This window comes from Microtus oregoni, unplaced genomic scaffold (genome assembly GCF_018167655.1).
Source record: "Microtus oregoni isolate MIOR12 unplaced genomic scaffold, Mior012 000003F_ref0000135, whole genome shotgun sequence".
Taxonomy (NCBI): Eukaryota; Metazoa; Chordata; class Mammalia; order Rodentia; family Cricetidae; genus Microtus; species Microtus oregoni.
This window is the reverse complement of record NW_024543062.1, coordinates 6,260,690-6,399,202: the sequence shown is the minus strand read 5'-3', so window position 1 is coordinate 6,399,202 and position 138,513 is coordinate 6,260,690. Positions and strand designations below refer to the sequence as shown.

The 138,513-nt window shown below is 50.5% G+C and overlaps 8 protein-coding genes across 16 annotated transcripts in view; 2 read left to right on the top strand and 6 right to left on the bottom strand.

Moving 5' to 3' along the window:
* Window positions 1-3,179, bottom strand: part of Mospd3 (motile sperm domain containing 3) — a 3,794-nt gene extending 615 nt beyond the window's left edge. The window contains exons 1-3 of one of the 2 annotated variants that reach the window (XM_041648760.1): window positions 2,499-3,179; window positions 2,247-2,322; window positions 1,850-2,049 (exon numbers count right to left, since the gene is read on the bottom strand). In XM_041648760.1, the coding sequence (XP_041504694.1) occupies window positions 1,850-2,049; window positions 2,247-2,322; window positions 2,499-2,703 (481 nt within the window). In that variant the 5' untranslated portion in view covers window positions 2,704-3,179. Of the gene's footprint in view, window positions 1-1,849; window positions 2,080-2,246; window positions 2,323-2,498 lie in introns of both variants that reach the window. The other variant, XM_041648759.1, reaches the window with a different exon arrangement.
* A 5,323-nt stretch (window positions 3,180-8,502) lies between these two features.
* On the bottom strand, window positions 8,503-15,042 carry Pcolce (procollagen C-endopeptidase enhancer). The gene is made up of 9 exons (XM_041648823.1): window positions 14,870-15,042; window positions 13,991-14,099; window positions 12,447-12,705; window positions 11,509-11,633; window positions 10,834-10,970; window positions 10,265-10,542; window positions 9,111-9,188; window positions 8,843-9,013; window positions 8,503-8,712 (listed from the first exon to the last, which is right to left on the bottom strand). Exons 1-9 carry the CDS (start codon window positions 14,959-14,961, stop codon window positions 8,558-8,560), a joined length of 1,404 nt encoding a protein of 467 aa, XP_041504757.1. The 5' UTR covers window positions 14,962-15,042; the 3' UTR covers window positions 8,503-8,557.
* A 1,839-nt stretch (window positions 15,043-16,881) lies between these two features.
* Fbxo24 (F-box protein 24) lies at window positions 16,882-27,751 on the bottom strand. The gene is made up of 10 exons (XM_041649175.1): window positions 27,569-27,751; window positions 27,211-27,303; window positions 26,937-27,120; window positions 24,950-25,188; window positions 24,390-24,624; window positions 22,450-22,608; window positions 21,793-21,914; window positions 21,463-21,594; window positions 17,819-17,989; window positions 16,882-17,244 (listed from the first exon to the last, which is right to left on the bottom strand). Exons 1-10 carry the CDS (start codon window positions 27,638-27,640, stop codon window positions 16,882-16,884), a joined length of 1,770 nt encoding a protein of 589 aa, XP_041505109.1. The 5' UTR covers window positions 27,641-27,751.
* Window positions 27,752-32,313: 4,562 nt separating this feature from the next.
* Lrch4 (leucine rich repeats and calponin homology domain containing 4) lies at window positions 32,314-44,334 on the top strand. 3 transcript variants are annotated; one of them, XM_041649035.1, is made up of 18 exons: window positions 32,314-32,581; window positions 36,813-36,957; window positions 37,093-37,219; window positions 37,406-37,511; window positions 40,154-40,290; window positions 40,398-40,510; window positions 40,631-40,730; window positions 40,958-41,048; window positions 41,141-41,217; window positions 41,323-41,384; window positions 41,484-41,603; window positions 41,712-41,774; window positions 41,848-41,951; window positions 42,071-42,148; window positions 42,333-42,418; window positions 42,588-42,725; window positions 42,816-42,893; window positions 44,020-44,334. In XM_041649035.1, exons 1-18 carry the CDS (start codon window positions 32,362-32,364, stop codon window positions 44,122-44,124), a joined length of 1,950 nt encoding a protein of 649 aa, XP_041504969.1. In that variant the 5' UTR covers window positions 32,314-32,361; the 3' UTR covers window positions 44,125-44,334. The 3 variants fall into 3 exon arrangements, with proteins under 3 accessions (XP_041504969.1, XP_041504967.1, XP_041504966.1); XM_041649033.1 differs by lacking the exon at window positions 44,020-44,334 and adding an exon at window positions 43,191-43,982 and having other exon boundaries at window positions 40,410-40,510; XM_041649032.1 differs by lacking the exon at window positions 44,020-44,334 and adding an exon at window positions 43,191-43,982.
* A 203-nt stretch (window positions 44,335-44,537) lies between these two features.
* Window positions 44,538-46,097, top strand: Sap25 (Sin3A associated protein 25). Of its 2 annotated transcripts, XM_041649036.1 has the most exons (6): window positions 44,538-44,805; window positions 44,957-45,057; window positions 45,140-45,243; window positions 45,326-45,458; window positions 45,568-45,665; window positions 45,748-46,097. In XM_041649036.1, the coding sequence occupies exons 1-6, from the start codon at window positions 44,663-44,665 to the stop codon at window positions 46,045-46,047; spliced, it is 879 nt and encodes a 292-aa protein (XP_041504970.1). In that variant the 5' UTR covers window positions 44,538-44,662; the 3' UTR covers window positions 46,048-46,097. The 2 variants fall into 2 exon arrangements, with proteins under 2 accessions (XP_041504970.1, XP_041504971.1); XM_041649037.1 differs by having other exon boundaries at window positions 44,671-45,057.
* Window positions 46,098-46,265: 168 nt separating this feature from the next.
* Window positions 46,266-52,977, bottom strand: LOC121446140 (insulin receptor substrate 1-like). Its single transcript, XM_041648556.1, has 3 exons — window positions 52,914-52,977; window positions 48,300-49,526; window positions 46,266-48,125 (listed from the first exon to the last, which is right to left on the bottom strand). Exons 2-3 carry the CDS (start codon window positions 48,727-48,729, stop codon window positions 47,068-47,070), a joined length of 1,488 nt encoding a protein of 495 aa, XP_041504490.1. The 5' UTR covers window positions 48,730-49,526; window positions 52,914-52,977; the 3' UTR covers window positions 46,266-47,067.
* Window positions 52,955-92,500, bottom strand: Agfg2 (ArfGAP with FG repeats 2). Of its 2 annotated transcripts, XM_041648557.1 has the most exons (13): window positions 92,145-92,500; window positions 73,505-73,598; window positions 72,696-72,811; window positions 68,686-68,839; window positions 67,467-67,620; window positions 65,460-65,585; window positions 64,474-64,509; window positions 59,524-59,644; window positions 59,260-59,342; window positions 59,075-59,155; window positions 57,751-57,879; window positions 55,032-55,117; window positions 52,955-54,453 (listed from the first exon to the last, which is right to left on the bottom strand). In XM_041648557.1, the coding sequence occupies exons 1-13, from the start codon at window positions 92,363-92,365 to the stop codon at window positions 54,400-54,402; spliced, it is 1,455 nt and encodes a 484-aa protein (XP_041504491.1). In that variant the 5' UTR covers window positions 92,366-92,500; the 3' UTR covers window positions 52,955-54,399. The 2 variants fall into 2 exon arrangements, with proteins under 2 accessions (XP_041504491.1, XP_041504492.1); XM_041648558.1 differs by lacking the exon at window positions 64,474-64,509.
* A 38,727-nt stretch (window positions 92,501-131,227) lies between these two features.
* Nyap1 (neuronal tyrosine phosphorylated phosphoinositide-3-kinase adaptor 1) overlaps window positions 131,228-138,513 on the bottom strand; it is a 10,634-nt gene continuing 3,348 nt past the window's right edge. For 3 of the 4 annotated variants that reach the window (XM_041649041.1, XM_041649042.1, XM_041649043.1), the window contains exons 3-7: window positions 138,031-138,386; window positions 135,610-137,121; window positions 134,489-134,701; window positions 133,774-133,883; window positions 131,228-132,165 (exon numbers count right to left, since the gene is read on the bottom strand). In XM_041649041.1, coding sequence (XP_041504975.1) covers window positions 131,914-132,165; window positions 133,774-133,883; window positions 134,489-134,701; window positions 135,610-137,121; window positions 138,031-138,386 — 2,443 coding nt within the window. In that variant the 3' untranslated portion in view covers window positions 131,228-131,913. The remainder of the gene's footprint in view (window positions 132,166-133,773; window positions 133,884-134,488; window positions 134,702-135,609; window positions 137,122-138,030; window positions 138,387-138,513) is intronic. The other variant, XM_041649044.1, reaches the window with a different exon arrangement.

Below are 138,513 nucleotides of genomic sequence, written 5' to 3'. Positions count from 1 at the left end.
GTCTAGGATGGCCTCAGAGTCATTAGGTAGCCAAGGGTAGTCTTGAACTGCTGGTCCTCCTGCCTCTAGCTCTCAAGTTCTGGGATTAGGTGTGTAATGCCATATCCGGCTTTGGTTATCTCTCTTAAGTGTGTGATAGATGCGAGTGGGTGGGTACACGCACACGTGTGCATATGTACAGAGGCCAGAAACCAACCTCAAGCGCGGTTCCTCAGGAACCATCCAACTTGTTTTGGGAGAACGGGGTCTCTCAATGGGACCTGGCCTTGTCTGTTAGAATGGCCAACTGCTTAGCCAGCCCCAGGATCTGCCTGTTTCTGCCTCCTCAGAACTGGAAGTCCAAACACAATGCAACCATGTCAGGGTGCTGGGGACTGAACTCGGGTCCTCGCTCTTATGTAGCAAACACTTTACCACTTTATCTGTCTCCACAACACTCCTCCCCACCCCCGTCTGTCAAAGCCGTACCATGTAGCTCAGGCTGGCTTGGAACCTGCAATCCTCCTTCCTTCTTTGTAGTCCCCCAAGGGGTGTATCCCAGGCTTGTGCCATCACGCTGGCCTTTGGGTTTACATTTTATTGCCCTCCAAGGGTACCCTGCCTTCAGTACTGTGTTCAGTGTCCTGGGCTGACAGGCAGGGACCTCTGTATCTCCCATGCCCAGCACACAGGAGTGACTGCTCAGTGCGGGCTTCTTATTGAGCTGAAGGTAGCTGGTGCCTGATAACAGCCGCTGCAGTTGGAGCTAGGGAAGAACTTGTCCCCTGATTAGAAGTTAGAAACAGGACAAGTGCAAAGTCGTCTTCCTCTCTCACCCAACAGAAAACCTTAGCCAGGAACAACTGTGCACAGGGACTTCTTCAAACCCCATTTAGTTCATTTCTAGAGTAATGCTACTTCTCATCTTACAGAATTCAGGAGTCCCCACTGCAGGGCTGGGGTTATGGCTTGTTTGGTATGCCTTAGGTACAAGGCGAATCCCCAGTACTACAGAAAAACAATAACTGTGGAGAGACAACCCAGTCAAAAAAGGGCTGACAGTGCAAACATGAGGACCCAAATTCGGATCTCCAAAACCCACTTAAGAACCTGGGAAATCGCCGGGCGGTGGTGGCGCATGCCTTTAATCCCAGCACTCGGGAGGCAGAGGCAGGTGGATCTCTGTGAGTTCGAGACCAGCCTGTTCTACAAGAGCTAGTTCCAGGACAGGCTCCAAAACCACAGAGAAACCCCGTCTCGATAAACCAAAAAAAAAAGAACCTGGGAAATCCTAGTCTTTGGGTGGTGAAGACAGGTAGATACTGGATTCATCTTTTCTTTTTTTTAGAGAAGGGGTTTTGTTGTACCTTTGGAGCCTGTCCAGGAACTAGCTCTTGTAGACCAGGCTGGCCTTGAACTCACAGAGATCCGCCCCCAGTGCTGGGATTAAAGGCGTGCACCAGCGCCCAGTTGAGATACTGGATTCTATTTTTTTTTAAATATTTATTTATTTATTTATTATGTATACAATGTTCTGTCTGAATGCCTGCAGGCCAGAAGAGGGCTCCAGACAGATGGTTGTGAGCCACCATGTGGTTGCTCGGAATTGAACTCAGGACCTTTGGAAGAGCAGGCAATGCTCTTAACCACTGAGCCATCTCTCCAGCCCCCCTGGATTCTAAAGTTAACTGGGAATCCAGCCTAGCAAAACGAATGTGCTTTGAGACCCTGTCTCAAAAAATAAACGTGGAGAGCGAACGAGGAAAATCAACCTTTGGCCTCCACAAACACACACATGTGCACAAGCACCCACACACATTGTCACATAATACACACAACACCACAAACACGATGTATCCCTTCAACTCACTCTCCTGAAGGTGTCTGGCTGGGGTTGGTCCTGTCCACACAGGAGGCCCTGGATTGGGCGTTGGCTCAGAATGTCCCTGAAGCTCCAGGGGGTACGCTGGCGCCCGAAGAACAGAGGTGATGTCTTTTCGGCCAACCACACGTCCCTCAGCCCCCTCCTCAGACAGCTCAATTCGGAACCGGTCCTGGACATCATAGTGGCTGGGGATGGGGGCCACATGCCGGATCACACTGACCCATTGGGAGGAAGTTAAGTGAGAAGCAACCAACCAAGAGAATCCAGTTCTCCTCCCCAGAAACTCTTCCCAGAGTGACTGCAGCCAGCGGGTGAAAAGGTCTCAGCCCAAAGGCAACAGATGGCAGAAACGCCGGGCTGCTTCCCCACTCTCCCCACTCACATGTCAATGCAAGACTGCGGCTTCACATATCCTTCTGCATCGAATACCGTATATTTGGCAGGTGCTGTACACAGAACTGCGGGATAGACACACGAAGAGACCTGAAGAAAGTTTCGCTTATGGTGGGTTATCAGAGCCCCCTTCTGTCAGCCACCCCAGGACATTACCTAACTAACTCCTCCAGCCCACAACATCCTGCCATATCTTCCTATCAATCCCCAGAGCCCTAGCTCCAGGGGCCCATCTCTTCACCTCGGAAGCGAAGCGCAGTTCCCGTGGGGTTGTAGAGGGTCAGCAGCTGCCGGGGTCCACTCCTTTGGTCCGCTCTGAATACTAGATCCGGGGGAAAGACGAGCACCGGGACAACGGGTCCTGAGGAAGGAGAGGAGCCCCGGGGCCCCCGCCCAGGGGCCCCCGGACCCACCAGCTCCTGGTCCTGGGGCGCCCCACGGCGCATGCAGGCTCTAGGCGGTCGGACATCCGAGGGCAGAGCTCACAAGGATAAGAGGGCCTTGGAGTCTGGGGCTAGCGGCGCGAGGAATGGAAAGAGGACAGGGCGAGATGGTAGCAGAGCTCGGCCAGGTGTCCCCGCTGCCTCGGTACCCCGTTAGACGTGGACCCTCTGGTTCCAGGCCCGGCTCCTCAGCCCTTTCCCCTTCCAGCTGGGCCCCAGGTTCCTACAGGTCCCGCCTCCAAACCGCACCGCAGTGGCCACGCCCCCTCGGCTCAAATCTGGCCCGCCTTGTCGCTTCCCGATCCGGGTCTTCCAGTACGGGCAGTAAGCCACGCCCCTTCCGGGTCTTCCCGGGCCGGTCCATTCCCGACGGACTCGGTCCCCCTGAGCCCTCCTGATAGCCAGGTTATCGGGTTGTGTCTCCGACCCCTTTTCTTAAGCTCGGTCTGTGCCCTCTCCGGCATTCCGCCTCTGGATGGCCGCTCGTACCACGATAATCACCTGGTAGTCAACGTTTCCTCCGGTCAATCGTCTGCAGGCTGAGGGCGCCATCTTACCGAAAGCTCCTTGATATACTTCCGCCGTACGGCCTCTCTCATTGGTCAGTGCTGCCTAGCTTCCGCCTAATTGTACGCTGATTGGTGTTCGTCAATGACCAAACCCGCCTCCCTCGGCGCTAATGATTGGCTGCATCTTGGGTAAGTAATTTAAGGGTCCCAAGCGCCAACTCTAGTCTGTTAGTAACTCGGAGAGGCGGGTCTCGGCTCCGAGTTAGTGTTTCTTTCTTCTTTTTTTTTTCATTTTGCTTTTCTCTCCTGCCTGCTCGGGCCTGAGAAAACATGTGTGCACAGTGACGTAAGGTTAATGGTCAGTAATCAATAAGTAGAACTAGATGAAGCAAGAATCTCAACCAGCCCTGGTTACACTTTAAAAAGGGGCGGGGGGAGGATGGGGCTGGAGAAATGGCTCAGTGGTTGAGAGCACTGCCTGCTCTTCCGGGGGTCCTGAGTTCGGTTCCCGGCAACCACATGGTGGCCCACAACCATCTGTAATGAGATCTGATGCCCTCTTCTGGCCTGCAGGCATACACACAGACAGAATATTGTATACATAATAAATAAATAAACAAATATTTTTTTAAAAAAAAAGGGGGGGGGAGGAGAGAGGTGCTGAAGGGTTAGCTCAGCGGCTAAAAGGACCCAGGTTCGGTTCCAGCACTCACATAGTGGTTCATAACCAATTGTAACTCCAGTTTCATGGGATCGGACGGCCTCATTTGAGTTCTACCTGTACGTGGTTCATACACGTGCAAACAAGACACTCGACGTCTCGACGTACGTGAATAAATCTAAAGAGTTTTTTTTTGTTGGTTTGGTTTGGTTTTTTCGAGACAGGGTTTCTCTGTAGTTTTGGAGCCTGTCCTGGAACTAGCTCTTGTAGACCAGGCTGGTCTCCAACTCACAGAGATCCACCTGCCTCTGCCTCCTGAGTGCTGGGATTAAAGGCGTGTGCCACCATCGCCCTGCCTAAAGAGATTTTTTAAAAAGATTTGTTATGTATACAGTGTTCTGCCTGCACACCAGAAGAGGGCATCAGATCTCATTGTTGATGGTTGTGAGCCGTATGGTTGCTGGAGATTGAAAACAGGACCTCTGAAAGAGTAGTTAATGCTCTTGACCTCTGAGCTATCTCTCAAGACTTAAAAGAGACTTTCTTTTTTTTCTTCTTTCTTTCTTTCTTTCTTTCTTTTCTTTTTGGAATTGTGAAACAGTTCAGGCTATCCTTGAACTAACTGTAGATCAGGCTGGCCTTGAACTCACCGAGATTCACCTGCCTTTGCTTCCCAAGTCTGTGCCCACAAGGCCCATTAGTTAATGATTGCTAGGGAGAGACATTTTCTTCATTGGAATAACCACTATTAAGTGGCCTGCGCTCCTGGAAGCAGCAGTAATAAAACTTACTGATTCAGCAAAAAACAAAACACAACTACAACAAAAAAGAACCACCTGGAGTTCACCAGTCAGGAGAACTACCTGGGAAGGGGAAAGGACCCCCAGGAGTGGGGGACAAGAGACATAGTGGTGGTGAATGTGTCAAATGTATAAAAATGTCATGATGAGATATCTTATTTATATAAAATTATCAATAATTAGTATGATGATTAGGGAAAAAATGAAATAACAAAGAGAAAAACAAGAGAGAATAACAAGTAGAGGAAGTCAGGCACATCCGTGTAAGTCCCAGGTACTAAAGGCAGGCGAGGTGGATTGCCACAAGTTTGAAACTAACTTGATCTGTTACACATAGGGAGTTCTCTGCCAGCCAAGGCTACAGAGTGAAACCTTGTCTTAAAAACACACACACATCAGGCTGGGCGGTGGTGGCGCAGGCCTTTAATCCCAGCACTCGGGAGGCAGAGGCAGGTGAATCCCTGTGAGTTCGAGGCCAGCCTGAACCACAAGAGCTAGTTCCAGGACAGCTAGGATTGTTACACAGGGAAACCCTGTCTCGAAAAAAAAAACAAAAACAAAAACCCACAAACATTGGAGGGGAGGGGGTTGACATGATGGCAGACACCTCAGATCCAAGCACACTAGATCCAGGTAGAGGCAGGTGGATGTCTGAGTTTGAGGGAGCCAGGGCTACATAGTGAGACCCTATCGAAACAAAATAAAAACAAAACCCACAACAGTGGACTGGCAAGATGACTCGCCAGTACAGGAGTTTGTGTGGAGCCCAAAGACGTGAATTGGATTCCTAGGACTCACGTGGTAGGAGGAGAGAAGCACACGTGTGTACATGTGCGCATGTGTAATAAGTGCAAAAAATTAAAATCTAAGTGTTTTTACGGAAAGCCTTTCCTGAAAACTGTATTTTCCTTTTACCATGCTTTTGCTTTGTTTTATTTCTTTTTTGTGTTACTGAGGATTAGACCCAGGGTCTTACTCTTGATAGACAAGTACTCAACCACTGACCTACATTCCTAGTCTGTAGATAGAAGTTTCTTTCCCTCCTAGTCCTGCAGCCATTCAATCCCAAATAAACACACAGAGGCTTCTATTAATTATAAACTGTTTGGCCTATTGCTCGGGCTTATAACTACCTCTTCCAACTTAAATTAGCCCTTATTCTTATCTATGTTTAGCCATGTGACTTGGTATCTTTTCTCAGTAAGGCATTCTCATCTTGCTTCCTCTGCATCTGGCTGGTGACTGCCTCTCTGCCTTTCCTCTTCTCAGAATCCTCCTAGTCTGGTTGCCCCACCTATACGTCCTGCCTGGCTACTGGCCAATCAGTGTTTTATTAAACCAGTACAAGTGACAAATCTTTACAATGTACAAGAGCATTGTCCCATAGTGTACTTTTAAAATTTTTATCATGAGACTAGGGCTAAATTGCCTAGACTGACCTTGAACTTGTAGATCTCTTTCTGTCCTTGAGGTACCTGGGATAACCACCACACCTGGCTATTGTCTTGCTTTTGTTGTTGTTTTTGTTTTTCTGAGACAGTTTCTCTGTTAGCCCTGGCTATCCTGCAACTTGCTCTGTAGACCAGGCTGGCCTTGAACTCACAGAGATCCTCCTGTCTCTGCAACTAGAGGCGTGCACCACCACCGCCTGACTTCGTCTTGCTCTTTTCATAGCACATTTCTTGATACATTATGTCATAATTTGTTGACTCTTTCCTCCAGAGAATTTCCTCTCAAAAACAGGGGCATTTATTTCCTGGTGTGTTTTCAGTATTTAAAACATAATCTGCCATTTGGCAAGGACAAAGGAATGAATTAGATGACCTTTGAGCAGAGGTCTGACTAGACTTAGGAAGGAATCAAATGTATATATGGGAAAGAATTGTAGAAGGAGGGATAGCAAAATCGTAAGCCCAACTGTCCTGGAGGTGGGGATCGCTGGCAGTCATCCTTAAGCAAAAACACGGAGCACAGCAGTGCATTCTTAGAATCTCACAGGAGGAGCTCTGTTCAAAACAAGGGCAGGGGAGAGAGGGTGGAGCTGGAGGGATGACTCAGGGGTTGCTCTTCTAGAGGACACAAGTTCGGTTCCCAGCATCCATGTTAGGCAGCTCTCAGCCATCTGTAACTCCAGCTGCAGGGGACCCAACACCCTCTTCTGGCCTCTTTGGGCACACACACACCTTTTTTTTTTAATATTTATTTATTTATTATGTATACAATATTCTGTCTGCGTGTATGTCTCCAGGCCAGAAGAGGGCACCAGACCTCATTACAGATGGTTGTGAGCCACCATGTGGTTGCTGGGAATTGAACTCAGGACCTTTGGAAGAGCAGGCGATGCTCTTAACCATTAAGCCATCTCTCCAGCCCCCACCCTTTTTTTTTTAAATTACAATATCAAAAGAAACAAGAGGTGGATGGTGATCTTGAAGATGACTCCTTTGCTTTCTAAACACGTATGCATGCATATACAAATGGATATGAGAGAGAGAGAGAGAGAGAGAGAGAGAGAGAGAGAGAGCGCTGAATGGGAAACAATGAGTCACCAGAGATAACAGTAAGTGAGGAGGAAGGAGGGAGTCCGGAAAGGTAAAACTGAGATCTATTTGGAGAACTATCCTCAGAATGCTACAAATTAATTTATTTATTTATTAATACTTTATCTTTATTTTATGTGCATTGGTGTTTTGCCTGCATGTTTATTGGTATGAGGGTGTCAGAAGCCCAGGAATTGGCGTCACAGACAGTTGTGAGCTGTCATGTGGGTGCTAGGAATTGAACTCGGGTCCTCTGGACGAACAGCCAGTGCTCTTAGCCACTGAGCCATCTCTCCAGCCCTGTTTATTTTATATGTGTGTGTTCGTGCATTTGTACAAATAGAGGACGGACAACTTGCAGAAGTGGGTTCTCTCCTGAAGACAGAGATCAGGTCGTCAGGCTTGGCAGCATGCCATCTCCGTGGCCCAGTTCTCAATATTTGGAGCAGTGGAGTGTTAGTACCTAGCTGACATTCCTCTAACTTCTCTTTGCTTTTCCCAGACAGGGTTTTTGTGTGTTGCCTGGCTGTCTTGGAACCCACTTTGTAGACCAGGCTGGCCTCAAACTCAGAGTCTGCTTGCTTCTGCCCCGAGTGCTGGGATTAAAGGCATGAACCAACATAGCCCAGCTCTTCTAACTTCTTAAATCATGATACTCAGTCTTATATAACTCAGATTTGGCCTCCAATTACTATATAGCCCAGGCTGGCTTTGAACTCCTTATCACCTTACCTCCACCTCCCAAGTACTGTGATTATAGGTGGCACACACTCATCTTCTAGTTAGGATTTGGGGCTTGGGCGGGGGGGGGGGGGGACGGCTGGTGTATAAGACTTTTTTTAAAAATGCATTTGGATGATTTGCCTGCATATATGCTGCTGCCTGCAGAGGCCATTGGATCTCCTGGAACTGGTTACAAAATGTTGTGAGCATGTGGGTGCCGGGTTTTTGAGACAGGATTTCCTAGTAACTATGAAGCTAGTCCTGGAACTTGCTCTGTAGAACAGGCTGGCCTCAAACTCAGAGATCCACCTGCCTGTGCCTCCTCAGTGCTGCCATCAAAGGTGTGTGCCACCACTCCCTGGCTGTGTGCCACCACTCCCTGGCTCCTACCCTGTGTTCCTAAAGCAGGCTGAAGATGTCGCTCAGTGGTAGAGTACTTGCCTAGCATGTGGAAGTCCGAGTTCATCTTCTAGTACTTTTTCCTTCTACCCCAAGGAAAAAGTATTCTGAAATCCAAGATGCACGCCCCCACGCAACCATAGAACTGATATACGATCCCTTCCTGAGTTACGAAACATTTATTGGGTTGAGAGCACCACACTCAGGCTGCATCTGGCTGGGACCTCAGGCAGCTGGCCTAGGGAGGGAGGGACACTTCCTCTTGCTCAGGTTATTGAGGATCTGGTCCTGGTTGGGCTTGTAGGGAACCACAAAGCTGTCTGGAGGGAGGACGGGGCCTCTGCTTTCTTCCAGCTGGCCCATCAGCAGGTAACTGGCTCCTGGACGGGAGAGACGAGATTGAGAGCTCGGAGTTACTAAGAGCTGGTGACACCTTTTTGACCAGGTCTGGCACCTTCATGACTCCAGGGCACTCGCTCAGTACCCATCCTCATTTCCCATGCCCCTTACCTTTCTTCATGGGGGGCATCTGCCTGCAGGGCACGTAGAACTTCAGAGGGGTGTCCCTGGGCGGAGAGGGCAGATTTAGGCCTCCGCTTTTGTAGACTCCGAGGAGATTGATGGTGACGGTGAGGCCCTCACCTGGGCCGCGGACCATGGTCTTCACTGTTCCAGTCACCACTGTGGAAGGGCGGGGGTGAGAGACAAGAGTCAGGTGGCTGGAGCTGGGCTTGGATGAGGGCCTGGGGAGTTGGAAGGGCAGGATGGAGGGTCTTACCCAGACTACTGGCACAGAAGTTGCTCTGCAAGGTGCCCACCCGCTTGTACTGCTTTGGACAGGTGACACTGGATGCATCTAGGAGAGACGGGGTTGCTTGTGGAGGGCAGGAGGACCATCTGCCTCACATCGGCCTATTTGCTCTTTTATTTGCAGCGCTAGGAATGGAGCCAGAGTCGGGTGCACGCTAGGCAGGAACTCTAGAGCTGAGCCACACCCTTCAGCCCTCCCCAGAGGGTTCTAGGCAACCACCTTGCCGCTGAATCACACCTGAGATCCTCACTAGAGTATTCTGGGACAGACATTCTACAGCCAAGACAAGCTTCCAGCCCCTCATTGTGAGGCTCTTAGGAAAGAGCTACCTCTGAGCCATGCCTTCAGCCCTCCCTAGGAGATTCTAGCAAACCCTGCCCTAGCCATCACATGTGAAATTACAGCAGCCTTCTAGATAGAAACTCAGAGCTCCACAGAGCGTGGCTTCCCAGCACCAGTTCCAGACACTGACGGGAGACCGGCACCATGAGTGTTGAATGAATGAATGCTGACCCAAGAAGGAGCTTAGTGCTTCCTTTAGTACATGCCCCTTCTTCCACTTTTTATTTTATTTTTTAAAAAATATTTATTTATTTATTATGTATAGAATATTCTGTCTGCTTGTATGCCTGAAGGCCAGAAGAGGGCACCAGACCTCATTACAAATGGTTGTGAGCCACCCTGTGGTTGCTGGGAATTGAACTCAGGACCTTTGGAAGAGCAGGCAATGCTCTTAACCACTGAGCCATCTCTCCAGCCCCCATTTTTTTTTTTTTTGATTTTTCGAGACAGGGTTTCTCTGTGGTTTTGGAGCCTGTCCTGGAACTAGCTCTTGTAGACCAGGCTGGTCTCGAACTCACAGAGATCCACCTGACTCTGCCTCCCAAGTGCTGGGATTAAAGGCGTGCGCCACCACCGCCCGGCTCCAGCCCCCATTTTTTATTTTATGTATATGAGTATTTTGCCTACATCTATGTCTGGAGTTACTGATGGTTGTGAGCTGCCATGTGCGTGCTGGGAATCAAACCTGGGTCCTCTGGAAGAGCAGCCAGTGCTCTTACCCACTGAGTGAGTGCTCTTACCCATCTCTCTAGTACCTTCTGCCACCTTTTCACACTCACCCAGGACCGCTGGAGTTTCCTGTGTATTTGGGCTCTCTGGTTTCTCTGCAGGTTGGGATTTAGGTTTGGCCGGTGGTTTGACTTTGGGCCCAGTTCCTGTCTTTGGGTCAGAGCGGGATGGGGGACCAGACTGGACATCTTCCCCTGGGCTTGAGGCTGGCCCCTTTTCCACGGCATCCCGTGGCAGGGTCTTGTAGGAAGCCGAGAAGCCATCTGCGGTGACACTGAGATCCGATACAAACTGGACCAAGAGCTCATTCCCTTCAGAGGAGATGGGACTGCAGTAGGTAGAGGAGAATTGGTTGAGGCATCAAGGCAGACTGTGTACCTCAGTGGTCAACCTTAAACTCGTCCTCTGACGTCAGAGTCCCCTGAGGCTCTGTGGACTCCAGAAGATATGCTAAACTTTTGCCAGCTCCTATACTTGCTCAGACCAATGGTTTGGAATCCTAGAGCTCAGATCTTGCCTGGTCAGCCAAGCCTCCCTCTAACCCTGCATGGCCTTTGACAACTGCTCACAGGGATGAGGAGTTAGCCCCAGCAGTGCCCCACAAGGACCCATCCCTCACCTAGGGGCCTTGTCTCCGCAGAATTTCCCCAGCCTCTTCGAGTCATCACTCATAGCCCCATTGAACACGCTGACGGAGTCATAGCGGCAGTACGTGTCAGGCTCCACATCGAACTTCCCAAAGGTTAGCAGGATCACCTGGGAGAGGCATTGGCTGCGTAGCAGGACAGGTCAAGGTGGACCGAATAGTGTCCTGAACCTCTCCAGCCCCAGGAGTACTTGGCAGTAGCATAGATAGTCAGTCCCCCTGTTCCCGCTTCATTGTTCTTACACTGCTAGCCTAAGGGTCTCAGACACACACACACACACTCACACACACGCACACACCTATTCCATACAGGGAGCATCCCTTTGCCCTGATGAGCAAGGTCAAGTGCATTTTAGCTCACTCCTACTCCACCCCATTGAGTTACACACACACACACACACACACACACACACACACGCACGCACGCACCCGCACGCACGAGTTTCTCAGGACCCAGTACTTCCCTCCCCTAAGACCAGTAGTTGCACTTCTTTTTTGCTTGCATGTAAGCTGGTCTGGGTCCGGTTTTGCTCTCTACCAGGGCAAGCTGAGGGATCAGGACACAGACGTTGGATACAATGATGCTGGCTGTCTGCTTTAAGGATGCTGCCTGGGTGCTGGTGGGCAGCCTAGGCGAGAGGTCAGTACCTGGTCTGCGGGTGCAATGATGTGCCAGGAACAGCTGATGCCTGGGGGGTAATCCGACTCAGGCCAGTTGGGCGTGGTCAGGGTTCCCTGCGCCTTCTCCATCCGCCCCCCGCAAAACTGGTGCTCTGAGAAGGGGAGAGAGGGACCGGGTGGGGGGGCGGTGGAGACCCTCGGTCAGCTAGAGTAGAAAGCTCTAGACTGGGAGCTTTCAGGCAGCTAGAAGTCTGGATCTCAAGATGAGGGGATAAGAAAGGGAACAGCGGAGCGGGCGGGTCAACAAACAGCTGGGAAGACGGGGGCTGGGGCACCCAACAGAGAGGAAACGATTGAATGGATCCCTTCTGCCCCCTCCCCAACCCGCCGCCACACCACGCCTCTTCCCCTAGGAGATCCCATCTCTCCATCCCGGCCTAGCAGAAGAATCCTCTAAAGCAGGCTAGAGAGCTCTCACGTTGGGAGGGTTCCCTCCCCTCTGATGAGGTCTCTGCCTGAAACATTCCAGAGAGACTTGTGCTGCCGGGAGGGGGTGATGGGACCGCAATCGGGATCCTAGAACTGGGTATAGGGGGCTCCAGATGAGGGAATCCTAGTCCCCCAGCTTCAGGGTGCCCCCTTACTCCCGTCAGAGGAGCCCGATTGCGGAGGGGGGCGGGCAGTTACTCACCGTCCCAGTAACCCCAGGCCGCCCATTCCACCCGCGGGTCCATGACCCATTTCCGCCTCGCACCTGGGGGAGGCCCTGGAAGAGGGGTAGGTGGGAGCGGGAGGGGGAGAGAAGACCAGGAGGAGGGACTGAAGGGGCGGTTAGTGAGAAGAAAGGGAGTAATGGTGGCCCTAACTCTTGGGAATAATCTGGGGAGGGTCGAGGTTAGGGCAGGGGTGGGGACCTGAACCGGGATGGGGCCAAGAGAGGGGAAAGAGGAGGTAAGGATGCTCACCAGAGCCTGAGGTGGCCCGACCGCTGTACCAGAGCAGGAAGCCTCGTCCCCCAGTGCCCTCATCCGTTGTCATCCTTAAAGTCACCTGATTGCCAGGTGCAACTACAGGTGCAGGCCGGAAGGTGCCACAGAAGCGTCCCAGTCGCTGGCCTGAGGTCCCAGATCCAGCAAAGACCTCCAGAGCATCATAGCGGCAGGAAGGGTGGAGCTCCATATCGAAGACTCGGAAGGACAGGGACACAGTTTGGCCCTCAGGCACCTGACAGAAGGGGAATGGGGGACCGCCCAAAATCAGGTCCCAAACAACCCTAACAGTAGGCATCACCCCTCCCCCAGGTACTTCTAGAGTAATAGCGGTAGCAGGAAAGGCCAGTGCAACACAAAGGACCTGGCCTCTACTCCCAGCTTGTGGTCTCTGAAGGGGGAGAACTGGAGCAAGTTAGGAGTAGAGATTCAGCATTTGCTACCATAACAACAAACAATAACAACAACAACAAAAAAAACTAAAAAACAAACAAACAAAAACTAGTTTGGCAGCCCACACTTGTAATCCCAGGATTCACCGTGCTGAATCAGAGGACTGCCTCAAAGTTTAAGGGTCAGCCTACACTACACAATGAGACCCTGACTCCAAAAACAAGGAATTAAGGTTCAGCACCATGAGTGCATGTCCATGATTCTAGCTATTTGGGAAGCCAAGGCAGGGGGATCATAAATTCAAGGCCCATAATTTACAAAGACCCTGTCTCAGAAATAAAAGGTGAAGGGGTGTAGGGAGATGGCTCAGTGGATAAAAGTGCTTGCTCAAGTTCGAATCCCCAGAACCCATATAAAACCCATATAAAAGGCCATATTTAAAGGGCTCCACACTAGGCCTGGGACCCTAGCCCTGTGGGGGGCAGAGACAGCCGGGCCACTGGGGCTTGCTGACCTTCAGACTAGCTCTAGATTTAGAGACTGTCTCAGGGAAACAACACGGAGAGCGGTGGAGCTCTGGAACACCCCACATACCCCTCTGACCTCTGTACACATGCATGAGTGTGCACACGCACGCACAACACACACACAAAGAGAAAAACAAACAAAAAACCTAAATGAGGGCTGGAGAGATGGCTCAGAGGTTAAGAGCACTGGCTGCTCTTCCAGAGGTCCTGAGTCCAGTTCCCAGCAACCACATGGTGGCTCACAACCATCTGTAATGAGATCTGGCACCGTCTCTTGGCAAGTGTATATAATAAAAAAATAAATTAAAAAAATTATGTGATTAAATTAGTGGAACAAGCTATTTTGGAAAAAAAAAAAAGCTAAATGAATCAATGGCTGGGATGTACCTTATTGGTAAAGCCCTGACCTAACGTGCTGAAATCCGAGGGTTCCATTTCCGATAGTGGGGGAGGACTAAAGGATGGGAAGGTCAGGATATGTCAGAGCATGTTACTGTGGAGCCTGACACCCATGTGACCAAAGGGTTTCCCAGACCTGAGCTGTCAGGGTTGTGCCGGGAGAATGATGAAAGGCAGTGATGGCCAGAGGGAGCTTCTCACCGTTATTGTCCAGATGCACTTCTTGTTTGGGGGGTAGAGGTTGGGGAAACCCTCACTTGCCACGTAACCCGACTCTCCCGTCACATCCCCTCCACACAGGAACACAGGTCTGGAGGACAGAAGACAGGGGAGCCACTAGAGAACAATTCACGAGACTATGAAGCCCCAGGCAATACAGGAGGATGGTGCCGGAGAGGCCCCATCCTGTGGGACAGGGAATCCTGCCCAAGGACCAGGGGAAGTGGGGCTAGACAACGGGGCCATCTCTCCAGCCCCTAGAGGCTCCACCCCCACGCCGACAGGAATTCCCGGAATCCTCCTCAGTCCCCCCCCCCCCTCGCTTTCTCAACCCCCTCCTTGCCCTGCCTGGCAGTCAAGGACAGGAGCCGCGCCTAACTACTTCCAGATGTGACAAGCCATGAGGCCATGGGGGGGGAGGAGGCCAGAGAGCAGAGAGATGAGGGGAGCACCAGTGGACATACAGTTAGGGGCTCCCACCTTCACCCTGCTCCGGTTCCAGCTAAGGACCAGTATCTGACTTTCTGCTTGCTGCCCTTCCCCCAGTCTCATTTCCTGAATGTCAGCTAAAAGAAGTTCAAGGTCTTGGCTTTCTGGGTTCAAACTCCGTGGAGAGGCATGGCTCTGGGTGGAAAGGGAGATTTAGGGTAGGAGGACGGTATTGAAGGACTGGGAACGGTGGCAGTCTGCAGACCAGCATGGCTTTGCAGCAGACAGGGAGACCAGGAATCTTAGAGGAAGATGAGATGCGAAGGGGTTGCTGGCAGAAGAGCTCCCAAGACCCACAGGCGCAGCCCTCCCAGGAAGTCACAAGCATTCTGCAGCTCCCTCTGGAAGCCATCTGAAAGACAGGAAACCTACCTGGTGTAGTTGGGGGTCTGACCTCGGGCAAGGGGCAGTACCCAGGCCACAAGGAATGGCCCCAGGAAGGAGGTGAGGGCAGCAGGCAGCATTGTGTAGGGGGAAGTACTGGAAGCAGCAGCTGAGTTCAGCCGCAGCACCAGCAGCAGCAGCAGCAGCAGCACCAACACCAGCAGCAGCAGCAGCAGCACCAGCAGGATAATCAGTACCAGATGAGGCAGCCCTGGGCGTGTGGGCGTGGGGACTGGCCAACTGGGCGGGCAGCAGGGGAGGCGGGACAGGGAGACAGCTGGGACAGTGGTGAGTCCCTGCAGGGGCCTCTCTAGGTCTTGGACATGTATTGATGGACTAAGGGATGCTGGGAGCAACAAGGGAAGATAGAACATCATCTCCATCAAATGATGTCATCTGCAACTCCACTCTGTCCTGTGCCTGAGAACTTGGTCTTTCCTGGAGACTTTCAGGCAGACTGGACCGCTTCACCTGTTGCTTTCTGAGCATCCAGAGAGGATGTCCTTCTGGAGTCTCTTGGCCATTCACCGTCCCACTGGATGGTGGTTGTTATTGCTTAAGACCATCTTGCCATGAAGTCCTGGCTAGCCAGAACTTTGAATCCTCCTGCCTCAGCTTCCCAAGTGCTGAGATTACAGGCCTGCACCCTTTAGCTAGGCTCTTCTGCACCTGCTTATGACTTTTCCTTTAACACTGGGCGAATATTACAGGCCAAGGAAGGAAAGTTCTGACTCCTTATTTTCTCTTCCAACTATTTTAAGGTACTGGAGAAGGGTTATGGGAGGCATGGAGTATCCCTTTCCCTGAGCAAAGAGGGGAAGGAGCAGAAAGTAAGGGAATGGACAGGAAAGACTGGGCTTGGAATATCGAGGTCCAACCCCAACATAAATTATCTCTCTGGACTGGTGTGGAGGTGTGGGAATAATTGAGACACAGTTCACACAGCAGTATTTGAAGGGAGTCTCAGGGTCCATCCAAATCCTGAAGATCACCCACGTTTATTCTCAAAACAGCTTTTATCTCCACAGGTAAACGGAGGGGGAAGTTCACTAGCATTCATTAGCATCATTAGTAGCAGGACTAAAGTCACCAACTTGGATTAACACCTCTTCCCAGCGATCCCCATAATTACAAAGAAGGGAGCAGAACCACAGTAGCTATCCTGACCCAGGAGCCAGCCAGTCTATTGTGCTATTGTGACCTCAGGTGCGACTGTGGTTTGAGAGCCCGGCTGCCAATACAATGCAGAAATGTGTGGACTGTATAATATTGCCCCACACTGGAAACCAATGGGAAGAGGAGAGAACGGGAGCTGACTTCACGGGACTCGGGGCTAGGGCATGGCCCTTCCAAAAGTAGAGGTAAAGACTGGACTGCTGGGCTAATCCAGGCATGCTGACAGCACTCCTGTAATCCCAGCACTCTGCAGCTGGGGTCGGGATGATTAAAGAGGTCAGCCTGGGCCACACAGTGAGACTCTGTCACACACAAAGTGAGCAGACTCCAGTTAAGGTTCCAGACCCAGCGCAGGCTCCACACTGGAAAAGCAAGGTTTGTTGACTGGGTTATCCCACAGGACAGTGAACTTTCTGGAGTGAGCTGGGGTGCTGACACCTCTCAGTAAACCAACAGGTTGGGCTCCTTCTGTCTTTCCTCCCTCACTGGCCAGGGCCCCCTCCATCCCTTGTCTCCCACAAGACCCCAAGGTTTCAAAAGAGGCCTTCCTTTAGCCTTTTATTCTATTGTCCATCAAATTTCTTGTCCATGATAGTCAGGTTGGGGGCCCCTCCTGGGCAGCCCCTTAAATATTTAAAAAATATTTCCCTACCCTACCACCCTACGCTACCCTGGCATGTCCAGCACTGCTCTCCACAGCTCGCCCCCCACCCCACCCCACCCCCCACCCCAGTGTATACACAATGTTGTTTGCCACTCCATCTCTCCTCAGCCCCTAACCCAGTGCCTGATTTCCTTCAAGAATACAGGCTAGGAGGAGGGGGTCAGCTCTCAGGGTTTGAGGTGCCTGGGCTACTCCCAGTAGCAGCCCTCTGCAGCATGTCCAGTGCCTCCCAGAAGAAATCTTTCTGAGCGGCCATCAAGGGCATCCAGCCCACAATCTCCTTCATCTTCGCCATTCGGTCCTGCAACGTGAGGCAACTGTGGATCTGGCTGAGGTACTCCTCACAGGCCTGGGCTGTCCCCCGAGGGTCTTGGAAGGCTCCGGTCCCCTGGCTAGGTCCAGGGCTTCCCCCTACCCTGCTGGCTGGCAGGTCTCGATAGACTGGACATTGTTCGATGTCGTGGCTGGACAGCATATAGAGGCACTCTCTGGTGGAGCAGAGGGAGCAGGCACACAAGGGGACCTTAGAGGAGAGAAGGGGTGGGGCTGAGGCAGGCTTAACCCTGCCAGGGCCTTCCAGGAAGCTGGCTAAGCCTGATGCTATGTTGATCCCTCTCAGACAGGCCCTGAACCAGCAAGTGAGCTTGCTAAGTTCCAGGACCATGTGAACTTGGGTGAAACCAGCACAGGCAGCAAAGGAGAGAGCAGGGAGCTCAGGAAAGGGAGATTTCATGGTACAGGGGAAATGGAACCAATGGGTCCCTTGAGGGGTCCCAGGTGTAAATCGGGCATGGTGACACAGGAGAGCCAGGAAAGTCTAGAGTTTAAGGCAGGCCTGGGCTTCACATTGAGAATCTCCTTAAAAAGGAATCTAGTGAGATGACCAATGTTGGTGGTTACCAATGTTGAGGAAGGAGAGACCTGCCTTTCACCAGCTGTCCTCTGCCCTCCACGGGCGCACTGTGGCAAGCCTCTCCCCGACCAATTTTAAAGACTTTTTGAGAGAAGGCAGGTAAGTCCTGGCTACGGTCCTGAGGGCCACCTGGCTCTATTGCTCTGCCCTCCCTGTCCATTTGCTTGCTCTGCTCTGCTCTGACCTTGATATGCAGCTTGACGAAGGAGGCGCTCCCCTTAGGCCAGCCAGGAAGGCGGCCTCCGGCCCCACAGCCGCACCCCAGCAGCTCCTTGCTGAAATCCGAGGTCTGACTCAGCACCAAGGAATGGTTGAGGCCACACCACAGGGCGGTGGGACGGCGTAGATAATGAACCTGAGTACAGACAAACAACATGGCCAGGGGCTTTAAGGTAGGAAAGTTGACTAGAGGCTTGGGGCAGACTGCTGAAGAAAAGAGGGTCCTGTACCTGCTCTACAAACTGGCAGCTTTCGGTCCCCCTTCCTGTGCCCACAGAGCCCCCAAAGACTCCCCAAAGACATGGGTTCTGGTCCTTGGTAAAAACTTCTTGTCTTGCTGCTCATGAAATATGCTCTTCCTTAAGGACAAGACCTGCTTCTGGCTTCCCCAGGTACCTGCACACATGTTTGTATGGACACACATGTGCATTCTTGCACGTGCAATACACACACAGTAAAAAAAAAAATCTTTAATTACAAAAAGCCAACAAGTAACACTTAAAAAGTCAGCCAGGCACAGGAAAGCAAGGGGATTAAAGTGAGTTCCAGTTCAATCCAGGCTACATGGTGAGAGTTTGTCTCAAAAAACTATTTTTTGTTTGTTCGGTTTTTATTGCATTTGTTCGTGTGTGATGCAGTGTGCACAGCACTCATGTGAAGGTCACCGATCAGTTCTGAGATCCGCATATTCGCATATTCTCACGGTCCACCCTGTGGGTCCCTGGGACTGAACTCAGATCAACCGGCTTGGTAGCAGTGCTGAGCCATTTCCAGGTCTCTTTATTTTGGGAAAGGCTCATGTGGTGGTTTGAATGAGAATGGCCTCCACAGGCTTATAATCTGAAGGCTTGGTCTCCAGGGAGTGGGACTGTTTGAGAGGGATTAAAGGATTAAAAGGGGTGGCCTTAAGCCGGGCGATGGTGGCACACGCCTTTAATCCCAGCACTTGGGAGGCAGAGGCAGGCGGATCTCTGTGAGTTCGAGACCAGCCTGGTCTATAGAGCTAGTTCCAGGACAGGCTCCAAAGCCACAGAGAAACCCTGTCTCGAAAACCCAAAAAAAAATAAAAATAAAAAATAAAATAAAATAAAAGGGATGGCCTTGGAGGAAGTGTGTTGCTGAGGGTGGGCTTTGAAGTTTCAAAAGTCCCTGCCAGGCCTATTCTCTCCTCTCTCTCTCTCTCTCTCTCTCTCTCTTCCTGCTGCTTGTGGATCAGGATGTAAAGCTCTCAGCTGCTGCTCCAGCACCATGCCTGTTTGCTTCCCACCATGATGGTCATGGACTAGTCCTCCAAAACTGTAGACAAACTCCCAATTAAATACGTTCTTGTTTAAGAGTTGCCTTGGTCTGGGTGGTGGTGGCCATGCCTTTAATCCCAGCACTTGAGCCGGGCTGTGGTGGTACATGCCTTTAATCCCAGCATTTGGGAGGCAGAGGCAGGCGGATCTCTGTGAGTTCAAGACCAGCCTGGTCTACAAGAGCTAGTTCCAGGACAGGCTCCAAAACCACAGAGAAGCTACAGAGAAACCCTGTCTCAAAAAAACAAAAAAAAAAAAAAACAACAACAACAAAAAAAAAACCCCAAAACCAAAAACCAAAACCACAGAGAAACCCTGTCTCAAAAAACCAAAAAAAAAAAAAAATCCCAGCACTTGGGAGGCAGAGGCAGTCAGATCTCTGAGTTCGAGGCTAGCCTGGTCTACAGAGCAAGTTTCAGGATAGTCCCAGGCTACATAGAGAAACCTTGTCTTGAAAAACCAAAAACAACAACAACCACAAAAAAAGTTGTCTTAGTCATGGTGTCTCTTCACAGCAACAGAACAGTAACTGAGACAGGATACATGTAACTTAAGCTTGCCTAGAACTCACTGTGCAGCTGAGAAGGATCTTCAACTTTCTTTTAAAAGATTTATATATTTGATGTGCATTGGTGTTTTAACTACGTGTTTATCTGTGTGAGGGTATCAGATCCCTTAGAACTGGAGTTACAGACAAGTGTGAACTGCTATGTGGGTGCTGGGAATTGAACTTGGGTCCTCTGGAAGAACAGCCAGTGCTCTTACCCACTGAACCATCTCTCCAGCCCTGATCTTCAACTTCTGATCCTCCTTTCCAAACATCTGGGATGAAACTCAGACTCCCACGCATGCTAGACAAGCATTCTACCAACTCAAGGACATCTCTTTTCATTCCTCTGTGACAGTGATGGATAGATATTGCCTATATCTTCCTCTCAGTCCCTGGTTGGTTTGTTTTTGTTTTGTGTGTCTGTGGTTTCATTGTGTAGCCCTGGCTGGCCTGGAACTTGCTCTATTCTGCCTCCTCCTCTTTCTGGTCTACTTTTTTTTTTCTACTAGGGATTCAATTTAGGATCTTGTACGTGCTAGGCAAATGCTCTACTGGGATACATCTAGTCCATCTGGCCAGTCTTTTTGAGACAGGGTTTCTCTGTAGCTTTGGAGCCTGTCCTGGAACTTGTTCTGTTGATTAGGCTGCCTCGAACTCACAGAGATCTGGCCATCTCTGCTTCCCAAGTGCTAGGATTAAAGGCATGTGCCACTGTGTGTGTGTATGTGTGTGTGTGTGTGTGTGTATTATGTGCATTGGTGTAAAGGTGTCAGATCCCTAGGAACTGGAGTCACAGACAGTTGTGAGTCACCATGTGGGTGCTGGGAATTGAACCCAGGCCCTCTGGAAAAGCAGTCAGTGCTCTTAACCGCTGGGCCATCTCTCCAGCCCTTCTGGGCAGTCTTTTTACTGTCTCATGTGTGAGTCTCATCACTGCCCTCTCCTCATTGCATGGAATGCCTTTCCCTATCCTCACCTGAATCCTCTCAAACCCATAGGCCCTGTTACCATACTACCTTTAAAAAAAAATGTATGTAGGGCTGGAGAGATGGCTCAGAGGTTAAGAGCATTGACTGCTCTTCCAAAGGTCCTGAGTTCAATTCCCAGCAACCACATGGTGGCTCACAACCATCTGTAATGAGGTCTGGTGCCCTCTTCTGGCCTGCAGTCATACACACAGACAGAATATTGTGTACACAATAAATAAATAAATATTTTAAAAAATGTATGTATTTAGCGAATGTGCATTCATGCACGTGGCTATCGAGGCCAGAGGTCAATGGTAACTATCTTCCTCACGTGCCTTCTGCCTTATTTGCTTGTTTGAGGCAGGGCCTTCGCACTGCACTGGAGCTCACCAACTGACTAGAGCCTTAGGCCTCCTCCTCCAGTGCTGGCATCATAGGCACTCACAGATTTTACATGGGTGTTGGGGATCTGGACTTGGGTCTTCATGCTCACATTACAAGCATTTTGTTCTTTGAGCCCTCTTCTCAGGCTGCATCTCCTTTTCTAGGACTTCAACACACTCAGGTCCCTAGCCCACTCCATCACTGAATCACTTCTGCACACACAGTGTGCATTGCACAGAACAAACCTCTGTGACCAGCCCTGGGGAAGACCTGCAGCAGCAGCACAGGTGTTATATATGAAGGGCTTAGCCTTGCCTAGGGGAGCAGAAAGTGCTCCCTAGGAAATATGGAAAAGTAGCTAGGTGCTGGGTTAGGAGACTGGATGAGCGTTGCCAGGAAACAATCTCACCTGTGTGGGTTCCCCTCGGTCCATTTTGTCTCCTGTTCCCAACTGCCCATATCTGTTATTTCCCTGCATAAAGATCCGGCCAAACTCATCCACCAGGCCAAGATGGTTGTAGCCAAGAGCACAGAATAGGACCTAGGGAGGTTAGGACAGCAAGAGCATGGGAGAACATTGTCCCCAGGAAACTCAGCTCCAGGATTGCCCCCAACTGATCCCATCTGCCATCTCCCCGAATCCCTCTGTTCCACCCAGATCTGTTCCTCCAACCCGCAGAGCCCAGCCCTCCTCTCTGCACCATGCTAACTGCCCGCCATCCTCCGTACCCCATCCTACCTTGGCAGGCAGGGAGAGAGCAAGCGGCATCTGGTGGTCCAGAGGGTCAAAGGCTTGAAGGGTCCCAAAGAGATCACGATACACCCCTGGGGTATGCACCTCAAAATACACTCCCCCCTGGTCTGGGGGGTCGGGAGCCCTCAGCTCAGCAGCTTTGGGCACCCATTTCCGAGGGATAAGACCCCTCTAGAGACTGCAGGGAGTCTCATACAATCAGCACACCAAACATATTCACCAGCATGCCTAAGCAGTGTCAGTGTGTGGAGGGATCTGCCCAAGATTGCTGTCTTGAGAGAGAGAAATATAGTTGTTCTTCTTTTTTAAAAAAATTTTTTCAGTGTCTCTCCCTGTGTGTGTGATATGTGATGTATGTGTATAAGTATTGGCATGTATGTACCACAGCATGTATATCAAAGCCAGAGGGCAACTTCAGGTCTGTGCCTTCTGTCTTGTTTGAGGTAGGGTCTCCTGCTGTTTTGATGCCAGACTGGCTGGCCCAGTTTACAGGGAATCGCCTTCTCTGCCTTTGGGACTACAGACGTGCTACTTGGCCCACCTCTGTGTGGGCTCTGGAGACTTGAACTTATTATTCTCAGCCTTAGATGACCAGCACGTGTACCCATGGAGCCATCTCCCTCACCATGGGATGTTTCTTACCCGTGATATAGAGAGTGCTGCTCTGGTTGGAAGCCATGCAGGCCACACGAAGGTGAGGCAGGCATCGAGACATCTTTCTGAGGGCCAACTGTACTGTGTAGGAGCGTGGCTGGTCCAGCTGGGTCTCATTCACTACCAAGGAGTAGATCTTTCCTTCCTCTGGGGATATGAAGGGAGGCATGTAATTCCACAGAGGAAGCGATTTGTCAATACCCAGATTAACACCCATGGGACACTCAACAGAAACAGCCAGTGCTCTAGAACCGCAGGAAGAAGGGGAGAGGCCCGATGAGATGGCTCCGTGGGTAAAAGCACAGTTCTGCGAGCCTGACAGCCTGACTCTAACTACTGAAACCGTGCTAGGAGAGAAAGTGACTCCTGAAAGTTGACCTCCACATGTGCATGCCATACGCACACACACGCAAACACACGCACACAAGCACACACATATACGAGGGAGAGGGAAATAAAGTATGGTGACATGCTTGGGAGGCAGAGGCAGGCAGACGTCTACATAGTAAGTTCCAGGCCAGCCAGGACTGACCTACGTAGTGAGGCTCTGTCTCAACAACAAAAATAAAATAAGAAGAAAAGAGCCAGGAGGAGGAGGAGGCTCATGCCCAGAGTCAGGCAGATCTCTGGGTTCGAGGCCAGCCTAGTCTACAGAGCAAGTTCCAGGATAGCCAGGACTACACAAAGAAACCCTGACTCAAAGATTTAAAAGGAAGAAAGAAAGAAAAGGGAGAGAGAAAGAAAGAAAGAGAAAGAAAGAAAGAAAGAAAGAAAGAAAATGGTTTCCAGCCCCCAACATTCAACCCTTAAAACAAAACAGGGAGGTCTAGCGGAGAGCAAACCTAGTGATTAGATGTTGCAGACTCTTAATTTGGTGTTGGGAAGAATGAAGCCTGGGCATTTAGGTTTCTGCCTGGCATTCGGAAGTCCACAGGCTCTCAATCTTAAGGAGAGTGCAATCAACTATGGAGGACACTGGGAGAGTGGGGAGGAGGCAACTCGGGGTATAAAGTGAAGTACCTGCACGGAGGTTAGGAGGGGGATCAGGCTTTCCCTGGAGCGGTGCTCTCCAGAGGCTCATATACCACACCGCGTATGCAGGCAGGAGGCAGAGGCCTGCCTTGGGCGTTGGTACTTACCAACTCCCTTGTTTGAGTTAGAGCCTCACCATTATCACTACCATGCCGGAGTCTCCTGTCTTCTCCTTGAATCTCATCATATGAATGCTAGGATTACCAACCCGCACGCCCACGTCTGGCCTTTATGTTGGCTCTGGGAATCCAAGCTCACATCCTCATGCTTGTTGCAAGTCTTTTACCCGCTGTACCATCTTCTCTGCACTCTGGTTTTCTTTTTCTTTTTCTTTTCTTTTTTTTTTTTTTAAAGATTTATTTATTTATTATGTACACAGTGATCATCCTCCATGTATGCCCGCAGGCCAGAAGAGGGCACCAGCTCCTATTACAGATGGCCGTGAGCCACCATGTGGTTGCTGGGAATTGAACTCAGGACCTCCGGAAGAGCAGTCAGTGCTCTTAACCTCTGAGCCATCTCTCCAGCCCTGGTTTTATTTTTCAAACAGGATCTCATGGAGTCTGGCCTCAAACTCTCTATGTATCTTAGGAATAACCCTGAACGCAGGATTCTCCTGCCTCTACCTTCCAGATACTGGGAGTATAGGCATAGACCACTACACCTACTTTATATGGTGCTGGGAGTTGACCCTGGTGCTTCATGTAGATTGACCCACACCCTCCAGCCTGAGAAGGAACTTTATCTGAAATTCTATGCAGAATTCTAGAACTTTGGGGGTTCAGAGCTGGAGCAGGAGGAAGGTAGAACCCTCTCGTAACAGACTCCTCTCTTCCTCTCCCCTGGCGCAGATCCTGAAGAATCTGCTAGATATTTGCAAACTCTGTAGGCCACACCTGTGAGGAGCAGCAGAGCCCGCTGGGTCTCCTGGCCAACCAGCACGATCTGCTTGAAGCTCATGGAATGGTGAAAGGTCATCTTGAAGACCCGCTGCCCACTGGACTGCAGATAGACCTCCACACAGTCACAGGTCTGGCTGCCAGTGGTGCCCACCACTGCTGGCTGCTCCCGAGTGGCCAAGACGTAGAGGTATTTACGGTAAACTGTGTCACATCTTGGGTCAGAGGCGAACTGTGGAACAAGATGAGGCTGTCTGGGATCTAGCGATCCGAATGGGCTAAGGCTAAAGTGAGTGGATCATGGGGTGGGAAATGAGACGATTGGGTCCAGGGCTAAGAAATGAGAGGCTGGTTTTGGATTAGTGATCTAACTCAGTGATAGAATGTTTGCCTAGCTTGTAGGAGGTCCTGGGTTCAATTCCCAGCACCAAAAAACAAACAAACAAACAAAAACCAAGTAAATTACGGATAAATGGATTGCTTTTAGGCTCCTCTAAGGGAGAGGCCACTCAGGACCACTGAGGTGGGTTCTCAGCACCCAGAATTCCCCTACTCACATCCTTAGCGCCTCGACACAACACCACATAGCGGCAGGCCCGCTTCCACTGGATCTGGCCAAGGGTAGAAGACACTAGAGCATTTTTGAGGAAGAAGAGGGTCCCCACATAGTCGAGAATGAACACATGGTCCTTTGTGGGTAAGAAGCGGCGGTAGCCATGGGCTAGCATGGGGGCCACACTCTTGCTGAGACATCGGCGGCGTCCTCCGAATGCCTGGAAGTACAGGCCCTTTGTATCTGAGGATCAGAAGGAATTGGTTTCAAGGCTGAGGCGACAGGAGTGGGAAGAGTCAGGGCGAGGGTGAGCTTGACTGGTCTTTCCCAGACACCCTGGTATTTATCTTTTTCCATCCCCAGGACTAGGGATCAGACTCCTTCCTGGGGTGACACAGAAACCTTGGTTTATGCCCAACATCTGTCCCACTGTGTCCCAGGGGCACATGTGTGCGTCTCAGGAGCATTTCAGTGCCATCTTGTACCAGACACTGGGGAGTCTGAGGACAGACACAGACGTGGTGCAGAAAGGAGAGGGGAAGGGATGGCCAAGGCAGGCCAGGCATCTCCTGTCTTCTCTGCTGAGACCGTTTCCCTAAACTCTATGTATGTGTGAAAGAAGTCACTAGGTAGCGCCTTTCTGAAGTGGAGCATTCGGGTGACTGTGTCCCTCAGGGACACTGGCTGTCATCACGCAGGAGCTGGCGCTGCTACCATCTCACAGTAAATAGGACAGCCACTACAACAAAGAACCATTTCATCTCTGGCTGGGGGATGGCTCAGTGCTTAAGTTCTTGAAACGTGAGGACCAGGGTTGAGGCATAAATATTGGGTGGGCTTCTTGGCCTGTCTGTAATTCTGGCCTTGGAAGTGGGAGATGGGATCCTCGGAGCAAGCAAGCTAGTGAGACTTCTGGGCTTGACTGAGAGACTCTGCTTCACAGAGTACAGGGGGGGGGGGGGGGCTGGCGATGATTCCTGATACTAACCTTGGTCTTGTCATGCAGATACCTAATGTGTACATGTTCATACACATGCAAACATGCATACTTATAGACACACACACCATACACAACCATGAAAAAAAAAGAATTACTTCATCTCTACTTTCACAGGGTGACAAAAAGCTGGGAGATGACTTCATGTGTAAAGTATCTGCTGTGTAAGCATGAGGACCTGAATTCAGAGCCCCGACACCCGTGTAAAAGCTGGTATGGATATTTTTAACGCTAGCATGTGCTGGTTTGGGGAAGGGGAGCAGGGGAAGGCAGAGACAGAAGGATCCCTGGGGCTTGCTGGCCACCTGGTCTAGCCATGGCAAGCTCCAGGTTTCAGTGAGAGACTGTTTAAAAAGTAAGGCAGGGCTAGAGACAGCTCAGTAGTTCAGAGCACTGGCTGCTCTTTCAGAGAGAAGACCTGGGTTTGATTCCCAGTATCCACGTGGCAGTCCAGGTCCAGATGATCTGATGCCCCCTTCTGGCATACACAGGCACTGCATGCATGTTGTGCATAGATATACATGCAGGCAAAACACCTATACATATAAAATAAAAATAAATATTAAAAAAAATTAGGTGGAGAGGGATAGAGGAAGACAACCAGTGTCAACCTCTGGCTTTCACATGTGAGTGCACTAGCTGGTGCAACACACACACATAACACATTGCAAAAGCTGACAAAAGTTAACTCTGATTCAAAGAGGGAGAAACTCCAGGTCTGGGGAGTAGGGGCTTCTCTAGGGTAAGCTCTGGAAGCCTTGGTGCATGCAGGGAGACCTGGCTGAATGGCATTAGAGTTGTGAACCGGATGTCTGCCAGCGGTGGCCAGAGAACCTGGGGGATGCACTCCATGGAGTGTGTTTGAGTGTAACAAGATTCTTCTAGAGAAAAGGTGGCCAGGGGGTGCGGAGATCACCAGGCAACTTGACCGAGAAGGAAGTTCCCAGAATAAGGAAGGGCAGAGGCAAGGAGAAGTTACTGAGGGGAAGTGTACAGTTAAGAATGGCAGCTCTCTTCCAGGGCCGGGCACCACAGCCATGGTCACGGATGCGTGGACTGAGCCTGCGAGAGATGCGTCTCCACACGCCCTCAGCATCACACACTTCATGGAAGTAGTGGCAGGTTTGGCCTAGGGCGACCACATCTTTGACGGGGAGGAAGGAGGCGATGTGCTCCACCTGCAGAGGAGCAGGAGGGAGGAGGTGGGGGAATCACAGGCTGCCCCTCAGACCCGCATTCACAATCCTCGCCAAACCCCAAAGACTCACCAGCTCTGGGGGGAACAGCTGGACAGAAATAGGGTTCCCTCCCTCCTTTTCATTCCCAGCCTCCAAACCACCTGAGGGGCAGCTACGCTTCACCTGCCGGAGGAGAAAGGGGAGAAAAGGGGTTCTGGGGAGGCCACACCTGTCTGTCTTCTCTGCTGTCAAACTGTTGTTGTGTTTCTGTAAACTCCACCTTGGGGCTCATCCGACTCTGTCTCTATGCTAGCAAACCCAGCCATCCCTTCTCTCTCCAGGACCTCGGCCATCACCCCTCCCTTGTCTGCCTTGGTCCTTGACCTGTCCCCGGATTTCTTGCAGCCAGGAGACTCCCTGCCCTTCCCTTGCCTTGCCACCCCCTCACCCTGAGCCCCTCTTCCTGTCTGCACAGCCTGGTCAATTTTTGCAGCTTCTGTCTCCGGCTTCTCCTCACCATCCTGACTGTCCCCTCCCTGCTCCTGCCCTCATCTCTCCAGGCCCCTTGGCTCCCCAGGCCCTAGGCCCCTGTCCTCGCTGCCTTTCCCACACCATGTCCCCAGGCACATAAAACCTTTTTGTGACCTCACTGTCCAGCGACTGTGACCTACTTTCCTTAACTTGACCCCAGAGCTATCTTCTGGGTTCTGGCTCAGAGCTAGTCACCAGGCGGCTCAAGGGATAATATGTTTTACTGCAGACAGAGAGAGTGAACTATCGGCAGATGGTAAGTCCTTCTCTCTTCGGAAGTAGTAGTGGATTTTCCTCACTTTTAACTCTGAAGAGAAAAACGGGGCCTCCTGAGTAGTCCTCGGTCTGCAGGGATTTGTATCTCAAGAGTACAAAGTCAGAAAAGGAAAAAAAGTATAGGGCTAGATGGAAGCTCAGTTGGTAGAGTGCTTGCCTGTCATGCATGAAGCCCTGGGTTTGATCCCCGGCACCAGAGAAAAGCCAAAATGGTGGTGCACACTTGCAATCCCAACACTTGGGACGTGGAGACAGGAGGGCGAGAAAGGAACCCAAGGCCATTGTTGGCTACATAATGCCTTACATGACTGCATTACATGAGTCATTGTCTCAGAAAAAAAAAAAAAAAGATCAGCAGACAATGGCAGTGGAGCAAAGGGGGTCCTGATCTAACATCACAAAAGTTAGACGCCAGTGAGAACTGAAGGCAGCTTCTTTGCAGTATCATAGAAAACAAGTCCCGAATCTCATGCTGCTTCCTGGGGACGGGTGGCATCATCACATGTGCAAAGGGCAAGCTATTATGGTGGCGGCAAGGGCGGACTTTTCCTGGAGTTTAGGGCATCTTCTAGAGCCTAGGCGCGTAGCTTTTTCTGCGGAGTTACTTTGTCCCGGGGAAAGAGCAGAGGAGGTTGCACGTGACAGGCAGGGGAAGGGCTACAACAATAAATGTAAGACTATGGCTTTGCCAGGAGCGCAAAGGGATTGAATCCTGTTAGAAAGCTCAGTGCATATGTGCCCAGCAGGTTCCTTCATTGGCCACTCTAGCCAGATGTTCAAAACCATCTCCATTATCTGTGGTAACTAGGAAATGAGTTCATGTGTAGGCATCTGCTTAACTTGTGCATGGCCTTGGATTCCAATACCAGCATTTTTTCTTCAGTGTGTGCGGGGTTAAAACAATTTCTCTTGTAGCCCTGGCCTGGAATTCGCTCTGTAGACCAGGCTGGCCTCAAACCCACAGAGATCCACCTGCCTCTGCCTCCCCAGTGCTGGGATTAAAGGCACAGGTCATCATGTCCAGCTTTTATTTAAACATTTACTTTGTAAAAAGATTGTGTGTGTGTGTGTGTGTGTGTGTGTTTGCCTATATGTATGTGTGCCATGTACATTCCTGGATCCCATGGAACTGGGAGTTTCTATTGGTTATAAGGTACCACATGAGCGCTGGGAACAAAGCCTGGGTCCTCTGCACGATTGGCAAGTGCTCATAGCCTCTGAGCCAACTTTCTCTCCAGCCCCCGAAAATTTCATTCCTTTGTAATTGTGTATGTGTGGAGGAATGTGAGCACAGTGCCTGTGGTAGCCAGGGGAGAGCACTGGACCCCGCCCCCCAGCTGGAGATGCAGGCTACTGTGAGCCGCTGTATTGGTGCTTCAAACAGAACTAGAGTCCTCTGCAAGAGCAGCTTACGTGTTTTTTTTTTTTTTTTTTTTTTTTTTTTTTGTGGTGTTCTTGATCCCTCTGGCTCATGCAATCCTTCCTCCTCCTCTTCTGCAGGGTTGCCTGAGCTCCGCCTAATTTTTTTTAAAATATATTTTTTTGTTGTTTTTTTTTTGGTTTTTCGAGACAGGGTTTCTCTGTGGCTTTGGAGCCTGTCCTGGAACTAGCTCTGTAGACCAGGCTGGCCTCGAACTCACAGAGATCCGCCTGCCTCTGCCTCCCGAGTGCTGGGATACTTAACTTTATTTTATGTGCATTGGTGTGAAGGTGTCAGATCCCCTGCAACTGGATCTTCAGACAGTTGTGAGCTGCCATGTGGATGCTGGGAATTGAACCTGGGTCCTCTGGAAGAGCAGTCAGTGCTCTTAACCACTGAGCCATCTCTCTAGCCCGCAGTTTGCACTCTTAACCAGCTAAACTCTCTCCCAACTTTTAATAATTTAATAAATGCTTAGGCATGCTCGCATAGCAGGCATGACTTATGAGACAGCAACTTCAGTTGCTGGTGGTCTGGCGACACAGGAAGCTGACTTTGGGGTCTTGGGTCACTACAAAGGGTTTTAAGCTGCACACCTGAACCCCAGCACTTGAGAGGCTGTGGCAGGAGTTGTTCAAGGCCATTCCTAGCTACATAACCAGTTGGAGGCAGTCAGAGCTATCTGAGATCTGGTCTCAAAAAGCCAGTCTTCCTCTTTCCTTGAGGCCACCGTGCCACTCAGATTGAGATAAAGACTGAAATTCCGGGACCACGTGAGCCACAGCTAGAGCCACATTGGTAAGGACTGGAAGCGCCCAGGAAGGGAAAGGGGATGTTGGTGGCATGCCTCCTGACAGGGTCAGAATCATCCAGGTGACTCTGGCAAAGCTGGTATGAGTCATTACCACTCAGAGAGGAACCAGAGGAACCGGCAACCTGGATAAACCGTGGACACTGAGCAGTCAGCGGACACTGGTGATGCTGCTGCAAATCAGGACAGGAGCTGCTCCTGTCATCAGGGCGGTGGGACTGGGATACTGCAGAGTTCTGGGGATGGAGGCCGCAGTAGCAGCCTGTCAACAATGACCAGACTCTGCAACAGAAGAGCTGAGGGGATCAAGTGTGTTGGGGGTGTCTTTCCCGTGGCTGGAAGCCACACAGGGAGGTTCATTAAATGCTAACATTCATTAAAAAATAAATCTCAAAGCCGGGCGGTGGTGGCGCATGCCTTTAATCCCAGCACTCGGGAGGCAGAGGCAGGCGGATCTCTGTGAGTTCAAGACCAGCCTGGTCTACAAGAGCTAGTTCCAGGACAGGCTCCAAAAACCACAGAGAAACCCTGTCTCGAAAAACCAATAAATAAATAAATAAATAAATAAATAAATCTCAAAAGAACAAAAAAGTATTCTTTTTACTACCTCTCCATTTGGGAACCCCTTCTGTACTTCATTTCACCTTATGAAGAGAAAGAAAGAAAGAAAGAAAGAAAGAAAGAACCAAAGACCCCAACAAACTTTAGTCTCCTCATGTCCCAGGCTTGTCTGGAACTGAACTCAAAGTCTTGATCCTTCTAGCCTCTTCCCAAATGCTGGTACGGCAGGTTCATGCCACTACACAAGGCTTCAAATAAGAGGTTTCCAACAAGTCAGGCGGTGGTGGTGCACATCTTTAATCCCAGCACTCAGAAGGCAGAGGCAGGCGGATCTCTGTGAGTTCGAGGCCAGCCTGGTCTCCAGGACAGGCTCCAAAGCTTGCTCTCTCTCTCTCCTCTCCTCTCTTCTCCTCTCCTCTCTCTCTCTCAAAAAAAAAAAAAAAAAAAAAAAAGAGAGAGGTTTCCAACACAAAAAAATTATTATGAAAGTGGGGGAAAGAGTCTCACGTGGAGGGCTGATATTTGCTCAACCTCAGTTTCTTCCTCCCTTGTGTGCCGGGCAGTGGTAGTATACACCTTAGTCTCTTAGTGCCTTTAGCACTCAGGAGGCGGAGGCAGGCGGACCTCTGAGTTCGAGGCCAGCCTGGTCTACAGATCTCCAGGACAGCCAGGGCTACACAGAGACACCGTCTCTAAAAAGCAAGAAAACAAACAAAAACAACAATTTTGTTCTGGAAGATCATGAGATCCTTCGTAGTCTCTAAGTTTTGGTCTGGGTATCCACTCTGGTGGAGCTGCCAGGTCTGGCGACCTTCCCTGTCTGGGCTGGAAATCCCCTCACCGGTCAACCCAGGAGTCCCCGGCTGGGACGCAGCCTGCAGAGCCGGAAATGGTCCCTTGGGTTGAGACAGCTTGCCTGCGCGCTGGCCCGGGGCATCCCTCTCCGTTCCTCACTTCCCGGACGCCGGCTTGTTCCCCAGCATGTTCAGCTAGGACTCGGCTCTAAGACTCTATTGTTAGCACGCGCAGCACGCCGCGCTCACGGTCTGTACCTGGGTCGCAAAGATTCTAGCTCCCCCGCCTGCTGTCTAGTGAAAGGGCCATCTCCTCGCCTATGCTATTGGTAGACAGAGCCGTCTTTCAGAGAAGAGGCCGGGACAGGTGCCCTTTCCAGGTTCTAATTGGTCGTCTTGACAGTCACTCACGTGGATCTAGCTTGCAATTGGGCTTCTTTGAAAGAGGGCCTGACTCTCAGGCTTGTGGGCGCTGAGTCTTTAATCTCTTAAAAGTTGAGAGCTGTTGTCCCCGCCTCCTGGGTGGGCCTCATTGGCTCCATCTCTAGCCTCAAGGGCTGTGATTGGATGTCGCCGCGCGGGGCGGGCCGGCCAGAAGCCGCGGCCGTTGGCGAGTGCTCCGTTCTTACCCCTCCCATCCCTCAGTGGCGGCTAGAGTGAAGAAGCTCCACCCCCTTGGCGCTTCCTGATTGGGCATTTCTAACGCGTCTCTGGCTCATGATTGGTCCGCGGGGTCCCGGACCGTCGTCTCCGCCCTCCAGCGGCGACTACGGCGGCTCCGAGGTGGGGGAGGGGCGAGGAGGGCCGGCCGGTGCCGTCAGTCAGGCAGCGGGAGCCGCCGGGAGCGGATGGCGGCTGCGGTAGCGGGCCCACTCGCCGCCGGGGGTGAGGAAGCTGCAGCTTCAGTCCCCGCGCCAGGGTCTCCTGGTCTACCCGGGAGCCGCAGCGCAGAACGAGCCCTAGAGGAGGCTGTGGCCACCGGGACTCTGAACTTGTCCAACCGGCGTTTGAAGCACTTCCCCCGGGGCGCGGCCCGCAGTTACGACCTGTCAGACATCACCCAGGCTGGTGAGTTGCGCCGGTACCCAAAGAGAGAAAGAGAGGAGGGGACCCTCACGGGACCGCGACCCTCATTTGCATAGCCCCGCCTCGCGCTCGAATCAGGCCCACCCCCTTCACCTGGCAGTCTTGAGGGCTCGCCCCTCGGGATTGGCATCGAGCCTGCGACCTCCCCTCTCCGCTGTAAGAACCGCTGGACAATGAGTTCGCTTCAAGCTTGCACACAACACTTTTGGCCGAGCTCTCTGTGACTTTCCCCTTTATTTGCATACTGCGCACCTGTAGTGGGGCCCCGCCCCTCACCTGGTTGGCTTCTGCAATCCTAGACCTGCTCGGCCCCTAAAGCAAGCCCCCCCCCCCCCCATTGATAATCTCAATAATCACTGCATTTTGCCTCCTCCTGGTCGTTTCCAACTCTTTCCACACTCCTCCACCTCGATTCCAGCAGCCCCAAATTATCTTTCCCAAAGGTCGCCCCTATGTTTTTCCTGCTTTACCGTAGTCTCCACAAGTCCCAGACCCTCCCCGCCGTCCACCCGAGCCCGACTGTGTGTGTGTGAAAGAAGTGAATCTCCCGCACTTAACTTTCCATCCATTATCCTTGTCCCCTTTATCTTTTTCCTGCCTCTGTGAGGTCACTGTGGAGCCTGTGACCTCATAGGAACCCTAGAATTACCATTTCAGGTTCTGCTTTTCCCTTAGGGGAGGAACTTGAGGCAGTTTGCAGAAAGGAAGGAAATTGGATCTCTTAGTTAGGAGTGCTGACCTCCTGGAGACGCTCCTTCCAGTCCCCGCCCTCAGGATCCCTGTAATCATGCCCCCTCCGCCCTGCTGTGTGTTTGTTTGGGATTCCTCTAATCATGTACCCTCTACCCTGTGTCTGTTGCTGGCCAGGCCCTGGGGACTATGACAGGTGAGTCAGGCTTCAGCTGCTTTAGGAGGCAGCCTATGAACTTGGGCTGGCAGCTGAGGGCGGGGATCGGAACACGGGACTGCATTCCCGGAGCCCCACCCCAGTCTGGGCTGGAGTGCGAGGGCCCCTTCTCCTGCTCCTCTCATCCCCGGGCCGGCAGGGGCCGTCGGACTGGATCAAAGAGCACATTGCTGCAGCAGGTGCCTGCCCACCTGCGGTCACCCCGCCTGACCGGGGTACACTCTCCGCTTTCAGCTCTGGAGAGAAAAAGTTTAAATCTGCCTGTGTTTTAATTCTTTCCCCCTATACAGCTGAATGAGGCCTGGGAATGGGTGAGCCCCACGAGCCGTTCTTACCCCTCCCAGGTCCCCCCAACCCCCAAGCTCCAGATTGACCTCAGCAGCTGTGTGACACTGGCCGTCTGTTCCCTTTCCCCTCCCCCCTTGCTTGTTTTTTGACAAAGACCAAATGTTTTTCTTTACTTCCTCAGGGCTCTGTCTCAGTGAGTGGACTCTTGGGGAAAAACTACCAAGCACTCGTAGCCCCTCCCAGCTCCTGCCCTTGCCCAGCCTCCTCCTCCAGCATTCCTCTAGCTGAGGGTGCAGCTAGGGCTCCCCTGGGTACAGGTTCAATTGTGTGGTAAAGTGGGGAATTCCCAGCCTCCTGAAAGCCCCCCTCTGCCTTCTTCAGTCTCTTCGGAGCCCAGGTTCTAGGCAGGTGGGTTCCATTATGTCCAGCTGTCCTCTGTCTCCTCTCTCCAAGCTGGGTACTCCTAACCTGGGGCAGGCGTGTGTTGTGTGTGTGTGTGACAGAAGCCCAGAGTTGCCTGGTGCCCTGTCCTCCACATCCCTTGCTCTCCAGCGCAGACCAAATGCTTCAGCATTGTGCTGCTGGGTTATTCTGGACCCTCTCCTGCTTGTTGTGCCCCTGTGTGTTCCCTCTGTGGACGCCCCTAACACCCAAGGGCGGTGTTCCCTTGGCCTACTAGTAGAGAGCTGGGTTGGGTTGGGGGAGGGCAACTTCTAGCAAAGGAGAAGTGTAGATCATTCTCCCACAGACCACATCCTGTGCCCCTGAGCTCTGCCTCCTCCAGCCTGGGCTCCTTCCGCCATTGACTTCTGCCCCTCTACAGGTCCTTACCCCATCTCAGCGTGGCCTCCACTCCCATGAATACAGGCACATCCCCTACCCCCCTCACTTATACATCTGTGGGCACAGAGGAACAGGCAGGTGTCAGGCATGAGTGGAGGACCCGATGCAAGCCTTCTACCCTCTCCGGAACCATTTTTCCCACACTATCTCTGTCTGTGTTCACTAGGGCTGGGGCGAGGAAGAGAGCAGTTTGTAGAGCATCAGGCTAATATCCCCTGGGAAAACAGATCCTACAAGCCACAACCCAATGGATTGTTTCTGCTCCATTTCCTGTCACAAGATGCATTTCCTTGGGGAATATTCCCCAGCTTCCCCTTCTCTTAGCCTTTACCCCCTTCTGAAGGAGGGCCCTTAAAGAAGCTCACAATAGCTCTTGCTAGGATTTCCCCTAAAAGGCCCAGACACCTCCCAAGGCATGCTGAACAGAACAAACAGAAACACAGGCTTCTAGGGGTCTGGTCTGCATCTCTACACTGGAAGGAACCACAGTGCCTCTGGCACTGCCATGAGCCACTGTCTGAGAGAAGGGGGTAAAGGCCCCTCCTCAGTCCTCACCTTCATTCTGTGCTCTGCTCAAGGTAAATGCAAAGATGCTGACCTGAGGTTTAGGTCAGAGAGGAAGCAGAGGAAGACTGCTAGGGTTGGAAATAGGACAGCCAGCCTGGGGACAAAGGAACCCCAAATGGGAAGAACCTCGAGAACTCTGAGAACCTGGTTCCTAGCCCAGCTTAGCCTACTTCCTTTCCCTCCTAGACTTCCTGAACTTAGACGTTCATAATCCTTTGGGGCTGGAGGCTGATAGAAAACTAGCCAAGTGTTAGGGCCTTACTTAATCCCTAGAGCCAGGATATATCTTGTCCTTGATTTCGTCCCTGTGTTGAAAACAGGTTGAAGCTGGGAGGAAGGACTTCCCTGTGGTTCCCCCAGAGATTTCTGTATTATCCCCTTGACCTTTCCTGCCTATCATCTTACTGTTGTTTTCAACTTCTCTTTTGTGTACTGGGATCACATCCAGAGCCTTCTGTGTGCTAAACTCATTGAGTCACAACCAGCCCTGACCAGGCTCTTTTTTTGGTGGGGAGGAGGAGAGTAAATTCATCGTGTGTATGGAGGCCTGCAGAGGATGTCGGGTGTGCTGTTCCCTCACTCTCCGCCTGATCATCTTGAGACAGCATCTCTTACTGAACCTGGAGCTAGGCTGGCAGCCCACAAGCCCAGCTCATTTCTTCTGACCCCACCCTATCCTCGACACTGAGGTCACAGTACATACCCGTGCCCAGCTCTTTACACACGTGCTGGGATCTGAACTCAGGTCCTCACGCTTGTGTAGTGACTGTGCTCCCTCATGGAGCCTTCTATTCATCCCTCAGACTGTTTTCTCACAAACCTAACCTCCTCCTGTGACCTTTCACCTCTCCTGACATCTCGGAACATGAGCAGCACAGCGCTATAGAGCATTGCCACACTGCTGGGAGAGCTCAACATTTGTCTTAGTTTTGGAGTGTGTGTGTGTGGGGGGGCAGAGTCAAGTCTAGCTGTCTAATCCTGAACTCTGCATTCTCTTCTCTCAGCACTCTGCTGGAGTTATAGGCGTGAGCTGCCACATGCAACTTCATTTGTAAATTTAAAGGTGGTGTTTATGGTCTGTCCATAGCCTCCCATGTCTGGCTTTCTCTTTGCCTTTCTGGTTGTACTTGTATGTGCTACAGTGTGTAGAAGACTTGTCTCCCCAGGGAGCCCACGTTTATGATCGTATGTCTATGTGTGCACACACCTGTGGAGACTAGGGATCAGTCTCATCTGTTCTGGTGCCACCCACTGCTTGTTTGAGGCAGGGTCTATTCATTGATCTGGTCACTTGAATCAGCTAGGCTCTCTGGTCAGCTGGCCAGCGAGCACCAGGGAGCCACTGAGCCACGACTCCCCAGTGGTGGGATTGCAAGTGTACACTACCACACTCGGCTTTTTAGCCATGGGTTCTGGGGGCTCGAACACAGGTCCTCACTCATGTGCAGCGGGCACTTTATCCACTTAGCTATCTCCTCAGCCCTGTGGGCTTGATTCTTTCAGTCAGCGGAGGATAGGGAGCTGGGTAGCTGGTTCAGGGGACATTCAGTCTCTTTGTGCAAGGCTGACTCTTTCCTTAGCTCTTTCCTGACCCTTACTTTTCCTTAGACTTGTCTCGGAACCGGTTTCCCGAGGTGCCCGAGGCAGCATGCCAGCTGGTGTCCCTGGAAGGTCTGAGCCTCTACCACAATTGCCTGAGATGCCTGAACCCAGCCTTGGGGAATCTCACAGCCCTCACCTACCTCAACCTCAGGTAGTGGGAACTTATTCTGTAGGCCTCAGAGGCCAGTGCTATGGCCCTGAGCAGTGCTCCTGGTTCCCCAGAGCAGGCCCAGTGCTGGGGTGCCCTGCCTGAGGAGTGAGGCTGCTGCCTTTCTCCCTTTCACAGCCGGAACCAGCTGTCATCTTTGCCACCCTACATCTGCCAGCTGCCCCTTCGAGTACTTATTGTCAGCAACAACAAGCTAGGAGCCCTGCCTCCAGACATCAGCACCTTAGGAAGCCTGCGGCAGCTTGTGAGAATAAAGGGCACGGGCCAGAAGAGGGACTATTGAGCCAGGCTCCGGGGACTTCTGGGGGGTAACTAGAGAAAGGTAGGAAGCACCTTGGGAAAAAAGGCTTGGACTAAAGGCAAGTAGCCAGAGAGAAATAGCAGCGCAATTTCTGCTGATTCTAGGCTTATAGTGCCTTCTCTGACCTAGGACGTGAGCAGCAATGAGCTGCAGTCCCTTCCCGTGGAGCTGTGCAGCCTCCGTTCCCTGCGGGATCTCAATGTTCGGAGGAACCAGCTCAGTACCCTGCCGGATGGTAAGGAAGATGAAACCTAGAGGATGTGTGAGCTTGTGTGTGCCTTCACCAGCGAGGCTGCTGTACGGGAGATCTGTAGATGGGGGCTTCTGACCAGACAGCTACTAACATTCTCACATTTAGATCAGGTTGCCCTGTGGTCAGGTGGTATTAGGGCCCTCTGTGGGTTACAACCCCTCTCCTCATCTCACAGAGAGCGGAGAGAGCGCCTGGCTTCTCTGGGCTCTATTTTATAAGGACACTAATCCTCTCTGGACTCCGCCCTCTCTACCTGAATTGCCACCCAGAGGCCCCACTTCCTAGTATCAATCACTTTGAAGGTTATGATTTCAACATACGAAATGGAGGCGCACAAACACTGAATTTGAAATAATGCCGCTACCTTGGAGAAGTCACAGGCAAGAAGAAATATTTTAAAAATGACCTTGCCTTGTTGCTCAGTGATATTCAGTATCTAAAGCAAACAGTAAACAGTGGTATTTGCTCTTGACCATGGCAACCTACTGAGACTGGGAAGGCATGGATACATAGTTCTGTTTTTATGTGGGAGTAGGCTAGGAAAGAAGGGTAGGAGGGAAGTCAGCTGTAGAATCCTAAAGTTGGAATGGACCTTAAGGCCCACCCAACACCCACCTCACCCCAGTGAGAGCTCTCAAAACACTAGCCAGGTGATGCTCTGAATCTCCTCACAAGGACTCTGGATTGGGGGTGGTGGGGAGTGGTCCTGACATGAGAGTCTAAGCAGCCCTGTTCAGTGGGGTAATTATGATGTACCAACACTTGATAGTCTCTGTTGGGAAGCAGGCATATCTTCTTGTGCTCAGCAAGCATTGTTCTGGGGTGTGTGCTTCCTGCATTTCAGGTGAGGGGCCTCCCCGCCAATAGATGTGACTGAGATCTGAGACCAGTCCTCAAAGGTTTAGTGGCTTCATGGACGAGAGACACACATTCATAGGGAACTGCTAAAGCTGGAGGCTTGGGAGCCCAGAGAGTGAGAGGGGGCAGCAGGGTGGAGCCTGGGAAGTGACTGACATCCCCCAGAAGCTCAGGCATAGCTGACCTTAGAAGGTGGTCCTGGCAGAGGAACATCAGAGTAAAAGCATGGAAGCAGTGGGAGCGTGATGTAGCAGGGATGCAGTTAGAAGGACAAACAGGAAGGGTGCATATTTGGTTGTGAAGAACAAGAGTAATGGGCACCCATTTTCCCTGCCTCCTTCTCCCTCTTTCTGCCTCTGCACTCTGCTTTCCAAGTCCATTAAGTGTCTTCATTAATTTTCTGTTACTGGAAGAAAATAACCGAAGCTGAGGGATTTTGTTTTGTTTTGTTGAGACAGGGTTTCACTATCTAGCCCTGGCTGTCCTGGAATTCACTCTGTAAACCAGGCTGGCCTGGAGCTCACAGAGTTCCAGTGGGAATTTTGTTTTTATTTTGTTCTTTGAGAGATGGTCTCTTGTAGTTTAGGCTGGCCTCCAGCTCAGTATGTAGCCAAGAATGGACTTGAACCCTATTTCTCCTGCCTTTACCTCCTGAGTGGTGGGATTCCGGGCATGCACCTCCGTGCCTAGTCTCTGCAGTACTGAGGACCAGACCTATAGAGCTTTATGCATTGCAGATTAGCATTCCACCAGCTGAGCTGTATACCAGCACTCCTCTTTGTCTGTCTTTTGAGACAGGGTCTCCCCATAGCCCAGGCTGGCCTTTGACTTGTGTGCTCCTTGTGTTTCAGCCCTGAGTGCTGGTGCTGTGTGAGCCAGCACTGGGGCTTGAGGACCAAGTCACAGGATTTGTTTAAATACCTACACCCCTCTCTGTACAGGTAGCGCATGTCTGTGGGTGTCGAGGGCATCACAGGGCAGCACGGTTCAAAAGTGCCAGAGAGAAGACTGCTTCCTGATGGTCCATTAATCTAGGAATCCATCCATGGACTAGCCTGTTCCATTCGTAGAGACAGACCCATGACCCAGCTACCTCCTGTAGATCCAACCTCTGAACACCATTTTCAGGGATTTGATGATTATCTACCACCTGAAATTTAGTCATAGTAATAGGGGCATAAATACAGGGAGTTCTTCCTGGAGCCTAAAAGATCCAGGCACATTGCTTCTTGCTTACCAAGGAACAGTGAATCCCAAGACCCTGAGGTGTGTGGAAGATTCATAGAAGACATGGGATTGGGAAACAGCTTCCTGATTGATTGATTGATTGATTGATTGTGGGTTTTTGGGACAGGCTCTCTTGTAGCCTAGGATGGCCTTGAACTGTTATATAGCTGAGGCTGGCTTTGAACTGTGTGCCCTCCTGCACAGTGTACCCACCCAACGTCCGCAGTCGTGGCTGTGGCATGGGAGGCTTTTGTGCAGTAATCACCAGTTGGTTTGTGTCTTGTGCTGCTTAGTGAAGAATGCACAGTGGATTTCAGTGGGGGCAGGCAGGGGAGGAGGATGCATAGGGCTGAGCTGAAGTAGCCAGGGCTCAGCTCAGATCGGAGTGTGGAGAGGAGCAGGTCATTTCTGGGAAATGAGCTGAGCCAGCCAGGGTGGGGGCTGTGATGAAGTGACTGACTGGTCAGAGTCAAGGGCAAGGGAGAGAACTCAAGACCTTGGCCTGGGCTTCTCCTAACTCTCCCCTTGCCCAACCCTAGAGCTGGGGGACCTTCCTCTGGTCCGCCTGGATTTCTCCTGTAACCGTGTCTCCCGCATCCCGGTCTCCTTCTGCCGCCTCAGGCACCTGCAGGTCATTCTGCTGGATAGCAACCCCCTCCAGAGTCCACCTGCCCAGGTAAAGTGCAGCCTGGGTGAACTTGAGGACAGTGATGTTGTTAGCGTAGAAGGGTCCGGTAAGGCCTGGGGAGCCACCTCATTCTTATGCAGGTGCCCCTCACACAGATCTGTCTGAAGGGGAAGCTTCACATCTTCAAGTACTTAACGATGGAGGCTGGACGGCGAGGAGCTGCCCTTGGGGACCTGGTCCCTTCCCGTCCCCCAAGTTTTAGTCCTTGGTAAGGCCCTTGATAAGGGGAAGGAATCCCCTTCTTGGTACCAGAGACCACTCCTGGATTCTAGTGGGAGGGTAGGGGTGCTGCCAGCCTGGGGCTGATGAGGTCTCCCTGCCGCTCCAGCCCTGCAGAAGACTTATTTCCGGGACGTCGATATGATGGTGGCCTGGACTCAGGCTTCCATAGCGTTGATAGCGGCAGCAAGAGGTGGTCAGGAAATGAGGTAAGGACCTCCTTTGTAAGGACATTTGGGAATGTCATCACTGGGAGGGTCTTAGTACTGGGGACCCTGTACCTAATACCTTTTAAGAGATACCTCCCAGTAAGAGGTCATGGCTGGGACTCCTCCTCCCTACTACCTGACCCCAGTCTGAGACTCTGCAGGCCTGAACCCATGTGGTCCTCAGCCCTGCAGAGCCCATGTCCCATCTCTGCCTCTCTGCCTTCAAGTCCACAGATGATTTCTCAGAGCTGTCATTCCGGATCTCAGAGCTGGCCCAGGAACCCCGGGGGCCTAGACAACAGAGGGAAGATGGCTCTGGTGGGCAAGGGAGTCTGCCCAGGAGGGTGAGGGGTGAGTGTGGGCCTGGAAGCCCCCTCCTGCTTGCTCACTGACGTGCCCTTGCCTTGCAGGCGATGGAGACATGGAGCAGATTGACTTTATCGACAGCCATGTTCCCGGGGAGGATGACGAGCGGAGTGCAGCTGAGGTGAGGACCCAGTTACGTCCCTTGTCCAGGGGAAGGGCACTGAATAAGGAAGTCACTGCCAACTGGGGGACCAGCCTTCTTCAGCCTCTGCTGGTCTCTCTTCAGGAGCAGCTGCCTTCTGAATTAAGCCCCTTAGCAGGAGATGTGGAGAGGACGTGGAGCAGCAGGTATTCCAACTCCCAAGCTCACATGTCTGCTCCATACTCAACAGCCCGGGGACCTCCCCTTCACCTGACAAAGGTCTCTCTTGCCCTGTCTTCTGCCAGGCGGGAGGAGCCTGCAGGGGAGGAGAGGCGGCGTCCAGACACTTTGCAGTTGTGGCAGGAGCGGGAGCGGAGGCAGCAGCAGCAACAGAGTGGGGGATGGGGATCCCCCAGGAGGGACAGGTGAGGGCCTGGGGCTGCTGCACAGCAGGCAGATGCAAACTTCTCTGGGCTCTGTTCTTCTGAATGTTTGGCCTGACTGCAGAGCTCATGCTTGTCTGCTTCTTCCAGTGTCCTGAAGCGGGGAATCAGAGCCGCGGGTGCTTCGGCCTCATCCATGCAGGCCACCTCCAAGTAGGTGTCCTCCCGAGATCCATTTCCCTACGCCTTCCTCATGGCCTTCTCTGAGCCCCTTCTTTTCCCTCAGTGGCCCACCGAAGTCCAGTGCTACCCATCTGGGAGTTTCAGGGGGGCAGGGAGTTCCCACACCATCCTCCATCTCCCAGGACTCCATTCCATCATCTGGACCAGGTAGGACAGTGTTCTAGATGGTGGCTTGTGGGTGCTTGGGACGTAGAGGCCTGAAGGAAGAGTGAGTCACTGAGGGAATGTCTCTCTTGCCTGTCCCTGGCTTTCCCCCCCAATGACAGCTCCTGTTCCCAGGCCACTGGGCTCCATTCAGAGACCAAACAGCTTCCTCTTCCGTTCATCTTCTCAGAGTGGCTCGGGTGAGTCTTTGTCCTTCTGGCACTAACCTCAGGACCCCTGTCTCTTGGGACTTGTGTCTCGGGGTATTGTCCCTTTTCATGGAGAATCTACAGGCAGGAGGTGGTATTGATATAAGACTGTTGAAAGCTGGCTCCAAAGTTTATCCGTGAAGCAAAACTATCCCTGTCCTTCTTTTCCTCCTAGGCCCTTCCTCTCCGGAGTCTAGTTTGAGATCTCGGCCATTTTCTCAGATTATAGACGAAAAGGAACTGATTTCCCAACTTCGCCAGGTGAGCGGAGTGAGATCCGTATAGGTAGAGGCCTGACCCAGCCTGGCACCTCCTTCCCCTTTCTTTCCTCAGGACCCTTCTTTCTTGACCTAGAACTGTCATCAAGGAGGGGAAGGGATGGAGTGAGCTCCCTGCTGACCCTACCTGCTCCTCCTATCTCTGCCTCCAGGTCCTTGAGTCACGGCTGCAGCAGCCCCTGCCTGAGGACCTGGCAGAGGCTCTAGCCAATGGGGTCATCCTCTGCCAGCTGGCCAACCAGCTGCGGCCTCGCTCTGTACCGTTCATTCATGTGCCCTCACCTGCTGTGGTCAGTGGGAGCCGGGAGGAGGAAGAGGGGATGGGACAGGTGTGTGTGTGACTGCCTGTGCAAACTCTCTTCCTCCTCCTCCACCTCCAGCCAAAGCTCAGTGCCCTCAAGTCTCGGAAGAACGTGGAGAGTTTCTTAGAAGCCTGTCGAAAAATGGGTGTGCCTGAGGTATGGGGCCTGCTCTTTGCTCTGGGAGATGTTGGTGTCTAGGGCTCAGCTGAACACTGTGCACGAGGGGCGGAGCTCCATCCACAGGGGTTTCTAATTCTACAGAGAGCATGCGTCCTGGGCCCACCCCTCACAGCTCCTGCCCTGCTCTCCTGCCTCCTTGTCCTGCATGTCTGCATGTTGGTACCGCTCTGGCTATGGTCCTGGTTTGTGAGGGAAGGGTGGGAAGGTCTGTGGCTTGATGCTGCTAACATCTGTGATTTGTCCTTGTCCATCTGCCCTGCCCTCCCTTCCCAGGCTGACCTGTGCTCGCCCTCGGATCTCCTCCGGGGCACCACCCAGGGACTGCGGACCATACTGGAGGCTGTGATCCTGGTGGGGGGCAAGGCCCCTCTCCCAGTCCAGCCCTCCTCTGGTCTGGGTGGCTTCCTCCTCTTCTACGTGGCCTCCATGCTGCTGCTCTATGTCGTCTACACTCGGCTCCTGGGCTCCTAGGACCGACGTTGCCCCTTCCTTCCCCGCCTTCTATTTATAAGTCCTGTTCAACCATGTTCCCACCGGTGGTGCCTTCAGCCCTACCAAAGACACTAGTGACCCCACAAACACTGACCTCAGAAGCCCCACTCTATGCCCACAGCAGCCCCCTCCTCCACTAGTGCTGAGGGTGCCTTCCTGTCCTCCCTTAGCCCTCTGTCCCCCAGAGGGATGACAGACCTTGGCTGTTTCCCTTCTCTCCTCCCTCCCCCTATTGGCTGCTATGGGGGAGGTAAATTATCTCTATTTTGTAGAGAGAATTCTATATTTGTAGGGGATGTGGGCCCATTATGGGCCTTGGCTCTGTGTATAAACTGTATAGACTGTCTCTTCCGTGTGTGCTTATGTGAGCTCCTGCTGCCGCCAGGCCTTGTCCTGCCTGGGCTCCGTGTATGTCATTCTGCCTGTACAGCATTTCCCTTTGGAAATGACAGACCCCTCCTGCCCCTGAGCCTTCTGTGTTGCTTCCATGTGTCATTTGCCTCCAGGCATGGGGCAGTGTCTACCAGGAGCGCCCCCACCCCCACCCCAACCCCACCAACCTTGCTTGGGGAATGCCAGAGGAAAACTTAACCTGGGCCCCTCCCCCCAGGAGTCCCTGTGCCAGCCCCACCACATCCTGGAAGAGGAGGGGGCCCCTGGAAGGGGCCTCCCTCAGATCGCTGCTGTCCTTCACGCCCTTCTGGAGCAGTCGTAGGGGTAGAGGTTGGGGCTAGCCCCAACACCCATTGGACCTGACCTGGGAACAGATGACACCTGGGCCCTGCCTATTAACAAGGACTTGGTGACCACGGCCCTGTGTGTAGCACTGGGCTTGCGTATCCCCCTGCCCTTGGACTGCTTCGAGTGCAGCCCCTGGTCAGGGTGAAGAGTGTTGTGTCAAACACAATAAAGAAAAGCCCAAAGGCCTGTTGGCTGGCCCTCAGGTGTGTGCCTGTCTGTGAGTGTGCGAGCTTCTTGGGGATCTGGGTCCTCTCGGTGGGTCCCAGGGTAGACCGTGATGTTGGTGATGTTTCCGTGCTGGGTAGAGAGGCAGTAAGGGCGCAAGTGCCCCGTGGCTCTGCCGCCAGGGGGAGCCCTTGAGAAGCTGGCGGGAGCGCACCTCGTGGCTGTAGAAACTGGCGCGCAGGCGTCGTGGCGACACCTCTGAGGTAGCTAAGACTTGGGTGCCTATGTAGTCAGGACCACACGCGGGCACAGTGGTGGGTATTGCCCGGCGCTCCACCAGGCACAGGATGTTGCCTTGGCTTGGGCCATGGGGCTCAGGCCGGGAGGAGGCCACAGAGGAGTCAGGCCTCTCCACGGGCAGTGACCACGGCGGGGAATGGAGCTCTGGAGAGGAAACCACGGAAGAGCCAGGAGCGCCCGTGCAGGACAGGTGAGGACCTGGTGCGGGCCGCTAGGAGGTGGCGCGGGCGCCTTCCAAAACAGAACATCCCCGAGGTCGGTGCTGGAATTGGGTTGCTGGCTCTGTGACTGACTCAGGCCAGCACTGGGAAGTGGAAGAGCATGTCCTTCCCTTCACACAGCCCACAGCCCCAGGCCCTCAGCCCATCTGAGACCGGAAGAAAGCTGCCGCTGGCCTCCAATCATCTGGTTACGGAGCCGACCACGACCACGGAAGCCCCAGGTAGGGACTAGGCCTTGCTGGTTTTACCCACAAGGCCCCAGAGATTCAGAACCTGTTCTAATCTTGTCTCTATCCTTCGTAGTACCTCTTTCTTCCCAGGTGACCTCCCAGGTCACCCCCTCAAGGATGACCCCACTGCCGCTTTTGGATCCCGGCCACGAGTCTAACGCGAGACCTCAGCTGGTGGTGAGTTGGGGATCTGTGGCTCTGTCTCCAGGTAGCAGAGATGCCATAAAAGATGAGCTCAGTCACTTCCTGTTCTCCGCAGGGGGCCAGCTGTGGGTCAGGCGTATCCTTGTCTGGCAGGACACTGTGTCATCCTTCCTGGCCTATGTATGATGTCTGGGGCAGGATCCCTACCTCAGGGCATCCAGAAGAAGAGCAAGTGTCCAAGGATACAGGTACTTTCCTTGGCCCCTCAGCTCAGCTGGGATATTTCTGGGGCAGCAGCTACAGTAAGGGCTAGGATGGAAGGCCGAGGCCACCAAGCTAGCAGGCTCTCCTCCTCAGGGCTCCCGGTGACAAACTATGAAGATGTCTTTCTCTTGGACCCTCTGCTCGCCTGTGGGCAGCGTATTCCCTTGTACCTGTCCAAGCCCCCTCAGCAGGTAAGAGGGAGCCTCCCTCCAGGCTTCCCTTTCCTCTCCATGCAAGGCGTCGGAGGACAAACTTCCCTTCCTGTTTTCTCAGGCAATGGGCTCTCGGAAGCTGCTGCTCCCACCTGCCATCATGTCCCCCTCTGTGCATCCCTCCTCATCCCAGGCCTGCTCTTCCACCTGGCTGAGCGAGGCAGAGATGATTGCCCTCGCTGGTCTGCTGCAGATGAGCCAGGGCGAGCTGAGCTCTAACTCCTTGGCAAGCCCTCTGACCTCCAGCAGCTGCCCAGACCCTGTCTCTGCCTCTGAAGACCCAGGCCCCAATGGTGGCCAGAGCTGTTCTGGAAGCACTGACCCATGTCCCACACAGACCCCAGATACCCCCCATCTATAGTGCCCTCCCTCCATGAGTGCTGGCTTCTCCCCCAGGCTGTTTTGTTGATAATAAACCAGAGTTAGTTTGTGAACCAGACTCTACAACAGGTGCCAGTGGGGCGTGGGGTGTGGAGGCAGGCTGGGCTCCTCCATGCCACCACACTTACTTGCCTGTCCTTCATGTCACCCACTACCTGGGGCAGGGAAATCCATCGAGCCAAGACAGTCAGGGTGCAGAGCACCTTTAATGGGTGATTGGGTCCACAGGATGTGACGGGCTGTGCTGTAGGAAGCAAGGACTTGGTTGGCTTGGTCAGGCCCAGGAACGGTCAGGGGAGCTTGACTGGCACCGCAGGAGGCTGGCTCAGGAGCCAGGTCACTGGGGAGTACAAACATGATCCCTGATGCTCCTATCACTTTTGAGCTGGGGCCCTAGGAGTAGCTATCTGACTTGAAAAAGTTGGGTAAGGATAACTTTGGGCTGGGGGGACACAGTGACATTTAGCTATCAACATCTAGGGGACAGGGCTGTCCAAATTGGGGTAGGGAATCCTCATTTCTGGTTTGGCCACAGCTAGCCTGAGACAGATAAGATCCGGGTTTCATCTGGGAAGGCCCAAAACTTCTTAAGGCTTTAGGGTTGTTTTTTTGGGTGGGGTGAGAGAGGTTCTAGAACTTTCTCTCTTAAAAGAATCTAAATTCGCCGGGCAGAAGTGGCTCACGCCTTTAATCCCAGTACTTGGGAAGCAGAGATGGCCAGATCTCTGTGAGTTCAAGCCAGCCTAGTCAACAGAACAAGTTCCAGGACAGGGTCCAAAGCTACAGAGAAACCCTGTCTCAAAAAAAAAAAATAATTTCTTGGGAGAACCTATTTCTGAGGGTTTGTAGGTAGTGTGTGGCTGGAAGTGGTGGCAGGCAAGGGGGCAGCATAGCACCTGACAGGGAACATGGTGGCCTTGGCCCCTTGCGGGAGCTGAGCTGTACACTAGCAACTTTTTCTCTTCTTTTTGTATCTTTCCTGACCATCTCCCAGAAGGTTCTAGAACTTGATGCTGGCATAGCTATGTGGACTCTCCCCAGGGGCAGCTCCAGGCACTTCCAGGGGAGGAACTAGGTCCAAGTCCACGTAGTTGAGGCAGTTGTCCAGGGACCCGGGCTTAGCACCGCTCATGCCTACACAGTCTGGGATGTACATGTAGTCCCCAGATACCTCTGAGAGCTGGGAAGAGCAAGTCGGAGCCTCTGTGGGTCTCCATCTGTCCCTAACGCTGCAGAGGGCACCTCGATGGCCCAGTTCAGGCTCCTTGGCCTTGAACTCGTAGTAAAAAGGCCCTGGTGAGAGTCTATTCATGGGCATGTACTCTGTGCTCTCACAATCCTGGAGCGATTTGCCAGGAGCTATCCTGGCAGGGATGGGGGGAAGGCCTGGGGGTGCCATCAACATGTAGTCACCAACCTCTCCTCCTGCCATGTGCATGTAGTCATCCCTGACTCCCATGGTGATGTAGTCCCCGCCCAGATCTAGCCCCTTGTAGGAGGGTGCGGGCCCCATCCTTCCCAAGGTTTTGAGGTAGTCCTGCTTTGCTCTCTCACCCGGGCTTCTTGGTTGCGCTGCAGAAGCGGGGGTTTCGTATGGTACCCGGGGAGGGGCTGCAGAAGCACTCTTCGGAGGATCTGCAGACGGTGGCTCATCCTTGCCACTGGCTGCACTGCTCCCCAACCTCTTCATGGCAGCCAGGACGGTCTCATGGATGTTTTGGGCTACCACTGCATCAGGCGCCTGCATCCACAGCTCCCCGGGACCCGTGGGCGCTGAGCGCCCGAGTTCCAGGAAGAAGAACGAGTCTGCATGGCCGCAGCGGCGCACACTGAGCAAGGATAGGCGCAGGGCCGGTGGTGGTGATGCCCGGCTGTCTCTGGAACCTTTGCTTCCTGGCTTCCGCAGGAGGCTTAGAGCCCCAGAACCCAGGCACAGGCGATAGGTGCCGCTGCTCAGGCCTGGTGCTCGCCCCAGTCCCTTGGACCGCAGTGTCACAGGCCAGACGTCCTGGAACGGGGCAAAGATCCAAGACTCAGGGGCCTCTTGGGGACTGAGACCTGGAGAGAATAGATAGGCAAGTCAGTGAGAGGCAGGGGTTGGGGTCACCGTGTCCCAAGAAACCAAGACGTGTGAAAAAAAAGCTCAAGATTTGAACCTTTGGTGATCTGGGGGAGACGAGTTTTAGATAAGCTAAGTCGGTAAACCCCTGCCCTACGTGTCCCAGGGCTCACCCATAGCAGTGGCAGCAGCTGCAGCGGCAGAGGCGCGCACCTCCAGCAGGGCGCTGTACCATGCTTGCTGCTCCGCTTCGCTGGCAGCCGCTACACCCAGGCTGCTGTCGCTGGTATAGACGACGATCAGGTGGCGTTGGCGGGCATCCGCACGCTTGCTGATAGTGCAGGCGCCTTCCAGACTCACGCTGCGCCGGGGTCGAGGTGGGCGGCAGCCGCTGGCGAGGAACTTCTTCTCGCTCTCGTAGCACTCCAGGCGCGGAGGGTCGGCGCGCAGAACGAAAAAGCGGCGGCGCTGGGACTTTTGCTTCCGCAGGTGGCCACAGAGCCGCACGTCGGGTGGGCAGGGCCAGGGAAATGGTGGGCCAAGGGACACGTCCGTGGACGCGGCCCCGGGGGAGACTGTAGGACCCGTACCTGCCGGATTCATCTCCAACCAAAGGCAATCAAGTGCCCTCGGAAGGACTGATTTGGATAGGTCTGGTCCCCTGAACCACCACCAGCTTGGGACGAGTAGCAGAGACCTGGGAGATGGCAACCGTTCTAGCTACCCTGCATCTCCCCACGCCCTCTCCCGACTTGAAGTGAGCAAGGAGCCTGTACTCAAGCGTCCCAGTGGCCAGTGACACCAGGACTCCTAGATCTAAGGAAGGCTGACCCAGCTGGGTCAGCCTCAGTTAGGTCAGCCTCCCTGTGAGAATCTCCACCCCTTCAAGTTAACCCTCCCACGCCCGAGTGCAGGAACTTGGGTTAGGGACTCATAGGCTAGAGTAGGAGTCCTGCACCGCTGGGACCAAACTTTCATAGGGGCGGGGAGTCGGGGGGTGTCTCCACCAATCAGCTGACTGGATATGGGGGTGGAGGAGTACCGCCAGGGGCAGCCTGGGGCAATCCCGAAAGCCAGAAAGCCAGGGTGCCTCAGCAGCTGTGGAGCAGTGATGGGACTGGTAATTAGAAGAACGGCTTAGCCGGTCATCCTGACAGCAGCCACCCGGCTCAGCCTCCACCCTTAGGTCCTCAGTGTCCCTCTCCATCCCACCCAGAGATGATTTTTGTGCCTTTGCTCCCGAGTTATTCAGGGAACTTGGCTGCAGAACACTGTGCAGAAGTTCTGACGCAGGTTCCTCGATGAGTTTGGGGCGACGGATGTCCCAGGATAGGGAACCTAGTAGACTGGTCCCCGGTCACGAGCTGTACCCTCCAGATTCCCATGCATCCAGGTAGCCACTGAGAGACACGGCAAAAGAGGAGATCGTTTCTCAGGGACACCTTCAAAGTGCCCCTGTGCTGCTGTGTACTCCAGGCATGCTGACCTGGGAGCTTCAAGGCTGGTTAGTGGTAGCCCTGGCTGTCCTGGAACTCGGTAGACTGGGCTAGTCTCGTACTCAGAGATGCACCTGCCTTTGCCTCCTGAGTGCTGGGATTAAAGGTGTGGACCACCACTGGTGACTAGTGGTCATCTATCTTGCTAATGGAGTACTGGGATTACAAGGCATGCCGTGATCCCCGCTCTTTATGTGGACTCTGAGGATCAAGCAGGCCATCAGGTTTGCACTGCAAGCATTCACCATCTGAGCTATGTCCCCAGCCCCTTGGATATTTTGTTTTTCTGGGGTTGGGAGCGGCATGGCGCATTTTGTCAATGCTTAGTTGACAAGTAGTGGTGCCTAAGCAGACATGGCGACCCCCTAATGCTGTGGCAATCAAAATCTCCATGAGGGAAGCTGCAGATCTGGAGAAAAGGCTAAGCTGCGGGACCCTGTTGGGGTACTTCGGGGAGGGGCTCCCTCAGGTAAGGCACCCATGTAACAAGTAAACAGAAGCAGGGGAACGCGGGTCTCTTTCTCAGGCTAGTCCAAGGGTGGCTCAAACAGAGGCCCATGCCCATTTGTAACCTGGGATAGTGGGGAGCTCACTTGCCCTGATCATGAAGCTGGGCCTTGTTAGGCACCTTTCCAAACACCATATTGACAGCAATTAGCCAATACCATCATCATACGTATGGGTATCTAATACCTGAGGCCTGCCCCAGGGGCTTCCCGGCCTGCCAGAGCCCCACCCAGGCAGGGCTGAAAGAAATGCCCAAAGTTCAGTTGGCAGGTCCTGGAAGATGGCCCTGTGTGTGGGTAAAGCATTTGTGCAGGTTTGAGACTTGAGCTGGGTCCTCAGGATGCCCTGAAAGCTGGACATGGTCACGCACAACTGTAACCCCAGAGCCCCCGAGTGGGACGCGCAGTGGGGATCGCAGCTCTCTAGCCAGTTAGCGAGCAGGACTCCATGGCAAAAGAAGGAGTCTCACTCCCTCAGGACTGAAGCTATCCAGGAAGGGTCTCTCCCTATCTTCTTCCTGATCCCTGAGCCTGGTCATCTCGCAAACATCTGTCCTTGTGAAATCACAGCTGCTGTCACAGGCGGCTCTAAACACTCTGTCACTCAGCCCTGGAGTGCTGGGTAAAAGATAAAGCAGGAAACAGCAGCCATCCAAGCACCCGGGGTGTAGACTAGCAAGAATAAAGGGACGGAAGCGGTGCCAGGTGACTTGGTCTGTTGGGTACCAGGGAAAGCCTGGCTTATCTCAGTTGTCATAGCAACAACTCCACTCTTGGTACTACTTAAGCACAATATTTTATAGTCTGAAACCCCAGCAACCCAGGAAGTGGCAAATTTAGGCCTTTGCTAGGTTGGAGGCACATGACGTCTATGGAAGACTTTTGTTAGCAGGGGTAGAAATCCATTTAGTAGGGGCTGTGGATGGTCCCTGTGAAGGCTTATTCTCTGGGTGTGTGTGTGGAGAGGAGTGGGGGTGGAGGGGTGGGGATGGGGGTACGGGACCAAGCTATACAGTGAGCTCCCTCAATCATCCTACCTTCTAGCTCTCACGCGGAGAAGACCCCTGAGGTTCAGCTTCTGCTTTGTTACCCACAGAGGCTGCCCATGGCTGACTGACAGACCTGAGCCAGAGGGCTGTCACTTGCATGGTATGGATAGAGATTGGCCAGGGCCCGTACAGAGAGGACATGGCCAGAGTGTATGAGCCAAATGCATTGTTCCAGTCTGTGTGTGATGTGTGCACGTGCGTGTGCACACACACGCACACACACCTGGATTCACAGCAGTCAGGTGAGGCTGTACGAAGGCAACACACCCCATCAGGGTGCGCCTCCGCTGTTTCTGCCATTGGTCTGGGGAGGTTAGATGGACGAGGGTGCTGGGCCCTTCCTTGCCAAGGACAGTGGTTCAGCCCCAGCCCATGCCCAGGAAATGTTTGAGGCTAACCCCCGGTAGATTCTCAGCCCAGTCATCCAGCCCTGCCCAGAACGCTGGCCAGGGTCCATGTCGGACAGGACAGGATGGAGGGATGGCAGCTAGGAGGTCCTGGGAGAAGGCACAGTGTGACTTTACACAGAGGGCAAATGGGGCCTCGCTTTAGGGCTTTTTAAAACTCAAGTGATCTGGAGCCAGAGCCGGGGAAGCCGGGTAAAATAAGCTTGGGACTCCTGGCTTCAGGCAGAATGAGGGGAAAGGGAAGCACCCGGAGACGTGGCTCTTTCAGGAGCGTGCTTGCCCAGCATGCGAGAAGCCTGGGCCTGATCCCGGGCACCTCATAAACCTGTGTGGTAAGTGTATCAGAAATCCAGTCATATTGGTTACCCAGTGAGTTTGACACCAGCCCAGGCTATGTAGCGAGTTCCAGGCAAGCCAGGGCTACACAGCAAGATCCTGGCTCAAAACCACCACCACCAGCAGCAGCAGCAAGAAGCAGGAGGGATAGCCTGGTATGGGTGGTGGTGGTGGTGGGGTACACACCAGGAACCTTAGCTCCCAAACACTAAGGATAGCCTAAGCTACACATGCTTGGTGCTGGTGGGGTAGGGTGATACTAAAGATGACCCCCCCCCCAAAAAAAAATCAGAAGGGAAACAGTAAATACAGAAAAATCTGGTACAAAGGCTAGGAGCCAGCTGGATGACCTCCCTCCTCCCCACTCCCAAGAGATGGAAGGAGGGAAGAGGCTAGGCTAGTAAGAAACTGTGAGGGACTGAATCTTGTTGCAAAGAGGGAAGGCCAAGCCTGGCTTAGCAAATAGCAGGAGCTAGAAATCTTTCCAGAAAAATCTATAAAGAAACTGATAACCTAATTCCACATCCCTTTGCCAGTCCCTGCGGAAGGCCCAGAGAAATCCTAAGAATGAACAGTTTAACGGGCCAGGAACTCTTGGCTGAGGTCTGCAGGGAGGGGCGGGCGCAGGCCTCCCGGGGTAAACAACAAGGCCAAGGCCTGGCTCTCTTCTCCGCTAGAGGCAGTATTTATCCCCTGCGAACACCTGGCTACCGACACCACAGCCCCAGGTAAGGAACTGCTGGAGGTGCCGAGGACACTCTGGGGTGGGGGTAGGGTCCTGTTTACTCACAAATCCATCTCCCTGTGGCGCCTGCCTCCCTGCCTACCCCGTGGCCGGCCACGGGGCTCCAACCCCAGATGGGGACCCTCACTCATCCCTGACTCTCGCTAGCAGAGGGTACACAGTTCAGCCTCTGGTAGCGGTCACATGTTTATCGGCCCAGGCGCTGCAGATCGGAAGAGCCAAGTCAAGGATCAGTCGTGTTGACTGACCTGTGTCCACTCCAGCTGGCACAAAGCAAGACACCGAGAGCCACTTTTTTTTTCTTCTTTCAAATGCAGACTTTTCCAACATTGCCTCCAAACAAGCTTTGGTGCAGATCTTTGGGAGCAGCGGGAGGAATGTGGAGGAAGAAAAGAACAAACGCCCCAGCCAATCACAGACCTTCCACTGGAAAAGCCTAGGCCTTGGGTACTCTTCATGTGTGTTTGTGTGTGTTGTGGAGAATGAGGACACTTGGTTGTCCTTCCTCTACCCCTTGGGCTCCAGGTTTTATTATCCAGGCACAGATGGGTTACTCTATTCCTCAAGTTTGCAGGAGAATCCTACTCTACCACTATGCTCTACCACTGAGCCACACCCCAGCCCCTCATTGGGGGATTCTAGGCAGGGGCTCTGCCACTGAGCCATACCCCAGCCCCTCACTGGGGGATTCTAGGCTTGACTCTATCACCCAACAATATCCTGAGCCCTCTTTTTTACTTCTTACCTTTTTGAGACAGTCTTGCTAAATTGCCCAGATCAGCCTTCAACTCACTCTCTAGCCCAGGCTAGCTATGAACTCATGATCCTCCTATCTTAGTCCCTCAAGTTCTAGGAGTACAGGCCCGCAGCAAGCCCAGCTCCATACCCGAGTTAAAGGGTTGTCTGGGAGAGGAAGAATGGCTGGGAGTCTATCTGTTTACATATGTGTGTGCATATATATATATATATGTATGTATATAATAGGCTATATTAGAAAATTCTCTATTTATAAATATAAAACACTGGTATCCAAACACGACAGGGCTAACTAAAGTGCTTGACAGGAGCCGGGCACGCGTGCTCTGTGGATAAAGCTCCCCGTCCTGAGTGCTAGCATAGGGGCTGCCTGGGAGGGAGGATGAGGGTGGAAAAAGAGGGTGTGGCTGAGCCAGGAAAACAAAAGGACTGGACACCAGAAGCTTCCCAGTTCCAGGACTGTCTGGAGGCTGTCAACACCAAGCCTCATCTTTACCCTACATTCCCGGCGCTGCTTCTATCTGGGAGAAGTGAGGCAGCTTTGGAAGCTGGGCCTGGAGCAGCAGCTCCCTGGGGCGGGGAAGGCTGCCATGGGGGCTGCGCCTGACTTCTCTCACTCCAGCCCAGGAGGGACAAGATAGAGACCCGTCTTCAGACTCAATAATTTGACAGAAATACCCACTGTGGGGCCTCCTGGCAAGGGTATCTTCGCTCCTTCTGGGCTCCTTCCTGGGTAGGTGACAGCGAGCAGGGAGGAAGCCTCTGGGCAGCAGGCCAGGAGGCCGCAGTCTGATTCATCCACAAGCCCCGTGTCAGCACCTCCCATTCCCAGGTCCCTAACCCTGCAAAGCAGGCCCAACCCCAGCCTCAGACCCACAGAGATGCCCCACAGGCAGATGGTCACCAGGGCTCTCAGGGGATGTCAGAGCCTCCTCCACAAAGGATGGGGGAGCCCCTTCTTCCCCCAAGGACACAGTGCTACAAGAATGGGTTTGTGGTTGGAGGTTTGGAGGCAAATGCTGAGGATCCAGTCTGGAAAGAAAGCAGAAGGTTAATAGGTTAGGAGGGGAGATTGTTGGAGGCCACAGAACAACTGTGCTTGAGGCTCACAGAGCAAGGAAGATGGGGGGGAGGGATGAGAAGGGAGGGGGACACAGAGGGGACCTGAGAGCTGGGTGTGGTGATGCGATGCACACCTGAAAACCCAGCACTCAGAAGGCGGAGGCAGGAGGATCATGAGTTCTAGGCTAGCCTGAGTTACAAACTGTGACTCGGTCTCAGACAAGGGAGGAGGGGTGTTGGCTCTAGGAGTAAAAGCGTTTGCTGTCAAGCATGGTGGCCTGAGCAGGAGTTTCCAGCACCCAAGAAGAAAGCTGGTGTGCCTGCAGCCTCAGTGCTCTGGGGACGGCGACAGGAGGCTTGCTGGCCGCAGGTCGGGCTGTCTGGGTCCAGAAAAGGAGGTGGTGGGCGATGGAGGACCCCTCAAGCCCTCCTCTGGCCTCTGTGAGTGCAAGGGAGAACACACATGCTTCACGGATGGCATCCTAGCTACGCCCCACGTTACAGCCTTCTGCAAAGCCGTGTCTCCGATGCCGCAGTGTGGTGCTCACCATGAAGGGATTAGTGGAGATCCCAGTCGCCTGGTTCAGAGGCCTCTGCCCCAGTTTGGAGGTTCCCAAGTCGCCAAAGGAAGAGCCTGGGAGGCAAGGATAATAATTTGGCTGAGTGTGTCTGTCACCTTCCTGGAGGGGAGCCACTTGCTACATCTCTAGTGAACACCCGGGGGGACCCTTCCCGAATTCTCGGGAGAAAAGTATGGAGCCATCAGGGGACACAGGCAGGTCTGTGGTTCATCTGGTCCCCCTACTGGTCAGAAGAGTCTCTGTGTGTACAGTTCAGGCGACACTCTACCTGCCCCGCAAGAAGTTTGTCTTCCTAAGGTTCAAGCAACTATGAACTGAAAAAATATCTTTAAAAATATTTATTTTGGCCAGGCGGTGGTGGTTCATGTCTTTAATCCTGACACTCAGGAAGCAGAGGCAGGCGATCTTTTAGTTCAAGGGCAGCCTGGTCTACAGAGTGAGTTCCAGGATAGTCAGGGCTGTGTAGAGTAGAAACCCTGTCTCAAAAAAACAAAACAAAAAACCAAAAAACCCACAAAAATAAAAAATACTATTTTTAAAATTTTTTAAATTTGTATTTATATGTGTGCGCATGCATGTGAAGGTGTTCGTGCCTGAATGGGTGTGCATGCGAGTGCACCTGGTTAAAAGCACACATTGCTCTTTCAGAGGCCCCAAATTGGGTTCCCAGCACCCACATTGGATAGTTCACAGATTATAACTTTAGCTCTCGGGCATCTGGTGCCTTTTTGTGGCCTTTGGGAATACCCACACGCAGATACACACATACATATAAATAAAAGTTCAATTTAAAAAATATGCCTCGGGTTGGAGAGATGGCTCAGCAGTTAAGAGCATTGCCTGCTCTTCTGAAGGTCCTGAGTTCAATTCCCAGCAACCACATGGTGGCTCACAACCATCTGTAACGAGGTCTGGTGCCCTCTTCAGGCATACATGCAGACAGAATATTGTATACATAATAAATAAATAAATATTTGACAAAAAATAAAAAAAAAATAAAAAAATAAAAAATATGCCTCTGGGGGGCTGGAGAGATGGCTCAGAGGTTAAGAGCATTGCCTGCTCTTCCAAAGGTCCTGAGTTCAATTCCCAGCAACGACATGGTGGCTCATAACCATCTTAATGGGGTCTGGTGCCCTCCTCTGGCCTGCAGGTATACACACAGACAGATGTTGTATACATAATAAATAATAAAAAATATGCCTCTGGACAATGGTGGCACCTGTGCCTTTAATCCCAGCACTTGGGAGGCAGAGGCAGGTGGATCTCTGTGAGTTCCAGGCCAGCCTGGTGTACAGAGCGAGTTCCAGGACAGCCAGGACAGCTACAGAGAGAGAAATCCTGTCTCAAACAAAAGCAAAACCAACCATACAAACATAAAATAAAGATAAAAATTACGTCTAACATGCATTGCCCCCCCCCCCCCAATTTCTTGTCAGCTCTTTAATACAGTTTAACTGCTATTTGCATGGCATTCTGTTGCACTAGATGATAAACAGCCAAACGGAGTGGCACACTCAGGCAACCCTAGCACCTGGCAGGCTGAGGTGGGACAATCATGAATTCAGTGGTAGCCTGGGCTACATACTGCAAACCAAAGAGGGCTGGTGAGGTAGCTCAGCTCAGCTCAGCTCAGCACCCAGTAGTAAAGGCTCTTGCTGCCAAACCTGAGGTCACTCCCCAGGATCCACATGGAGGAAGAGACCCGACTATCACAAAACTGTGTTGACCTTCATAGCAGTGCCGTGACATGTGCACCCCAACCCCCAAAGAAATGTTAATCAGAGTGAGTTCCAGGACAGCAGAGCTACAGAGAGAAGCCCTGTCTCGAAAACAAAACTACAACAAACCATAAAGCCAAGGCTGGAGAGATGGCTCTACAGTTAAGAACACAAAAAGACTGGGCAGTGGTGGCGCACGCCTTTAATCCCAGCACTCAGGGAGGCAGAGGCAGGCGGATGGATCTTTGTGAGTCTGAAGCCAGCCTGGTCTACAGCGTGAGTTCCAAGACAGTCAGAGAAATACAGAGAAACCTTGTTTCGAAAAGAAAAACAAACAAACAAACAAACAAAAAATAAAACCCCAAAACAAAACAACAAAAAGTATAAGAACACAGGCCCACTCTCCTAGAGGACCAGGGCTCAAATCCCAGTAGGTTGGTGAAGGCTGAACCCATTCACAGTTCCAGTGCAGGGGATCTGATGCCCTCTGCTGGCCTCTTCAGGCACGGCACGCCCACGCTACACAGACACGCAGGAAAAACAAAGTAAAATAATACAAAATAAAATTCCTCTTAAAAGAATATACATATGGAGAGGTGTGTGTATGTGTGTGTGAGCGCGGGGGCACACACGTGTAGATTCCTCCTTTTCTGTACTAGGAATGAAGCCTAGCTTCCTCGCTCACGCTAGGCAAGAGCTCTACCAGCGAGCTACACCCCTGCCCTCTTCAGTTCTCGAGATGGAGTCTAAGTGTCCAGTCAGGCCTTGAACTCGCCTTAGTCTCTTGGGTAGCTGGGTGTGCACACTGAGTGTTCAGGGCTTGTGTGGAAATGACACACCATTTACATCAGGAGCATCTGTGGGGTCCTGAGTGCCTGGACAGACCACACACATACTCAGGGGCTGTGCTGCCTGACGCCCGCTGGGAACCACAGGGGAGGGGGCTTCACACCCGGCCCTCTTACCGTTCTGCTGCTCAGTCAGTGCAGCCTGTGCGGGGAACATCGGGGCAGGAAAGGGGCTGGCGAATGCCCCGGTGGGTGGCACCGGCTGAAGGAGGCCAGGCCCAACACCGCTCATCCCGAAGCCAGGCCCTGTGGGGTGAGATGGGACACTCAGGCGACCTTTAGGCAGGTGAGATGACAACAGTTGCTTTTACCCCTAAACCCTTTCTGTGGGGAATGGGGTCACTTTTCCCACAGTGAAGGACCTTGGATGAATACACAAAGCAATTCAGTTTTACCCCTGAAAGCTTCCGACCCTGTGATCTCCCTGCACTCGGGGCTCCTGGCTTGGAGCCACACCAAACTGGGCCCCTTAAAAAGGACACAGACAAGGTGATCTGTGTCTTATCTCATTCATTCTCTCTGCCTCCCCCATTCCCCTCTCACGTAGCCCAAGCTGTCCACTGCGCACAGCCAGATGACCTTGAACTCCGACCTTTATTTCTACCTGTGCTGGGAGGACAGGCCTCTGTCACCACGCCCAGCCCCACTCTTTCATCCCTAATGTGGGCGTGGCACCCACCTCACGGGGCCACTGTGACCTCTAACGGATGTGGCACCCAGAATATATGTGACTCAGCTTTCCCTAGGTGGTTTCCTATCTTCCTGGCCCCAAGACTCCATCAAGCTAAGGGGGTCAGAGGAGTCTGAGGGACGCTCTAGAGGCTGTGGAGGGTAAGTGGGGAGGCACCACAAGGCCTTGCTCAGGACAGGGGATAAGGATCTCTGATTTCACTGTGGCTCTAGGGGCACTGATGGGAGACAGGGTGGATCCCCCAGGCATCCGGGCAGGGGCTGCAAACAAGAGCATCACGACATGGTCAGCCAATGGGAACTGAATGGGGAAAAGACATTCTTTCTTCCTCTTTCCTCCCTCTTCTCCACCCACCCTTTCCTTCTTTCTTGACTCTCCTTCCTTTTTTCTTTTTGGAGACTAGGTCTCACTATGTAGACCAGGGTGGCCTGGACTTTACTGTGCACCCCAGCCTGTCCTTGAACTTGTGATCCTTTTCCTTAGGCAGTATTAGAACTATGGGACTGGGGGGTGTGGGGGCACCACCATGTTGACCTGCATGAGTTTTCTGGGGAATTCTGTGTGTTATGACAGGGATGCTTCTGCTTTCAGATCACTAGGTGGCTTGGACCTGCAGATGGGTCTAGCCTGGGCTAGTGGACAGATGGGGTACGTGGGGGGAGTGGGCGACTGACTACTCCTTGGGTAGCAAGAGCCACAGGGTTAGGGGACTCTGCTCTCTGAAATGGTGGAAGGCAGCTCTGGACTTACCCGAGGCCAGGCCATTGGGCTGGAATGGGTTGGTAGAAGGCAGCTGGGGTTGGGCAGGGGTGGCGAAGGGGTTGGTGAAGGCTGCAGACAGCAGAGAGGTTGGAGAAAAAAAGATGGTCTGAGTTCTCTCAATCTTAGGGGTGCTTCTCCCACCCCCCTTCCGGGTCTCCACGGGTAGGACTCACCTCCAAAGGTGAGCGCTGCATTGCCACTAACGCCTGGCACAGACGACTGTAACGCAGGGACCTGGCTGGGTATCCCGAAAACACTGTGGCACAGGGAGAGAGGTGAGAATGGGCACTGTCCAGGAGAAACAGGGCAAGGGTGCCCGAGGAGGCAAGCCCACTGTGTTACCCCAGATCAGGCCGGGAAGCCAAGGGGAAAGACAAGCAGGCCATAAGGCGCTATCAGCCTGGGACAACGCCCCCAACCTTCACGTCTGGACCCACCTGCCAGGGAGACCTCCAGCTGCCACCCTGGGTCCCAGGAGGCCACCCACATCTGCGAGGCTGCTGGGCTGGGTGCCAGCCGCAAGAGGAGCAGCACCAAATGCAGACATCTGGCCGCTCCCTGGATGATGAGATAAAACAAGGAAGCCGGGGTGAGACCAGGGGCAAGGGGCAGAAGAGGAGATGGAGGTGAGGGGTGACTGTGGAGGGTGGAGAGATGATGGGTAAGGCACCCCCTGGACTCACTGAGTCAGCCCAGTTTTCCTATGACCACCCAGCGTGGGAGACTTCATCTCCTAAAGTGCTGGGTGAGGCCCAGGTCTTTTGAGCTCCCCAGTGTGGTAAACTGCCACCCTCATCTTGGCTGTTTTCCTTCATGTCATGCAGTTGGACCTGCACGTCCTAGACGGATGCCTGTCTCTTCAGCAATATGGCATTCCTCTCGTCCTTTCTCTCGTTTGAGATGCTCTCAATATGTAGCCCAGGCTGGCCTTGAACTCTCCTCTTTCCCCTTGTCTCAGCCTCCCAAGTGTTGGGGTTACAAGTATGCCTGGAATACACGGGGCTAGGAATCGGATCTAGGACTTTTGTGTATACAGGATAAACACTCCAACAACCAAGCTACAGTCCTAGCTCCTAATTTGTTTTTATTTTTTAAAGATTTATCTATTTTGTATACAGTGTTAGTTTCCAAGTCTGCTTGCATGCCAGAAGAGGGTATCAGATCTCTATAGATGACTGAGCCACCATGTGGTTGCTGGGAATTGAACTCAGAACCTCTGGAAGAACAGTCAGTGTTCTCAACCTCTGAGCCATCTCTCCAGCCCTCCCCCTCCAGCTCCTAATTCATTTTAAAAATTAATTAGGAAAGTGGGCACTGCTTCCGAACTCAGGAGGCAGAGGCACATGAATTTCTGAGTTTGAGGCCAGCCTGGTCCACAGAGAAGTTTCAGGACAGCCAGGGCTACACAAAGAAACCTTGTCTCAAAAAACCAAACCAACTAACCAACCAACCAACCAACAACAAAAGAATTAATTTATTAATTGTACCAAGAATCAAATCTAGAATCCTGTGTATGCTAGCTAAGTGCCCTACCATGGGGTTAATCTTTGATGTTTTTCAGACAGGGTCTCACTATGTGGCCCAGGTAGACCTTGAACCGGCAGCAATCCTACCTCAGCTTCCTGAGTGTCGGGAGGCAATCATGCTCAAGTGTCTCCCCTGCTGCCCCCACCCCAGGGGTGCTGGGTAGAGAACCCAGGACCTCATCCATGCTAGGCAAGTCCTCTGCCACTGAGCCACATTCCAGTTCAGTTCTGGCTTCTTTCAAATGCTCCAACACTGTAGTTTGAATTTCTATGTCCTGCGTCCTCCAAAGGCTGTATTTATCCTTTTTTTTTAAAAAACATTTACTTATTTGTGTGTGGGTGCAAGTGCTTTTTACGGAGGTTCTGGAGCTCGAACTCAGGTCATCAGGCTTGCACTGCAAGCGCCTTTACCCACTGAGTCAGCTCGACAGACCCCCCTCCCCCCCCTTTTCAGGCTTCCAACCACAGGATGCGAGGCAGGTAGACCTGGGTCGTGCTTTTCCCCAGCCTGCCTGACTCAGAGCAATGGGGTTTATGAGCTAATGAAGCTGCCTCCAGGAATGAGTCAACTCTTGGGTACTGCCTGGGTCTCTGCGTCCCAGCTGGGTCCCTAGTGAGCTCTTTCCGCCCTAGCTGGCTCACAGTCTGGGAAGTGTTTCCCTGTGGACACTAGAGGGCAAAGCTGGGCTTAAAAACTCAGCTCACCCACGGAGCCATCTCCAGCTCCAAAGCAGCAGCTTAGTATTGATTTGTTAATTCTCTGGCCTAGAGGGGAGCACACGGAGGCCAGGGGACTCGCAGTAGCTAGGTTCTCTCGTTCCCATCATGTGGGTTCTAGGGATCAAACGCAGGTCATCGGGCTTGGCTACAAATGAGTTCTCTCGCTGGCCTCAAGGAGCTTTGCATGTTTAGCAACCTCCCCTTTCCACATTCCTCTGACCTACACAAATAAAACCCAGCCTATCAGCCTACAGGCCCACCTGTCAAAAGCTCTCACCAAGTCCAACAGATCTCTTGTCTCTTGTGTTGCTGGGGATGGAGCCCAGGACCTCGCATGTGCTGTGCGAGGCAGGTGCTCTACCCCTGAGCTACACCCTCCATAGAGCGGCTCCACTTCATTTTCGCCAAGCGTATCCAGTGAGCATCTTCCTGCCCATAGTGGCAGGATGGGGGTGAGGGTGCGCACTGTCTGCAGTTAGAGACTCCAGGACCAACTGCTTGGGAAGGCTGGGAGCGTTGGGACTTACAGCTCTATCTGGAACGCAATCAGCTGTGCGACAGGCGGGCATCTCCCCAACCCTTGCCCTTCTCTGTGTCTCTTTTAGGCAGGGTCTCACATATTCCAGGATGGTCTCAAACCCACTATGTAGCTGAGGACCTCAAACTTCTGAGTGCCAGGATGACAGGCCTGGCCTGCCACGCCTGATTTATGTGGTGATAAGGACCAAACCCAGAGTCTTGGGCAAGCCAGGCAAGCACCATACCAACCTAACTATAAGTAAATATAAGATAAAATTGAAAGCTTTCAAAGACTGTGTTTTTTAAAAAAATTTTACTTGTATGAGGTTTTCCTTGCACCCACACACACACATACATCATATGCCTGGTGCAAAGAGGCCAGCAGGGGGCACCAAATCCCCTGGAAGTCAAGTTAGAGATGTCTGGGAGCCACCAATGTGGGCGCTGGGAATCAAACCTGGGTCCTTTGGAAGAGCAACCAGTGCTCTTAACTGCTGAGTCATCTTTCAAGCCCAATATATGTAACTCTTGTTTGTAGGAACTTAAGGAAATTTTGTTTCCTAGTCCAGCCATGAAAGGATCGTGTTTGAAAAATCTCTATTCTGGGGCTGGAGACACGGCTCAGTGGTTCTTCAGAGCACTTCCTGCTATTGGAGAGGAACCAGGTTTGGTTCCCAGCACCCATATGGCAGCTTGCAGCCACCTAACTCCAGGTCCAGATGCTTTAATGCCCTCTTCTGGTCTCCACACATGGGGCATACTCTTATGTAGGCCTAAAACACTCATACATGCAAATAAAAATAAATCCTTAAAAGTGGGGGAGAGGGGCTGGAGAGATGGCTCAGCGGTTAAGAGCACTGGCTGCTCTTCCAGAGGACCTGGGTTCAATTCCCAGCACCCACAGGACAGCTCACAATTGTCTTGAAACTTCAGTTCTAGGGAATCTGGCACCCTCATACAGACATATATGCAGGCAAAACATGATGTGCATAAAATAATAATAAATTATTAAAAGAAGGAAAAATATATTCTAGGAGGTGATTCTGTCAGTTGATAACAAAACCTTGCTTCTATTAGAGAGAAAACATGCTAACTAGTTCCTCAGGTCACCTTAGCTGGCTCCCTTCTGCACTGAACCCATTTTCCCGTGGGGGAGACTGCAGAGACCTACTCTCTTGGCTTATTAAATTCTCAATGTGTTGGGCCAGGCGGTGGTGGCGCATGCCTTTACTCCTAGCATTTAGTAGAGGCAGGCAGATCTCTGAGTTTGAGGCCAGCCTGGTCTACAGAGTGAGTTCCAGGACAGCCAGGGCTACAAAGAAAACCCTGTCTTGGCAAACAAACAAACAAAAAAAGAAAAAAGAAAAAGAAAAAGAAAATTAAAAATTCTCATTATGTGATGGAGGAAGGTCATTGGTTAAATAAAAAGAAACTGCTTGGCCCTCATTGGTTAGAAGATAGGTGGAGGGGTAAACAGAACAGAACGCTGGGAGGAAGAGGAAGTGAGCTCAGACTCCACAGCTCTCTTCTCGGGAGCAGATGCCTCAGAGAGATGCCATGCTCCACTCTCCCGGGCAGACGCACGCGATGAAGCAAGCCGCCAGGTTAGACATGCTGAACCTTTCCCGGTAAGACCGGTGCTCACAGATTATTAGAGATGGGTTGATCGGGATGTGAGAATTAGCCTGTAAGGGCTAGAGCTAATGAGCCAAGCAGTGTTTAAATGAATACAGTTTGTGTGTTGTTATTTCGGAGCATAAGCTAGCCATGTGGGCAGCTGGAGTGCTGGGGACGCAGCCCCGCCACTCTTATTACTACAATTATGTCTAGTAGTCTGTGCTTGGTCAGTGTCAAGGTTGAACCGCCAGTTACTTTCTTTACACACTTACGGGAACCTTTGTACAGATTTTTTTTTTAAGATTTATTTATTTATTTATTATGTATACAACATTCCTTTCATGTATGTTTGTATGCCAGAAGAGGGCACCAGATCTCATTATAGATGGCTGTGAGCCACCATGTGGTTGCTGGGAATTGAACTCAGGACCTCTGGAAGAGCAGTCAGTGCTCTTAACCTCTGAGCCATCTCTCCAGCCCCTTTGTACAGATTTTAAGGTAACTTTCTTTCTACGTTCTGTGTTTATTAGTGTGTGTCTGGGAGAGCACGATGCCAGGTGAAGCTCTGAGGACAACTTCCCTCAGCTGATTCTTTTCTTCCACCTGTGAGTTTCTGGGACTGGACTGTGAGGTCAGGATTGGCAGTGTGCACCTTTAACAGACAATCTCATCAGTCTGGATTTTCACGTTTATCAGTATAAAACGGAGAAGGCACGAGGACTGAAAGTTCAAGACCAGTGAGGGGCTGGGGTGTGGCTCAGTGGTAGAGCCCCTGCCTAGAATCCCCCAGTGAGGGGCTGGGGTGTGGCTCAGTGGTAGAGCCCCTGCCTAGAATCCCCCAGAGAGGGGCTGGGGTGTGGCTCAGTGGTAGAACACCTGCCTAGAATCCCCCAGTGAGGGCTGGGGTGTGGCTCAGTGGTAGAGCCCCTGCCTAGAATCCCCCAGTGAGGGGCTGGGGTGTGGCTCAGTGGACCTTGAGTAGGCTGGGGGCTGCAAAGGACTCACCAAAGCTGTAACTTCCAGTTAGCATCCGGCTGGCTGCTAATGAGGGTGGAGAAGGGAGGGCAGAGGGGGAAAAGAGCGTGAGTCATTGGCTTGTCCCTAGACAGCTGGTCTCTACGGCCCTCAGCTGCCAACTCCTGGTGTCCAGAACAGCCGAAGGAAGAGAGGCAGCTTAAGGCTGTGAAGACGGATGTCTGGGGGCTTTGGAAAGAACTGGAGGCTTGAAAGGGACCCAAAGTCTCCTGCGATTCCTAAAAATACAAGACTCGGTTTTAAAGACCTTTGATGTTGGAAGGGGTCTGTGTGGATGCATGGGGATCACCTCCAACTTGACCTAGCCACTTGACCCTTTGGGGCAGGATATTACAGACAATAAGAACAGGATGTACACACTGTAGTAGGACTCAGGCTTCCAGGCTTCCCAGAAACTTCCTGACTGGGTCGGAGGAGCAGTGAGATGGCCGAGCAGGTAAGACACTCGTTATGCGACCTCATGAAAGTTGTCACGTGACCTCTACACAAGTGCCACGGCACACACGGACCTGCCTGAGTGTGCACACACACAACAAATATGCAAAATCAATTTTTTTTTTTTGGTTTTTCAAGACAGGGTTTCTCTCTGTAGCTTTGGAGCCTGCTCTGGTACTCGGTCTGTAAACTAGGCTGGTCTCGAACTCACAGACATCCGCCTGCCTCTGCTGCGATTAAAGGACTGCACCACCACCACCCGGCAAAATAAAATATTTTTTTTTAAAAAAAGAAAACTGTCTTGGGGTAGAATCTGTGCTGATACTGATTTTATGTGAAAAATAGGACCACAGCACCCTCTGTGACAGGGCAGCCCCAGGCTCTACCCTTCAAGGAGAAGCAGTTTTTCAGCCTATTTTACGATCACTGGGGATGTGAAGGAGAGAAGAACGCAGAGGTGATGCATGAACGCGGATGCTGATGTTACTGGAAGAGAGGCAGGAAATGGGCAAGGAGTTTACCTGCAGGGGCTGGCTGAGCCTGGAATGGAGTCTGGACCGATGCGGGGAGGCTCCCGAAGGCCGAAGTGCTGGGGCTGCTGCTGAAGGCATCGAAGTTGGCGAAGCCCCCATGGGAAGGAGTCTGGCCTATGGGCGGAGGGAACACAAAGGCTGCATGCAGGAAATGTATACATAGCCAGATGTGTTGATGTCTTAGACACCGTGACCCACAACTCTCAGAGGAAAACATTTCACTGAGGTGGCGGCTTACAGTTCAGAGGTCCGGTCCATTATCAGCATGGTGGCACGCTGGAAGTCCTGGCGCTGGCTACATTTGGATCAGAAAATGGACTGTTTCGCTGGGAGTAGCTTTAGCATAGGAGACCTCAAAGCCCGCCCCTAGAGTGACACACTTCCTCTGACGAGGTCACACCCACCTCAACAAAGCCACACCTCCTATAGTGCCAGTCCCTTTGGGGGCCATTTTCTTTCAAACAACCACAGCTGACTAGTTTGCCAACTTGAAACAAGTTAAAGTCATTTAGCAAGAAGACCCTCAAATTGAGAAGACGCCTCCACCATACATGGTGGTGCACACTCTTAATTCCAGCGTTTGGGAGGCAGAGGCAGGGGGGTCTTTGTGAATTCAAGGCTATCCTGGTCTACATAGTGAGTTCTAGGACAGCCAAGGCTGTAGAGACTTCCCCACCCTGCCATCAAAACAAACGAGAAAGTGCCTCCATCAGACTGACCACAGGTAAGCCTGTGGGGACATTTTCTTGATTAATATGAAGGCAGTGCCAGCCTGGGCAGGCGGTCCCGGGTTATATAAGAAAGCAGGCTGACCCGTCTACACAGTATGTTCCAGGCCAGCCAGAGCTATACATGCGGCCCTGCCTCAAAATTTTAAAACAAACAGAACAAAAACAGAAAGCAGGCTGAACAAGCCACAAAGAACAAGCCTGCAAGCAGATCTCTCCCGAGTTCCTGCTTCAGTTCCTGCCTTGAGTTCCTGCTAGGACTTCTTTCAAGGGACTGTGAACCCAAGCAACCCTTTCCTCCCCCAACTGGTTTGGTCAGTGTTTTAATCATAGCAACAGAAACCTAAAACACCAAGCATGGTGGCTCACACCTGTGACCCCAGCACTCAGGAGGCTGGAGTGGGAAAATCATGAGTTTGAGGCCAGCCTGAGCTACATAGCATGACCCTGTCTCCAAAACAGATGCAAAATGCGTCTGTCTGTCTGTCTCCCTCTGCCAGAGGGTAGCTCTGTCCCCAGAATTCATGTGATACGCTTATAATCCCAGCACTGGAGACACAGAGACAGGTGGATCCCTGAGACTCACTGGCTAGCCAGGTTAGCAGACATGGCAAGTTCCAGGCCAGTGAGAACTGATTTTTGTTTGCTTCATTGTAATTAAAAAGGCCGGTGCTAATGGTGAAGAGCACCTGCTCTTGCAGAGGACTGGGGATGGCCGGCCGGCACTCACACGGTGACTCACAGCCGTCTGTAGCTCCAGTCCCAGAGACTATAAAGTCCTTTTCTGATCTCTGTGGGCTCCAGGCACACATGAGGTACGCAGACACACAGAATGTGAAACAGTCACACTGAGTTAAAAAAAAAATATAAAGAAAAAAAAGGTGGCTGGTAGCGGAGGAACAACGGGCAAGGTAGTTCTCTGGTTTCAAGTGCACACGCGTGAAAATGCACAGCAAACACGGAAAAAGTTATTCAGCTTTTTATTCTCCTGCTTCAGCCTCCCAGGTATCACAAATACAGGCCAACACCACTATACCTGGCCCCCTTCTGTAGCAGGGATAAAGTCATCAAATGGGTCCTCTGACTGTTAAAAGAGGTACTCGGGATCCCCACTCATATGCTGTAGGGCTAAACTTCCAAATAGAGCCCATGCTATCTCTTGACCCTTGTTCTTCCAGCCCCACAGAAGGGTCAGGCCCCAGTGGACTGAATGTCTTTGTAGTAATATATGTGGTGGAGACAGGTTCTCAGCGCAGGTGGCACTTACCTCCAAAGGCTGGGAAGGCAGCAAAGGCTGGAGCCGCCTGGGGAGCAGCGAAGGGGTCCCCGCCGATATCGGCCAGCAGGTCGGTGCTGGCTTTCTTGGTGGACGACTGGGAAGGAGGCTGGGAGCTTCTGGCCTGGGCTGTACGAACCTGGGACTGGTTGGCAGATTTGGGGGAAGAATTGTGTGTGGCAGTCAGAATCCCACCCGTGACCTGGGCCCCTCCAGAGCTCCCCAGGCTGCCCCCGGCCAAGCAGGGAGAAGGCTGGGTAAGGTGGTGGCATGGGCTGAGAGGGTTCCCATTCAGAAATCACCTAAGTGCCTCTTTTTTCCTCCCTTTTCTTTCCTTCCTTTTAATTTTGTTTTTGTTTCTTGAGACAAGGTTTCTCTGTTTCAGCTCTGGCTGTCCTGGAACTTCCTCTGTACACCAGGCTGTCCTTGAACTCAGAGATTCACTGGCCTCTGCCTCCCAAGTGCTGGGATTAAAGGCTGTGCCACCACTGCATGGCTCTCTTCCTTTTAATTTTATATGTATGGGTGCTTTATCTGCATTTATATAAGTATACCATGTGTGTATCTGGTGCCTGTGGGAGCCGAAAGAGTGTGTCAGGTTCCTCAGACCTCTAAGTACCTCTTGTAACTCTCAGCTGATCCTCTCAGAATATCGGCCCCCAAAACCAGGTTGGTTTTTTTTTTTAATATTTATTTATTTATTATGCATACAATATTCTGTCTGCATATATGCCTGCAGGCCAGAAGAGGGCACCAGACCCCATTACAGATGGCTGTGAGCCACCATGTGGTTGCTGGGAATTGAACTCAGGACCTTTAGAAGAGCAGGCAATACTCTTAACCGCTGAGCCATCTCTCCAGCCCCCAAAATCAGGTTTTTGAGAGCCCATAGAGGTAGCCCTAAGACAGGCGGCAATGGGCTGTCCAGTGTCCAGGGGCTCTCAATTCCAGGTCTTTGTCAGATAAGGAAGCGCTGTCCTGGCTCCTCAGAAGGGAGGGTTAGGACTGAGGTCATTCGATACCACTTCCTGCTGGGGTCCCCGGATACCAGACACAAATTAGAGGTGGTAGCAGGGCTGAGAATCAGCTTCCAGTTCCTGGACTGCTGGTTTGCTAAACCCAGAGGATCTGACTTTGGAAAGCAATGCCCAGTTCCACACAATCTAAACCAAACCTCAGTGGGAAGGGGAGGATCAGGTTAGAGGCTTACCTGGCTCGAAGAGGAAGCAGCATCAGAGAGAGATGGCACAGGTTCTCCCAGAAGTGTCCGCACGGGCTTCCCTTCTGGTACAGAGCCCTGGACAGGCGTAGAGGCATTGCCTTTGCTATAAGAGGGTCCTTTGACTTGCTCCGGGGGGACGTACCTATGAGAAAAAACAGTTATCCTAATGAAAGAGCGAAAATTTTGGACCGTGCTCAGCTGAGGTGGTTGAGAAAACACAAGTTACAAAGTTTTTATTGTTGCTTCACCTAAAGTATGAATAAAAAGTATTTAGTGACCTAACAATGTTCTCTTGAGTGCGTCTCTTCTGTGAGCTGGGCTTTGTGCATGCAAGGTAAGTGCTCTACCACTGAACCACACCCCAGCCCCTCACTGGGGGATTCTAGGCAGGGGCTCTACCACTGAGCCACACCCCAGCCCCTCACTGGGGGATTCTAGGCAGGGGCTCTACTACTGAGCCACACCCCAGCTCCTCACTGGGGGATTCTAGGCAGGGGCTCTACCACTGAGCCACACCCCAGCTCCTCACTGGGGGATTCTAAGATAAATGTTCTACCACTGAGCCACACCCCCAGATTGTTTGGCCATGAGCTACCATACCCAGCTGTCCCCAGGTATCTTAATGCATCTCTATGTTAAAGGATTTTTTATTGTTATGTGCGTGTGCATGCATGTGTCACATGTGCAAGTCCGAGTGTACAGGCATGTGTGCCGCTGACGGTCAGAGGACAACTTGCAGGAATCTGTTCTCTCCGTCCACCATGTGGGTCCCAAGGTGCCTTGCCCTGCTAAGCTATCTTGCCATCAGTGTTTTGGCTTTTTGAGACGTGGTGTCACAATGTACCCATAAATGACTCTCAACCGATCCTCCTGCCTCAATCCCAGAGAGCTGGGATTCCAGGCATATACTACCATGCCCAGAATTTGATAAATATTTCCCCTCAGGAATGTCCAGTTTTCTCTGGGTTGTGGACAAGTCTTTAATATAACTATCCCACAACTCACTCCATAGACCAGGCTGGCCTTGAATTAAAGGTATGTGCCACACCCGGACTCTTTAAAGAATTTTTTTTTTGTTTTGTTTTTCAAGACAGGGTTTCTCTGTAGCTTTAGAGCCTGTCCTGGAACTAGTTCGTAGACCAGGCTGGCCTCGAACTCACAGAGATCCGCCTGCCTCTGCCTCCTGGGTGCTGGGATTAAAGGAGTGTCACTACCACCACCCAGCCGTTCTTCAAAGAATTTAAGAATTTTTAAATTTAGCATAAATTTAAATTTATTTATTTATTTATCTATTTTTTTGGTTTTTTTTTTTTTTTTTTTTTTTTTTTTGGTTTTTCGAGACAGGGTTTCTCTGTGGCTTTGGAGCCTGGAACTAGCTCTGTAGACCAGGCTGGTCTCGAACTCACAGAGATCCGCCTACCTCTGCCTCCCGAGTGCTGGGATTAAAGGCGTGCGCCACCATCGCCTGGCATTTTTTTGGTTTTTTGAGACAGGGTTTCTCTGTGGTTTTGGAGCCTGTCCTGGAACTAGCTCTTGTAGACCAGGCTGGTCTTGAACTCACAGAGATCCGCCTGCCTCTGCCTCCCGAGTGCTGGGATTAAAGGTGGGCGCCACCACTGCCCGGCATAAATTTAAATTTAAAAAAAAATAATGAATTTCACCAGGTGGTGGTGGGTGCCATTAATCCCAGTACCAGGCAGAGGCAGGAGGAACTCTGCGTTCAGGGCCAGCTTGGTTTACAACTGAGTTCCAGGATGGCCAGGGCTACACAGAAGAGCCCTGCCTTGACAAACCAAAAAAAAAAAAAAAGGACTGGAGAGGTCCCGAGTTCAGGTCCCAGCAACTACATAGTGGTTTACAACCATCTATAATGAAATCTGGTGCCCTCTTCTGGTATGCAGGCAGAACATTATACATGTTTAAAAAAACAAAACAGGATTTCTCTCTCCCTCTTTTGACATCTCAAACCGTCTTGGTTTTAGTTAATCATACACACAACAGTACGGATGGAGCAGTTTTCTTATTTTCCAGCTTCTTCTTCCTTTTTTTAAAGATTTGTTTATTTTATGTATATATGAGTGTTCTAATCTGCATGTATACCTTTACACCAGAAGAGGGCATCAGATCCCACTATAGATGACTATAGATGATTGGGAGACACCACGTGGCTGCTGGGAACTGAACTCAGGTCCTCTGGAAGAGCAGTCAGTGCTCTTAACCACTGGGTCTATATGTCTCTCCAGCCCCCCCCCCCCCCTTCCTTTACGTTCTGGGGCTCTCCCTGTCTCTGCCTCTCTCTTAGCGCTAGAGAGCGAAGCCAGGGCCTCCCACAGGTTACAAGGAAGCCTTTTCTGCACTTTTTCTTTTGAGACAGGGTCTCACTACGTTGCCTGGGCTAGCCCTGAACTCCCTCTGGTACAGCTAGGATCAACACCCGCACACCAGATTTCCTGACTTCTCCCTCTCGATCCCACAGAGAATGTCTGTACCTTGTTCAGCAAGGAGCTCAGCCTGTCCTGACCTCTAGCTCCTTCCTACTCCCTGCATACACCCCTTATTCTGGAAGCATCTTAATGTCAGGACACCCCAAGGAAGTGGTCTCAGGCTCAGTGGGTAAAATGCTTGCTGTATAACCAGGAGGACTTGCGTTCACAGCCCCCAACATCCACCTAAGGTTAGGCGTGTGGCAAGCATATCTTTAACCCCAGCTCTAGGGGGGAGACGAGTGGTCCCAGGGGCTCAAGGGGCAGCCGGTGACAGGTTTACTCAAAGACGCTGCCGTAAAAACAGATGGAGGGCTGGACTTGGCTCAGTGGCTAAGGTGCTTGCTGCCAAGCCTGACTGATGACCAGAGTTCGATCCCTGAGATCCACCTGGTAGGAGAACCTGCTCCACAAAGTTGTTACCTGACCTCTACATAAGCGCCCTGGCACACGCATGCACACGTGTGTAGACAAGATCTACTGAGCCGTAGAAACTAGTGCATGTGGACAGATCTACCTGCTCGATCCGATCATTTTCAACAAGAAGGACATCAAAACCGCAGGGTTAGGGCTACGAATTTGGCTCAGCGGGTAACACACCCACCGAACAGGCATGAGGTCCCGGGTTCGATTCTCAACACCACATAAGCCAACTGTGGTGGTGCACACTCGTAATCCCAGCACTCAGCAGGCAGCAGCAGGAGGATCTAAAATTCAGGGTCATCCTTGGGATGTAGGGAGTTCAGGGTTAGCCTGGGCTACATGTTTCAAACAGAACTGTAGGGTTAGTGACACACATAACAAGTTTCTTTTTTTTTTCACGTCAATTTGTCATTTTATTAATTTGACACAGGGTCTCATGTAGCCCAGGCTTGCTCAGAGCTCACAAAGTAGCCAATGACCTTGAATTTCATTTTCATTTGTTTGTTTGGTTTTTGAGACGGGGCTTATTTGTGTCATTCTGGCTGTCCTAGAATTAGCTCTGTAAACTAGGCTGGCCTTGAACTCAGAGAGAGCCACCTGTCTCTGCCTATTGAGTGCTGAGACTAAAAGCATATGCCACCACTGCCCAGCTATGACTTGAAATTTCTGGGGGCTGGAGAGATGGCTCAGAGGTTAAGAGCACTGACTGCTCTTCCAGAGGTCCTGAGTTCAATTCCCAGCAACCATATGGTGGCTCACAACCGTCTGTAATGATATCTGGTGCCCTCTTCTGGCATGCGAGAATACATGGAGGCAGAATGTCATATACGGAATAAATAAATCTTTTTTTTTTTTTTAAAGAAATTTCTGATCCTCCTGCCTCACTCTCCCAAGAACTGGGGTTACAGGCATGAACCAATATGTTCAGTTTCAATTTGTTATTTGAAGTCGGAATTTAACACCAACTGAATCTGGGAGTCAGGGTGAGGAGCAGACCCAGCTGAAACCTGATCTTAAAAATGCCAGCAATACTTTGGAAATGGGGCTGCCGAACAAGGTGTTTCAGACCTGGGTCTCCCCCTTGCTCCTTACCATCTTTTCTTCTCGTATTTTTCCTGGAGGAACTCCTTCACCTTCTGAGGATCCCTGGAATCGGGTATCAGCGATGTCCGAGCATCAAAGAGACCCAGCCAGATCTTGCGGCAAACCTGGAAGGACGGAAGCGGTGGAGTGTATGAATGCATTAGTGTGTGAACAGCACCGTTGGTAGACCTCTGGTTAGTGACCTCAGGCCAAGTCTTCCAAGATCAACTATAGGGGGCTCTGCAGGCACTTACAAATCAGACCGCGCTCCTGCCACACAGTTTATACATGAATAGTAAGCAGTTCAGGCCATACATAAAATACAACATATGTAGGGCCGGGCGGTGGTGGCGCACGCCTTTAATCCCAGCACTCGGGAGGCAGAGGCAGGCGGATCTCTGTGAGTTCGAGACCAGCCTGGTCTACAAGAGCTAGTTCCAGGACAGGCTCCAAAACCACAGAGAAACCCTGTCTCGAAAAACCAAAAAAAAAAAAAAAAACATATGTAAAGCAAGTGATAGCATATACTAAAACTATGAAGAGAAATCCATCCCAGAAGAAACTTGTTGGGGGCTGGTAAGGTAAGTTGATGGCCTGAACTGGATCCCTAGGACCCAGATGGTAAAGGAAGAGAACCTTGTCTTCCCCCTACCACAGATGGACGGACAGACAGATAGACAGACACATGTTCTAAATAGATAAAGGTAAAAGAAATTCAAAGGAAACTACTGGGTTTTCCAACCATCCTGAGGCAAAGTTTTGCTAGCAAGTGGACGAGCCACAGTCTGCTACCTCCTCCCTCAGTGGCGGCTGCTCACCTCATTCCCATGAGACTGGAGGAACAAGACTTCAGGCTCAGTGAAGGTTGTCATGGAGATGGACTTGACTCGATGTGGGGGGTTCAGGCCTCTCCTGTAGGGCAGAGATAGAGAGGTGAGCCAGGGCAATGTACGCATTGAGTAAGGAAGGAGAAACAAAACAACAGCACATAAGACAGTCTCAACCCATGCCAGGGCCGGAGTGGGCTCAGTGGTAGAGCCCCTGCCTAGAATTCCCCAGTGGGGGGCTGGGGTGTGACTCAGTGGTAGAGCCCCTGCCTAGAATCCCCCAGTGAGGGGCTGGGGTGTGGCTCAGTGGTAGAGCCCCTGCCTAGAATCCACCAGTGGGTGGCTGAGGTGTGGTTTATCATTTGAAAATTGGTTGGCTTAGCATACATAAGGCCCTAGGGTCTATCCCTAATATGGGGGTGGGGGGAATATTACACAACATTAAAGTTCTGCCAAAGACCAGCAAGATGGTTTAGTGGGTATAGAAGCTTGTTGCAGTGCTTGATGACCGGAGAACCAGAGACTCACACAATAGAAGGGGAGAAATGATTCCTGCAAATTTGGGTCTGACCTCCATGCGCACTGGGGCACTTGTGTCCCATACACTAAATAAATAAATAAATAAAATGAAAAGTTTAAAAATCTCTACCAAAAGCTAATTCCTAATATCAGGGAAAAAACGTAAATGAGAACATTCTGTACACTTGGAATGAGAGACAGACACATTGTGACCCTGTCAGCGACTCTGGAGAAGGGGCAGAAGAGCCTGTCATCTGGACGTCTCTTCTAGCCTGGTCAGATCCTGTCCGGTGCTCGGCCCGTAGGCCAAGGGGTGACTTCTGGGAGCTGAGATACTCAGCCACATCCCACTTCCTGCTGGTCTTCTTCATCTAAGGCGGCATATCCTGAGGTCCGTGAACTCCGCCAAGCACAAGATAAGGCAGAAACGGGGTCCTTGACTAGAGCTGACGACGACAACCAGAGACAGGCGAACATCGAGTAGCTGGAATCTGGAAGCCAGCTGCCTTTCTCTCTCAGCAGAAGGATGGGGTTGTGGGTGGAAGAGGACAGCCGCCCTGCCCTGCCCCCTTTCGGGAAGCCATATCTGGATAAAGAAACAGCCCAGGCTTTCTTCTTCCAAGATCTTTTAATCAAGCAGGAAGGAGTCAAGTTTGACCACGAAATAGAATGACATGGGCTCACAGCCATGCTTCTGGGCTTGCTGTTAACTCCCTGGAGAGCCAGGTCTACCCACACACACCCTGTGGGATTACAATAGAAAAGAAAGATTTCTTCCTCCTAGTCACTTGGTCTTCTGGTGCGGAGAGGTCCTAATGGGAAATCAGGGGGCTTGACCTGGCAGGGGCTTCATGCTTCCCTTTCTCAAATTAAATTTATTTACTTATTGCATGCATATTATATGGTGCACACGTGGAGGTCAGAGGACAACTTCCAGGGCTCAGTTCTCTCCTCCCACCATACAGATCCAACTCTGGTCGTTAGGCTTGGTGGCAAGTGCCTTTATCCATTGAACCATCTCCTCAGCCTCTCAGGTCCTCCTTGTTTTCTACTTTAAATTTTACTCTGGGGTAGATTTATTGCCCTCATCTTAAAACAAAGCCAGCCAAGCCAAAACAAATAAATTAGACCAGGAAAATAAGAGACCGCAGACACACGTTAAGAGCATCTCTGATACTGAGGCCTCTTTGGCTTTGACACATTGAGTAGCTTCTGGGACCATAACTCAGGCGGTAGAATGCTTCATGAAGCCCTGCAGAACCCAGGTGTGGTGGCTGAGAACTGCAACCGCAGCTATGGAGAGGTGGAGACCATCCTTGGCTATACAGCAAGTTCAAGGTCAGCCAGGACTGTGGACCCTGTCTCAAAAAAAGTAAATGAATAAAGATAAGGGGCTGGAGAGGTGGCTCAGTAGTTCAGAGCATTGGCCGCAGCTCTTGGAGGACCTGCTCTGGATTCTCAGCACCCACACGGTGGGTCACAGCCATTTGTAACCCAGGTTCCAGACATACACTGTACCCACAAGGTACACAGACGTACACATACAGGCAGGACACCTGCACCTGTCCAATAATAAAATACAAAGGATTTAAGTGAGGATCGTGCATCTGCACGTGCGTGCCCAGCACAAAGGTATCCCTGTCAAGTTTGGAGGAACTGCCGTGAACGCGCCATCACAGGTGATGGCAGAGTGTAGAGAGGGGCAGACGCCAAGCCACGGAGCGAGCAGTGAGGGGAGGCTGCTCCTGGGTGATGAACTGCTTCTTACAAGGCCAGACACTGCAGACGAGGTCATTTCCAGTCATCCCGCTGCTGGACCTTTGAGTCAGGGCTCTCCAGATGCCCTTATAAAACAACAAGCAGTATCTAAGAGGGTGACGTCCAAGGAAAGATGAGAGGGGACCAGACAGCAGAGCTGGATCCTGGAGCAAACAATAGCTCTTAGACAGGACCAGGTTTCCCAGGCAGTCAGCGCCCACTGAGCATCTGCTCATTCATGGCTTGATTTGGTTTTGAGTCGGTCTGCTTTCCCCCTTCGTTATTTTTGAGACAGGGTCTCAAATAGTCCAGGTTGGCCTCGAATTAGCCACATGGTTAAGGATGACCTTGAGCTCCTAATCCCAGGGCCTCCACTTCCCGAGTGCTAGGATTACAAGTGGTAGAGACCACGTCCCTTTCTATGCATGCTGGGGTCGAACCCCAGCTTGCTTCATGCATGGTCCATGAATACTGTACTGACTGAGCTCTATCCCAGCCACTCCAGCCTGCTTTAATAAACCCTTCCTACTGTTTGCTCTCCTTAACCTCAGGATTCTCCCTGTTCAGACCCCTAGGGCCTTCTGCATGCTAGCCATCCCCCCACAACTAAGTCCCTTTCGTTTGTCTTTTTAGGTGGGTTCTCTTGTAGCCCAGGTTGGTCTCCAACTGGTCAGATGTAGTCAGAGAACTTCTGGCCATCCTTCCTCCACCTCCCAAGTGCTAGGCTTAAAGGTGGGCAAGCAGGGCTGAAGAGATGGCTCAGCAGTTAAGAGCACCGGCTGAGGACCAAGGCTCAGTTTCCAGCACCCACGTGGCGGCTCATAACTGTCTGTAACTCTAGTTGCAGGGAACCGACACCCTCACAACAATGTACATAAAAATAAAAAATTAAAGAAAAGAGGTGTGCATGTGCCACCAGGGTGTATTTTATGTGGTGCTGGGGACAGAAGCCAAGCCTTCCTGAATCTCTACAAACCAAGCTACATGGAGTCTAGGTTGGCCCAGAACCTTTGATCCAACCACTCAGGCCTGCATCACCACACCAGGCCACCACCAAGTCTTTACTTGGCCAAAGTACAAGGCATTATAATGGAGGCTGTGTGGGGGGGATACAAAAATTAAAGGACATAGTCTGTGGCCACCAAGTGTATCCAACGACCAAGGAATTCACTGGTATGGTCCGGGCCTTTAGCCTCGGTTACCTGGGAGGCCAAAGCAGGAGAACTGTAAATTCTAAGACAGCCTTGGCTACACCATTAGTTCAAGGCCAGCCTAGGGAACTTGGTGAGACCCCACCTTGAAGGAAAAGTCTGAGAGAAGACACTGGGGAGACAGCTTAGCCCATATAGTGCTCGCTGCGTGAGCCTGAGATTCTGAGTTTGATTCCCAGAACCATTTGTAATACATGCTTGTATTGTATTACAAATACATATAATATTGTAATACATGCTTGTATTGTGATACAGATACATGCTTGCAACTACGGGGCTGGGGAGGCAGGGACAGGAGGATCCCCATGGCTGGCTGGCTGGAGAACAGCAAGCCTTAGGTCCCATTGAGGCCCTATTTCAAAAAAACAAGGTGGACAACACTGGAAGTTGATGGGGGCCTCCACACAAGAATGTACATGTGCAGATGTACTTACACATACACAAATAAACTGTGCATGTGTTCACGTGCGCACACGCACACAAGACACACAGGCACGCACACACCACACGCACGTACACACAGACACACACGCACGCACACAGACACATGCACACACACACAGGTAGAGTGATGCAGCCCAGTGGCCTAGTACATAAAGCAAGCCTGGGTTCCACTTCTCAGTACCAAAAACCAAACCAACAGAAAACCCCACCGAGGGTGGGGACTCGAGAAGCCTGTACAAGGGTACTTTTCATTGCCATAGATGCCACCCAGACACTGATGGATTAGAGAGAATGCGATTCAGGATGTTAGCAGTGGGGAAGGAAGAGAACCGGCCAGGTCATGGGAACGGTGAAATTTATTATGTTTACATTAGAAAAACAGATTTGAAGCCTATCATAAGAAGGTCACTGACATTTCCTGAAAGGACAACCAGGAACTGTTAGGAGTTGTAAACACAGAGGCGCTTCCTTGTTAGGGGGAAGGGGAGGAGGAGGAGGAGGAGGCAGACCTGAGGCAGGCATCAATCAAAAGTGGCTGACAAAGAACAGCAGACCTTCTGCCGGAGCTTGGACAGGAGGGCTGTCTCCGGAGGGAGGGGAGGCGCAGGACAGGATGTTTCTGTCGGACAGTGTGCAGCGTGCTGTGCGAGAGAGCACAGCTCTGACCTTGATGCCTGGGGACTGGATTATGAATAACCACAGGCAGCCTGGGGGCGGGCAGGGAGAACTCTCCACAAGGAGGCTGCAGCTCAGGAAGAGGCCTTCTCCTGGCAGGGCCTGAGTCAGACTCTGCCTCTCTGAATCATGCGGAGGTCACTGCTGGCTGAGATGTAGAAACAGGGCCCTCTCCTGCCAGCAGCTGAGAGAGAGGCCTAGGTGTTTCACATTTGGTTGGGTCTGGTCCAGGGTCATGTGCGTGCCAGGGTCATGTGATGGGCCAGATGTGACTCACTGGCCTGGAATGAAACAGACCCAACCCTCTGGCTCACACCCAGTGTCTCCAACAAAATTCAGGTTCTCCCCCCCACACCCACACCCCCAAATTAGAAGGGGGTACTGCCCTTCCGTGATGGCAAACTCATGCCAGACAAACTCAGAGATTAAATTTACTTGCCCAGCTTGAATAGGGCAATAATTTTCAATTAATTAATTAATGTGTCTGTGGTGTGTGCATGCATGTGTGCACGTGGTAGGTAAGAGAAAGCGGCCATGCCCCTGCCTCCACCTCCCACGTCCCTGCTATTACATGTCCATGCCTAGCTTTAAACACGGGTGCTGGGCGTCTGAACTCGGAGCTCTTACCCACGTGGCATCTCTGCAGCCCCAGAGGAAAGCAACAGAGAGCAAAGGGACCAGGATGGTTTCCACCTTAAGCCAGTGTCACCCCTCTACTTTCTTTCTTCTCCCTCCCTACTTCTTTCTGGAACATGCAGCCCAGGCTAGACCTTGAACTTCCTCTATTAGCTGAGGATGACACTGGACTCTTGATTCTTCTGCTTCCACCTCCCAATGATGGGATGAGACCTGTGCACCACCATGCCTGACGGATAAGCTACTGGAGACCAACCAGTACCTTCCCCTACGCTGGGCAAACATCCCACCCACAGAGCCACGTCCCCAGCCTCTACTTTCTTTTTAGAGCCAGGCTCCTAATAGTATTCGGAATACCCGAGAGTCCTCTGCCAAGGCAACTTCTTGCATGCCCAGACACCCGAGTCTTCACAGGCCTCTCCCTGCCTCCCTCTCCTCCCCTTTGATTTTATTAAAGATCCAAGTCTCCCCACCTTCCCACACCTCATCACCCTCATGCCGGCCTATATTTCTGCTTCGATCTCAATCCACGAGGGCCCCAAACCTGCTGAGGCTGAGATCAGAAGGCCAGGTCAACAGTGGAAAAACCCAGTCCCACCCAGCATCTAGTGTCGCCTCTCCTCGGTGCCAGATTCAAACTTGGGAATTCCTTTCCTCTGAATGTCTGTGTTCAGACTCAACACCCTGGGTCTGGGTTTCTTTACTGCTAGAAGCGCCAGTCTGCTACTTGTGATCAAGGAGTGGTTAAACCTATTTATCTCTTTTCTAATTAAAAAACCAAAAAAAAAAAAACAAAACAAATAAATAAGCCTTTTTCAGTGATTTCTGTAACTTGTGAGTGCATCACAGCATGCATGGGGAAGTCAGGCCCTGGGGACTGAACTCAGGTCATCAGGCTCCCAAGCCAGGGTCTTTGCCCACAGAGCCATCGTCTTTGACACAGGCCAAGAAGTCTCCGCTAAGGGACTCAACAGTCCTGAGGAAGGTCCCTGTCACCCTGCTTCAAGGTCAATTTCACTAATGTAAAAACATCTTCTCCGTCTAAATTCTGCGTCAACCCACTTCACTCCTCCCTGCCCAGCTTCTATAAACAACACTGTATTGTGCAGAGCCAGGAACGCGCCTGCCGCCCCACTGGCTTCCTCTCCACTCTCAAGCCTTGATGCATTTCCCTCCTGTTTCTATCTTCACCTCTGTTTCCTTTTCCCTCCTCCCAAGGGCTGGGATTGCAGGTGTGTGCCACCATCCCCAGCTGCTTTTTTCCCTCTTGTTCTGCTTTTTAAAATAATTACATTTGTTTATTTATTTATTTATTTTAGACAGAGAGCACCTTTACGCACTGGCCCGTCTCACGGGCTTCCTTATTTATGTGTGTGTCTATGTGTGCGGGGGCACGTGTGCCACAGAGCACTTGTGGAGGCCAGAGGACGACTTCAGGGAGTCAGTGCTCCCTTTCCATGTGGAGTCTAGGGACTGAACTCAGGTCACCAAGGTTGGTGGCAGGCTCCTGTACCTCAGGAGCGATTTCACTGGCTCTTCTTTTGCTTTTTGAGACAGGGGTCTATGTACCTCAGACTAGATCAGGTCTATGTAGCCCAGGCTAGCCTTGAGTTTTCAACTCATCCTTTCTCAGGGCTAGGATTGCAGACTTATGCCACCATGCCTGGCTTATTTGCACCTTTTTTTTTTAATTACTTCTTTAGAGGTTTTTCAAGTTTTTCATTGATCTATAACATTAAGATGAATAAATCAGGGACTTTGGGATGGAAAGAGATTATCTCACAAGCTCAAAGACCTGAGTTTGATGTCCAGAACCAAAACCTAGGCTAGCAGGCACATTAGCACATGCCTTTAATCCCAGTACTCAAGAGGAAGGGGCAGGGGCAGGTCTGAGTTCAAGACCAGCCTGGTCTACAGAGCGAGTTCCAGGCTAGCCGGGGCTACATAGGGAAACACTGTCTCAGGGGGAAAAAAAGGCTAGGCATGACTGGTGAGCTCCAGACCAGAGGGAGAATGAGTGTTAGGGCACAACAGGGCTGGGGCCTTTACTCTCAGTACCAGGGAGACAGAGGCAGGGGATCTCTGTGAGCTCCCGGCTAGTCAGAGCCACACAGAGACTGTGTCTCAAAATAAACAAACAAAACCCAAAGAGGAGGAGAATCCCTGAGGAACACCACCAGCATGGAGCCACACCCCCACACACCTACAGCATGGAGCCACACTCCCACACACCCCTACAGTATGGAGCCACACCCCACACACCCCTACAGCACGGAGCCACACCCCACACACCCCTACAGCATGGAGCCACACCCCCACACACCCCTACAGCATGGAGCCACACCCCCACACGCCCCTATAGCATGGAGCCACACCCCCACATGCCCCTACAGCATGGAGCCACACCCCCACATGCCCCTACAGCATGGAGCCACACCCCACGCACCCCTACAGCATGGAGCCACACCCCACACACCCCTACAGCATGGAGCCACACCCCACGCACCCCTACAGCATGGAGCCACACCCCACGCACCCCTACAGCATGGAGCCACACCCCACACACCCCTACAGCATGGAGCCACACCCCCACATGCCCCTACAGCATGGAGCCACACCCCCACATGCCCCTACAGCATGGAGCCACACCCCCACATGCCCCTACAGCATGGAGCCACACCCCCATAGCACGGAGCCACACCCCCACGCACCCCTACAGCATGGAGCCACACCCCACACACCCCTACAGCATGGAGTCAGACCCCCATGCGCCCCTACAGTATGGAGCCACACCCCCATAGCACGGAGCCACACCCCACGCACCCCTACAGTATGGAGCCACACCCCACGCACCCCTACAGCATGGAGCCACACCCCACGCACCCCCACAGTATGGAGCCACACCCCACGCACCCCTACAGTATGGAGCCACACCCCCACGCACCCCTAGAGCACGGAGCCACACCCCACGCACCCCTACAGTATGGAGCCACACCCCCACGCACCCCTAGAGCACGGAGCCACACCCCCACGCACCCCTACAGCACGGAGCCACACCCCACGCACCCCTACAGTATGGAGCCACACCCCCACGCACCCCTACAGTATGGAGCCACACCCCCACGCACCCCTAGAGCACGGAGCCACACCCCCACGCACCCCTACAGCACAGAGCCACACCCCACATGCCCCTACAGCATGGAGCCACACCCCACATGCCCCTACAGCATGGAATCACACCCCACACACCCCTACAGCATGGAGTCAGACCCCCATGCGCCCCTACAGCATGGAGCCACACCCCCATGCACCCCTAGAGCACGGAGCCACACCCCACGCACCCCTACAGTATGGAGCCACACCCCCACGCACCCCTACAGCACGGAGCCACACCCCACGCACCCCTACAGCATGGAGTCAGACCCCCATGCGCCCCTACAGTATGGAGCCACACCCCCACACACCCCGTTAGCCCGGAGCCACACCCCCATGTACCCACACACACAAAGCCTGAATCAATAAGTAAATGAAACTGTCATTTACCTCTGCCCGGTAAAGGTGACTATGAGAGCCGAGGGAGGCGAGGGAGCAAAAGGAAATAAACAGGGCAAGGTACATGTGTGCTTTCCAATTCAAACAGATGGAAAAGTACTGAGTGACAGGACAGCCAGCTACACCTGCCTTCCACAGAGGCAGGGTGCTTCAGCCAGCAACCACTTCTAGCAAGCCAGAGAGGGAAACTGAGGCACCGCCTGGAGTGCTCCCATGTCCTCTGATTCTCACTGAGGGAGTAAAAAGTGTCTGTTAGAAGGCTGAAGAGATGGCTCAATGGTTAAGAGAACTGACTGTTCTTCCAGAGGACCAGGGTTCAATCCCCAGCAACCACATGACAGCTAACTGAGTACAATTCCTTCAACCTCACACAAGCATGTATGTAGGCAAAACACCAATGTAAATAAATAAATAAATTCTTTAAACAGTGTCTATTAGTCACTTAAGGATTAAATAAGGACCTAACAGCCAAGGGCACAGAAGCAGGGCTTGCTTTGCAAAGAAAAAAAAAAAAACCAACAAAAAACTAGCATCAAAGCTACTTCCCTTCCTTCCTCCATCCCTCCTGCCCTCCCTTTCTTTTAGGGGGAGAGGATATTTTGAGGCAGGAGTCTCACGCAGGCCAGGCTGATCTCAACTTGCTACACAGCTAAAGATGATTTTGAATTCCTGTTCTGCAGCCTCCAGCTCCCAAGTGCTGAGACTGCAGGCATGGGCCACCTTGACCGGCGTCCGTTTTCCTTCCAAACAGTGGTTTATCCCACAGTGGCTTTTAAGAAAGCCGGAGAAAGATCAAGGATCAGGGAAATGGTTCAGTCTATACGTGTTTGCAGAACAAGCACAAGGACCCTAGTTGAAACCCCAGAATCCACATAAAGAAAGCCGGATGTGGTGGCCTGTGACCAGGGAGGTGGCAACAGACAGCTCCCCGTTACTTGCTGGTCAGGCAGTCCTAGCTTCACCAGTGGGATCCGGGCCAGTGAGAGACTCTGTCTTAAAAAAAGAACAAAAACAAAAGCCAAGGTGGGTGACACCTGACCCACAAGGTTCACCCCGGCCCCATATATGTGTGCATGACCATGTACACAAACATAAAACATTAAGGTTTTGCTCGGTAGATGCTTTTTCTTTGACACGGGTCTCAGTAGGTTCCCCAGACTGACCTTAAACTCTGCCCCACAGCCTAAGCCTCACGAGTGCTGGGTTACATATGTGACGTGTGCATGCCCTCACCTAAGCCTCACGAGTGCTGGGTTACGTGGGTTACGTGTGACGTGTGCATGCCCTCACACCTAAGCCTCAAGAGTGCTGGGTTACGTGTGACGTGTGCATTCCCTCACACCTAAGCCTCACGAGTGCTGGGTTACGTGTGACATGTACATGCCCTCACACCTAAGCCTCACGAGTGCTGGGTTACGTGTGACGTGTGCATGCCCTCACACTCGCTCAACAGACGCTTTCTAGTAACGGTGCTGATCTCATTTTAAGTACCAAGAGGCAGGACCAGCCCCCTGTAGCAGAATCAGAATCAAAAGTACACAAGACACAGGGAGTTGGAACCAAGCCAGCAACACTTGACTATAACCCCAGCACTTGTGAGGTGGCAAGCCAGCTTTGGTTATATAGGGGGTTTGAGGCTAGCCTGGGCTACATGAGCCTACAAATACAAAAAAGCAATACAGAGAGCCAGGCAGTGGTGGCACATGCCTTTAATCCCAAAACTCAGGAGGCAGAGGCAGGTAGATCTTTGTGAGTTCGAGGCCAGCCTGGTCTACAAGAGCTAGTTCCAGGACAGGCTCCAAAGCTACAGAGAAACCCTGTCTCAGAAAAACAAACAAACAAACAATCAAGAGAGCAATACAAGGGCTTGTGAGATGCCCTGACAGGTAAAGGTACTTGCTGCCAAACCTGATGACCTGAATTGGATCCTCAGAACCCACATAGTATAAGCAGAGAACCAATGCCTATAGCTGCCCCCTGGCTTCCACACAAATAAATAAATACATGCAGTTACAAAGAAAGATCTTAAGCATATATGTATGCTGGGAAACATCCAAAACATCTACATTCTGGTTAAAGAAATTAGGCACTGGGGGGGCTGGGGCTGTAGCGCACTGGCAGAGCGCTTGCCTCATATCCATGAGGTCCAAAGTTCAATCCCCACTACTGCCAAAGGCAGAAGTTAGGTATCAGAAGAAAACAAAACGATCAAAACTAGATCGGATTTGGCAACCACATTTGTGGCAGCCCGTACGCAGGCGCATGTAAATTTAGAAACTACACAGACTAGCAGCTTTCCCAGGAACGCCAATGTGGCAGGCTACCGCTACAGCTGAGGAAAGACCTCGTTTAAAAAAAAAAAAAAAGGGTGCCGGTGGTGGTGGTGCACACCTTTAATCCCGGCACTCGGGAGGCAGAGGCAGGCGGAACTTAGAGTCCAAGACCAGCCTGGTCTACAGAGAGAGCTCCCAGACAGCTGCACAGGGAAACCCTGTCTTGAAAAACAAGCAAACAAAAAACAAAGAAAGCAAGTGTGAACATATAAGCTTGTGCGGGCTGGGGGAGGAGGGTAGGATACCTGTCTGCTAAGGCTGAAATGTGTGATTCTGGCCAGTGAGAAGGCTCAGTGATTAAAGAAAGGGACCTGCCACTAAGCATGAACCCAGGGCCCACAGGGTGGGAGGAGAGAAGTGACTCCCCCTAGCTGGCCTCTGACCTCCACAGGGATACCACAGCATTGGCATGCGCGCACACACACATTTGCGATAAACGCACACAAACATAAATAAATGTGACTTTTTTTTTTCTTTCCTCAAACCTTAGGGAATTAAGCTTTGGCTAGAACGGACAGTTCCACAGCGTCAGCCAATCTGGCCAACTGGGAACCCTGGCAGTTCCGCAACACTGAACCCAGAAGGCTCCATCTCTAAAAGGCAGCCATGTTTATAAGAGAGTCAAACAGAAAGATGGCCTTTAAGATAAAAACCTACCCTGTTACTTCTCTTCTCTAACTACGAGGGTGAGGGTAGCGTTTGCTCTTCGATCTGCTTTTCAGGGAGTTGGGGATGCGGCTCAGTTGGTAGAGTTGCTTGCTAGCATGAGTGAAGCCTTAGGTTCAAGTCTCCTGAACCGGGTAGAGAAGGGCATGCATATCCGTAATCCCAACACTTGAGAGGTGGAGGCAGGAGGACCAGAACTTCAAGGCCACCTTTGGCTCTGTAGCTAGTCTGAGGCTAGCCTGAGCTACATGAAACCCTGACTCAAAAAAAAGGGGGCGGGGGATAAGGAAGGAAGAAAGAAAAAAGAAACACAGGAGGCTGGAGAGATGGCTCAGCAGTTACGAGCGCTGGCTGCTCTTCCAGAGGACCCAGGTTTGATTCTAGCACCCATATGGAGGCTCACAATCACCTGTAGCTCCAGTTCCAGTGGATCGAATGCAGGTAATACAGAGACACACATGGAGACAGACATTTTTATTTTGTGCAGTGTGGGGGATGTGGCGTGCACACGGCACTCAGGAAGCCAGAGGGGGGTGTTAGGTGTGTTGCTCCACCTTGTTCTCTGAGACGGGGTCTCTCACCTAACCTGGAGCCATCAAACCCTAGCATCTTTCTGTCTCTGCTCCTTACGGCCGTGGAGCTACAGACAAACATGGAGCCATCTCTAGTCCCGCCTGGCCTGGTGATCCCTATGTAGATCAGGCTGGCCTCACATTTGTAGCAATCCGGCTGCCTTTGCCTCTTGAGTGCACTGGGCATTTGAATTCAGTTCCTCGTGCTCTGAGGTACGTGTCCTGGTTGGCTGGTCAACCTGACAGAATTCTTCTGGCAAGAGGGAATGGGGCATTTTCTTGATTAATGATTGATATGGGAGGGCCCAGTGGTGCCTCCCTGGGCAGGTGGGCCTGGACTGTATATGGGCTGACCTTTTGGGACCAGTTCTTTCCGTCCACCACGTGGATCCTGGGTATTGAACTCAAGCTGTCAACCTTGGCAGCAGGCATCTTTACGTACTGAACCACCTAGACAGCCCATTGAGAACTGAGTGCTGTGGGCACAGAAGATCCTCAGCAGCCCGCGCAGTCTGAGGCACAAGGCCCACCACAGCAATTTACATCCACTGCTGACCTTACAAGAGGCAACAGCTTTCTTTTGGGGGGGTGGTGTTTGAGACAGTGTTTTTTAGTAGCTTTGGAGACTGTTCCGAAACTCACTCAGTAGACCAGGCTGGCCTTGAACTCACAGAGATCCACCTGCCTCCTCGTCCTGAGTGCTGGGATTAAAGGCGTGCACCACCACTGCCTGGAAGGGTCAACTTCTTTAAGTAGATTTTAAAAACTTTTTAAAGATTTTTTAATTTACTTTTTATGTGTGCTCTGCTTGAGTGTGTGCATATACTCCACTTCATGCCTGGTGTCCTCAGTCAGATGAGGGCACCGGCTCTCCTGGAACTCAAGTTATAGGTCACTGAGAGCCACCGTGTGGGTGCTGAGAACCGAACCCTGGTCCTCTGCAAAACACCAATTTTTTTTTTTTTCCGAGACAGGGCTTTTCTGTAGCTTTGGAGCCTGTCCTGGAACTAGCTCTTGTAGACCAGGGTGATCTTGAACTCACAGGGATCCACCTGCCTCTGCCTCTTGAGAGCTGGAAAAAAGGTGTGTGCCACCACTGCCTGGCAAATCAAGTGCTCTTAACCAAGTCATCAGTCCAGTCCTTAATACGTGTGTGTGTGTGTGTGTGTGTGTGTGTGTGTGTGTGTAACATTGGTGTGTATGTGCATGTGTGTGTGCATGTGGTGTGTGCGTGCGTGTGTGTAACATTGGTGTGTATGTGTATGTGTGTGTGCATGTGGTGTATGTGTGTGCGTGCAGTACGCATGTGCCCTGGTCCTCCAATGGGGGACACAGGACAATGCCGAGGAGTCAATTCTCTCTCTCCTTCTCCCATGGGGGTCCTGGGAATTGATTCTGGTCATCAGAGGTGGCAGTAAGTGCCTTTACCCACAGACTCCTCTCACCAGCCCAGGTGTCAGCCTCTTCAGTAGCGAGACCAAGAGCTGGGACAGCGACCTCAAGGGAGAAGTGTAAGTTTCTACAAATTCTACACTGATATGGAAGCAGTTAACTTTGCCAGCAAAGGAAATCAGGTTTTTATTGTGGCCTAGATCCCTCGGCCTCCCTCCTGTCCTGGTTGAGGGATATTCATTATAGAAGACGAAGAGTATCAGGAGACCAAAATCTGTAAAATACTGGTAACAAAGTCAGCACTTACTGCTTATGCAGGGTTTTACCTTTTCAAGCTGGACGTTGTAGTGAATGTCTTCTGTCCCAGCACTTGGGAGGCAGAGGTAGCCAGATCCCTAAGCTTGAGGACAGCCTGGTCTACATGGCCAGTTCTAGGACAGCCTGGGCTACGTAGTGAGACCTCGTCCAGCCGCCCAACTTAATTATACCTATTTATCTCTCTCTCTCTCTCTCTCTCTCTCTCTCTCTCTCTCTCTCTCTCTGTGTGTGTGTGTGTGAGTACCTGTGCCATGGCCTGTGTGCAGAGGCCAGAGGACGACTTGGGCCTTGGGGGACTCAGCTCTCCTCTTTCCACCTTTCGGGTCCTGGGGACTGAACTCAGGTCATCAGGCTTGGCAGCAGGCACTTTTACAGCTGAGCCATCTCCCTCGCCTATCTCTCTTTTTAAAGACAAGGTTCCCTGGATCACAGGCTGACCCCAAACTCACTAAGTAGCTAAAGATGACCTTGAACTTTTTATCCTCCTGCATCAACCCAAGTGATGGGATTGCAGCTGGGTTTTACACAGTGCGAAGGATTGAAGCTGTGGTTATGCGCAACCTAGACAAACTCTCTACCAAGAGAGATACATAATCCGCCTGCCAAAGGTCTGTATTTATTATTATTATTATTAATCATTGGGCTCTGGTTTTGTTGCTACTGTTGTTTCTTCTTAAAGATTTATTTTATGTGCATTAGTGTTCTGCCTGCATGGATGAATGTGTATGGGTGTTGGATCCCCTGGAACTGGAGTTACAGACAGTTGTGAGCTGCCATGTGGGTGCTAGGTATTGAACCTGGGACTTCTGAAAGAGCAGCCAGTGCTCTTAACTGCTGAGCCATCTCTCCAATGCCCTGGTTTTTTGTTTGTTCGTTTTAATTTATTTATTTTTAGAATATGTGCATGAGCTGGGAGGTGGTGGCCCATGCCTTTAATCCCAGCACTCAGGAGGCAGACTGAGTTCAAGGACTGTCAAGAGTAACACAGTGAGACCCCGTCTCGAGAAAAAACAAAACCAAGAAACAAAGAATATGTATACGACTGTTTCATCTGTATGTACGTCTCTACGCATGTAAACCTAGTGCTTTGGGAGGTCAGAAGAGGATGCTGGATCCCCTGGAACTGAAGTTACAGACAGTTGTGAGCTGCTTTATGGGTGCAGGGGGCTGCCCCTGGATCTTATGAAAAACAAGTACTTTTAACTGCTGAGCCATCTCTCCAGCCCCAGCTCACCACGAGATTGTTATCTTCCGCGCCATCACCACTAACTATTAGAACTAATTGATAGTTCTCTGGCAGTTTCTTTCTAGTATCTAGCTCTGAGGAATCATTAAGGCTTCTCTTCACTTCTACTCAATGCTATAATTTGAATTTCCAGGACTGGGGGGCATGGCTCAGCCACAGAGTACTTGCCAATCGTGTATAAGGTCCTGAGTTCAGGCCCAAGTATCAGGAAAACAAAGCAGATCTCCCTTCTCAAAACGTTCCAAGATTTACGCTTTCTTTTTTACCATATGCTATAATACACTTACCCCCCCTTTGAGGGTCAGGGAGGGTATTCCGTATTCCGTATATACGCATGTTCACATGTGTGTGAGTGCCAGTGCATGCAACGGCCAGTGGTTGACACTGGGTGCCTTCCTCAGTTGCTCAATGCCTCTCCTGGACCATAAGCTCACTGATTCAGCCAGTCTTGCTAGCCGGCTTGCTCATGGACCCCTTACACCCACCTCCGAAGTGATAGGATTGCAAGCAAGCTACCACGACCTCCTGGCATTTACCTGGGTACTGTGGACCTAAACTCGGGTCCTCATGCTGGCATAGCAAGTATTTTATCCACTGAACCATCCCCTCGAACCCATGCATTTTCGTGTGTGTGTGTGTGTGTGTGGTTTAGCCAAATAGTCCTGGCTGACCTCAAATTTACCACTATCCTGCTTCAATCGCCCCAATGTTGAGATCATGGACATGGGCCACGGCGCCCAGCCACAACGCTTTTTACTTAGACCAAAATCATTTTCTTTTTTGTGGGGGCAGAGGTGAGAGGGTTTCTCTATGTAGACTCTGTTGTCCTGCAACTTGCTGTATAGACCAGGCTGACCTCGAACTCAAGAGATCCACCAGCCTCTGCCTCCTGAGGGCTGGAATTGAAGGCGTGCAACACCACTGCCCGGCCCCAATCACTTTCAGCCTCACAATGCAGAAGTGCAGCTGAGAGAGGATGGTGTGTGTGTGTGTGTGTGTGTGTGTGTGTGTGTGTGTGTGTGTAAGGGGAGGTCTCCAGCTCAGCCACATGCCCTCCTAGCATTCCTAAAGGTTTGGGCTGGACCCCAGCACCTCGCAAACCAGGTTGGTGGTGCACACCTGTGATCCCAGCACCCAGGAGGTGGACGCAAAAGGAACAGAAGTTTAAAGACATCCTTAGCTACATATTCAAGGTTAGCCCAGACTACAGGAGACTCTGCCTCAAAAAAGAAAAAAAAAGCCATAGAGATTTGAAAAAGAGGGTGACAATGGAGTAGAGACATAATTCGAAACTGTCTCCTAGGATACCTGAATCCTCACTTCTGGTCTCCCCACGATCATAACTCATACTAAATAACAAGCGCTGGAAAAAGAATCCTGCATACAGCACTGGGTAAATTACTAAACCCCTTTCTGCTTTTGATCTCCCATCTGTCACATGAGAACAATACTCCTTGTTTTTTTTTAAGCTGGTATGCATATAAGCGCAGGATAACTTTCCTTATTGAAAAAAAAAGCCAAAATAGCGGTATACTAAAATAATACTAGAAAACTGGGTAAAATAACTCCCTAAAAGCCCAAACATTGCCGGGTGGTGGCGGCGCACGCCTTTAATCCCAGCACTTGGGAGGCAGAGGCAGGTGGATCTCTGTGAGTTCGAGGCCAGCCTGGTCTACAAGAGCTAGTTCCAGGACAGGCTTCAAAGCTACAGAGAAACCCTATCTCAAAAACAAAACAAAACAAAACCCAAAGATCTGGTACCTAAAGAAGGGGAGCTTATTATATATGAAATCTGGGCAAGCACTGTTATAAGAAGTAGCAGGGAATGATAGTGTCCATACTGGATACAACCATTATTATTAATTATAAATCATTATAAATATTAAACTGTCCCCCAAGTTTACAGTTTACTAGATGAGACTTAGTGCACTTAAGAATGACTTCACACTGAGGACGGCAGTGCATGCCTGTAATCCCAGCCCCTGGAAGGTGGAGGCAGGAGGATCTGGGCTTCCACAGCTAGCCTCAGTTACACAGTGAATTAAAGGTCAGCCTGGGCTGGGCAGAGGTGGTCCACGCCTTGACTCCTACCCACTATTTGGGGGGCAGAGGCAGGAGGATCTCTGCCAGGAGTTTGAGGCCAGTCTGGCCAGGGCAGCACACAAGTGAAACTCTGTCTCAAAAGATCAAACAAACCAAAAAGGTCAGACTGGCCTGTATGAGGCTCCATCTCATTTAAAAAAAAAAAAAATAGTGAGCCGCCTCAGCAACTGTGGGAGTTTGCAGCCATGCCCGTGGACCTGAGTCCGATCCCAAGACCCACATCCTGGAAGGAAATTGTTGGTCCCTACACAAGTCATGGAAGCCCCCACAGTACAAAATAGAGAAACAAAATGGAACTTTAAAGGGGGGGGTAGGAAAAGGAAAAAATAAAAGAATATCCCACTCTGATCCTCATCGCTTCAGGAAAGTTGAGCCGTCCGCTAGGATAACCCTTTGGCTTTCTGCCCTTATTAGATTTCCTAAGTCGTCTACCCTCTAGCTAGCATTCCAGAGCTCTGAAGATTAGCATCTGCACCTGATCCCTGGCATCGCACCTGCCACTCTAGGCTGTCAACCTGGGCTAAACCGCGTCGTGTTTTCCATTCCCGGCTACATCGCATTGCTGGAGGCACACAAGTTAGAAGGAACAGGACACTTTTATCCTAAACTTGACTTCCCTACTTCTTTCCCCTTTCCCCTCATCCTCCCCCCTTTTTTTGGAGGGGAGAGGGTCCCAGGTATCACAGGTTGGCCTTGAACTGCTGATCCACCGGCCCTTCAGTGCTGGGATTACAGGCGAGTGCCACGGTACTCAGTACGATGCAGTGCTGTGTATGGAAACTCGGGACTCGGAGCATGCTAGGCAAGCTCTCTACCAACTGAGACACAATGCATCCCCAGCTAAAGTTCCCTTTAAAGGTCTATGTCAATTTCTGGCCCTTTAAATCCCTCCCCCACCCCACCCCAGTTCCTTTCAATTCTCCACACTTTCTCTCTCCCCACCTGCAATTCGCCTTCGCCTCCCTCAGGGAGTTTCTCCAATCTTCTCCTTGTGTCCTTCTACAGCCCCCCACCCTTCCCTCCGCAGCGCGACTCCAGCTTCGCCTTTCCGTGCCCCCGCGCTGTTTCCCTTTTCCCCCCACGACACATCTCTGCAGCAGGCGACCTTCCACCACCACGTCCAATGCCTGGGTTCTCCCCCTTGGCCTCCCGAGCTCCTTGCCGATTCCCTTCACCCCAAACCCACTTTTCCCGGGATCCACTTACAGGAGGCCGGAGCAGGTGGTGCAGACGAAGCTGCCCACGGTGATGTCCACATAGGTGACCCCGCGCTGGGCACACTCGAAACAGTGGCGGTTCCCGGCCTGGCTGCAGCCGCCCAGCTCCCGCACTCGGCGGCACCACACCTCCGAAGCCGCTTCAGCCTCCGCTTTGCTCCCTCCGACCCCGCCACCCGGGCCCGGGCCCTTCTTAGCCGCCATCACCATCTCTCCTCCGAGCTCCTCTGCAAGTCTGCGGTTGCTCCCCTTCAACCGCTCGCTGCCTTTCCCGCCTCCGCCGCCTTCGCACGCCCGGCAACCCTGACACCAGCTCCTGCGCCCCGACCGCGACCGCGACCAATTCCGCCGCCCCCTTCCTCGTCTCGTTCTGCACGCTGATTAGTCAGTCCCCTCCCACCTCCTCGCTCTGATTGGTGCGATTCGGGACGGCCTCGGGTTGCTGGAGCCTCCACAGCCACGCCCCACTGCCAACGGGCCTCCCGCCTTTTCCATTGGTTCACAGAGACCCCCCCACCGTGCCAGCACAGCGCGTGCCCTCCTCCTTGTCCCCGCCCCCTCTCGCCACGGGTTCCTAGGCTGACTCTTATTGGTTGTTAAGGTTGCAAAATTAGCGTGCGAGAGAAAGGAGGTGGTCCGCGCGCGCGCAGTGCTCACCCTCCGGCCTGGCACTAATTCCCGCCAAATTTCAAAGGCTTGTTCCAGGCTGAGACAAGAGACGTGCAAGGCAGAAAAGAAGTGGCCCTAGGAGGGACTGAAGGGGAAAGGGAAAGGCAGAGAAGGGGAGGATGAATGCTTTATAAAAGATGTCTTATTTGCCCATGCCATAGGTGGAGCCCCCACTTAAAAACTTGAGGTGGGGTGCCAAAGATAGCTTAAGGGACGAAGGCATTTGCCACCAACCCTTACCACCCAAGCTTGATCCCTGGAGCGCTCACTCCTGTAAGAAAACTGACCCCTGTACGCTCTCTTCTGAGCTCAAAGAGTGTACACACACACACAAATAAAAATGTATGTAAAAAATTATTCAAGAAAACATGTTGAATGAAGTGTATCACAGAACTGGTTTGGGGTTCAGTCAGAATTTGAACCTGAGTCTTTCGATTTTAAAAACTCCACTCTGGAGCCAGGGATCTATCTCGGTTGGTAGAAAGCTTGCCTAGCAAGTACTGAGCTCTGGGTTCAATCCCCAATACTACATATAACCCAGAATGGCAGCACAGGCCTGTAATTCAAGCATTTGGGAAGTGGAGGTAGGAGCTTTAGAGGTTCAGAGTCATCCTTGGTCACTGCCTGGAAAGGGAAAGGCTGGAAGTGAGGAGGTTTTGGGGTGTAAACCAACAGTTTTGTTTCAGACGTGGGCTGATGAAGGAGGTGGGTGCCAGGCCTGATTCCAGGAGAGACCAGAACCAGAGAGATAGGTTCCAGAGTCATCAGTACAGGGAGTTACGTAGGGGCATGGACGTGGTGAGGTTGCTTAGGTGTTACATACAGATGAAGACTAGAAAGTCCAGGGCTGGGAGCAGTGAAGTGCTTGCCAGGCAAGCTTGAGAACCTGAGTTCAATCCCCAGAACCCACGTGAAAGCCAGTGTCCACCTGTAATCCTAGAGCTGGGGATGCAGAGACAGGGGGATCCCTAGGACTTGACAGCCAACCAGTCTAACCAAATCAATGAGCTCCAGACCACTGGAGCTCTGGCCACTGGAGACTTCTGGCTTTCAAATACTTGTGCACATGAGCACACACACACACACACACACACACACACACACACACACTGCTGAGTCAGCAGGTGGGAACAGTATTTGATCTCCAGGAAACTATATACATAGATACACACACACACACACACACACACACACACACACACACACACAATACATATACACACATGCACACATATATGCACATATCTATAATACACATATACATACATACACACATATATATACATACACACACAATCATACACACACAGGAAGAAAGAATACAGAAGTCCAGATGTAAGAGAGAGTAGGCGGTTTACTCTACTCCACCTCTCCAACTGTCATAGTCACAAATGTGCTTCATCCCCAGAAGGAGGTTCCACCCAGTCCCATCCGGATACACAAGGGTAGCATCTTTGTCCATTTAAAACATTGCTGCATGGCATGACTGCTCATGGCTTGAATTTCAAGCAGGTAGATCTCTGTAAGCTTGAAGTCAGCCTGGTCTATGTAGTGAGTTTCAGGCCATCCAGGGCTACTTAGTGAGACCCTGTCTCAAAATAAATAAATAAAAAATAAATAAAAAAATAAGAAGAAAGAAGAAAAAAAGGCATCTGTACTCTTTTCAGAGTTTAGCGGTTCCCCTGTGCTGTCCACCACTTTTGCTTCTTCTCTTTAGCCAACAGTTATCTCTGCCTCTTGGAATGGTAAGCAAAGCAGTGCACTTGCCCACCGCCATAGCAGGTGAAGAATAAATTAGGATGACCATGGACTCTGGCAGCTTTCAGTCGGTTCCTGTGCTACAGGGTGTGGTCTGCTTCCTCCTCCTGTCTCTGCTCCACCCAGGTCATATCAGGGAGTAGCAAGCCTATGTCCCCTCATAATCAGCAAGAGCACAGGCAGCCTGGGGTCCCCTCCTCTGCTACTGCCCTGGTGGCTGGGTGGAAGCCTTGGTGATGTCCCTGGTAGGAGCCCTTTGTGCTTGGGGAGTTAAGTCGACGGAACCTGGGTCATTTGGTGGGTGGAAAGCAAGCTTTTTCAAAAAGTATCATAGCCGGGCAGTGGTGGCGCACGCCTTTAATCCCAGCACTCGGGAGGCAGAGGCAGGCGGATCTCTGTGAGTTCGAGACCAGCCTGGTCTACAGAGCTAGTTCCAGGACAGGCTCCAAAGCCACAGAGAAACCCTGTCTCGAAAAACAAAAAAACAAACAAAAAAAATCAAAAAGTATCATAGTGGGAGCTGGAGGGGTGGCTCAGCAATTAGGAACCCTTGCTGCTCTGTCACAGGATTCGAGTTCAGTTTCCGGTACCCACACTAGCTGATAGATAACCACTGTTACTACAGCTCCAAGGGATCCATCTGATGACTTCTGTCCTCAGGGACTGACCCACATGTGGGGCACGTACACACACGCACGTGCACGCACGCGCACACACACACACACACACACATAAGCACACACACATACACACATAAGCACACACACACACACACACAGCATAGTAATGGTAAGCGCTCCCCTGGCCTTTGTTACTTGATTTCTGTCTTGGCTGGGGATGAATTGACACTTCCTGTCAGTCACTGGATCACATATCCCCATCAGCAGGAGAAAAAGTCCAGCCTCGCAGGTGTGGTCTCCCAGATACCACTAGATCAGTTTTCAGGGATCATTTTATTGTCATTATTTGTCCAGCTGCTTCTGGTGCTTAGGAAATATGATAAGGGCCTTGCCTGGCCAACGGCCTTTTTTTCTGCTGTGCTTGTGTGTGTGTGTGTGTGTGTGTGTGTGTGTGTCTGTGTATTCATACCAGAGGTCACCCTCGGGTGTTGTCCCCCAGGTCCCATGCGCCTTGTTTTTGAGATAGTCTTTCACTGACCTGGAGATTACTACTTATGCTAGGCTGACAGTTAGCCCCAAGAATCCCCATCTCTGTGACCCAGGGCTGGAACTACAAACTTCTGTTACTATACCTGACTAGGGGGATGGAAATTAGGTTCCCATGTTTGTACAAGTGCCTTGCCGACGGAGCTGTCTCTCCTGTCCTTGACTCCTTTCCGTTAGGAGCAAGGTTTGTGGTTGGAGACACAGACCTGTCTGGATCCCCGCCTGCGGGTCCAGCCATGAACATAACAGCCACTGCTGTCTCCATCAGAGCTACCTGCATGAGACCCCCAACAACGTCAGGAGTAGGTAGAGAGAGGAAATCATTCCTCATCTGAGATTCCAGCTACTTTTGTGACCACTCCCTGCCCCAAACTATATGTAATCCTCCTGACCCAGCTCTGTGTTGTCTTGGAAGGGGTTGGAGAGTAGAAGATTCACAGAAGACACGGGTCTCCATCTAGACAGCTATGGGAAGTGGAGAGAGCCCTGTGGAAGAGAAGTCCTAGGTGAAGGTTGCTGTTGACAGGGCACAGCCACGTCAAGGACTCATAGCCCCAGGCTCAGAGAGATGTCAGATTCTTCCTCTGGTCCAAGTGTGAACACTGACAGTGTGTGCAGAAAATGTCCATCATCTCTTTCTTTCCCTGTGTGTCTACAGCCGGAAGACTCCTCCCCAGTAGAGACTGCTCCTACCAAGGTGAGCTAATCCTGTCTCCTTGATCCAGCTGTGTACGGTAAACCCTACTCCTTGTCTAGCTAAACGCACTGACTCCGCCTCTCCGCTCAACTCTGTCATGAACACACTGATCTTCTAGGGTGCTACTGTGTCTCCAGCAGAGACCCCAGACCATCCAGGGTGCTACGGTGTCCCCAGCAGAGACCCCAGACCATCCAGGGTGCTACGGTGTCCCCAGCAGAGACCCCAGACCATCCAGGGTGCTACAGTGTCCCCAGCAGAGACCCCAGACCATCCAGGGTGCTACGGTGTCTCCAGCAGAGACCCCAGACCATCCAGGGTGCCACAGTGTCCCCAGCAGAGACCCCAGACCATCCAGGGTGCTACGGTGTCCCCAGCAGAGACCCCAGACCATTTGGTCCCAGCTCTCGGTCTGCGCCTGCCTTGTACTCCATCACTGCCCTAGTAAGGTCCATGCACTTGAACCAGGCTGGACGCGGATTCACTTCCCCAGTTATTTAATTAAATTATTTTAACTTATTAATTTTTATACTTATTTATTTATTTTGAGATAAAGTTTCTCTGTGTAATACCCTTGGCTGTCCCAGAACTCACTCTGTAGACCAGGCTGGCCTAGAGCTCACAGAGATCTGCCTGCCTCTGTTTCCCGAGTGTTGGAATTAAAGGTGTGCATCACTACCCCTAGCCCTTATTGGTTTATTTTTTGAGACAAAGTATTTTGCTATGCCACAGGCTGGCCTGAAACTTACTATATAGGCTTAGCTGGCCTTGAACTCAGGCTTGTCGTGACTCAGCTTCCTGGATCTTCAACCACAGGCCTGAGCCACCACACACAACTAGAAACCATGCTTTTAAAGAAAGGGTTGACAAATGAGGCCAGCTCTAACAATGCGGTAATTTACTGCCTGTAGGCTGTTTCCAGTCTGTTCTACGGACAGAGAAACTCAGAAGCTGTATGGGCCCCACCAGAGTCTTGGAAGCTGAGACAGTTCAAGTTTACAGAGCAAGGTAAGAAAAGAAGAGGAGAAAGGGGAATGGGGAAACGTGAGGAGGAAGGAAAAGAGGAGGGAGGGGGGAAAGATGGGTGAGGGAAAGAAGAGGAGGAGGAAGAACTGAAGGAGGAGAAAGAGAGGAAGTAGAGGAGGAAAGTGAAGAAGAGAAAGGAGAACAAGGAGGAGAGGAGAAAGAAGAAAAGAGAGACGAGGAGAGGAGAGGAAAAGAGAGGAGAGGAGAAGAGAGGAGAGGAGGAAGAGAAGAGAAGAGAAGAGAAGAGAAGAGAAGAGATCCCTAATCATTCCTGAGCCTCCTCTCGGGTGGTCAGCTGTGTTCTTATCAGCACGTGTGTTGCACAGAAACCGAATTCCAGATAATGCACTGTGGGAAAGCCTGGCTGGGGATAGCTCACGTTCCTAGCAGCCAGAGTGCTGAGGCTCCCAAAGACACAGGGTGCGGTGCAGCCAGTTAACTCCAGATCAAAGGTGGCTTGCCCGGCCAGAGCTATAGCTCGCTCGGTTGGTTGAGTCCATGTCTGACATGCAGAAAGCCGGGGTCTGATTCTCACGACCACAAAAAACAGACGCAGCCTGTAATTCCGCCTTCAAGAGGTGGAGCTGGGAGTTCAAGGTATGGCTCAGGTATATGAGACCCTGACTCAAAAAAAAAAAAGCACAAAACAAAATAAAAAAGAAGGAAGCAAATGAAATGTATTGTCTAAAATGAAAAGTAGAATGGATAGGATTGAAAACATATTTGACAATAAAACATTATATAAATTCATAATAGAAGCTATCTACAAAAACAAAATATACCGGGAGTACAGTGTGTACCTGAGATCCCTAATCAGCAGGAAGGAAGTGGAGGCGAGGCAGGAGGGTGTAAAGTTCAAGGTCTTCAAGGTCATCCTCAGCTACACAGGGAGTTTGAGGCCAGCCTCCGTTGAGATCCCATCTGAAAATAAAAAGAAAACGAGGAGAAAAATAACAATTGTCATTGAGGATAGTGAGAAATGGAAGTCCTTGCATATTTTCAGATATAGAATTCTCTGAAATTATATGTCCAGAAGAACTGACAGCAGCCATTCTAATAAATGCATTCTTGCAATTGCTTGTACACCAGTGCTAGTCTCAATAGACAGCAGACAGGAACAACCCAAGGTCCGACAGCCAGCAGATACCAGAACGAGACAGATGTGACCTGGGGTTACAGCTGGCTGTCATTCCACCGTAAAGAAGTCTGCACACCTGTGAGTTCCAGTCCTAGAAACTTGACCATCAGTGAGGTGGAAATAGTGGGTGCAGGGCAGGAGAGACGACTCAGCGGGTAAGAGCACAGGCTGCTCTTCCAGAGGACCCAGGTTCAGTTCCCAGCACCCACATGGTGGCATAGTGGCTCAAAACCATCTGTGATTCCAGCTCCAAGGGATCCAACACCCTCTTGTGACTTTGAAGGGTTCCGGCAAGCACATGGTGCACACACATGCACTCAGGCGCACACACACATACACCACATATACATAAAATTAGTTTTTTTAAGTTAAAGAGGAGTATGGTTGAAACTTAAATCTATACCGACCATGCACAGTGCATCTATCTATCTATCTATCTATCTATCTATCTATCTATCTATCCATCTATCTATCTATCTATGAATGAGACAAGCTGTCACTATATAGACTAGTCTGGCCTTGAACTCAGAGAGATTCACCTGCCTCTGCACCCCAAATGCTTGGATTAAATGTGTACATCACAATGCCTGGTCTGTTCTTTAAAAATAAAGTAAACATCCAGGTAAAGGCAGTGCATGTCTTTAATCCCAGCACTCAGGAGGCAGAGGAAGATGGAAGATGGATGAGTTCGAGGCCAGCCTGGTCTACAGAGCCAGTTCCAGGACAGGTTCCAAAGCTACGGAGAAACCCTGTCTCGAAACAAACAAACAAACAAACAAAGAAGGAAGAAAGAAAGAGAAAATAAACAAACAACAACAACAAAAGCATAAATTTTATTGACTGTACTCTGATTTAAAACATAACATAGGATGAGTGTTAACATGAACTCTAACAAACGCTAAATCAAAAAACAGCTGTGTGTGAGTGCTTCACCTACACGTGTGTCTGTGCCTGCGGAGCTCAAAAGAGGGCACAGTGTCCCCTGGAACTGGAATTGTAGATGCTTGTTTTGGTTTTTTTTGTTCGTTTGTTTTTTGTTTTGTTTTTTCAAGACAGGGTTTCTCTGTAGCTTTGGAGCCTGTCCTGGAACTAGCTCTTATAGACCAGGCTGATCTCAAACTCACCGAGATCCGCCTGCCTCTGCCTCCCGAGTGCTGGGATTAAAGGCGTGCGCCACCACAACAAACTCCTCTGTTGCTTTTCAAAGCCTGTCAGTCTTTGTTACCAACCACTCCGGAGACCTGAATGACTTTTGAGCAGGCTTCCTTCAGAGTTCTCAGTCTCCTTGTCCCTGGGGTAGGGCGGGGGTGGAACGGACTGCAGGCTGACTCCAGGATGGACGCGGCCAGAGAGCTCACACCTGTACACAGAGTGCTGGCCTGACTTAGACCTTTGTTCTTTAAACTAAGCCATTGTTTTGCTGCACAAATCAAGCAGAACACTGGCCCGCCTATGTGTATAACTCCTGCCAACGCTCCAAGGAGAAGCCAAAACCTCGGCTCCATGTTAGATCATTTTCTACAAACCATTTGTCACACTTGCTTGGATTTCGCTTTTTCGTGACCCCGACTAGGGGTGATATTCAAAATATTTAGTGACTGGCTTCTACTTGGCTACAGTCCTAATGAACACAGACTTGTTTTAGCAGAAAGTCAAATTCTTGGAGATCTACCACTATGTTGGTACTAAGGGTGAGGTCCAGTGGCCAGGAGGCAGTTAAGGGCAGGTGGGGCATTTAAAAAACCTTGTGAGGGCTGAACAATGGTGGCACAAGCCTTTAGTCCGGAAGCTGTGAGGTCAAGGTCATCCTGATCTACAGAATGAGTTCCAGGACAGGCTCCAAAGCTACAGAGAAACCCAGTCTTGAAAAAAACAACCTTGCCAGGAATGTATATATTATAATATATAAAATACACACACACACACACACACACACACACATATATATATATAGAGAGAGTGTTAGACTCATGTAGACCAGGCTGACTTCAAATTCGCCGCATAGTGAAAGATGATGTTGAGTCTTTGATCCTCCTGCCTCTACCTCCCAGTACCAGGATAGTAGCCATGTGCCACCATATCGGTTATTGATGGAACCCAGGGCTTCAAACGTGCTCGGCAAGCAAGCACTCTACCACTGAAGTCACATCCCCAGCCAGCTCTTACCGACTGACATGAGTTTTACATTGTCACAGCCCCCAGGACAGACCCTGGAGGTGTATCAGTCCGCCCTCAAGAAAGCCCCAGCGTGGAATGCTCTGTCCCTTCTTCCTCTTGGGTGTAACCACCCATTTCCCTGCTTTCCCTGTGTCCCGTCAGCTATTCCTTATGAGAGTCTGCAGATTGCTCAATGAGTGAAGGAACTTTCCAGCAAGACCGAGCTCAAACCCCAGGATCCACATAGTGGAAGGAGAGAACTGACTCCCACAAAATGTCTTCTGACCTTCACAAGAGTGTTTTACACACACACACATACACACACACACACACACACACACACACACACATAATTTAAAGGGTATTTGATACGGTAGGTGCTGGCTGCAGCAGCTGCTGCACTGTGCCTTTAATCCCGTCCGTCCGTCCGTCCCCCCCCCCCCCGTTCCCCCCCCCTCCCCGCAGAGGCAGGCAGACCTCTGAGTTCAAGGCCAACCTGGTCTATAGAGTGAGTTCCAGGATAGCCAGGGCTACACAGAGAAACCCTGTCTCAAAAAGAAACCGAATATGATATGGGTTAACTGCCCTCCTTCCTGTCCATGCTTAGGTAACTTCCTCCAACAATGAGCCTAACAAATTAGTCTTTCATCACTGCTAAACTTTTCTGTGTCCTAAATAAGAACATGGCGTTAGAGGGGATGGGAGGGGAGCAGCAGCTTCAAGCAGGGTCATTGTTGGCAAATTAATTCCTTTTGTCCTTCACTCGTAATATTTATTTACCAGTGAGGTGCCGGGAGCTATCAAGTTCTTCAGCAGCAGCTGGGCAAAGCAACACAGGATCTTAGCCAAAAAGACCACAAGCAATGGCTCAAAGAACCAGAGTCAGCCGATGTCAGGGCAGAGAGAACAGAAAGAGACGGAGTGGGGTCGGGGGAGGCTCTGCTGGTAAAGCGCATTCGTATCGGGAGGAGGTGAGTTCAAATCCTCATAACCCACAGTAAGTTTGGGCTAGAACGTCTATGGGGAGACGGATGGTGGTGACATGAAAATACCCAGAAGGCTCTGGGCCAGCCAGCCTAGCATATGTAGTAGAAAAACTGTCAAAGAGGTCATGTCTCAAAGAAGGTGGGAGACGAGAAACTTATGACATTGTCATTCATATGTATACATCTATTTTTTTTTAAGTAGGGGCTGAAGAGATGACTTAGTGGTTAAGAGCATTGCTGCTGTCTCAGAGAACGTGAATTTAGTCCTTAGCACCCCTGCCAGGTATTTTACAACTGCCTGTAACTCCAGCTCTAGAGGATCTGATGTCTTCTGCTGGCCTCCAAGGATAAACACACACACACATGCGCGCCCGCACACACACATGTTCAAAAAAACCGTTCTAGAAACTTTTGCCATGATTCCACTTTTCTCTGCTTGCCTTTGGAATACCATCCTTGCTTTCCTGGTATGTCCAAATCCTGTGACTTCTTCGGCAGTGATTCACCATGTTTGCTTGGTAACCATGAATGCAGTAGAGATTACTCTGAGGAGGCCAGGGAACGCCCTCCCCTCAAGATGCTGCTATTGCAACCCCCAGAATTCCAGTCTTTGCTACCCAAGACCTCTCATTTGAACCTCAGAAGCATGTGAATTTGTGACCTTAATAAATGTTGTGATTTGGCAACTATCAGTCATGATTTTATCCGTTTAGCAGAGATATTTGTAGCAGATTTGAAAGGATATAAAGAAATACACTTTGAGCCGGGTGGTGGTGGCACACACCCTAACTTCTAGTACTTGGGAGGGAAAGGCAGGCAGATCTCTGTGAGTTCGAGGACAGCCAAGGTGACACAGATAGGCTCTGTCTTGAAAAAACAAAAGCAAAGCAAAACAAAGCAAGAAGTATACTCTGTATGCTACCTATGACGCACAGAAACAAAGCCAGGTGTGGAGACACCTGCTTGTCACTCCGGCACGCAGGAGATGGGGTCATCATTTGTTTCACAGGAAGTTCAAGATGTGTCCCACAATGCCTGGTTTGTGCGGTGCTGGGGAGGGCCTCCTGACTGCCAGGCAAACCCTCAGTGCAAAGTTGTTCATTCTGTAGAATTCATATACCCATACATACATACACACATATATACATGTATACTCATATGCACACATGTACACGTGTATAAGGGTGGGGAGTGCTGTGGAACATGTGTGGAGGTCGGGACAACTGGCAGGAATCAGTTCTCTCCCTCTTCCACGTGGGTCCTGGAGATTGCCCTCGGGTCATCAGGCTTGGCAGGAAGCAGCTGCCCCCCCTCTCCCCACCCCGGGCCATCTCATCAACCTGAATCACTCCTAATGCAAATCATTCAACACAGGCTTTAGACTCCTGTCCTTCTCTTAGATTTCTACTTTGAGGATTTATTTTATTTTACTTTTGGTTTTTCGAGACAGGCTTTCTCTGTAGCTTTGGAGCCTATTCTGGAACTAGCTCTTGTAGACCAGGCTGGCCTCGAACTCACAGAGATCCACCTGCCTCTGCCTCCTGAGTGCTGGGAATAAAGGTGTGGGCCACCACTGCCTGGCTTGTTTTGTTTTGGTGTGTGTGCGTGCGGATGCATGTGTGCCTGCCTGTCTGTCTGATGTATGTCTTTGTCTGTCTGGAAGCCTAATGTTGACATCGGAAGTTTTCCTCCACTGTGCTCCACCTTCCCCCTTGAGACACGGTCTCTCAGCTGAACCCAGAGTTGACCTATATAGACAATCTAGCTAGCCGGCTTCCTGTCTCCCCCTTCCTAATGCTGGGACTCCTGGCAGCTGCCACTTCCACCTGGCGTTTCCAACATTTCTGTGGGCTCTGGGTTCCACACCCCAGTTCTCAGGCTTGCCCCTTGGGCAGCAGAGCTTCACCCACTGAGCCATCTCCCTGATTCTTGGATTTGAAATATGTGAGTATATGTGTCTGTGCACACGCGTGTGTGCAGCTGGGCGTGCAAAAGTATATATGCGTATGGATGCCAAAAGTCTATCTCATGAGAGTTTGGCAGGCATTTTACTCACTGAGCCAGCTTTCCAACTTCCTTATTATTCTCCTAGAATATCTCTCGAACAGCGGCTAGCAACATGGCTCACTGGGTGAAAGTGCTTTCTGTCACTAAGCCTGATGACCTGAGTCTGATTTCTGGAATCCACGTGGTAGGAAAGAACTGACTCCTGAAAGTTGTCCTCTGATGTCCACATGTGTGCCATGGCACATGTATTCACATGTAAAACACATGCATTCAGACACACATAAAGAAACATGATAAAATTATCTTTTAAAGCTGGGCAGTGGTGGTGCACACCTTTAATCCCAGCACTTGGGAGGCAGAGGCAGGTGGATCTCTGTGAGTTTGAGGACAGCCTGGTCTACAGAGCGAGTTTTGGGATAGCTAGGGCTACAGAGAGAAATTCTGTCTCAAAAAAAGGGGAAAGATTTATTATGATTTGTGGTTTCAGAGGGTTCAGTATGGGTCAGTTGTTCCCACATACTTGGACAGAATCCCAAGACATCTAGAACATATGGCTAAGATTGCTTTTCACTTAAATATTAAGGGGGCTGAAGATACGGCTGCTATTCCACAGACCAGAGTTCGGTTCCCATGGAAGGTGGCTCACACCCATCTGTAACTCCAGCTTCAGAGGATCCCCTGCCTCTGTGTATACCTATACTCATGGACACATACTACATTCTGACACACACACACACACACACACACACACACACACACACACACACCTACACATAACCAATCAGAATAGGATCATCAAAGGATATTGAATGCACATGTGTGTGTGTGAGAGAGAGAGAGAGTGAGTCTGTGCACCTGCATGCAGGTGTCAGGTCCCGTGGAGTGGGATTTGCAGACAGTGGGTACTGCAGGATGTGCATGATGAGAACTGAACCCTAGAATAGTGTGGGCTCTGAACAACTGCGCAATCTCTCCAGCTCCGTGTTTCACTTCTTGGTGGATTGGGCAAGTAGAACAGAGGAGGATATGCAAGGCAGAGTCTCCAGGACCCACCACTCCACTGGTGACTAACTTCTCTCAGTAAGCTCCTAGTGAGGGGCTGGAGTGTGACTCAGTGGTAGAGCATCTGCCTAGAATCCCCCAGTGAGCGGCTGGGGTGTGGCTCAGTGGCAGAGCACCTGCCTAGAATCCCCCAGCGAGGGGCTGGGGTGTGGCTCAGTGGTAGAGCCCCTGCCTAGAATCCCCCAGTGAGGGGCTGGGGTGTGGATCATGGTAGAGCACTTGGTTACTTAAAAGCCCTGGGTTTAATCCCCAGCCCACGTGTGCACACACACACAAACACACACAAAATAAAATAATAAAGAAAGAAAAAGATTATATAGCAATTTCAAGACTACCCTAGGATGCATGAGATAATTGAACAACGACTAAACCTTTTATTCCTAAACCCATTCGTCTTACACATCCCCCCTCCCCCATGCATGTGCACACAGGTCCTTCACTGCAGCTGCTGCAAACTGCAGGTCTTCTGTAGTCTTATCCCAGCCTCCTTGACTCCTGTTGCCTCACAGTGGGATGTTCACGAGCCTCCTCACATCCACAGCAACAGTTAAAATGATCTCCATTCTTCAAGGCCTGATTCTAATCCCATCTTCATGTAACGTTTTGAATGCAAAGCCCACTCCCTGGTCTTGGCAGACATCGCCTGACTGCAGAGATAAAACAGACAATTGGGTTCTGTCTTGGCATCGTGATAACCCTGGCTCACGTGCGTACAGTGTACCAGGAGGGCAGCGGAACTGGGTAGACACAGTCTAGTTGGTTGAGAGAAAATGTCACACTACACTTGACTTCCGTCTGAGGGCTTAGGCTCTGTGAAGACACCACAGAAAGACAGGATGTCATTGAGTTCATCCTGCAGTCTAGATTTGCATCTGTTTTTCCCCCTAAGACAGGGTCTCTCTGTGTAGCCTTGGCTGTCCTGAAAGTCTCTTTGTAGACCATGCTGGTCTTGAACTCAGAGATCTGCCTGCCTCTACCTCCTGAGTGCTTAGATTAAAAGCTTGTGCCACCAGCACCCGACTTTGTATTCGTTTTATATTTTCTTTTTTATGTCTTTTTTTTGGGGGGGCGGGGAGGCGGGAGCATGGAACAGGGTTTTTCTCTGTGTAGAATAGTCATCAAACTGATTCTTCTACATCACATTCCTGAGTTCTGGAATTACACGCGTGAGTCACCACACCAGACGTTTTAAAAAAATCTTTGTATTTACAATATATTAATTTGTGTGTGTTATGGGGACAAGTGTGTGGAGAGCAGAAGACAACTTTGTAGAGTTGTCTCTCTCCTTCCATATTTTTTTCTGATTAATTATGCATGCACATGTCATTCACATGGCACACAGACACAGAGACATTCCATCTTTATACGGGTTCTGGAGAACTGAACTTAGGTCACTAGGATGGCAAGGCAGGCTTCTCTACACGCTGATATCTCACTGGACTTATTATTATTATTATTTTTAAAAGACAATTCCATCATCCAGGTGGTGGTAGCAAATGCCTTTAATCCCAGCTCTCAGGAGGCAGAGACAATCGGATCTCTGAGTTCGAGACCAGCCTGGTCTACAACGTGAGTTTCAAGACAGCCAGGACTGTAACACAGAGAAACCCTGTCTCAAAAGAAACAAACAACAACAAGAAAGAAAAAAGACAGGGTTCCACATAGTTCACTCTGCCTTAAAACTTGAGCTCACTGTAGCCCAGGATAGCCCTGAACTCCCTATTCTCCTCCTTCCACCTCTTTTTTTCCAGACAGGGTTTCTCTGTGTAACTGCCCTTGCTGTCCTAGAACTTGCTCTGTAGACCAGGCTGGCCTCAAATTCACGGGGATCCTCCTGCCTCTGCCTTCTGAGTACTGGATTAAAGGTATGTACCACCACACCTGACTTCCTATTTTTTTAAATCAGTGGCTATGGGGTGACACGTATCCTTGGCAAGCTCACAATCCTTCTGTCTGAGTCTCCCAGTGCTGAGATATAGGCAGATGCCGTCATGCCTGGCAAACAGCACAGCACGTACAGGACTGTCCTTAATCTCTGTGTCTGTAACATCTAAAAGGGCTCTTTGACAGAACTGATGGTGCTACAGATTTTTATTTTAGTTTTTTTAGAAACAGGGTTTCTCTGTGTAGCTTTGGAGCCTCTCCTTGAACTCACTTTGTAGACCAGGCTAGCCTCAAACTCACAGAGATTCACCTGCCTCTGCCTCCCGAATGCTGGGATTAGAGGTGTGTGCCACCACCGCCCAGCTAAGAATATTTGTTTAACTATGCAAAGATGTGTTGCACTTGTTTAAGCATATACAGATGTGTTGCCGGTTTACCTTGCCTGCCTGAGGCACCTGATTGGTCTAATAAAAAACTGAATGGCCAATAGCTAGGGAGAAGGTATAGGCGAGACTTCTGGGCAGGGACAGTAAGTGGGAGGAAGAATTTAGACTCGGAGGAAGGGAGGAAGAAAGAAAAGAGACACAGGGGCAGCCAGCCAGACTCAGAGGAAGCAGGAAGGGCATACAGAGTGAAAGAAAGGTAAAAAGACCTGAGGCAAAACGTAGATGAATAGAAACAGGTTAAATTAAGTTTAAAACGCTAGTGGGACAAGCCTAAGCTGAGGCTGAGCATTCATAATTAATAATAAGTCTCTGTGTCTATGTTTGGGATCTGCCTGGCGGGCCAAAGAAAATGCCACCTGCATGATGGCCATGTTTTTTACATTGATGTGTGTCTTGCATGTGTACCATAGCATCTCTGGGAGGGTTGGCAGTCCTCTCCCCTCACCACATGGCTCCCAGGATGGAACTCAGACAGTCTGGCTCGGCAGCAAGTGCCTTCACCCTCTGAACACTCTTTTTTTTTTTTTTTTTTTTGGTTTTTCGAGACAGGGTTTCTCTGTGGTTTTGGAGCCTGTCCTGGAACTAGCTCTTGTAGACCAGGCTGGCCTCGAACTCACAGAGATCCGCCTGCCTCTGCCTCCCAAGTGCTGGGATCCTCTGAACACTCTTGCTTGCCCTGGTGGCAAGTAATCTTTTCAGGAAAATGCATGAGTGAGTGGCTTGGGTGGTGGAAGGTGATGTGGGCAGGGCTGTTAGAAGCAATGTCATGGACGTGTGAGGGACTGGACCCACTGTGGAGTGAGTGGGGGTAGCAGCCCTGGCAGGAGATGGCAGAGCTCAGCTGGAAGAGACCAGAGCAGAAGAGCCGTAGTGGACTGAGCTGGTGAATCTGAAATGGTTCCAAAAAGCAGTGGAGAATGACCAAACTGTGTTACATACATATATGAAAGGGTCAAAAAGAGACCGTCAGGATGATTTAGTGGGAAAGGTGCTTGCCACCAAGCCTGACAACCTGAGTTTGGGTTCTAGGGCCGAGGTGGTGTAAGGAGAAAAGCCCACAAGTTGTCCTTGGACCTTCACACAGATGCCATGGCATGCTCTCGCCCTTACACATATGGACACACTAGATACAAAATAGACATTATTAAAGAATAATACTTTTATTTTATTACTTTAAAAAAATACCAATCCAAAGTCCCACTCCGTCCCCTCCCACTCCCTCCACACACCCTCCCACCCACCCCCCTTCTATAAAAATAAGGGCGAAAGAGTTGGCTTATTGGTTAAGAGTAGTTCCTGCCAGGGTCACTCTTGTGGATTCTCTCTCTTTTTTTTTTCTTTCTTTTTTTTTTTTAAGGGAAACAGGGGAGGAGCTGATCTAGGTGAAAGGGGGGGCATGAGAAAGGATTGGAAGGAATGGAGGGAGGGGAAGTTACATTTGGGATATAATGCATGAGAGATGGCTCAGCAGTTAAGATCACTGACTGCTCTTCCAGAGGACCAGGGTTCAATTCCCAGCACCCACAGAGCAGTTCACAGCTGTCTGCAACTCTAATATCTGACACTTTCACAAGACATACATTGTCGTTAAAGCACATAAAATAAAAATAATTAAAAAAGATTTTAAACAAAAGTACTTGTTGCTTTTGCAGAAGACTAGGGTTCATTCTCAGCACCCCAATGATGGCTTACAATTGTCTGAAACTCCAGTTCTACAGGATCTGACACCCTCTTCTGGCATTCACAAGCACCAGGAACACATGTGGTAAACAGAAATATATGTGGACGAAACACTAATACATATAAAATAAATAATTTTATAAAAAACAAATATTTATTTACTTTATTTTTATTGGTGATGCTGTGGATCAAACCGTGGACCATGTACATGATAAGGAAGCTTTCTACCACTAAGCCACACCCCAGCCCCTCACTGGGGGATTCTAGGCAGGGGCTGTATAGACAAGCCACATTCTTTATTTTTAGTGTTTAGTTTCATGCTCTTACTTTCTAGGTCTGCAAAATACACACACACACACACACACACACACACACACACACACACAGAATTTACTTTCATTTTTAAACATGAGCAAAATAGTCTTATGATTCAAAATCCAGAACTTGTGAAGGCTGCATTGCGGAAGATCTCTCCTTACCCCAGTTTGCAGATGGTTGGTTTCTTGTGTTTTACCTCCCACTCTTTACTCCAGGGAAAGATAAGTCATGAGATTTTTCATGAATGAACATAAGCAAATGCACAACTTTTAGCCCAATAGCTCTTTCAATTCACTTCTTAACTGTTAGTTTCTGGTGGAAATTATTCTGTGTCAGTCCTTGGAGTCTCTCCATCCTTCTTCAGGCGCTTAGCACTGTATCGACATTCCAGCGTTGATCACAGTTTGCATATATACTACAACACCTAGGATGCTAATTTTAGAGACCGCTGTCTTTCTCTTGTTCTCTTTGTTGGCTTGAGACCCAGGCTGATCTCAAACTCGATATGTAGCTAAGGACGACACTGAATTTCTGATCCTTCTGCCTCTACCTCCCCAAGTGTTGGGCCGCGATCTCCTGTTATTTTTGTTTTACTTTTACATCCTATCATCTAATTATCTATCTATCTATCTATCTATCTATCTATCTATCATCTATCTATCTATCATCTATCTATCTACCTACCTATCTATCATCACCTATCTCTCTCTCTCTCTACTTACCTACCCATCTGCCTATCTATCATCTACTGACCTATCTATCTATATGAGTGCTTTGTCTGCATATATATCAGTGCACCACATGAGTGCCTGGTGCCCTTGGGTTCTCTGGGACTGTAGTTACAGATGCCTGTGAACTGCCGTGTGGATGACAGGAACTGAACTCAGACCCTCTGTCAGAGCAACAAGCACTCTTACATGGTGAGTCATCTCTCCAGCCCCTGTATCTCTTTTAACAATTCAAAGGTTTTTATGATCCCCATAAAGATAGCTGTGCTGACAAAAAAAAAAGGAACATAACTGCAATTACTTTTCAGTGAATTTGCATTTCCCTTAATCTGTTATTTATATTTATTTAAACACACACACTCTTTTTCTCTCTATACAAGAAACATATAATTTATTCCATAATTAATGCCTGTGTGCTCATGGGCCCACATATCTGCTGGCACTAACTGGCTTTCGCCCTTGTGTCCCTAACCTCATCAAAAGGAAGAGTTACCTGAGCTGTTGCTGGGGAAACTGGAGGTGGGAAAGGTCTCTTATCTTACCAGCCTTTGCTGTGATGGTAAGCATGCCTCAGTCAGTGTATTCATTATGTCTCTCTTTGCAAAGCAACTTAAAGGAGGAAGGGTTTATCCTGGCTCACAGTTGGAGGGTTCACAGTCCATCACGGTGGGAAAGAGGACCTGAGTTGGATCCAAAACAGTCATGTAAAAAGCCTGGCCTTGCCGGGTGGTAGGGGCTCACACCTTTAATTAGCACTTGGGAGACAGAGGCAGGAGGATCTCTGTGAGTCTGAGGCTATCCTGGTCTACAGAGTGAGTGCCAAGACAGGCTCCAAAGTTACAGAAAAACCCTGCCTCAAAAAAAAAAAAAAAAGAAAGAAAGAAAGAAAAAAGAAAAAGAAAAAAACCCAACAATAAAAATAATGTAGAGAATAGACAGAAGATACCACCTGACAATGACCTCTGATCTACACACACAGCACAATTGGGTTCTTACATTAAGTTGTTGTCTACTGGGCACTCGTTTGGTGCTGGGCCAGGTGTCAGAGCCTGGCCTTATGGGGGTGCTACAAAATAGGGAGAGGCAAAGGAAAGTATGTAAATCAAAATAATGTCATGCTAATGGCATGGTGACCCTCAAATGCGCCCACAAAGCCCGCAAGAGGCCTCCATCCAAAATTTATAGTTTTTTTCAAGACAGGGTTTCTCTGTAGCTTTGGGACCTGTCCTGGAACTAGCTCTTGTAGACCAGGCTGGCCTCGAACTCACAGTGATCCACCTGCCTCTGCCTCCCGAGTGCTGAGGATTAAAGGTGTGTACCACCACTGCCCGGCTAGTTTCTAAGTTTACTTTAGATTTTATTTTTGAGATAGGGTCTCTGTTAAATCCAGCCTGGCCTCGAATTCCCTATATAATCAGGGACCATCTGCAATTCCAGGTCCTCCCACGTCCACCGACAAAGTGCTGGGGACACAGGCATACACCACTGTACCCAGTTTATATAGCACTATGAAAGGAACCCAAGATTTCGTGCATGCAAAGCAGGCACCCCACTAACTGCATCCCCCGCCTGCAAAGCAGAGTTCCATTCACCAGTTCTCAGTTTTAGGTGAAAACTCAAGACTCAGTTCCAACAAGCAGTATGTCAGAAATGAGAGTGTGCATCGTCAGATGTCAGGTGATCAAGGAAGTGGCTCCTGGAACTGGCAGGTCCCTCTTGTGTCTGCTGAGCGTCTTGGTTTCTTTTCCTGTCGCTGTGATAAAACGCTGTGAGGGAAGCGACTTAGGGGAGAGAGAGTTTGTTTGGTCCCTGAGTGTGAAGCACAGCCCATTGCTGTTGGGAGCCAAGGCGGCTGGAGGTTGGAGTAGCCGGTCCCCATATGTCGCCAGCAGGAAGAAGGAAGCAAGAACACTGTGTTCAGCTCACTTTCTCTCATAAAAATACTGTTTAATTACATTTGTTTATTTATTTTTACCTTGTGTGTGGAGCGTGCACAGGCGGAGGTCAGAGGCTACCTTGTAGGAGTTGGTTCTCTCCTTTCACCTGTGGGTCTAAGGGATCTAGGTCCCTTTAGCCATTAAGCCATCAGTTCTCAACCTGTGGGTCGTGACCCCCACAAGGGTCAGCTCGTGGGCATCCTACATATCAGACTTTTACATCACAATTCATAAAAGTAGCAAAATTACAGTTATGAAGTAGCAATGAAAATAATTTACGGGGGGCTGGAGAGATGGCTCAGTGGTTAAGAGCATTGCCTGCTCTTCCAAAGGTCCTGAGTTCAATTCCCAGCAACCACATGGTGGCTCACAACCATCTGTAATGAGGTCTGGTGCCCTCTTCTGGCCTGCAAGCATACACACAGAAAGAATATTGTATGCATAATAAATAAATATTATAAAAAAAAAGAAAAGAAAATAATTTACGATTGGGGGTCACCACAGCATGAGGAACTTGTATTAAAGGCTTGCCGTGTAAGGAAGGTTGAGCTTGCGTTAAGCTGACTCACCAAGCCACCCTTTCTCCTTTTTTTTTTTTTCTTCCCCCAAGACAGGGTTTCTCTGTAGCTTTGGAACCGGTCCTGGAACTAGCTCTTGTAGACCAGGCTGGCTTCAAACTTGCAGAGATCCGTCTGTCTCTGCCACATAAGTTCTGGGATTAAAGGCGTGTGCCACCACTGCCCGGTTCACTTTCTCCTGTTTATCTAGTCCTAGACTCCTGGCCAGGGAATGGTGCTACCCACAGTGGGAGCCCCTTCCCACGTCTATGAACTGAACAGGGGTAATCCCCACAGACATGCCCAGACGCTAACCTACACTAGACTATTCCTCACTGGTGTGAAGAGGATCATCTAAGACCTGACTCTAGAATCCATCAATCATCACACTTGGCAAGCAAGAGCGCCTGGCATAATTTGTCTCAAAAACCAAGGCTCACAGGAACCCACCCTTAACAGAGAGCTCTGTGGGTTACTAACTGCAGCAGCAGACAGGAAGTTTGGAGAAGAATGGGGCATCCAGAAGGAGCTGGAGGGGAGAAAGGAGGGGTGGAAAAGATCCAAATACATCCTATTGGGGTATGAAATGTACTGAAGAATGTATGATCAGATAAATAGAATGCTGAAGAAATGGCTCAGCAGTTCTGAGCACTTGCTGTTCGAGTGGAAGGCTTGGGTTTGGCTCCCAGCATCCACATGGCTACGCACAACCGTGTGTTACTCCAGGTTCAGGGATCTGACTCTTTCCTCTGGCCTCCTTGAGCACTACACACATACGGTGCGCTTACATAAACTTGCAGGCAAACTCATAACATAAGAATAAATAAATAGCCGGGCGGTGGTGGCGCACGCCTTTAATCCCAGCACTCGGGAGGCAGAGGCAGGCGGATCTCTGTGAGTTCGAGACCAGCCTGGTCTACAAGAGCTAGTTCCAGGACAGGCTCCAAAACCGCAGAGAAACCCTGTCTCCAAAAACCAAAAAAAAAAAAAAAAAAAAAAAAAAGAATAAATAAATAATAAGGTAGAAAACTGTTAGGAAAGACCTGTCGTTGAACTCTGGCTTACGCACACACATGCACACCCACATGAAGGGGGGTAGATGATACTTGCACCACACTGTCTTGAATCATCCATTCCGGGGAAAGCCAGCTGCCTTATCATGGAGACTTTTCAGACAGCCTGGGGAGAGGGCCACCCAGGGGGAAGAGAGGCAGGCTGCCAACCGCCAGTTCCAACCTGCTTTCCAGGTGAGTCATCTGTTGCACAGCCAGCCTCCGTCAAGCTTGCAGGTGACTTCAGCCCTCAAGCCTCAGGACTTCCAGCTGAGGCCCCAGACACGGCGGAGCAAAGCCAAGTCAATCCCATCGTGCCCCGCGCTCCCAGCCCACAGAGCCACGAGACTGTAAATGAGAGCTGTCATTTTAAAACGCTAAGCTTCGAAGTAATTTGTAGTGCAGCCAAGATAACTGACACAATGGGAACAGATGTACACTCAGTGCTGAGGGGACACAGAGAACAGGTACTTAGCTTAATTTGGAGGGTCTGGCAGGTTCTCTGTATTCTGTGTGTGTGTGTGTGTGTGTGTGTGTGTGTGTGCGCGCGCGCGCGGCGTGTGCGCGGGTGTTGCTAAGGATTTTTGTTTGATAGGCAATGAATATACTGCTTAGTCACATCCACGCCTCCAGCCCCCCACTGGGGGATTCTAGAGCCTAGGCAGGGCGTGGGGTGCACAGCTCAGTAGTACAAAACCTGCCCAGACCCCACCAGCAAGGGGTTGAGGGTGTGGCTCAGTGGTTGAACCTTCTAGAATCCCCCAGCAAGGAGCTGTGAGCATAGCTCTTGTGGGCAAGCACACTCTCCTAACCTGCCCAAAACCTTGAATTCCATCCCCAGCCCGGGAGGGTGTGAGAAACAGAATCTCCTACCAAGAACAAGACGAACTTCCTACCAATAGGAGCTCAAGGTGTGATAGTGACCTTCTGGGGTGGTTAGATGAGGCTGACTCCACCCCAGAGAACAGAACACAGCTGAGGCTAGGGGGTTTAACAAGGTGAGACCTTCACCTGTCCTCTCCCTGAGTTCACGCACCTTCTTAAATTCTAGGAGCCAGGATCCCCACGTCTTCTTCCTCCACGCCCTGTGTATGATTGATGGCGTTCTTTCTGGAAGAAATGCCTGGCACAAGGGTATTGATATATAAATAGGGAACCAAAGGTCAAATCAGCTTTTGGTGTGAGAGGAACCAAAAATGACACAGACAAAAGTGACCTTGGGGGAAACAGGAGAAAAAAAAAACGGAAGAAAGGCTTTAAAAGATTAATATTGTTGCTGGACTAGATAAGAATAGATGTTTCCGCCCTGAAGCCAGTACTAACCCACGGAAAGAAGCAGCAGAGAACAGAGAAGGCTCTTGAAAAGTAGAAGTGTCGGCTTTCAAGGGAGAGTCAGGGCTGGGCGATGGCTTGCTGTGCAAGGGGGAGGACATGAGTTTGAATCCCCAGTACCCATGTAATAAGCCAGGTGAGACTGAGTGAACCTGTAACTTCATCGTGGTGAGGGGCAGACACAGGAGGATTGCTGGGACTTGCTGGCTGCCAGCCGAGCTGCAGTTCTGGGAGAGAGCCTGACTCAAGGCAGGAAGGCAGAGACTGAGAGAGCAGCACACCTGATGTCCTCCTTTGGCCTCTGTGCTCACAAATGTAACACATGCACACACACATATACATGGACACACTCATACACACACACATATATATACACATATACACACTCACATATATATACACATACATGCTCTTACACATATATACACAGACACACACACGCAGATACATATACACACATATACACACACTCACATACACACACACACTAAAATGAGAAAGTCAAAATAAGGGCTAGAAAATAAAGGTGAAAGGAAGCCTCTGAAACAGTAGAACAGAGCCATGTGTGATGGCACAGGCGTTTAACGCCAGCGCAGCACTCAAGCAGCAGGGGCAAGTGGATCTCTGTAAACTCAAGGCCACACTGGTCCACATAGAGAGTTCCAGGACAGCCAGGGCTCTGTGTTAAGACCTGTATTAAGAAAAAACAACTTTTTTTAATTTTAAATCTAAGTGTTAATCCTAGCATTCAACAGAAAGACAAGAGAGCCTCAAGTTTGGGGCCCCTTCAGCTGTATGATGAGCTCCAAACCGGCCTGAGATACAGTGAGAATGTCTCAAGAATAAGTAATAAACAACAAATAAACATAAAATAAATAAACATGAAAGTTTTGTGTTGCATATTTGTTTTTTGTTTTGTTTTGTTTTGTTTTTTTGTTTTTTGAGACAGGGTTTCTCAGTGTAACCTTGGCTGTCCCGGAACTCGCTCTGTAGACCAGGCTGGCCTCAAACTCACAGAGATCCATTTGCCTCTGCCTCTGGAGTACTGGGGTTAAAGGTGTGCACCACCACTACCTGGCTTGTGTTGCACATCTGTAATCCAAAAATTTGGAAGTTGAAAACAAGAGGATCAGGGGTTCAAGGTTATGCTTGACTATATAATGGTTCTGGGCTAGCCTAGACTACATGAGACTGTATAACACAAACAAAAAGAAAAAAACCCAGGAGGTGGAGTTTGGGGGGAAGTAGCTCAGTAGGCAGAGCACTTGCCTAGAATATATGACTCTGTGGGCTTAGTCCCCAGTGCTGCACAAAGCAAGGTTAGTGATGCTCACCTGTATCCCTGCACTAGGGAGGTGGGGCAGGAGGATAAGAACTTAAGGTCACTCTTGACTATAGAGCAATTTCAAGGGCAGCCTGGGCACACGTGACGTGACCCTGTCTCAAAACAAAATAAAAGTTTCATTATGATGACACCATAGAGGCAAAAATTATCAAAGACAGAACTCTAGAAGATGGGCAGCCTTGAAGAGCCAACATTTCTAGATGAAGAGGCCACACAGATACACAACACCATGACTCATCTCGAAACATGAGACATGGATGTCGTGACACCAGGATTCCCAGTGACATAAGCAAGTCCCCCCACATACAAGCAAACAAATAAATAAGTAGATGTAGTTTATGTAGTTTGTGTAGTTTATGTAGAGTTCAAGACAGGGTTCCTCTGTGTAGCCCTGGACACCCGGGAACTCCCTTTATAGACCAGGCTGACCCAGAACTCAGAGATCCACCTGCCTCTGCCTCCAGATCAAGTGCTAGGATTAAAGGTGTGAGCCACCACCCCCAGCTCTCGCTTTTTTTAAAAAAAATATAAGAAAGCTCTTCCAGAGGACCCAGGTTTGATTCCCAGCACCCACAAGGTGGCTTATACCACCTGTAACTCCAGTTCCAGGGGATATAACACCCTCTTCCAGTCTCTGCAGGCCACATGCATACATAAAGGCAAAACAGGCATACATATAAAATAATTTTTAAGTGGAGGGGTTTGGTGTAATAGTTTAGCCAAAAAAAAGTGCTTGTTAGCTAGGTGAGGTGGCACACACCTTTCGTCACAGCACTTAGGCGGCAGAGGCAGGGGGATTTCTACCAGTTTAAGGCCAAGCTAGTCTACATAATGAATTCCAAGCCAGCAAGGATACATAGTGAGACCCTGCTGGCCCTGTCTGAAAAAAGGAGAGAAGGAAGTGCTTGTCATGCAAGCTTAAGGAAGAACTCATGAATAAAAGCTGGGGTTAGTCTGGAAGTGGTGCTGGCACACACCTTTAATCCTGGTACTCCGGAGGCAGAGGCAAGGGGATCTCTGTGAGTTCAAGGTCAACCTGTTCTACAAAGCGAGTTCCAAGACAGCCAAAGCTACACAGAAAAACCCTGTCTCAAAAACAAAATTAAACTAAAACAAAACAAGAAGCTGGATTTGGTGGTGGGTTCTTGCAATCCCAGCACTGGGGAGCCAGAACCAGGCAGAATCCCTGGGACTTTCTGACCCATCAGTATGGCCTACTTGGCAAGTTCTGAGGAATGACACTTGGGGTTGACTTCTGGCCTCCAGGTCATGTGCACAGATGTGCACACATGGGAACATGCACACATAAGCACAAAAGCACCATACACACAGACAGGCAAAAAAAATTGAACAATTTAAGGAAAAGAAACCCCAAAAGAAAAAAAATATAACCATAGTCTATTACATGGATCAGTCATAGATAATATAAAAATACAGACATGATTATTATATAGATTTATATAGATGGCTTGTGCCTAGAATTCTAATAGTCCAGGAGATAAGGCAGGAGAATTGCTGCAAGCTTGAAGCCAGCCTGGGCTATAGAGTGAGACAGACTATCTCAACACACACACACACACACACACACATTATATATGATCAGTAGTGTATTATTGTTCATGAGAAATTAGATACAGTTGGGTACCATCATGTTAATGAGAAAAGAACTGTTGGTTTCTCAGGAAGGTAGCTCACTCAAGCTTGGGGACCTGAGTTGGATCCCTAGAACTAATGCAAAGGTAGAGAGGGAAAACTGACTCAGTTTTCTTCTGACCTCTGCATAGGGCTGATGGCCTGCAAGCAGGCACACACGCACACATATCAATAAACAATTTTAATTGTTTTTATTAAAGAAGGATGAATATTGCATGTCTTATTTTCTATGTAGAATCTAGATTTGAAAAAAAACCATGAAGTTGAATTTGGAGATATCGGCTTTAAGCCCAACACTCAGGAGGCTGAAACATGAGGATCACTGATGGAGGAAGGTCATTGGTTAAAAAAAATAAAGAAACTGCTTGGCTGGCCCTCATAGGTTAGAACACAGGTGGGTGGAGAAAACAGAACAGAATGCTGGGAGGAAGAGGAAGTGAGCTCAGACTCGACAGCTCTCCTCTTGGGAGCAGACGCCTCAGAAGAGACGCCATGCCCCGCCCCCTGGCAGACACACGCGATGAAGCTCCCACCCAGGATGGACGTAGGCTAGAATCTTCCCAGTAAGACCGGTGCTCACAGATTATTAGAGATGGGTTGATCGGGATATCAGAATTAGCCAGTAAGGGCTAGAGCTAAAGGGCCAAGCAGTGTTTGAATGAATACAGTTTGTATGTTGTTATTTCAGGGCATAAGCTAGCCAGGCGGCCGGGGTGCTGGGGATGCAGCCCCGCCGCTCCTATTACTACAGATCACCACAAGTTCCAGGCTAGCCTGGTCTACAGAGAGAGTTCCAGGCTAGCCAGAGTTGCACAGTGAGAGTCAATAAATGGAGAGAAGCTCAGCAGTTAAGAGCACTGGTTGTTCTTCCAGAGGATACACGGCAGAACACAACTGTTTGTAACTCCAGTTCTAGCGTATCCAAAGCCCTCTTCTGCCCTCCCCAGTCACTAGACACATATGTAGTATACAGACATACATGTAAGAAAAACACCCACACATATAAATAAAATAGTATTTAAGGAAGTCTATCTATTCCTCTAGTATTTCTTTACAACAAAATAACCAAGGCTTTTAGCTAGATAGTGAATCCAAGGCCAGCCTGAGCTACATGTGACCCCAAAACAACACAAGACACTTGAAGATGGTCAGTTTAGGACACTGACTACTCCGGGTGGGAAAATTATTGATTGGTGTTTGATTAGCAAAATCTTGGAAATGCAGCTTTAATGTTTTGTCTTTTTTTGAGAGAGAGACAGGATCTCCTGTAGCCCAGGCTGATCCAGAATTTGCTATGTTGTTAAACTACTGAAGACTACCTTGAACTTCTCCTCTCCCCCCCCCCACCCGAGACAGGGTCTCTCTGTGTAGCCTTGGCTGTCCTGGAACTCACTCTGTAGACCTGGCTGGTCTTGAACTCACAGAGATCTGCCTGTCCCTGTTTCCCAAGTGCTAGGATTAAAGGCATGCACCACTACCACCCGGCTCATTTTCTGTTTTGAAAACTCACAGATCACATATACCACTAAAATATCAAGAAACAGATGCATGACCATTTCACTTAGGAACAGGGAGGAAGCCAACCGAAAACACAGCTGAAAAACTTAGCAATCAGAGAGGCAGGTCAGAAGTGTAAAGAGGTGGAGCCCTCTGTGCGGAACCTTCCAGCACACTCTGGCTTTTAAACCTACGCTTACCTACACCTACCCGGACAAATACACAAACCAATTGATTAACTGGAAGGCCAGGCAAGGTGTGATTTGGTAGAAATGAGATTTAGGTGGAGTGCCGGGGCATTCCGTTCTTTTGCATTTTAAATTAAGGGCGGGGCTGATCAAACTACTAAATATGTGCAGTGACTAGGAAAAGACTCCAGATTTATTTATGTGTGACGATTACACAGCAAGGATGTGGAAGGACTGGCTGAGCTTGGAAGACTTCCAGTGTGACAGAGAAAGACTCTCAAGGAAGGGGACAACATAAAGGAGACCCATGCCCCAAACACAGACATATGACCCAGTTTGTTTAAGACAGGGTTTCTCTGTAGACCAGGTTGGCCTTGAACTCACAGAGATCTGCCTGCCTCTGCTTCCTGAGTGCTGGGATGACAGGTGTGAGCCACCACACCTGGCTACTTTGTTAAATCTGTCATTTGGGTCTGTTTTGAAAGCAGTTAATCTGATAAAAAAGAAATAAGTGAGAGGGGGAGAGAGGGAGAGAGGGAGGGAGGGAGGGAGGGAGAATATAAACCAGGTGTGGTAAACACCTTCAACTCCATCACTCAGGAGGCAGAAGCAGGTCCATCTCTGTGAGTTCTAGGCCAGCCTGATCCACACAGCAAGTTTCAAGTCAGTCAGGCTGGGACTAAAGAGATAGCTCAATGGTTAAGAGCCCTAGTTCTTCTTCCATGAGGGCCTGAGTTCAATTCCTACCACCCATGAGGCAGCTCACTACGATCTGTTACTCCAGTTCCAGGGAATGTGAGGCCCTCTTCTGACTTCTACAGGCAGGTGCCAGGCAATAAGGGGCACCCAGACATAAAAAACACATAGACATAAAATAAAATTTTTCAAAACTTAAATTTAAAAGGAGAGAGGGTATATAGGTTTAATGGTAGGCAGGCCGCTGTTCCTTCTCCATCAGAAGACCTGCTCGTAGGCAGAATCAAAGAAAGGGAATCCTTCCTCCATTGCTGTGTTGTGTCTCTTCACAACAGCAGGCTGCGAGGGAAACCAGTGGATGCGGGAAGGGAGTGAACCATGCCCATCCCAGGATTCTAGGAGTAAACTTGTCATGGGCCTTGGTTGTCGCCTTGAAGCCCTCTTTGTTCTAGTCAGTGCTGTCTGTGAAAGACTCCAGGAGCTGCAGAGACGGCTCTGTGGTTGAGAACACTTGCTGCCCTTCCAGAGGACCTGAGGTCAGTTCAGGGGCTCATAGCTGCCTCGAACTCCAGCTCCAGGGGCTATAACACCCTTCCGTGTCATCCACGGACACACAAAGATCTCTCTCTCTCTGTCTCTGTCTCTGTCTCTCTCTCTCTCTCTCTCTGACACACACACAAACACACATACACAAACAAATACTGAAAAAAGAACGGTTCCATTCAGAGCTCTCATGACTCAGCTACAAAGGAAAGCAAAGGAGCCCAGATGTGGTCCAGGCGCATATCTGTGATCCCCGGAGGTGAAGGCAGGAAGATCAGGACCAAGGTCATCCTTGGCTACATAGCAAGATGGAGGCCAGCCTGGGCTACACGAGACCTTGCTTCAAATCAAATACAATAGTATCCAAGGAGGGAAGGTGTAAGGGATGGAAGCCAGATATGACGGTACACACTTTAATTCCAGTACTTGGGAGGTGAAGAAGAAAGGTCGTGAGTTCAAGATCATCCTTGGCTACAGAGTGAGTTGGCAGTCAGTCTGGAACATGTGAGACTCTGTCTCAAAGAAGGAAGAAAACAGTGGGAGAAGATGGATGGTTTTTTTCCTCCAGATCTTTTTGCTCACCCAGCCCAACCTTAAAATGCAGAAAAGGAGGAAGAGGGAGTGTTTCCCAACATTATTTTACTTTTATGTCTTTAGTAGACCAACCATGGCAGTTTATGACCCAAACGCAAATATTTCTTTTAAGTTACTAGATGAACTCAGTCAATACAGATAGGAAAGGGGCTGCGAAATAAATTATGCATATATTTAAAACTTTCCCCTCTGATTCTAATTTTCCCAGGTTTCCCCCTCATGACTGAAGTTTCCGGAACATGTGCCTGTCCCCATCCCGTCCCACCCCTCCTTAAGCTTTAAGGAAGGAATGCCACACATAAAGGTCACCATCTGGTCAGTGGAAAGTTTCTGATATGGTGGCAGCGCCATCTCTGGGACTTCAGACCTGTGAGTTCTGGCTGTCAGCCATTTTTGGTAACCAGAGATTGTCAGAGTGGTGACGGAGGACAAAGTGGGCTGCATGAGCGCAGACAACATGCACGCTCAAGAAGGTGACAGAGGACCAGAAGCTGGACATGCGGAGTGGGCTATCGCTCTGCTGGCGCACGCGCAAGGGACACCAAGGCAAGATCGGGAGGTGCTGGGATCCTCTAGCTCCCACTTCCGGTGAACGTTAGGTGGTGTTTGGAGGATGCAACTCAGCTCTTTAGGATTCTATGTTCTTCCAACACAACTAGCCCAGGCTATTCCACTGGTCAGGGCAATGAAAATAACCCGATGGGGTGGTTCATTCCTGTAATCCTAGTATTGGGGAGGGTGGAGGCAGGAGGATCAGAAATTCAAGGTCAACCTTGCTACTTTGGAAACTCAAGGCCAACCTGAGCTGCCTGAAACTTGGTCTTAAAATCAGACAGGTCCAACATTGTCACTCAGGGGTTAAGGCACTTGCCATCACAGCTGATGGCCTGAGTTTGGTTCTCAGGGACCCACACGATGGGAGGAGTGACTCCCACAAGATGCTCTCTGACCTCCATTCGCACCGTGGCACGTGTGCACCTGCACGCACCTATTTGTCCACAAATGTAAGTAAGTGATGTAATAAATACTAAAACCAAAGGAATATAGAGGGGCTGGAGAGATGGCTCAGTGGGCCAAGTGCTTGCCACAGAGGTGTGAGAGTCAAAAGTGTGAAGTATTGCCGAAAATTCCTTCCTGTAAACATCTACTCGCCCTCCTAAGGTCCCAAAGACAAGCCAGCCAAGGAAGGAGACAGGATTCCAGCGTTCACGTGGGGACCAGCGAGTCTCTCGCGCTTCCTTACACAGCAGTGGAGGTTATGAACAGGAGTGTGCGTCACCTGAAGGCAGCTACCCTGGAAGGTCTGCACCACACGTGGATGACGCCTCCCCAGGGATGTGTAGATGGAGCGCCCCTCCCCATGTCCTTCCCAGACTGCATTATTCTAGCTAGGTGAGAGGAGAGAGCTGACCTCCACACCAATGCCCTGGCCCTCATGCCCCTCTCCTCCACGTATTTATTAACAAATAAATACGTTTTCTTTTTTTCCGAGACAGGGCTTCTCTGTGTAGCCCCGGCTGTCCTGGAACTCGCTTTGTAGACCAGGCTGGCCTCGAACTCACTGAGATCCTCCTGCCTCTGCCTTCCTAGTGCTGAGATTAAAGGCGTGCGCCACCACTGCCCAACTATAAATACCTCTTAAAACACGCTGAGTGGCCATATTTGGTTTTAGCCTACATATACATATGCAGAGAATGTTTTCTGTCATATACAGTAAGCTGTAACTTGTGGCTGGTGGAATAGCTTGTTGTAGCTCTGCTTCTCAGCACCTGGACATTTTCTGCTTCTTGCAGACATTGCTTCTGTAAACACGAAGGGGATTATTTTTTTTTAGAAGCTGGGTAAATGACTCTGTTGGTACAGTGTTTAATGAGCTCGCCTGGAGCACTAGGTTCAGTCCCTGCAGTGCAGAAATCGGTTACGGTGACTTATACTCTCAGTGCTCAGGAGATGGGGTCAGAAGGATCAAACATTCAAGGTCACCCTGGGCTATATTTTGACTCCAGCCTGGGCTACCTAAGACTGTCTCAAAAAAAAAGGGGGGGGGGGGGAGGGAGAGGGGGCATTTTTAGAACCAGTGTTGTCTATTACAAGAAGGACTTACTAGACTATATATTCCCAGCCCTCATTTTTTTTTTCCAAAGGAGGAAAGAGTTTGACTCATCATGCTGACTTAAACCCTTTTGAAGATTGTGGAAAATTTCAAACAGACTCATTTTCAGACAAAACACTTTCAGTGAACACCCATGTGCCCATTGTCCTCCCTCCAGGGATTACTCATGGCCACCACGGGCATCTTCTATTCACATTTTATTTTGAAGAAAACGCCAAACCGCATACAAGTCGTTTTGTTCATAGCTCAGCACCAGCATAGGACTCTCTCTTAAGGACGCATGGCCACAATATATTATCATGCCCCAAATTAATAAAATCCCGTAATATCATAAACTACCCAACTCAGTGGGTGGTTTTTTAGTTGTTGTTTTTTCTTTGTTTGTTTTGTTTTTGTGTCAGAGTCTCTCTGTGTAACAGCCCTAGCTGTCCTGGAACTAGCTCTTGTAGACCAGGCTGGCCTCGAATTTACAGAGATCCGCCTGCCTCTGCCTCCTGAGTGCTGGGATTAAAGGCACGCACCACCACTGCCTGGTAAATGTTTGTTTGTTTTGGTCTTTGGGCAGTATTTTATTAAATGTCTTTACAGAGCAATAGCCTGCCTCCAGATGCATCTGCCAAGACCCGGTTGAAAAATGTAGAACACAGCTGTGCCCAGTGGTCGTTCAAGCCTTTAATCCCAAAACCCAGGAAGGAGGCAGAGGCAGGTAGCTTTCAAGAGTTCCAGGACAGCCAGGGCTACAAAGAGAAACCCTGTCTTAAAAAAACCAAAGAAAAAGGAAAAGGGAAAGAAGTGTGTAACCCCTGATGGATTTGCGTGTCTTTCTGCCAGTCTCCTCTGTGTTGTTCTCATTTTTAGTATATATGCTGCCAAAGTGAGAAAACACTTTTTTTTTTTGAGATAGGGTCATATTTTATAATCCATGCTGTCCTGGAACTATGTAGTCGAGGCTGGCCTTACCCAGGGTGATCCTCCTGCCTCAGCATCCAAAGTCCCTGCGAAGTGAGCCACTACACATGAAATAAAGAAACGTTAGATTTTTATTACATTTATTTATTTTGTGTATGAATGCGTGTGGTCACCCGCATATCACAGCTTGTGTGCAGAGGGCACAGGACAGCTTGTAGGAGTTGATTCTCTCCTTCCCGCCTGTGAGTTCCAGGGATCAAACTCAGGTCAGCAAGCCGGGCAGCAAGCATCTGTTATGCCTGCCGAGCTATTTCCCTGGTCCTAAGTGAACTTTTATTTATTTATTTGTTTGTTTGTTTGTTTATTTATTTATTTATTTATTTATTTTTTCCAGATAAGGTTTCTCTGTGTAGCCCTAGCTGTTCTGGAACTTGCTCCATAAGCCAGGCTGGCCTCGAACTCAGAGATCCACCTCCCTCTGCTTCCTGAGTGCTGGGATTAAAAACATGGATCACCACCACTTGACTCTAAATTAACTTTTCTAGGTGTTGGGGGGAGGGCAGGAGAGATAGCTCAGTGGTTAAGAGCACATTCTGCTCTTGCAGAGGACCCAAGTTTAGTTTCTAGCATCCACATCAGGTAGCTCACAACCACCTGTAACTCCAGTTCCTGGAGACCCAGTGCCTCGGAGGGCACCTACACACATGTGCACACCCATTCGCAAGACATACATGCATACACATAATTAAAAATCATCTAAAAAGTGAAAAGAAACACAGATGGACCGGGAACGCGGTTCAGTTGTCGAGTGCTTGCCTAACATGCACAAAGCCTGCGGTGTGATCCCCAGAACCCCTGAAATCCCAGCAATCAGAAGGAGAGTCAGGAGTTCAAGGTCATCCTTGGCGACATAGCAAGTTTGAGTTTGTTCTGGGCTGTGTGAGATGAAGAACAAAGAAGCCCCATCTCAAGCAAGGGAAAGAGTCAGGGCAGGAAAGATGGCTCAGTGGTGAAGAGAACTGGCTGCTCTTCCAGAGGACCCAGGTTCAATTCCTAGCACCCTCATGGCAGCTCACTACTGTCTGTAACTTCAGCTCCGGGGAAGTCAGCAACCTCATACAGATAGAGAAACATGCAGGCAAAACAGTAATGAACATAAAATAAATAAATCAAGCAAGGGAAAAGGCAAGGATAGGACCTGTAGTTGTTCTCTCGCCTTCACATACTCAGCCTGGCACACATCTCTCTCTCTCTCTCTCCAGCCTGGCACACATCTCTCTCTCTCTCTCTCTCTCTCTCTCTCTCTCTCTCTCTCTCTCTTTTTCTCTCTCTCTCTCACACACACACAAACACACACACACAATTAAAAAAAATTACGATTTTAGATTGGGTCTTGTTCATTGTTGTGGTATTTGTTCTCTTTCTCTCTCCTTTTTTTTGTAAAAAAATACTTTTATGGTCTATTTAATTTTATTTTATATGCATTGGTATGAAGGTGTCAGATCCCCTGGCAACTGGATCTTCAGACAGTTGTGAGCCGCCGTGTGGGTACTGGGAATTGAACCCTGGTCCTCTGGAAAAGCAGTCAGTGCTCTTAACCACTGAGCCATTTCTCCAGCCCCTCTCTTTCTCTTTTATGTATTTTTAATTTCTTGGGCCCAAGCTATCCTAGAACTCATTATGTAAATCAAGCTGGCGTCAAACTCACGGCATCCTTTCTCAGCCTCCCGGGTACTGCAATTACAGATGTGAGCCTCAACATAGAGCTTTAAAATTAATGTTGTGTGTCTGTGTATGTTTGCACTCCAGCACATGGAGGCCAGAGGTCAACTTTGGGTGCCACCTCTTGGGTGCCTTTCACCTTGTCTTTTGAGATGGTCTCTTCAATGGTTTGGAGCCATGACCTCAGCTAGGCTGGCCGGCCAGCAGTGAGCCCTAGGGATCCCTGTCTTCAGCTCCTCTGGGCTGGGGTTACGAACTCCTCCTCCTCCACCACCACCACCACACACACACACAGAGCTTTAACAAGGGTTCTAGGGGTCAAACTCAATCTTTTTTTTTTCCTCCCTGTGTAATAGTCCTGTCTGTCCTGGAACTCACTCTGTAGACCAGGTTGGCCTTGAACTCACAGAGATCGCTGTCTCCGAGTGCTGCGATTAAAAGACGTGTGCCGCCGGGCGATGGTGGCGCACGCCTTTAATCCCAGCACTCGGGAGGCAGAGACAGGCGGATCTCTGTGAGTTCGAGACCAGCCTGGTCTACAGAGCTAGTTCCAGGACAGGCTCCAAAGCCACAGAGAAACCCTGTCTCGAAAAAACCAAAAAAAAAAAAAAAAAAAAGGCGTGTGCCGCCACCGTCCAGCCAAACTCAGTCTCTATTCTCCCTCAATAAGCACTTTACAGAACTGAGCTGTCTTCATATCTTTAATTTTAAAAATCATTACATTTTATTTATTTTGTGTGACAGTGGGTGTGGCGAGGGACGCACGCCTGACACAGTCTATATGTGGAAGTCAGAGGACAGTTGGTGGGAGTCCATTCCCAAGGGGTCATATTCACACTGTCAGGGTTGGTGGCAGGCACCTTTATCCTTTGAGCCACTTCATAGACCCTTAAATTTTTTTTGTCTGAGACAGGGTTTCTCTGTGTAGCCCTGTCCTGGAATTCACTCTGTAGACCAGGCTGGTCTCGAACTCACAGATCCTCTTGCCTCTGCCTCCCGAGTGCCACCAGCACCCTACTTCATATTAGTTTTTAATTTATTTTCCTTTCTTTCTTTTTTCTTTCTTTTTATTTATTTATCAATTGTTTTGTTTTGTTTTTTGAGACAGGCTTTCTCTGTGTTACAGTCCTAGCTGTCCTGGAACTAACTCTTGTAGACCATGCTGGCCTAGAACTCACAGAGATCCATCTGTCTCTGCCTCCCTAGTGCTGGGATTAAAGGTGTGCACCCCCACCACCCAGCAAAAAAAAAAAAAAATTAAAAAAAAAAAAAAGGTTAGTTAAGTCCCTCTTCTTCCAGACTTCAAAATATCACAATTAAAATATTTGGTGTTCTTCCTCCAGACCTTGTCCTTTGTCAAGATTTACAAATAAACATACTTTCTAGAGAGTTCCTTTCTGTATGTCTTGCCTACAGGTTGCTTAATTTTGCTAATATTGGGAACTGTGTCTCATGTCCAGAATATCTGTATCTTCTGCAATCTATTTAGCAGCTTCTGTTGTCCATCTTTATCATAAATTTTTTAGTCAATGTCATCCTGGTAAACCTTGGGGACTGTTTTCTTCCTTATTTCAAACACTGCTGCAATTAGCTCCCTCAGTCAGGGACGATATCCATAGGCTGCAGAATCATTTCTGTAGGTCAAATTCATGGATTAGTTGAGAGCCACAGCCTCTAGCATCTCCCTTCTAACTGGTTAATTGCTCAAGACATAATTTTTGTGTTGAAACAGAATCTCTTCTAGCATAGGCTAGCCTGAAGCTAGCGATGTAGCAGAGGATGACCTTGAACTTTTGATCTTCCTGCCTCTACCCCCTGAATGCTGGGATGACATATGTACTACCGCTTTCTGAACTACTTTCTAACAGCCCCCTTTTCGGTAAGCACCGGATGCTAGGGTTTCTCAGGGCTTCTTATTCCGAGGAGTTATGTGATATTTGAATTCTGTTGTAGGGCCAACATGTTCCGATTTTATGTTTCAGTGTTCAGGAAGGCAGGTCACCCTGTTATTCTGTTTCAGAATGTTCTGGTTTTCCCCATTATCATTCTGGATGAACTTTCAAATTTTATCAGGTTTCATAAATGAGTCCCTTAGGGCTATGGGAAATTCATTTGAGAACTGTCATCTTTTGTTATTAAGCTATTGAAATGTACGGCCAAGTCCTTACTCCTGGTTATTCAAACAAATAAATTACCCTTTTATCTTAAGATATTTATTGTGTATGTGTGCATCCTGATCACAGTGTTCCTGTCAAGGCCAGAGGACAACTCTGCAGAGTCCATTTTCTCCAGCTACCTTTGTGTGGGTTCTGGGGATTGGACGGAGTTCATTGGGCTTGGCAGCAAGCATTTTTACCCTCCGAGCCATCACACCGGGTGCTTGTTGTTTTTTAATTTAGTGAGTTTTAGTTTTAGATTTACGTATTTTATCTATGAGAGTTTGCCTCCTATGTCCTGTTTACCGTGAGGTCACACATGAGGAGGAATGACGTCACGTGCCATGGAACTGGAGTTACAGATGTTCGTGAACCACGAAGCTGCTAGGAACCAAACCTGGGTCCTCTACCGGAGAAACCAGTGCCCTTATCTGCTGAGTCACTTTCCAGCCTGGGGTGGGAGTTGTGGGGGGTGGTATAGGTGTGTGTATGTGTGGGTATGAGTGTATATGGGGTAGGGGATATAGGATGTGGGGGGTATAGGTGTGTGTATGTGGGGTAGGGGGGTATGAGTGTGGGGGTTTGGGTATGTGTGTGGGTATGGGTGTATAGGGGGGTATGGAGTTTGGGGAGTATGGGGTTTGGGGGGTATGGATGTGTGTGTTATATTTACTCTCTAGATTTCCTTTTTAAAATGACTCTACAAAATGTTGATTTTATTAATTAATCTATTTCTTATTAAATATATTTTAATATATTTGTTAAAGTTACCTTTTATATATAACACAATAATGATAGTTATTATACAGCTGTATAATATTTTTTTTTTTTGGTTTTTCGAAACAGGGTTTTTCTGTGGTTTTGGGGCCTGTCCTGGAACTACCTCTTGTAGACCAGGCTGGTCTCGAACTCACAGAGATCCACCTGCCTCTGCCTCCTGAGTGCTGGGATTAAAGGTGTGCGCCACTATGCCCAGTCCTATATTATGACTCTCGATGGTGTTATTAATGTACTATTTAGTTTCCTTTTTTCTTTCGCTCTATAGCTATGTGAGTGTGGTGTATAATGTGCACTTGGAGGTCATATAACAGCCTGTGGGAGCTGATTCTCACCTTCTATTATGGGGATCCTGGGGATTAAAGTCAGACCATCAGACTTGGCAGCAAGGCAATTTACCTGCTGAGCCACCTTACCAAGCCCCTTTATTTTCCAAATAAATAAATTTATAATAAAAATACTATATGTTACTATGTAAAATATGTGTGTATATATTATGTATATATATGTGAATATTTTGACTGTATGTATGTATGTATTTTTTGTGGGGTTTTTTTGTTTGTTTTGTTTTTTCAAGACAAGGTTTCTCTGTAGCTTTGGTGCCTGTCCTGGAACTAGCTCTTGTAGACCAGGCTGGTCTCGAACTCACAAAGATTTGCCTGCTTCTGCCTCCTGAGTGCTAGGATTAATGGCACGCACCATCACTGCCCAGTTGTATGTATGTATATGCACTGTATACATGCCTGGTGCCTTTGGATCCCAAGAGAAGGCAGTAGATCTCTTGGAACTGGAGTTATAGACAGCTAGGAACCGGCATGTGGGTATCAGGAAGCAAACACAGGTGCTCTGTAGGAGCTGTAAGTGCTCTCAACCCCTGAGTCATCACCCATCTTGTCCAGTTCTCTGCAGGGCCTCGGCTGGCTTTGACCTTGAGCACTGACCCTCCAGCCTTTCTCTATGGCTGGGATTAGAGGCCTGCACCATCAGACCTGTCCTCTCTTCATTTTCTAGCTAGGTATTTTTGAGTCAGGGTCTTGTTATATAGCTCAGGCAGGTCTTGAATTTTGGCTCTTCCTCCCTCCACCTCCCCAAAGGCTGGGATTACATAACTGCACCCCACTGCCCCTCTCAAACTAGCATTAATTTCTTTTTTTTCCTGGTTTTTTTTTTTGAGTAGTCTTTGAGGGCTGGGATTAAAGGCGTGTGCCACCATCGCCAGGCCATTAATTTATTCCTAATTGGAGTTTCCTCAATTCTGAAAACCTTCACAGCGCTGTCATGATTTTTTAATAATCTCACCATTATTTATTTGTTACTGGTGGTGTACGTGATTGAGCCTTAGGCGTGGAACGGATGTAGACAAGTGTTAAATCGCATCCCCAGCCCCTCACTGGGAGATTCTGGGCAAGAACGCTACTGCTGACCCACGCCCCAATCCCTTCCCTGTGAGATTCTGATCAAATGCTCTACTGCAAATTTACAACCCCAGCATCCTCACCTGTCCCGTGACGAACAGCCCTCTTCTTCTCCATTAGTCCAGCAGCTGAATCTATGGGAGTCTGGGAGTTTCAGCTCCCAGAGCGGACTACAAGGTCAGCAGAGTGCAAACCTCCTGGGTCTGAGCATTTCGTCCGCGTCAATGCGCAGCCAGAACATAGCAAAGCTCAGGAAGAATGGAGTGACCGGAGGTGGGGTGTGGGGACGGCGGAGATGGATCAACTGATCAAGTTTTTGTCAAGCAAGCATAAGGAGCTGAGTTTGAGTCCCAGGCTCCCAAGCAAAAAGCAGGCATTCACACCTGTGACCCCAGGTAGACACAGGCAGATCCCTGGAGCTTCCGGGCCAGCTAGTCTATCAGAATCAGAAGTGATGAGCTCCAGGTTCACTGATTCCGAAAGGCATCTGAGATCAATCTCTGACTTCCACACTCACGGGTGCTTACTTACAAACACATGCATGCATACGCTGGGGGCACACACACCTGCACTCATCACCCACACAAACTAAGTGATGGACAGCATGATGGACTTCCCACTTACCTGAAGCTCTGCCTTTCCGTGTGACTGATGAGGGCGGCTCCCAGTGGCACCTTGGACTCCCACCCACCCAGGGCATCGTGGGAAAAGGAGCACGTGTACAAGACAGGGCACACGGGGAAATATAAGAAGCCAGCTCTTGGATCATGAGTCTTTTAATATATTATTCTGAAAAGAAAGGGATTTAAAAAAAGTTCCTGACAGCTTTTTTTTTTAAATTTAAATAAATACCCCGCCCCCTCCACCCACTTAAGTTTTCCCTCTTTCCCCATCGTCCCAACCCATCCCTGGCTAGACCCTTACCCCAGAACTAAATAAAATGCCTGTTTCACAGCAGACCACACTCACTACCAAATTCTGGGAAAACTAGAAATACTGTCATTGTCTGAACCTCTGCCTCTGACTGCTCCCCAAGCTGACCCATCCCCCCACTTTAGCTGGGCAAGGATGGCGGAGGTCTTTAGGCACTGGCCTTGGGGAGAGTGCAAATTTAGCCTCGGTTCTCCAACTCCTACTCAGGAGTAGGTCAGAAGAGCCCAGAACTGCCCTCCAGACTAAAATAAATAACAAAATAAATACCCTTCCCCGCTCCCCCGGCTCTCAATAAAAGAGCTAGTTTCCCTGTTGCTCCAGTCAATCTCCTATATGCCCCACCCCCAACTTCCTCCAAACCCCACCTTTTCCCATGGTGATCTCCACCTTGGCCTTCGCTTCAAGAAGAGGGATCTACACGCTCAGACCCTTTCTTCCAACATCAAGCAAACCCTCCTCCTCCCCCAAATTTCTTGGGATGCTACTGGCACCTCAAGTCCCCACGATGGGCCTAGTAAGAACCCTCTCTCCTAATCCCTCCATCTCTCAAGTCTCAAGTAGACCTGGGCAGGCTTCCTCCCCTTCCAATCCAGGCGTCCCAAGCCGCCCCTGCATCCTCAGATGGCAGTGTCCCAGAGGACGGTGTGCTGCCGGCGGCAGGGTGGGGTGCCGGATTTGCGGGGTTCAGGGCCCCGCCGCCAGCTGGGAAGGATGGGCATGCTCTCTTGCTTGCAGAGCCCCCGGTCCGGACGGTGACGTGCCTTGATCTCCTTGCACACACAGCGTTTGCGCTCAATCACCTCTAGGAGCTTGCCGTCGCGCTCCCGGGCGGGCTGGGGCGGCAGGGGCAGAGGCAGCACAGGGTGGGTCTGTGCCAGGAACCCCAGAGAAAGAAAAATATGTGCGACAGGGGATGTCAAGGACTTTGTTCCCAAACCAACGATCTCCTGTAGAAACAAACCCTCCCCCAGGTCCGGCTTCGGGTCCTCTTTCCCAGGTTGTGGGTGTGATGGGACAAGTCTCCAGTTTGGGCACTCTTTCCCCAGTGATGCACTCTGGTGTTAGACTAGGCTTGCCTGGCCCTAAGAAGCCAGCCTGGTCTACAGAGTGAGTTCCAGGGCTACACAGAGAGACCCTGTCTCGAAAAACCAACAAAACAAACAAACAAAAAATAAAAAAAGATCTTGTTCTAGAAGACCATGAGATCCTTCATAGTCTCCAAAAACAAGCAAACAAAAAAGCCAAAAACCAACCAAACAAAAATACTAGTCATTCCAGACCAGACAGGCATTTTTCAAATTTGTCCTTGAAGGGGGTCTTTTCTAAACCACGAATGGTACCCGGTAGACAGTCACGGCCCAGACTGGCCACCACCCAGGGCCCTGCTTCGGTGACCATGCTAACCAGCTCCATCCTATCCTGTCTATTTTTGTCTTTAGTTCCTGTTTCCCTCAGCCTGTGCGGGTCCACTGGTTAGTCCCAGTCTGAGTTTTTCCCCCTTTTCTTTCATTTATCTTCCTTTCCTATTTATTTTACTAAAAAATTTTAAAAGCATATCATTTGTTTCATGTTTGAGAGGCTGGCTGGCCCATGCCACAGCTCACGGAGGTCAGAAGACAACTTTTGGGTGTCGGTCCTCTCCTTCCACCACATGGCTTCTGAGGACCAAACTCTCTCAGTTTTTAGGCTTGGTGGCAACCTCCTTTACCCACGGAGCCATTTCCCAGCCCACTTTCTTTTTAAGATTTTTCATTTATTTGTGTACGTGCCTGTGTGGGTATATGCTATACATTTGGACTTGGAGTCCGGAAGACATTGGAGCCCCTGGAGCTGGGGTTAGAGGGGGTTGCGAAGTATACAATGTGGGGTGCTGGGAATTGAACTCTGGTCCTTCGCAGGGGGGGGATATGCTCTTTAACTGTCCAGCCATCTCTGTACCCCCTTTTTCTTTCTTTCTGTTCTTTTTTTTTTTTTTTTTTTTTTTTTTTTTTGCAGGCTGGCCTGGAACTCAGTATGTAGCCTAGGAAAGGTGATCTTGAACTCCCAATCCTCCTGCTCCCACCTCCCAAACTGGGGTCACAGGGATGTGCCTTATAGTGCCATGATCTGTTTCTTACTCTATTTAGTATTTTTTAATTTGGTATTTTCAGACAGGATTTGTTTTGTTTTGTTGAGACAGGGTTTCCCTGTAGGGTCTGTAGGAGCCTGTCCTGGAACTCACTTGGTAGATCAGGCTGGTCTTGAACTCACAGAAATCCACCTGTCTCTGACCCCTAAATGCTGGGATTAAAGGTGTGTTCCACCACCACCTGGCAGGATTTTTTTTTTTAATGTAACTTCAGATGAATTTTTTTTCCTCAGCTTTTCTTGGTCAGAGATTAGATTATACGGGTGAGTGAGTGGGTCTATCCTTTCTTTCCATACCCAAGCCTTCTCTTGCTGCTCCTTCAAAGATAAAACAAAGACCAGACGCTCACCTGGCTCAGGGCAACCCTGGGCTGGCTGCAGGGCCGAGGGGTATGGAGTGCAGCCTGACGGACTCCAGAGGTGGAGGCAGAGCGACCCAGGCGGTACCCTCCTGTGAAATCTAGGCCCAGAAACCAGAAATGAGAAGAGAGACCTACAGAAGTCTGGTCCCTCACCTCCCTGAAGAGGCTGTAGGCCAAACTGTCCCCTGCCTCATGAAAAGAAAGGAGATGGAGATAGTGTTAAGATTCAGGGATCTAGGCTGGGGTGTGGCTCAGTGGTAGAACCCCTGCCTAGAATCCCCCAGTGAGGAGGGGCTGGGGTGTGGCTCAGTGGTAGAGCCCCTGCCTAGAATCCCCAGTGAGGGGCTGGGGTGTGGCTCAGTGGTAGAGCCCCTGCCTAGAATCCCCCAGTGAGGAGGGGCTGGGGTGTGGCTCAGTGGTAGAGCCCCTGCCTAGAATCCCCAGTGAGGGGCTGGGGTGTGACTCAGTAGTAGAGCTCCTGCCTAGAATCTCCCAGTGAGGGGCTGGGGTGTGGCTTGGTGGTAGAGCACCTGCCTTGCTTGAGGGAACTCCTGGGTTCCATTCAATGTACGAGAAACACTGTTCAAAGGTTAATGACTGTAGACATGGAGTTGATAGGAAGTCAGGCAGGCTAGTCCCAGGTGGACCCTGGCAGATTCCTGACCCACCCATCTCTGTATAGAGTATGAGAGCAAGGTGTCACCTCCATTCCGGTGGCAGGCCGGGAAAGTCTGGCAAGGGACTGGCAACGCTGTGCGGCTCCCTCCTCGATCATGGTGGATCCTGGCCAGCAGACCCTCTGCCCCCTGGCTCCTCACAGGAATCCCTGATGCCACCTGGCCCCTGTCCTCATGCTCTACCTTGGCGGGACCCTCTGTACTGCCATTCCAGGCCCGGGCACCGTCCTCGACTTCTGCTGGGATAACAAACAAACAAACAAAAAAACTCAGTGCCCGCAGGTGGGAGGGGCCTTTCTATCCCCAGCAGGCACATATAATGCAGCAGGGGTCGCCCTTCAGTGAATCCCAGCAGGAATGGCAAAGGCTCGACCTCACACTTCAACACACGCACATGCGCACACACACCCACCCCAGACCCAGCCCTGTCACCTTCCTTTCTCCCCATTGTTACCGACACTGGGACTCAGAATCATATATATGTGCTCTGTTCAGAAAACCCTTCCCCTGGCCAGAGGGGCCTTCTCGACCCTAGCATTGGTTTTTAAAACCTCTCCAGGACCAGACAGGGTCAGAATGAACACCCTGGAAAACAGGGATGCTGTCTCTCTGTGGGGAGAATCCCAAATCCTGATCTCAGAAAGAGGGTATGGGGGTTACATTGAGTGTATAGAGTGGGGGGAAGGGCTGTGTGTGAACTAAGCCCATCTCTGAGAGCAGGCCTGGCAGAGCATTGCGTTGCCTGGCAACGGTAGGGGCCTCCCTCTCCTCTCACTTCTGTCTGGATGGGTTGCCATGGTAATAGCTGGGAGGCAGCTGTGTTTAGTTCCTAGTGTGCACACACTCACAAACACACACCCTTGCAGCCCAAGGAAGGGAGGGGCAGAGGGTGGAGCAGGATGTGGCTGGATCACCCCCCCCCCCAGCCCCTATCCCAGACCTTCTTACCTTTTCCTGAACACATTCAGAGATATCTCCCCTCCCCCACCCATACATTTTGTTCCCCATCCCCATCTATCTGGTCTCCCAGAAAACTTCCCTGGACAGGACAATAGACCTGCCATTTCTAAATACCTCCCTTCAATATTTAACCCCCAACCCCAAACCACCAGCAACACCCCCACACCCAATCCCCCTCCTCACTCACTGTCCGGATCCTTTGCTTTCCTCCCTCCATACAGGACCTTCCTCTGTAGAGCCCAGCCTGCCCCAAATGCGGCGCCCATCTCCTCTTCTTCTGGTGTCCCCGCACTGGCGATGACATGGGCACAGGAGATGCTGGCAAAGGCACCCCCATCAGTCCCTTGCTCTTGCAGCTGGATCTTGACCATGGGAGATGGTGTTCCCATTCCACAGCCCTTATTCAGCACCCCCCCAGCCTTGAGACTGTCATAGGCAGGGGGTCTCTTGAGGCCAGCTGCTGTGGCTGGATAAGTCCAGAGGGGAGTCAGGGGGCCTGCAGTTGGATCCGGAAGGCTGTGGGGGGAGGCCAGGCAGCTACGGTGGTGCAGGACCCCAGCTGCTGAACCCATAGCCCCACTATGGGGGCTGGATTTCCCTGGTACAGGGGGCCTCGAACTGGCACAAAGCATTCCATGGAGAACCGAGATCTCCTCCGTCTTTGGCTCCCCAACACCCAGGGGTGGACCAGCTGGCAGGACGGAGTGTGTGGTCACTTTCACCGCAGAATACACCATAGTGTACGACACGGCCTTGTCCTTGGGGGGGGCGGGGAGCAAGGCAGCTGGGGCAGGGTGGGCTGCCGGTACCCCTGCCGCTTTGGGGCAGATCATGCTGTGAGAGTTGGGGAGCTCCCGCTCCCCCCGGGTCTGGCCAGAGCCCTGGGGTGGCAATGGCGTTGAGTGGCTCCGGGCTCGGCCTGATGGTCCCAGCAATAGCAGGTTGGCAGCAGGAGGCGGGGGCGGCAGGGGAGGCGTCTCCCGCTCTCGTGCAGGCACTTGGGGAGCTGGGGTGGAACCAGCTGGCTCCTTGGAGTGGCAGAGGACCGGTAGCCTTGAGACCCCATCGCCAGGGGCTCGGGAAGCAGACTTGGCTTGGGGGAAGGCCAGGAGTGGAGGCCGGTGCTGAAGGAGGTTGGGAAAAGGTGGGGGGATCTCACAAGGAGTGGTCTTGGTGGGTGTCCCATCCCTCCGGCTTGGGAGGGCTGAAGCTGGACGGCGGTGAGGGTGGGGGTGGGGCTGGAGGACGTGAGGCTGTTGTGGAGGTGAGGGCGCCATCAATGGAGGAGGCCCGTTGGCTCTGCCATCTCCTGCCTCTTCAGGCAGGGGGTACTTCATCTCTTCATATATAGCCTCGCTGTCTTCAGAGTCCGAATCGGCACCAGCTGGAGGGGTTGGGCCTCCACTTCCAAGAGGAGGCCCGCTCAAGCCTCCTCCACTTCGTCCTCCTCCACGAAAGACATCCCCCACCATCTCAATGTACACGGGCTCTTCCTCTTGACCACCTGCGTCCAGGTCTCCAGCTACTCGAGAAGCCCTGCCGAGGCGTTGCAGGGGCAGGTTCCCCCCTCGAGGACAAGGGGCTGGGGCACAAGACTCATCGAAGGACACAGACAGCTGGGTGTTGGGGCTTCGCCTGGGTTTTTGTGGCGGAACCTTACGGCTAGATTCTCGGCACTCAGGGGTTGGCTTTTGAGAGCCTAAGAAGGGTGGGAAGGAGAAAAAGAAATGCAGATTATTGAATACAGAGCATCTAACATGCCAGGTAATGCTCTACCACTGACCACGCCCCAGCCCCTCACTGGGGGATTCTAGGCAGGGGCTCTACCATTGAGCTACACCCCAGCCTCTCACTGCATTTTTCTTACATAATTTTTTTTCTCTTTTAAGAAAGGGCCTCTAAGCTGCCCAGGCTGACCTTGAACTCATTCTACAGTAAAGGGGGAGAATTTCTTTCTAACCTCTTGACTCACCTTCAAGGACATATTCATCTAGGTACTTTTCCCACAACCTTCCACTCAGAGCCCACTAGGCTCCTTTTCCTCAAGGCAGTTCCCAGTCTTTTTCTCTCTTTTCTTTTTCATTCTTCTTCTTTTTTTGTTTTGCTGTTTGTTTGAGATAGGGTCTCACTCTGTAGCCTTGGCTAGCCTGAATATATAGTTCAGGCTGGCCTTGAACTAAGAGATCCTCCTGCCTCTGCCTCCCGAGTGCTGGAATTAGAGGCCTGGGCCATCATGTTTAGGATTTCATTGATTTGCTTTTTGTCTTTTCTCAGGTTTTTGTTCGTGTGTTTGCTTTTCGAAACTGGGTCTCATCATGTAGCCTGAAGCATCCTACCTCAGCCCCCTACCAACCCCAGGATCTGCAATTCTCACCCACCCTGTGGCCTTTCCTAAGAGCTGTTTTGAGGGAGTGTTTCCTGCCCTTGAATGGTTCATCTGAGGTCCACCTAAAAGGAACCCCCTATTCCTTTTGAGAATGGAACCTTCCACTTCCTTGGCTCTTGCCTGAATGAACCCTCCCAGAGGCCCCCCCCCTTGGTTGGAATGGATCCTACCGGCTGCCAGCTTCCTCCAAAGAGGACTAGGAGAACAGGGTGGGTGTCTCACCTGCTTTCTTACTTGGTGGTGTCTCTGCCCCTGATCCTGCCATGCTGAGCTTGGTACTGGGGTGTCTCCGGGGCTTAGCCGGGGGTCTTCGGGTGCTACCATCCTCTGTGAGACCTCCCCCGCCTCCTGCAGGCCCACCCCCTACACTGTCCATGCTGCCGACCGAATGGCAGGAGAGAGAGCGTGGGGCCATGGCGCTGCGGCAGGGGTGAGGGGTGTGCTCCTGGGATGCGGGCATCGTCATGAAACCCATCCTGAGGGACCTTCGAAGCGAGGCTATGTCCCGCACTCGGACCCCAGGCCCTGGGACAGCCCCAGGCCCCACTGGGGCTGTAGGGGCTGCTTCCTTACTGGAGCTGGGGAGAAAAGAAGATAAGATGGAACAGAAGTTAGACAGCAGGCCTCCAACTTGCCTTCCTCTGTCTCAGGAGGAGATGGCTTTTCAAGAGCAGAATAACTGGTTCCTCAGTGAGGACAGGAGCC

Bases quoted from the DNA above. Each gene is read 5' to 3' on its own strand.
- LOC121446140 (XM_041648556.1), bottom strand. From the start codon at position 48,729: ATGAATCCGGCAGGTACGGGTCCTACAGTCTCCCCCGGGGCCGCGTCC. The intron at 48,126-48,299 runs GTGAGCCCTGGG...TATTCTCTCCAG, and splicing joins AGCTGCTGCCACTGCTATGG to GTCTCAGTCCCCAAGAGGCC.
- Fbxo24 (XM_041649175.1), bottom strand. From the start codon at position 27,640: ATGGTGAGGAGAAGCCGGAGACAGAAGCTGCAAAAATTGACCAGGCTG. The intron at 25,189-26,936 runs GTACACTTCCCC...TCTGATCCTCAG, and splicing joins GAGAGCTGCCATTCTTAACT to ATACAAAGGGCCTGTACTTC. The intron at 17,245-17,818 runs GTCAGAGCAGAG...CTCTCCTCTAAG, and splicing joins TCGTCAAGCTGCATATCAAG to GTCCCCTTGTGTGCCTGCTC.
- Agfg2 (XM_041648557.1), bottom strand. From the start codon at position 92,365: ATGGTGATGGCGGCTAAGAAGGGCCCGGGCCCGGGTGGCGGGGTCGGA. The intron at 73,599-92,144 runs GTAAGTGGATCC...TCTGCCCTACAG, and splicing joins ACCACCTGCTCCGGCCTCCT to GAGAGGCCTGAACCCCCCAC. The intron at 64,510-65,459 runs GTAAACTCCTTG...CACCCTCATTAG, and splicing joins GGCTCAGCCAGCCCCTGCAG to CAGCCAGCCGGATGCTAACT.
- Pcolce (XM_041648823.1), bottom strand. From the start codon at position 14,961: ATGCTGCCTGCTGCCCTCACCTCCTTCCTGGGGCCATTCCTTGTGGCC. The intron at 10,543-10,833 runs GTGAGGGATGGG...TACCTACTGCAG, and splicing joins TGCGGAGACAAGGCCCCTAG to TCCCATCTCCTCTGAAGGGA. The intron at 8,713-8,842 runs GTAAGGGGCATG...TCTCCCGTCCAG, and splicing joins GATGCCCCCCATGAAGAAAG to GAGCCAGTTACCTGCTGATG.
- Sap25 (XM_041649036.1), top strand. From the start codon at position 44,663: ATGTTGCCTTGGCTTGGGCCATGGGGCTCAGGCCGGGAGGAGGCCACA. The intron at 44,806-44,956 runs GTGAGGACCTGG...CCCTTCACACAG, and splicing joins GGAGCGCCCGTGCAGGACAG to CCCACAGCCCCAGGCCCTCA. The intron at 45,244-45,325 runs GTGAGTTGGGGA...TGTTCTCCGCAG, and splicing joins ACGCGAGACCTCAGCTGGTG to GGGGCCAGCTGTGGGTCAGG.
- Lrch4 (XM_041649032.1), top strand. From the start codon at position 32,362: ATGGCGGCTGCGGTAGCGGGCCCACTCGCCGCCGGGGGTGAGGAAGCT. The intron at 41,218-41,322 runs GTGAGGACCCAG...GTCTCTCTTCAG, and splicing joins ACGAGCGGAGTGCAGCTGAG to GAGCAGCTGCCTTCTGAATT. The intron at 41,775-41,847 runs GTAGGTGTCCTC...CTTTTCCCTCAG, and splicing joins TCCATGCAGGCCACCTCCAA to TGGCCCACCGAAGTCCAGTG.